Raw genomic sequence first — 123,549 nt, 5'->3', positions numbered from 1 at the left:
TTAGCACTGCAAAGCAGGAGACTGCTTGAGACAGAAACCAGCCTAGAGAAATCAGAGTATGAGGCTAGAGATCAAAGAATTCCTGACTTAAGTTATAGAAATTAATGAATTTATTCTCTTGCTCAAGCTAATTTTAAGTGGATTTCTTACACTTTCTAAGAAATAATCTTGATTCTCAGATATCTGAGTTCTATGCTGGAACATAGTGACATAAGAAGAGCTAGCTTCCAACTGTGGGCTTGCAGCTCTTCCCTGACTTCCCACTCAGGCTACAGCCTGCACTCAAGTTCATGCATGTATTTGGAACTCTCCCTCCTAGTCCTTGAATCCAAATTCATCCACATCCACCCTGCTACAAACTGCTGCCTCTTGGGCACCCATTGGGTCTAAAGTTATGCATTGTTGGTGCCAGGACTGTTGACTGTCTGAAGGTCATCATCTTGTTCATAATGTGCCTACTTCCATTTTTCCTTATCTCAGCAAATGGCACCACAATCTAGCCAGTTACCCAAGAGGAAACCTGAATTAGTCTAGACTTTTTTCTTATCCTTTATAACTAATCAGATACTAGAGAACCTTTGGATTTTTTCTTCACAATTAGCTCTCAAATCTGTTTCTATCCCTATAGTCACTGCCTTAGTCCAGTGCTTATCTCTCACCTGGTTGTAGGTGATGTCTTCCAACACACATCTCTTGGCCTCCTACCCCTCAAACACCTCCCCTCTCCCTCTACTAAGTTACCCCCACCCCACTGTACATATAAGTTCACTCTGGAAAGTTAAGAGAGGAATAATGTTTATGGTGTGGACAGCAGGTGCTAGGCTCTGTGTCATTCAGCTTTACAACAAATCTATTTTACAGATATGGACACCGAGGCTTAGAGAGGTTAAATCATTTGCTCAAAATCACACATCTCATCAGCAGGAAAAAATGGAATCTGATTCTAAGTTTCTGGTTCTGATTATCAAGGTTCCTTTCCTCCTGTTGTAATCCTATATATTTCCCCTTAATTTATCATTTAATAAAAATAAGTTTATACCTCTTATGCTTAACATCCCTTCAAGGCCTATCACATGGCATCTACTGTTCTTCAAGATCTTCTGGCTCTTATTTATCCAGGATTATAATTTCCACCTCCCTACTTGTCGTCTTTTCACCTACATAGACAGATCATCCAAATTTTAGTCTTGTTTTTAATCCTTGTATCCTAGCAATATCTGACCTAAAAATTAATGTTGGTTGAATTAAAAGAATGAATGAGTCCCACGTTTTTGAATCCTCTTTCCCCACAGTTACTTCTTTCTTTAGCTTTGGGCAGACCAAACAGGGGGCTTAGGTGAGGCTTACCTTGCATTGCTGATTCCCTCTGATCTGCCATACTCTTGTTTAGTTCCTTCTTCACCCCCAGCCTGGCCCACCAGCTGACCCAGTGTCCAAGGATTACCACCAGGGGGCAGGGTGTGACCAGCCTTGACCTTGTCTGTTTTTCTGCCTCCTAGATAGATGCCTTCTAGGTCCATCCCTTTGATGTCTCACAGATTCCCTGTACTGGACACTGTGGTACACTGGCCATCCCCCTTTTAGGATTCTGGTGCACATCATAGCAGCTAAATATTGGCTATAAGTTCCAACTGAACACAGTCCCCACTTACTGAGGGGTATACATTCCAAGATCACCACTGGATGCCTAATGCCATAGATAGTACTGAATCCTTTATATACCATGTTTTCCCTACGCATATATACTTATGATAAAGTTTAATTTACTTATTAGGCATTGGCAGGAGATTAATAATAATAACAACATATAATTATAATAATATACTGCAATAAAAGTTATGTGAATGGGGTCTTTCTGTATCACATTTTACTGTACATATCCTTCTTGTGAGATGTATTACATTGCCTATGTGATAAGATGAAGTATGGTATTGTAACATAGTGTTAGGATCCTATTGACCTTCTGATGATATGTGGTACTCTTGCACATGCACTGTGATTCTACAATAGTCAATCTGTAAGTAAGATGGCTACTAAGTGACTAACGGGCAGGTATATATACAGTATGGATATACTGATTAAGGATGAACACACTCCACATCCTGAGTGGAGATATCATTATATTACTCAGAATGCTGCATACTTTTAAACTTATGAATTATTTATTTACTTCTAGAACATACCATTTAGTATTTTGGGACCATGTTGACTATAGGTAACCAAAGCCTTAGAAAGTGAAACTGCCAATACGGGGATCCTACTGTACTTCCTTGAGCACTACATGTGGCTGAAGGGATGTCTTGCTAAGTGCAATATCCCTTTCCCAGGGGCAGTGTGTGTCTAATTATAGGAGTACAAAGGCCTACTCCCTTGCCTTAATTTGTGACATCTCGGAAGGTCCATTGGAGCTCCAGAGCTTCTATAGGATCAGCTGATTGCAATTGCAGTGCCATTCAATGCTTTTCTCTCTCAGTCCTGCTTCTCTCACTCCTCTTGAAGGTCTCCCCAATAAGCTAGTTATACACAGATTGGAATGGGTAGGTGGAATGGCCACATGTTTGCAGACAGAGTCCCTGGAAATCCAAGATGGTGTCAGGGTTAGAAAGAGAAGTGGTCTCAGTTGCCAATCTAGCCATAAGCTGCCTTTTCCCACACTACCACAGTCTGATATGGATACCTGTTTAAGATGTCCCCCAAACTCAACTTGCTCAACTTAGACATGGCAGTCTTCCCACATTGGACTCTTGGATTCTTTTTTTTTTTTTGTATCAGAGATTGAACCCAGGGGCACTTAACCACTGAGCCACATCCCCAGCCCTTTTTTTTATGTTTTATTAGAGACAGGGTATTCCTGAGTTGTTTAGGGCCTGGCTAAATTGCTGAATCTGGGTTTGAATTCTCAATCCTCATGCCTCAGCCTCCCAAGTCACTGGGATTACAGACATGGGCTACCGCACCCAGCTTCTCTGATTCCATTTTGCTTTCTCCACAAAATGCCAAAGTGATCTTTTCAAATACAGATCTGATCACATCTCCATTGACACTCTTTAGTAGCTTCTCACTGCTTTTAAAATTAAACCCTAATCCTTGGTCTGGCCTCTGCAGACTGCTCCAATCTCACCTACCACCATTCTGTACACTTTCCTTACTTTCTCTCTCTGGCTACGTTGGACATGTAGTTTCCTGAACACGTCTACCTCTCTCTTGACTCAGTCTTTGCATATGCTGTTTCTGCAAAGGAATCCCCATTTTCTTCATATTTCCAGGCATAGTCACTTTTTATTCACTTGACCAGTCTCAGGTTAATGTGACCTTCCTCAGGCAACCTGTCCTTGCCACACCCTCCCTGCTCCCTGACTCTGTGTCCTAGAGGAGTAAGTCTTTTTTTTTTTTCCTAATATTTTTAGTTGTAGCTAGACACAATACCTTTATTTTATTTATTTATTATTATGTGGTGTTGAAGATCAAACACGGTGCCTCACATGTATCAGGCAAGCACTCTGCCACTAAGCCCCAGCCCCAGCCCAAGAGTAGATCTTTATGAAATAAAAACTCATAGCACTCTCTCTGCTCCCTCATGGCACTCATCTCCTTGGTTGCACCTGCAGTCCCAGCTCCTTGGGAGGTTGGAGTAGGAAGACTACTTGAGTACAGAAATTTGAGGCCAGCCAGGTACCAAAAATGAGACCCCATTCCTAAAAATAAAATGGGAGTTTTTTTTTTTTTATGTAGATACACTGCTAACATATGTAAGGCCTAAAGCAAGAGTACAAATCAAGGCTCAGAAATGTTTAAAATGTATAATGCAAGGTAACAAATTGTTAAATAAGATATTTTATTTTTAAATTTAAAAAATATATTTATTTCTTAGTTGTAGTTGGACACAATACCTTTATTTTATTTATTTTTATGTGGTGCTGAGGATCGAACCCAGGGCTTTGCACGTGCTAGACAAACGCTTTACTGCTGAGCCACAACCCTAGCCCCTCTAGTTTTTTTTAAAAAAGTTCTCTTTATTTTTGTGGTACTAGGGACTGAAACAAGGGGCTCTACCACTAAGCCCCTTCCCCATCCATTTTTACTTTTTATTCTTGAGAAAGGGTCTTGCTAAATTGCCAAGGCTGGCCTCAAACTTGGGATTTTCCTGCCTCAACATCCCAGGTCATTGGGGTTACAGGCGTGTGACACTATATCCAGCTAAAATGTGTTTTATTTTTATGCCTTGACAAATATATACTTCATAACACTCTGGAAGGCCAGGTTCAGCTTTAGATTTTGTTTGGAATCCTCAGGGTTCTGTATAAAACTTTTTGGAGAGAGGCAGCTTTCAGCCACTGGTCTTCAGCTGGAACCACTTCTCTTCCCACCTGCCCCTGGTACCACTGTGGACTGTGCCCAGCTGTGTTCATAAACACGTGGGCCTGCTACCTTTCCATCCCAGCTCTGTCCACACTCTCCTGCAAGCAATCACCCCTTGACTGACTTAGGGATATGTGTACCAGTAGTGTCTAGCTATGGGAAGGAACACCCAGGAAAGAAATCATGTGCATCCTAGATGTGAGCTTGGACTCTTTGAGCAGGAAATTCCTAGATATCTGGAGTATGGTTCTAAGAAGGATGGAATATGGGCAAAAGAGTATTGGACTTCTCACAACATGGGAGTGCTCTATCAGAAGACTGCCAGCATGGAGCCTTCTAAAGCAAGGGCCAGGGTAGATCTGCTCTTGCCTGGACCTAAGGGCAGTAATTTGATGCTCCATGTCAGCTGCATGTAGACCAGCTGACAGTGTAAGTCCTTGAGGTATCCCTTGTGCCTAACACAGTGCCTGGTATAGAATAGGTGTTTGATAAATATTTGTCAAATAAATGTGGGAGGTACACCAGGAATAGCTTTGAGGATTTGGATCCATTACTGAAGATCTAGATAAGCAAGGGCCAGAAGTAGGAGTGACACTGGCCTTCTAGGGTTCCAAAATGGGGGTGCGGAACAGATGAGATTGGGGCAGCATCTTAGAATGCTGACTCTGTCATTTACTCCCATTCCTCTTCCTTTGCCTGTCTGGCCCTCTTACCCCACAGTCCAGCATCCTTCTGTCCATAATCTTTCTAATTTTATGTTTTTTTTTTTTTTTGGCTGCCACTCTTCCTCTGCAGCCTGACAATCTATCAGTCTCCTTCCTTTTTGTCTACCACTTCTAGGTCATTGTTCCTGTCTATCTCTCCTGTTGTCTCTTACTGTCTTCTAGTTGTCTCCCAGAAACTGTACCCCCTTTTTTTCTTTTAGTTCCCCCATGGCTCCTTATTCATCTCTTCTATATGCCCATATCCTTCTGTCTCCTTTAATCTAAACCCCTGTGGAGCCCTGACTTATCCCAGCATTACCCCTACTGCCTCTTTAGCTAGTCTCCTTTACTTATTCTGTTCTGTCTTTCCTAGTGTTCACCCTGGCTTCATCCTTTTCACCCATATTTCCCTGTCCTCAGATGTCTCTTTATTCTCAGTATCTATTTCCCAATCTCCATGTCTCTGTGCTCTCTTGGGATGGGCTCTGCCCCCTTGGTTCCCATTGGCTGGCATGGCCTCTCCTCTTGGTGCCCGTGTTCCCTTCCTTTGGCTCAGCCTGAGCCCAGCCCTCATTCCCCCAACTCCTTTCCCTAGTTTGTGGTGCCTGGTCTGAGCCGTGAGGAGCTCAACTTGCCTGAGCTTGTTTAGTCTAACTCCCTTAGCCCCTTAGCAGCTTAACCCTCCCACCTCTCCTGTGAGCCCGTCAGTAAACAAGAGGATCAAGGAAGACCTGACAGCTGTCAGGTGGGGGCAAGTGTCTGGCCAGCTTAGAGCAGGCATGAAAAGGAGGCTGCACTCAACACTTCCTATTCCTTCTTTCTTCAGGGAAATTCTAGAGCCTCTTTCTTGATGTCCACCCTAGAGTATGGAGTTTCTTGTCTCCAGGATCCCTATTCCTATTTTTCAGCTGGTTTCTAGGCCTTGAGCTTTTTGCTTCTTTTGAGAAAATGGCTCTAGAAGCAGGCAATCACACAGAGAAGCCTTTCAACTTGAATGATGATGATGGATTCTGCTCTATAAAATGGAGGCCCTAATCTGATCTAGGTCTTCTAATAAATGTGTGAAAGTACATGCTATATTATGGATCTACTTTTTGTGGGGTGGGTACCGGGGATTGAACTCAGGGGCATTCGATTGCTGAACCACATCCCCAGCCCTATTTTGTATTTTATTTAGAGACAGGGTCTTACTGAGTTGCTTAGCTGATTTTTACTGAGGCTGATTTTGAGCTGGAGATCTTCCTGTCTCAGCCTCCCGAGCCACTGGGATTACAGGCATGCGCCACCGTGGGACCAGTGTGGATCTTAAATGTCTGCAAAAGGCCCCTGTGTTAAAGGCCTAGTCCCCAGCTTGGTGCTTTTCGGGAGTGGTGGAAACTAAGAGGTGGGGCCTAGTAGGAGGTCTTCTGATCACTGGGGATGTGCTCTTGAAGGAGGCGGTTGGAACTCAGCCTCTTTCCTTTCCTCTCTTTTTCTTTTCCCATTCAGGAAGAAGCTTTATTTCACCATGCTCTCCCTTCCATTAGCTACCTCACCACAGACCCAAAGCAACAAGGCCAATTGATCATAGAAACCTCCAAAACTGAGCCAAAATAAACCTTCTTTACTTATACATTTATCACCCCAGGTATTTGGTATAGTAACAAAAAGCTGATTAACACAGCATGGTAGGAGAGACTACACACACACACACACACACACACACACACACACATGCTCACAAGCAAGCATACACTAAGAGAAGCTGGATTGAATGCAGAAAACTATAGAGCAGTTGTTCTCAAACTTTAGTGTGCGTCAGAATTGCTAGAAGAAGCTGTTAAAACAGATTTCTGGGCTTCACCTCCAGAGTTTCTGATTTAGTAGGTGAAGTGGGAGATTTGAGAAGGATTTCCCTAAATTTCCTAGCTTTGAACTCCTGGACTTAAGTGATCCTCCCATCTTAGTCTTCTGAGTGCTAGGACTCTAGGCATGTACAACTGCACTGAACTTGAATTTATCTATTTAACAAATTCCCAGGAAATGTTGGTGCTGATGGCCTAGAGACAATACTTTGAGAAATATTGTCTTAATAATCTTCATCTACCAGCTCTTTCCTAACACCTAAGGCTGGGGCCAGTTAATTTTCAAAACTGAGGACCAATCAATGAGGTGAAGAGAGAACCTACATTTTGGGAGCAAATTTTTGCCACATGTACATCAAATATAGCACTAATCTCCAGGATATATAAAGAACTCAAAAAATTTAACACCAAAAAACTCCAAATAACCCAATCAATAAATGGGCTAAGGAGCTGAACAGACACTTCTCAGAAAATGATATGCAATCACTCAACAATATATGGAAAAATATTCAACAACTCTAGTAATTAGAGAAATGCAAATCGAAACTACTCTAAGGGGCTGGGGATGTGGCTCAAGCGGTAGCGCGCTCGCCTGGCATGCGTGCGGCCCGGGTTCGATCCTCAGCACCACATACAAACAAAGATGTTGTGTCCGCCGAGAACTAAAAAATAAATATTAAAAAATTTAAAAAAAAAAAAAAAAAAAGAAACTACTCTAAGATTTCATATCATGTCTGTCAGAATGGCAGTTATCAAGAATACAAACAATAATAAGTGTTGGTGAGGATGTGGGGGAAAAGGCATACTCATACATTGCTGGAGGAACTGCAAATTAATGCAACCAATCTGGAAAGCAGTATGGAGATTCCTTAGAAAACTTGGAATGGAACCATCTTTTGACCCAGCTATCCTACTCCTTGGTATAGACCCAAAGGACTTAAAATCAACATACTACAAGGACACAACCACATCACTGTTTATAGCAGCTCAATTCACAATAGCTAAACTGTGGGACCAACCTAGATGCCCTTCAATAGATGAATGGATAAAGAAACTGTTGTGGGGTTGGGGTTGTGGCTCAGAGGTAGAGCACTTTCCTAACATATGCAAGGTCCTGGGTTTGATCCTCAGCACCACATAAAAATAAAATGGAGATATTGTGTCCAATTACAACTAAAAAATATATTTAAAAAAGAAACTGTTGTATGTATTCACGATTGAATATTACTCAGCATTAAGAGAGAATAAAATTATGGCATTTGCAGGTAAATGGATGGAGTTGGAGAATATCATGCTGCTGGGAGCCATCAGCCAAGTAGGTATGACAAATTCCTTGCCAGCTTACTCCCATGCTGTCTAGTGGAAGGACTTCTGAAAGGTGACCTTGCTCAAGGACCAGGGCAGGATCCGTGTTTAGGGTGTTCCCCCTTTAGAATAGGGCAGTTTAGCATAATAGGAGAGTAGGGTGTTTCCCCTTTAGAATAGGGCAGTTTAGCATAATAGGAGAGTAGGGTGTTTCCCCTTTAGAATAGGGCGGTTTAGTATAATAGGAGATTAGGGTGTTCCTCTTTTGGAATAGGGCGTATCCTGCTGCTGAGTTCCTCTTGAGTGCTTAGGGTCAAACAGTATATTTTGGGAGACAGAAGCCCATGCGGAGTGGATTTGGGAGAGAGTGGATTTAGGCAGGAGTGGATTTGGGCAGAGAACGTGGATTCCCCCAGAGCGTGTTTGTAGACGGCCGGTGTGAGTTCGGGAATAAAGAATTGCTGTTTGAATCTACAAGCTGTGTGGAGACTCGTGATTTGTGCCCAGCCGAGAGACTGCGGCATCTGGCGGCCCCGTACGGGGAACATCTGAAAAGAAGGTAAGTGAAATTGTTTGCCCCTGAGGAAGTGTGAAAGAATGGGTGAGCATTTCAAAAAACAACACATTCTTGTTTTGATTTATTTTGTTTTTATTTCAAGTTGCCTGTTCCTAGAACTTTCTCAGGCAAACTGGGGAAAATGGTTGACTCAAGGTTTAAAGTTGTTTACCTCCGAGGAAGAGAAATTGTTAGAGAAAAAAGGCACCCCAGTAAGACCAAGAACAACTAGGGCATATGTTGATACAATACAAAAATGCAGCCCATGGCTTTTAAATGAGAAGTTGTTAAATATATCAATGGGACCATCATGGTATCCTGTAGAAGGATTTTTCTTCAACAAGAAAGAGATGGTTAATTCTGTTTACTACATTTGTCTAAGATCTTGGTTTTTACAGACATCTGATTAATTTACAAAACTAGAGTGTTAAAAATATCAACCACTAAATATGAAATCAAGTACTCTTTACTTATTAAGTTCCATAAGGTAATATGTTTAAACATTATGTGTGTCTTCATAAATTGGTGAATGGAAAAATGTTTAATATTGCTTTGGTCTATGTCTTTGCTGAAACAAGGTTACTAAGTGTTAAGATTCTATCAGGTGTAATTTACATACAAAGAGTATAAGAAGTTTCAGTTGGGTTTCAATTACAGTATTATAGTACCATAAAAAAAACATGAAAGTATTTCATCTTATTTAAGTGGAGTAATTTGTCTAAATCAGAAATTTTATAAAGGTTATTTCAGAATGTAAATTTATAAAAAGGGTTAACGGTTAAAAAAGAGATATTAAAAGATTGAAGATGTGAAAATATATTTTAATATGGAAGGTTAAAAGAAAAAGATGTTTCTAGATGAGAAAATCTTTGTGTGGTAAAGTAAAAAGTTGTAAAATAAATACCATTTAAAAAGATTTTGAGGAAACTAGACTTACTTTAAAAGTTTGAGAAAAGAAAAAAAAAAGTATTTGTACATGGCAGATTGAGACAAAGCTTCTTAATGGAGTAAAAAAGGCCTTTGGTTGAAGGGCAGCCATGTAAACTAATATTAAGCGATTTAAACAAAATCTAAGCCTCGTTTAAAAGAGTAAAGCTGTAGGTGGTGAAAAAGTACATTTAAAAGTACAGTATAGATGATAATTAAAAGGCTTTAAAAGGTTAAATTGAAGGTGGTTAAGATGCCTTCATGACAGAGAAAAAAAAAAAAAAACCAGGATAATGGGAAGATAATAGGATAAAAGATATTTAGATAAAGAAGATTAAAAATTTTAAGTGGAAAACTTTAAGACAGAAGTACAGAAAGGTAAGAAAAAAGAGAAGATGTAGGAAGATAAAAAAGATAAGAAGACAAGAATTTTAAACCCACAAAATAGGGAACAAAAGAAAACTAGGAAGAAAAAAAAAAGCAACTAAGGGTGAATGTACAAACCTTAAGAAAAAAAAAAAAAAAAACTAGAAGATAGAATTAAGATAGAAAATGGTTAAAAATGTAAAGTAAAGGTATTTCAGATAGAAAATGCAAAAAGCTAAGACAACTATTAGATACAGACATTCAAGATAAAATTAAAACGTACTTACTAAAACAAAAAGAGGGAATTGGAAAGGGGTATATATCCCCCAAAGATAAACTTAAAATAACACTTTTTACCCTAAACTTTTTAAATTTGGATTCATCAGGACTTAGTGCTGCAGAAAGGCATATGTATCCAAAAAATGTGCATAAGCCTAAAGTTCTTTGGAAAGATATTCTAACAGGACAATGGAAAGATCCTGACCCAGTGATTTTCTGGAGTCGGGGTTCTTTTTGTTTTTCCACAGGAAGAACAGCAGCCGATTTGGATTCCAGAAAGACTAACTAAAGCAATTTCTACGAATCGAAAAGAAGATGATTTGACTCAAATCCATAACAGCTGATATCCAGAACTCCAGCTTGGCCATTCTTACATCTGCGACTGTGATTAACCAGGATGCTTTTTTCAATATCTATTTTATTATTGCATTTTTCCACATCATAAGGTTCTATTTTTATTTTTTGAGCTCATACAAACCTAGGTTAATGTTTTTCTGATCAGTTTTATTTTTTTTTGACTATAGAGTTTTTAAACATTGCAATGGAGATTTCACCTAGGTAAAGCTACAAGGCCTTTATTATTATCTTATGTGTTGTACGTTTGTTTGCACATTTGTGTTTTGTGTTGTATGTCTGTGTGTGCGTATTTCATATATGAGGAGCGCTCATGAGAAAATGGATCCAAATTATTATTATTATTTTTTTTTATTCACGTGATTTAAATGGCTTAATTTAAATTAGGTAAACAGCTGTTAAAGATTATTTTTAAAGGTGGTTAACAGATCTGCTTGTTTACTAATTTAAATCAGGTAAACAGCTGTTAAGGATTGTTTTTTAAGTAGGTTAACAGATCTGTTTGTTTACTTTCACCTTTCCTTTTCATTATATTTTATAATTCTTTTCAGGTTAATGTCTTTTTAGCATCATTGCCAGAATTCCTATCTTCATCCCAATGAATATAACTCAACAAGTATGCTCAATCAAGGAGTCAACTTACTTTGGGAGGAAACGAACTTTGGGAGGAGACGGACAGATTGATAGATTCCTCCCCTTTGAACTGCTTACAGAACTTGCCTGGACTATGTAACTACGTTTAGTGCAGCAAATTGTGGTAATGCTGGCATATCTTTGCTGATGGTGTCACCAGTGATCTTTGCTGATGGTGTCACCAATGATGCAATTTTTCCAAAGGAACTGTCAATTGGCTTGGTGTCGTGGCATTTCTGTATCCTCCTCCCTTCTGCTAGTGATGGTCTAAATTTGGGGGCCAATGGCTATATGCTGGACCGGCAGTCAGTGACGGGTATGATCCAATTGCAATGGTATCAACCTAAGACAGGAGGCTGACGCCTAAAGGTCAGTTACCTAAAGGTCAGTTTTCCGATGACGGGTAAGAGCCATATGTTGAATTGGACAACCTACCAGGCGCGGTCCTTAAGCCACATTAACCTCACTCCCCCACTGGCACCAAGGCCAAATTTGGGGGCCAACAGAGGTGAGGCAAAGAACCTCACCCCCCCACTGGTGCATAGACCTATCCACAAGTATGGCTGTATGCTGGACCGGTAGTCAGTGACGGGTATGATCCAGTTGCAATGGTATCAACCTAAGACAGGAGGCTGACGCCTAAAGGTCAGTTACCTAAAGGTCAGTTTTCCAATGACGGGTAAGAGCCATATGTTGAACTGGACAACCTACCAGGCACGGTCCTTAAGCCACATTACTTGTTGTTTAATTAATCAGAAGGGGGGAGATGCTGGGAGCCATCAGCCAAGTAGGTATGACAAATTCCTTGCCAGCTTACTCCCATGCTGTCTAGTGGAAGGACTTCTGAAAGGTGACCTTGCTCAAGGACCAGGGCAGGATCCGTGTTTAGGGTGTTCCCCCTTTAGAATAGGGCAGTTTAGCATAATAGGAGAGTAGGGTGTTTCCCCTTTAGAATAGGGCAGTTTAGCATAATAGGAGAGTAGGGTGTTTCCCCTTTAGAATAGGGCGGTTTAGTATAATAGGAGATTAGGGTGTTCCTCTTTTGGAATAGGGCGTATCCTGCTGCTGAGTTCCTCTTGAGTGCTTAGGGTCAAACAGTATATTTTGGGAGACAGAAGCCCATGCGGAGTGGATTTGGGAGAGAGTGGATTTAGGCAGGAGTGGATTTGGGCAGAGAACGTGGATTCCCCCAGAGCGTGTTTGTAGACGGCCGGTGTGAGTTCGGGAATAAAGAATTGCTGTTTGAATCTACAAGCTGTGTGGAGACTCGTGATTTGTGCCCAGCCGAGAGACTGCGGCATCATGCTAAGGAAAGTAAGCCAATCCCAAAAAACCAAAGGCCTCATGTTCTCTCTGATAAGTGGATGCTGATCCATATGGGGGCGGGGCATGGGAAAAATGGAGGAACTTTGACTGGGCAAAGGGGAGGGAGGGAAGGGGTGGGGGTATGGGGGCAGGAAAGATGGTGGAATGAGATGGACATCATTAAACTAGGTACATTTATGACTGCACATTTGGTGTGATGTTACATTGTATGCAACCAGAGAAATGAAAAGTTGTGCTTCAATTGTGTACAATGAATCGAAATACATTTTGCTGTCATAGATACCTAATTAAAATATATAAAAAAAACTGAGGACCTTTGGGCTAAGAGAAACCTAGTGTCCTCAGAAGGCATGGAATAGCTTTTAAACTCTTGGAGTTCTATTCTAGTAGAGACCCCATTTAAACAGCTTTGGACAGGTTTAAACATCTCCTTGGCTAATTCCTAGTATCTCTATTCCAACTCCTACTGGGGGATGATAGCTCTAAGAGGTGTTAGGGGATTAGGCTGAAAATATAGGTCATTCACTAGCCATCTGGGAACCATGATGAGTGGGAGAGAGGGAGAGGGGCAGAGACACAGGAAAAAGGTGAGAAGAAGCAGAGGGCTTGTGGGGGCAGTTACAAAAGTGTATAGGATAGACTGGTGATTAGATTTCAGTGTCCTTTGGTGGCCTGGAAGGAGGAGCAGAGTTTCCTGTTCTCTCTTCTTCTGCATCTTCTTCCAAGCTGGGCTACCTGTCTGGGGCTGGGTTATTAAGAGTGGGAGAGACTGAGAATCGGATGGCCAAGTCCTGGAGATTCCTCATGGGGAAAGCTGCAATTTTTGTGAGGGGCATAAGGCCATTTAGGGTTAAGGTGGACAAGAAACAGAAATATGAGTATACTTGAAAAAGGGAAGCAGACCCAACAGGTGAAAATGGGCTTGGGAGAATCTGTACTTCCCACAGACATGGATGAGGGGCTCAGAGCCTTAGAAGTTGGGCTGCTGGGAGCTTGTCTGGCCTTCCTTCCCAGGCCCAGGCTTTGAGGGTAGAGGGCTGAGAGTTGTATTCACATAGTGGTTGGGGCCATTGTGGGAATGAAGCATACATGAGTCGGACCATCAGTGATCAGCTTTGTAGGGGTAGATGGTCCCTCTCCTTTGAGAATAGGCATGCCTGTCCTCTCCTCTGTCTCTCTCCACTCCAATCCCCCACTCCACGCCAATGAGATATGCAAATAATTCCCTTATCTTATTGGCTGAGGCCTAAGGACCAAAGATGAGCTCAGAGAGCTGGCCTTTTAAGAGTGCCCTTTGGGCTCTGTGCCTATAGCCCCATAGTTCTGAACATAGAGGGACCAGGCCCTGCTCCATGGGGCCTCCAATCTCTGGGGAAGCTGTGCCTGTCTGGCTCTGACACTGACCATATCATCTCTTGCCATCCCTAAAGTAAGTATGTCTGGGTACCTGGGTGTCAGACTTCCCACCTGTTGTTCCTTCCTCAGATATCTGCTATTCCTGTTGTCAGTTTTCTAGAATCCTCAAATTTCTGCACCCTACCCCACCCCTGTACTGGGTGCCATCGTATCAGAGAGATAATCAATCTTCCCCACTTACCTCTTCTCTGCACATCCAGTTCTCTCTGGACACTGATTCAGGTCTTATCATCTCCTTCCAGTCAAAGACCAGTTCCTTCAATTGTGTCTTTGTTTTCAACTCCTCTGTGCTCTCAGGGCAAAGAGCTCCATAGAGAATATAGAACCTTTTCCTGAGAGAAAAAAAGAGGTCTTGTCCTTCCTTTCACCTCTGTAGGTATGGTCTGGGGATCTGAGATGTGACCGAGAAGAGAACTATCTAAGCTTGGGGCATCAAGAGGGAGCCAAAGTCTAAGGGGATGAACACTCCTTGCTCTGCTCATTCTGAGGGTGGGAGTGGAGCTATTGGAATTGGGAGCTGGGCGAGAGCCGGGACTTTCAGGCTGGAAAGGATCTCTGAAAGGCAGAGGTTCCCCAAGTGCACAAGTGCTCTGTGGTTGGTAACAGACAAGAGAGAGTTATTTGGTATCATAAGTTTGGGACACTCTGTGTTGAAGTTGAATAAATGGTTTGCTAAAGGACTTCTCAGATTAATTGCTCTTCTGCAAGAGGTAGGGATAGGAGGCAGCCTTTCTAAAATTATTTGAGCATAGACCTCTTCTTGGGTACTTCTTAGAGTTTGTGTTTAACAGAACACTCTTTGGAAGATGTTATAAAGTCTAACTTCCCTCATTGGGAAAAAAAAAAAAAAAAAGGAAAGTGGGTCAGAAAAGCACAGGCAATCTGCTCAATATAGCAGATTTGAATCAAAGGGGTGAAATTCAGAGTTGGTGGGTTCTCCCTTGGAGAGATTGGTTTTGAGGAAAGATGGTGGCCACTCAGTTTAGATCTTTCTAGAACTAGTTCTAGGACCTTTATTTTTCTCTTAGAAAGTCTCTTTTTTTTCTATAACAGGGAATCAATGACTAATCCATAGAGCAAATGAGCACCAAGAGTCTTCCTGAGACACTGTTCTGAGTGCCTTGAAAGACAGATAAGATAGAGATGTAACAGCACAGTATCCTTATATCTTAAGATTCACAGCACACATGCCTTCCCACTGTCCTAAAAGACACACACACATTCCGTCACAGTTAATTAAGCACAATTTTTTAATTGCTTGGAAATGGAATGCTGCCTCTTGAGATGACAGGGCCTCTCAGTATGTCTCTGCACTAGGGTTGGGAAAACTGCATATTACTCTTGTTTTTCATTAATTTCAGAGTCTCCTGTGGGGTGAGAGTCCTCTTCTTCCATCAGGTCTTCAATTGCTTGCCCCTGTCAGGAACCCATGCCAACTGAAAGGTTGCCTCCCTGTCTGGAGGAACAGGACTGCACCATTAATTTGGTTTTTCAGAACTCTGGCTCCAGCATATTTGAACTTTGGAGGAAGAGGGTTTGGTAAAAGAGGATGACAGGCAGTCTCCATGTACTCCAGACCTCTCTTTCTTGCAGGTGCACATCTCCTAGCCCAGACACAGAATGGCACTGTCCCCCAGCCCCCTGGCCATGGAATATGTCAATGACTTTGACTTGATGAAGTTTGAGGTAAAGCGGGAGCCCCCAGAGGGACGATCAGTGGCCTCAACAGCCTCGCTGGGCTCCACACCTTACAGCTCAGTGCCCCCTTCACCAACCTTCAGTGAGTCAGGCGTGGTGGGGGCCACTGAGGGCCCCCGGGCAGGCCTGGAGGAGCTGTACTGGCTGGCCACCCTGCAGCAGCAGCTGGATTCTGGGGAAGCACTGGGGCTGAGTCCTGATGAGGCTGTGGAGTTGCTGCAGGGTCAGGGCCCAGTCCCTGTTGAGGGGCCCCATGGTTACTACCCAGAGAACCTAGAGGAAACAGGAGCCCAGCATGCCCAGGTGAGTGACTAGTAGGCTGGTCTGAGGGGAGGCAGGCTGAAGGAGGCGGTCCAAGAGAGGGAGAGTTCCTGGAGAGGGTTTTGGACTGGGGAAAGAGGGCAGGAAAAGGGAAGAAGGACTCTTAAAAGAAATCAGAGAAAACTATGTTTTTTTTTTTTTTTTTTTTTTTTCAAAAGGAAGAGAAACGAATTGACTGAATCAGAAGGAACAGGGATACATTAGAAAAGGCCCCCAGAGAGGGATTACAGGGGGGTAAATAGATGCCCCATGTGGAATGGAGCCGCGTTAAGACAGTGGTTGAGGTTGGCCTTTCCAAGGCTTTGTGCTTTCCCAATGCCCAACCTTCTCAGGAAGGATTGGAACTCATCCTATTAATTATAGACACAGATGGGGGTATTGAGGGCATTAGGGCATAATCCAAATCTTTTGAGGGTCACCGGGTTGCGGCATTCAGGACACGGAAACGTGGCTTGTTGGAGGGGAGGGGACTGTCTGGGCACGGGTCCCTGGCACACAACTGGGCATGAAGCGGGATATGCTGCGAGGGGCACCGAGTGTAGTAGATGAGCTTGCCTGACAGTGGGAGGCGGGGCCTGCACTGCAGGGTGTGCCAAGGGGTGCGAGTCGGGTGTCTAGGACCTGTGGGTCTGGACTGAGATGGATTCTGTTAGAAAAGTGGGCATTCAGGTAAAGGTGGGAACCGGGGGGTCGAAGCCTTCTCGACAGCGGGGCTAACCCAGAGTTCCCACCTGTGGATGGAACAGAGTGGGACCCACAGCCGACCAGGTCCCTGCATTGTTCCTCCTCAGCTGGCTGAGCGGTTTTCGGACGCAGCGCTGGTATCCATGTCTGTGCGGGAGCTAAACCGGCAGCTGCGCGGCTGCGGGCGGGACGAGGCGCTTCGGCTGAAGCAGAGGCGCCGCACGCTGAAGAACCGCGGTTACGCGCAGGCCTGTCGCTCCAAGCGGCTGCAGCAGCGGCGCGGGCTGGAGGCGGAGCGCGCCCGCCTGGCTGCTCAGTTAGACGCGCTGCGGGCGGAGGTAGCTCGCCTGTCTCGGGAGCGCGACCTCTACAAGGCTCGCTGTGACCGGTTGACATCTAGCGGCCCCGGGCCCGGGGACCACACCCACCTCCTCCTCTGAGCAGCCGGGGCAGGGGGCGTGGGCCGTGGAGGTGGTTGAGTTGGAGATTAGCTGCCAGCTAACCCCTGTCCACTGGTCCTATCCACTCCCCGTATGACCACACAAATAACCCCAAACATTCTAGACCTTCAAGGCATGCCCGAAGTTAGTCTGGCCATTTTCTGGGAGAGGTAACTCCTCCACTCATACACCTTCTCAGGCCATAAACCTTAGCCTTCATGAGTAGCAAGCATACTGAGCTCTTCAGGGGCCAATGACAGGCACTGAAGGTGCAGGTGTGGAGGATGGTTGGGTGGCACAGTGAATGGAAGGAGAGGGAGTGGTACACTTCCCCCCTCAGTTTAGTTCTTAAATCAAGGTTTTCAACTTGTAGTGCATTAAGACTACAATTAGCAATGAGGCTGTTTTTTTTTTTTTTTTTTTTTTCACTTGAAGGACTGTAGCCTCCCCATTTTAGGCCTCCTGCATTTTCAAGATTTAATAATTCTCAACAGCAAGACTAGGAACTCTAACCAATATGTGTTTCCTTGCCCAACCCAGTGGCCTGCAGGGTCCAGAGCAGTACAGGTCTGAGAAGTAAACCCTGGTAGCGGTTTGGTGTCAGCTGGGAAGAAGCCCTTGGTGCTAATCACAGCTCTGCCATAGGAGCCCTTTGTCACCTTGAGCTAATCAATTGTTCCCTGGAACTTAGACACTTCATCTAATTTTCACTTAGATTGGATGACTTCTGGCACTTTTTCAGTTTTGGCACCTCATCCATGAGGGACTCCCAATGATGTCCCCAAGAGCTCCCTAAGACAAGCTTACAGAAAGCCCTCCTGTCCTGCTTCAGCTTCCTGGCTGCAGCCTAAGCTGTGGGAGAGCAATCCAGGAGGGGAAGCATGCACTGGGAAACAGGCACTGGGCCTCTGCTACTTCCTCCAAGCTGCCTCAGTCTCCAGACCTACCTAGGGTGTCCCTGCTACTTCCTGCCTCTGAGGGCTGAGGTGAGACTTCCCAGGATGACGGGGAGCTGAGTGCAGCTTTTATGAATTAAACTTGAAGCCCAGGTGGAATTCTAACGTTACTGGCTAAATGTTCTTGCAATTTAAGAAATGTTCGTTCTCTATCCCTGTTTCATGTTACTGTTTTGTGCATCTGTGTGTATATCAGAAAGAGGGTGGGAGAAACCACCTGGAACTGAGTGGCATATCTCAGTACTGAAGGGCTAATGAAAATGGGGTAGAGGGGCGGGAATTGGTCCAGATGGAGCCTCTACCTTCCACTACCGCCACCACAAAAGCCCAGGAGCAGCAGTGGTCTAGCTTGGCTTGCCTGTGGTTATCCTCAAGGTCTCACAGTTGCCATGGTAACCCCTCCAGTTCCGCAGCATATGGGGAGGGCCAGTGGGGCCTCTGGGCAGAGCAGAGGCATTGAGCTGGGAGCAGCCACCTCATCAGCCACAGTTGTCTGTCCTCTAAGGGACATAATAAATGGGAGAAGCGGTTGGGTATGGGGGAAGCGGCTCCCATATGTCTCTCTTCCTTTCTGCCCCCTCTATCCACCCCCTCCCCAGCTGTCTCTTCTCTTCTCCTCACAGTTCTTGTTCCCTCTCCTCCTCTAGCCCAGCTCATCCCTCCTCCACTCAGGAGCCTGCAACAGGAGTCCTTTCCTCCATCCCCCCTTAGAATTTCTCTTCTCCCTTCCCTACCTTTGGCTAATGGCTAGCCTCTCTGGCTCTCATACCCCTCTGAGGGCTCATGGGAGAGGTAACTCCTCTCCTCCATCCTCTTCCACACTTCTCGTTGAAAGGAGGGGCTTGGGTGGAGAAGATCCCTCAGGAGCTCAGCTCTTCTTCCTTTACTCTGAATTTCACCTGTGTCCTTGCCTGCTCCCCGGAACTTTAATCCATACTCTCTGCTTCTCTTGCAAACCTTTCTTACCTTCATTGCACAACAGGGCTGAGATACTCATCCACATATACCTGCGCATACAACTAGGTCATATATACATACACCTGAGTCTCAAGGTGATAAAGCTGGATCAGAGGGCTATACCTCAAATAAAGTTTGCACATTGTAATGATGAAGAGTGTGGGTGTTTTATAGTCAGCTGGGCCTGGACTCAAGCTCCAGTTCTACGAGTTTTTCTCTGGCCATGGGTCAGTTAAAAATTAAGCCTCACTTGCTTTGTCAGAAAAATGGGGGAAATGATGATAACTATTAGTGAGAATGAATGCATTTAAAGAAGCAAAGTTTGACACATGCTAAAGAATAAACTTTGCTGCTGTTGTTAATGTTATCATCAATAGTGCACAGCTGGGCTTCCTGAACCACTGAAGCCACATTCATGGAGGGCCAGGGATATGTGGTGCATGAAAGCACATACATTTACATACCCAGGAAAATCAGGTTGTGCATTCCTTAAATGCCCTCTCTATGCTCTGACTTCACTAACTGATCTGCTGCCTTCCTTCAGTCACCTCCCCAACCATCTTTCTTGACCCACCCCACAGCTGTGTGGAGGCAGGGGTTCAACCCTCAGGGACTCAGCATGCTTCTCTGTAGACAGCTGTAAGAAAGCATCAGCCTGCCCCTTCTTGACAGCCCCTTATTACCTCTCCATCTCCTATAACTAACCCCCACAGTATCTGGACCCCTGTGCTTGGGAAGTAAGGGTGGGGGCTCCTTAGAGCCCACTGGCACATGATTGGGGTAAGACTGCAGAGACCATGCCTGCCTGGGGAGCTTTGGCTCAGATTTTGAAGGGTGCTGGCCCACATTTTCTTTGGTTTGTTTGGGTACTGCAGACTACCCAATGAACAACGAGACATAATAGGTAGAGATGGAGGTGCTAGGAGTGGTTCCTTTTATTAATGGCAGGAGAGTCAGGATTACTGAAGGAAGTCACTGAGGGCCACAAACTAGAGGGGTATGGGGCTTGGAAAGATGGGGGCAGGGCCCACCACTCACTTCCAGAACCCAGGGGGCACAGCTGGTTCAAGAGGCAGAGGCACTAGTCACTTGAGTCACATGGGTCAGGACAGGCACCTGGGAAGGTGTGGAATAGTCATAAGCCAAAGTAGTCTCCTTAGAAACCCCACTTTTCACATCCTTTGTGTGCACCCTTTTCGGGCCCCAGGACTCACTGAGAGGTGGAGGGTGTGTCGATCCGATGGGAGGCAGTCATGGGCTAGGGCTGGGAGTCGTGGCTGGCGTGCAGGGCCGGGGAGCCCCAGGGCTGATGCCCTGACTGGCGTAGTACTCCACCACCTGCCGGGGCACCTCAGCCAGGACGCACTTCGCCAGAGCAGACGGGGCAGCCTGGCATGGGCGGAGACATGGTTAGGGGCTGGGTCAGATGAGCGAAGGACTGCGGAGTGGTCAGCTGGGCTCCAGCGCACTTCGCAGGACATCAAGCAGATGAGACATAGATGTCAGATCTGAGGGCAAGAGGAGCTGAGGAACCCTTCCGCTGGAGGGGCACCGAGCACTCACATCCTTGAAGTCCCGGAAGGGCACGAATTGGACGATGTCTCGGGCTGCCGGCACCCCTCGGGGGCAGCGCAAGGGACCATCGTCGCCGTCCAGCAGCCGCATGTCAGAGAAGTCGGCATTGCCCACACCCACGATGATAATGGACATGGGCAGGCGGGAGGCGTGCACAATCGCTGTGCGGGTCTCAGCCATGTCACTCACCACTCCGTCCGTGAGCACCAGCAGCACTGAGTACTTCTGAGGGCAGATAGAGGGGGAAGAAAGGTCGTCTCTGTGTGCAAGGATGTTGACGCCTATCCCCAACCCAGGCCCTGGCTCTGGCACCACCTGAGGACACACAGGGTACAGGCAGCACATGCTTGTCTATTTTATCTCCTCACCGTGGCTTGGCCGGTGCTCTGTTCCCGCTGTGCAGGCCCAGCAACACGGTTTATGATGGGGGCAACGTTGGTGGGGCCATACAGCTGGATCTGTGGCAAGCACCGACGGTAGGAAGCAATGACCCCTGAGATCTCTGTGGGCAAAAAAGCAGAGGTGTAACTAGCAGAGATTAGGAGGTGCTTCTGTTCTTGGGACCTGCCACCCCAATTTCCTCACTAAAACAGGAAGAAAGTTGGGTAGTTTCCTGGGCTAAAAGAGTTGTGTGGGTAGACTCTGGGCTATGGGAAGGAGTCTTACCCAGTGAAGCCAGGCCTTGGATAGGTGAAAGGGAGAGGGCGCTGAGCCCATGGGATTGGAGTCTGTGCTCTGGTGTGAGATGTACAGACATGCGCAGCAAGCATGTGTGGCAGGTAGGAGGTAGGTTGATGGGACTTTCCCAGTTTACCTTCACATTCAGGATTTTCTGGGTCAAAGTTGATGGCAAAGTCATGGGACACCTGTGTGGATAAGGTGAGCACAATGAGGGGATGAGTCTCCTTCCTGTCTGACACCCCCATATCCTCCCTTCCCCTACACCCAGCCTACCTCGAAGTTGGGGGGGATCCGGGCTCCAAAGCCAAAAGCTGGGAACCGCTTATCACTGGAGAGAAGAAAAGGCTATGGGGCTCCTGGGGCAAGGCTGGCCTTCCTGTTCCTCCCCATCTCCCTCTTACCTGTCATAGTCCTGGCAGATGCCTCCCACTGCACGCAGGGCCTGCAGGTAGTGGTTGGGCTGGCGGGGACTGAGGCAGTGGAGGGACTGGCTGCTCCTTGGGTCCCCATTGGAGGCGGTGAAGTCGATGGCCACCTGGTGAGGATGAGGAAAGGATCATGCTGTAGCTATGGGAGCTGCCACAGAGGCTAGCCAGAACCAGAGTAGGACTGTAGGGAGGACTGAGATGAGTCTGGGGGACCACAGGTAGTCTCAGTGTGGTGAGCTATGTGGTATAAGCTAACATTTCTAAGACTCGTAAGAAGCATAAGTAGGGGCAGTGGGATTATGGGCTCATTGCAGACTTAGACTCTCCCTCTTCTTTGTGCCCCCACTCCTTGGGCCTTTACCGTGAAGCTGATCTGGCAGCCACCCATGATGTAATCCAGGAAGGTGTGCACCTTCTCCACCTGGCAGAAGGAGGAGAGAAAATGAGGTGGGGGCATGGTCTTTTGGGGAAGAAGTTTGGATAGAGCTTCTATGGGAAAGGTGGAGGGACCAGAGTTTTTGAGGTTGCAATTGGGGGTAGGATGGGGCAGGGATTCCCAGTTCCCAGGAGCAGAAAAATGGTTAGTCTTTGAAACAAGGGAAGGGTTGAATCAGATTGTAGCAGGGGAAGGGGCAGAGGCAACACTTGAAACAAGAATTTACCGTGCACTGGGCCAGCACTACCGTCCCTGAGCTCTTGTAATTTTTCTTCTTGTCCCGATACTTGGGATTGATACAGTCCCACTGCATCTAGACCACATGCACCCCACAAACACAGGGTAGTAAGTCCATCAGGTGGCCTCTCTTGCCCCTTTCCAGCAAAGCCTCCTAGAGCAAGATCCCCATGGCTCCATCCTTTGACCAAACCTGGGGACTTTCCACCCTCTCCACCTCCAGCCAATTATGGTGGTCTCTTCAGGGTCACCCTTAGGATTTTCCCAGGAATTTGGGTGGGATTCTGAGGTGGGGTAGGGTCTCTGTGGCACCTCCTGCCCAGGGTTTGCCGTCCCTTCCTGCATCTCCTGGAAAGTGCTGGTGAACTCGCCAATGAAGTCATGCTTCCCACTGGAGTCATAGTCATACACCAGGAACTGAAAAGGGAGGGGGAGAGGTGGGATCTGGGTTAGGGATGCTTTGTGGTGCTTTCTGGTTTGGGTGGGGGATTCAGGGTGGTAGGAGCTGCACAGTCTCTAGACCCACACAGATATTGACCGGCCCAGAGAGCTACCTGCTGAACTTGGTTCTTTAGCTCAATCTGGCAGGGACTTTGGCCTCTGATAAAAATCACACATGTGGGAAGCTTAACATTGAGCTGTGAACTGTTATTTATCCCACAGTGAGAAGTGCTTATCACATGGGGGAGAGGGAGGCGGCTTGCCACACTCGGTGGGGAAGGTCTCAGACAGCAGGCTGGATGTTCCAAGTAGGTTGTGCTTGCTTGGCTGGGGCTTCACCTTGAGGGGCCGGTGGACATCACAGCTGCATAGAGAGTGCAGGGACAGGCGGAATGGCTCCCAATTGGGGTTCAGGTTGTTTTTCACCACCTTGGAGAGACACCAGGGAAGGGAGCTCGTTACCTCCTTTCTCGGTTTCCTTGCTCTTCTCTCTGTCCCTCCCATTTCCATAGCTCTAGGTACCAACCTCAGTTCTCCAGACCAGCTGGTCACTTTGGTCCCCATTGGTCTTATAGATCTCCATGAAAGGGTCAGACTTGCTGAACAGGTCCTGGGGATGCAAGGTGAGGGCCCATGAGCTGATGAAGTTTGCAAGGAGGGACTGGAGGGTGCTAACACTGAGAAGGAAACAGGCCTGAGACTCTGGGATTTGTCTCCAGCGGGAGGTGTAGAGCTCTCTAACAGGGAACATAGGGGACTGGACTCTGGGGTTCCAACCTTGTTGTCCAGTTTGTGGGCTCTGAAAGTAAGTTGCACATAGTCGTTGGTACCAGATACCTCCTCTGCTACAATCTGTAAGGAGGACACAGGTGGTAGGACTCCATCCACACCCCACCATCCCAGGGCCACCCCATACCCTCCCGACTGGTGAATGTATTCCTGGACATGATATTCTTATGGATGTTTATGCAGGGGCATTGACTACCTGGCCCAAGGGTGAGCGCAGGTGACCTTGCCTACCGTGATAGTGGACTTGCCCGCTGTCTTCCCATTCTTCAGCAGTAGTGGTTTAGTGACTTTGGTTTGTGACACGATCTGGGGATGAAGGTAGAAGGAGACAGCAGTAATGCCTTCACCTGCTTTGGCCAGGGTATGAAGGGTAGAAGAATCAGTGCTCTCTGTGTGTCCACAAGGGTTGGCCCTTTGGCTAAGTTAGTGGTGGACTCAGTTTCTACAGCATCCTTTAGAGGGAGGTATAGGCCTAAGATTTGGGAGGGTGAGGCAGGAGGATTGCAGGTTTGAATTTAACAGTCTTAGCAATTTAGCAAAAATCCTCAGCAACTCTGTGAGGCCCCCTCCTGTCAAAAAATAAAAATAAAAAGGGCTGGGAATGTAGCTCAGTGGTAAAGCACCTCTAGGATCAACTCTAGTACCTCTCTCCTCCCAAAAAAAGAAGAGAGGCACAGAGGACTAGAGTGTAGTTCAATGATACAGTGCTTCCTTGGTATGCATGAAGCCATAGATTTAATCCTCAGCACCAAAACAAACAAATAAAAAACAAAAGAGAAGGAAGCACTATAGAATTCTCTCCTCTAGGGAGAATGTTTACATGAGGAAATTAAGATTCAGAGAGGTTAAGTATCTTGCCCTAGACTACACAGCCACTGAATGGCAGAGATGGGATCCAGGTCCAGAACTACACTCCAGTCCTCTGTGCCTTCCTCCTCCTCCTCCTCCTCCTTCTCTTCCTTCTCCTCCTCCTCCTCCTTCTTCTTCTTCGGCGGTGAGGGATACTGGAGTTGAACCCAGGGGTGCTTTACCACTGAGCAACATTCCCAGCCCTTTTTATTTTTATTTTATGACAGGGGGGGTCTCACAGAGTTGCTGAGGATTTTGTTAAATTGCTAAGACTGGCCTCAAGCCTGCAATCCTCCTGCCTCATCCTCCCAAATCTTAGGCCTATACCTCCCTCTAAAGGTTGCTGTAGAAACTGAGTCCACCACTAACAGTCAAAGGGCTGACTCTTGTGGACACACAGAGAGCACTGATTCTTCTACCCTTCATACCCTGGCCAAAGCAGGTGAAGGCATTACAGCTGTCTCCCTCCACCTTCATCCCCAGATCGTGTCACAAACCAAACTAGCTCCAAAGCTAATGCTATCTCTTAATTTGACTTCCAGAGACAGAAACTGATAAGGGTGGGGTGGGGTGAACAGGAATGCAGACCTGGCCCAAGGTACACTCCATAGAGCCAAGGAAGGTGTCATTGCGGGGGCTGGTGGCTCCATCCTCAGCATCAAACACATGGAATTGCAGGGGCTGCTTCTCTTCAAAAAAGTACTCGAGGGCCAGGACCCGGGAGAAGACAGGACTGGAACAGGAGCGAAGCACCTCTGTGTGCTCCACCTGCAGTAGGAGGGTTAGTTACTTTTCCCTGCCCTTGACTGCTCAGGTCATGCCAGCTCTTCTTGGGCCACCACATCTTCAACAACAAGCTCTTCTTTTCCTAGATTGACCCCTAAGCTCAGGGGGCTGTCGAACCCTCAGCGCTCTGGGGCTCTCAAGGCCTTTGGGATCTCTTCCATCGCCTCAAGGGCAACATCAGAAACCTCTGGGACTCTGTGAGCTTTCAACTGTAAAATGGTTTGGGTTTGTCATGATGGCATACTCGTCTCCAAGGTTACCCACATGGCCTAGAAAAGGTCCCCTGAGCCCTTGCATTTCCCTACACTAGGCTTTCATTGCCCACAACTGCCCTCCCTCTTCCCAGATTAACCCAGAAGGTTAGTTAAGGAAAAATCCAAGCCCTCTCACCTCCACCCACTGCTCATCAGAGTAGAGCTTGAGCAGCACACAGGGGTGGGGCTTGGTGAGTGTGTCTCGGTCCAAGAGGCCCTGGCAGGACACGCGTAGCTCCACACGAGAGGCTCCCAGCGTCATGGCTGGGGGCTCAGGCACCCATCCCATCTCAGGGTCCGACATGTCTCTGTGGGGATGAGCAGATGGCTTGGACACTGGAAGGAGAACCAGAAGAGGAGGACTGTTCTCTGGGGACCCAGGCCCCCCCCCCCCTTGCCCTCCTTATTGAGGCCCTCGGGTCTCATGGACTTCTTGCTTCCCCTGACTTCTGCCTGACTTCCCCAGAACTCTGAGCAGGGGAGGATGGAGGAGCAGAGCCTCTCCCTGTTGTGCTTCTGTCAGCTACCAGCCTAGGTATGTACGGATGGGGCTGGGAAGTGTTGGGGGACGCAGCAGGGTTCCTGGCAGTCCTGGCTTCCAGGCCATCGATTGATCCATGCTGTCTGCTGGCTCAGCATCTTCTGCTATTTCCCGACTGGTGTTTGAGCCAGCACTGCACTCAGTCTTGGCATGAGCGAGCTGAACTGGGGCAAGGGGGTGGGCAGGGGCTGGAGAGGCCCCTGGAGGTCTGAAGAGAAAGGGTCTCAGGAATGAAGTCTTCAGTAGGCAGGAGGAGACAGATTGGAAGGTGCTCTGCTGGGCTGTCCCTGTCCTTTCCCTACCCCCACTCACCTTCTGGCTGCCTGATGGGAAAGGAGGGGCAGTGGGCTTGGGAATTAGATTCAGGACCAGAGCTCTGCTGAAGGCTCCCCCAGGCTCCTGGCAGTGGCTCTCACTATGACAAAAATTGCAGCCCTCCCCCCTCCTCTGGTCTCACACTTCTTGGCAACACTGGCACTGTCTCTTAGCGACAGGGTTTTGGGGGAGCCACAGCCCCCTCCATGCTGCCCGTGGGATGCATGCGCTCCATCCTCCCCCAGCACTGCTACAAAACCTTGGGCAGCAGCAGGCAGGGGTATGCCGGCCCGAGTTCATGGCCGGTCAGTCCATCTATCTGTGTCTGTCCAGGTCTCAAGGGTGAGACTGTCGGATCTCATGCCGTGCTTTCCCCGAGTGAGTGTGTGTTGGTGTGTCTGAGTGCCCCACCCTCTGTGTCTGCCCCTTTCTGTCATGTGTCCATCTCCGGGAAGGTGTGACAGTTTCTGTACCTCCTTCAAAACTGAGACCCTTCCCTGGTTGGTACCCATCTTCTCACAATGTGTCCTTGTAGGTATGTGAGTGAGGGTCTGGGCTGGGGTTTTCTGCCTTCTAGCTATGAGTCTCCCCACTCTTGTGGGTCTCCTGATTGATATAGGCAGGGACATTTGGTGGTGAGGGGATCAGGCAGGGTTGAGGGACCTCTCTGGGGGCCAGAGGAGATGTTGTTATGGAGACTGGGCCAGGTTGGGTAGGACCAGGGCTGCTCTAGGGAGAAAGGGTGGGCTCACCTGGGCTCTCAGTCGGGGGCTCTTCTCTCCGGCTCTCCTCTCCAGCCCTGGCCCTGACTCCCTTGCTGCTCCAGCCGCTGGCGCCGGCTCCGGCTCCAGCTCTGCTGCTATTTATGGGGCCTGGATGGGGAGGGATGGGGGGGCCGCAGCACAAGCTCCCCCCGCACAGACTGGTTGGGAGGGAGAAGAGGGGAGAGGCAGGGCCATTGCCTGAGAGGGAGCCACAGAACTGGGGAAGGAGGGCGGGCTGGGGGTGGCTCAGAGGCAGGACCCCCGCAGACACAGTGACACACGTCTTCCCCTTCACACCACACCCACACCCAGCATCACAGAGATGCACATGCCGCAGTGGTGCATGCACACACATCCACACACATCCACACAGAAAGAATGGCGACACATGCACCCACGGCTCACACATATCTTGACACACACAGGCGCCAGTGCGTAAACTCACTGTGACACCATGACAGTTACAGCCCCACCCATACACAGTGTGAAACACACCCAGTCTCAGTGCTTTCAACAGTATTACACTTGTTAAGGATATTTGCAGTCACATATCAAAGAACACTGGGCTTTACTTGTCACACACATATATATAGGTTCACTCACACCAACCCAGGATACAACAGGATGTTGATTTCACGTGCTGTTTAAAAACCACCACACACCACGCAGACCCTCATGGCTTTAAGAATGATGTCCAGTTTCCTAGCCACCTTTTTATAAGGAGAAACAGGAAACGGACATGATTGGTTAGGACACAGACTCACATCCTGGGCATGAAGCCCTGGAGGACAGGGCTGCACAGTAGGGGCATGTGCTAAAGGACTGATACCCAAGGCGTCTTCCTGGTGACACAGTGTACCCAACCACCCCTCTCCCCAACTGCGCATGTAGGGCCACATCCTTGTGGGAGTGACCATCCCATGTGCAGATCTTAAGGAAGCAAGACATTAGTCATTCTTAGTGATACCAGGGGAAGTGAACAATTAATTGCCCGGGGAGCTATAAGTCACACATGAAGACGTTTGAACACATGGTGATCTGGGATAAGAACACAAGAGCATTCACCAGGACATCTTCCTTTAAGCTGCTCATTTATTAAGGTAGCAACTATTTATTAACCATCTCCTGGGTGCCAGGCATTATACCAGGCACTGGGGCTAACCAGGTGGTTCGAATGTAGCCTCTCCCCTGGGGGAGGCAGAAGTGTCTGGAAGAGAGAGGCGCACATGCAGAGATGACACACCAATACGAAAGGCAATGAAGTGTGACAGATGCAACATCACCGACCTGCTGAGGAGGCAGTGGGGCCTTGTGAGGAGGGGCTGAATGCAGGTGAGTGGGGAGGACATCAAGAAGGCCACACAGAGGAAGAGGCTGTTAAGAGGCTCTGAATATCAAAGGTACTGAGGGAAATGATTAATTTAATCATTGATTTCCTCATGTCATAGAGACTCTGTTCACCTATAAGCTACTCTACTGTTGAGATTTTTGACTATTGAGGGTGCTCACAGGATGACACGTGTGACACTGATAGTGAGCATGTGTGTGAATGCATATACACATGCACACCCACTGCTCCCCAATCTCCCCCTGGTATGCTGGGGCCTTTCAATCCCATTGCATCCTCCAAAGCTGGACACATCCTATTTTGGTCTCATTTTGCAGCCCTGACCCTGCACTAACAGCCCATCCTACCAGAGAGACTTAGAAGTCCCCTTCTGAGCAGCTTTGTTATTCCCCTTCTCCTTTCAGAGCCTCAGCCCGATACCTGTGGGGTGTTCCTCATTTTCCTCCACTGAGGCCAAGCCCCAGAGGCTTGTGGGAAGGGAGCAGATGGTGGGAGTGTGGGAAGTGAATGGGGAAGACAGCAGAGACTGGAGGCAGACATTTTTTTTTCTTTTTTATTCTATACAAGTGGGGAGAAGCCCCTGGGGATACAGGGACAGAGATCTACCCTCCCAGGGGAGGAGACAGGCTCCACCCTGAAGCTCTCTGCAGAGCGAGGCATCAAGGCAGGCACTGAGAGCCTCCCTCTCTCCAGGTTGCTTCCTCCTTCCAGTCCCTGGCCTCCAGCTCCCCTATGCCTGTTGGACAGGGCTGGCAAGGAGTCTGGGGGAACAGGGATGGATAGGGGTCTGAGTCCTTGTGAGGCACATGTTGAGAGGAAGGCTGGAGAGGAAGGTGTCGTGGTAGCTGTCAGTCTGTTCCTGGCTCACTGGTTCCTGCTGGGGACAAATTCAGGGAACTCTGTTTCCTGGGCAGAGAGAGCCAGCACCCTGTGTTGAATAGTTTGAAAGATAGGTGGGAAGGGGTCCTGCCCTCTCACCACTGGCACCTGAGGGGTCAGGGGGCCGTCTTCTATCAGGCTCCAGTTTATCACAGGACTGCGCCCGCCGTGTCCTCTTGGGTTTCAGTGGGGCAGTCCGGCGGCCTGGATCAGGGGGCCCTGAAATGACATTCATAGCAAGCTTGGCATATGTGGGAGACCACAGGCTGGGGTGCCTTTTAAGGGGAACCAATGTGGGCAGCAAGGTCGGTCTCTGAGGGTTCCCAGAGCCCCTCACTTAGCCAGGGAAGCAGACCTTGGACTTCAGGCTCCTCTTGGTCTTGCTGTGAGCCCAGCCTCAGCCGGGACTTGTTGACTCCTGGGGCTGTATTTCCAGCCTCGGTCTCCTCCCTGCCTCCTGGTACCTGAGGGGGCCGGCGACCTCTGGGGACAGCTACTGGCTTGGGAGGCCGTGGAGCTAAAGGGGGATCCTGTAGCTGGCAGAGGAAGGAAGTTGCTGGGTTTGTCTCTTGCCCCATCCAAGCACTCTCCCCCACCCACCTTGCTGGCCCTCACCTTGGCATTCCTGGCTGGAACCATCCTCTCTGGGAATAAGGCTCCCTCCTTTTCTTCCTCCCCATCTTGGGAGGCTGGGCTGGGGCTCTGGCAGCTGTGGTTGGGGGCACTCTCCTCAGCTGGGGGATGGCAGACAGAAGAAGCTACAGGAAAAGGCATGCTTGAAGAGCCCTCCTCGGTGTCCTCCTCTGGGGAAGCCCCATAGGCCAAGACTTTCCCGCTTCGGTTCCATTTGCTCCATCTCTGCCTTTGATGTCCCCTTCCACCTTTCCTTAGCTCTTGGTACCCAGGATCACCCTTAGGTCATTACCTCTTGAGGGGGCTCTGGCCTGGATGCCTCTCTTGCAGAGTAGAACCCAGGCCCTTTCCTACCAGGGCAGAGCCAGGACATGGGGCCTGTTAGACCCACAGGCATGGCTGCCCATCCAGAGCTGCGGTGCCCCAGGGCTCTGCCAATACTGCAGCCTGACATTCCCAGAACTGTTTGCCAGTCTGATTTAGGGACAGACTCAAGGAGAGTACACTGGCACATGGCTGCCCTCCCCGCACCTCCTTGCCCCAACTTTTAAGCAGCATGAGTAAACACCTGGCAAATGGAGTCTATATGCGTCACTATGAGGGATGCTTGCAGTGAAGCATCTGCCTATTCTGACTGTGGTTTCCTAAATGAAGGATGCAGCCCTGCTTTGAATACTTGACCCAGTCTGTGTGAGGGATGGGAAATCAGCACAGACGCCCCAGTGCTGGGTTAGCCTTGGGGGATGGGGAAGGCACACAGGCACTGTCATGCCCAGGTCAGCTTGGCTCTGGGCACTACAGGGAAGAGAGGAGCAAGGGCCAAAAGGGGCAGGAAGGGACTATGGAGAGCAGGCAGCCCAAGTCAGACCTGCCTGCCCATCTTTTAACTCCTTCTGGTCCTGTATGTATTAGTCTAGGGGTAGGAGTGGAGGAGGGCAAGGGAGTGTATGTGTCTACAGGAAGATTTTGTCCATGTCAATATTGTCAGGGCTCATATTCCAGGCCTTGGAAATTCAAGTCAATGCTGAGCTGGTCAGCTTTTCTTTAGTGGCTCCTTATACTGAACCCAGCAGGAGGGAAATATCATACCTGGAATAGTCCTCCTCCATTTTATTCCTCCAGTCATGAGACCAGAAAATAAATGACCTATTTAAAGTCATGGGTGGCTGAGCAGGACCAATATCCAGGGCGTCTGACCTCCAAAGCAGTGCTCTTGCCCCTCCTTTGGGGCACCTTTCTGAATAACCCGATGATAGGTCGACGAGGTATTTTTACAGGAGGCTGAAATGTTTGAAATGAGCCTGGCATAGCTGGCACTCCCTAGCAGCTTGACTTCCCACCCTCTTCCCAGCTAAGGAGCAGAATGGGAACTTCTCTATAGAGGACACTGGTGTGCTGATGGTGGTCTGAGGCGGCACCTATCCTAGAGGATTTGCTGGAACCATCGATAAAACATTGCTCCTGTCTGTTAGCTGTAGTGAAACCACTTTTGATCTGGAGATTTTTTCTTTGGATGGAACTGTTTGTCTCTTTTGAATGTAGCTTCATAAAATACCCTTAAACATTTTCATAGTGTTGACTTCTCACTGCCCCATGTTGGTGGGAAATTCCCCAGCTCAGGAGCCACAGCTTCTGTTTCTTTGGACATGCCTTGGATTTTTGGTGCTGCTGCCTGGGAAGGGGCTCTCCATACCTATGTGCCATGTGGCCTCTGCTCGCCGCATGGCACTGAAGCTTGGCTTGGAGCTTTGAGGTGGAGGGGGTGGCTTCCAGGCTCCAGGCCCTGGAATGGAAGGAGATGAGAAAGGGAAAGGAAGAAAGAGAAAGGGCAAATTACGAGGGGTTCCTGAGAGAAGGGTCAAAGGAGGGGAGCAAGGATGAGCAATCTCACCTGCATCATCTGAAGAGCGCCTTTTCTGCCAAGCCTGGGTGCTGTCATCCAGGTCTGGGCCTGTGCCCTGAAAGAATGGGTAAGTCAGATCAGGTCATGAGAAAAGCCCCCTCCATGGGGGACTGCAATTGACAAATGGTTTCTGCTCTGGCATCTCATGTCATTTTCATGTCACTATTTCCTAGATACTTGGACCATGTTTCCTAAGTGGCACCCATACCATCCTGGGGGCACAAGAAATGGCTTACACAAATTAACATACTTCTATCTTAATAGATAGATGTTTATTTTATGTATAATAGAAAAATAACTTATACAAAGTGCCTGAGATTTTAAAGATGATAATGCTTATGTCCAGACTAAATTTAAAAAAAGGTGAATTGATTTAAATAAAAATATTACATAAACACTAATTCAGGTGGCACATGGATAAGGTGAAAATCAGTCATAAATGGTCTGCAATCAAGTTACCAAAGTTTGGGAAGAAGAGCACTAGAGGTGAGTAGTTTTATGACTCCTCCAACCACGTATTTTACAATATCCAAGAGGTTTAGTAGCTAGTCCCAAATTCCATGGCAAGCATGGGTAATGCAGAGAACTGCAGCCAACAACTTCCAACTCCAAAGCACCTGCATTCTCTGTGGAATCACCAGCAATGAGGGAGCAGGAAGGGGGATGGTGGACAGGGACCCACAGGACCCTCAGCTTGTAGTACCAGGTTCCTCTCACCTCTCGTTTCCCGTCGAAGCTCCAACCCTTGGCTCTTCCCAACCCAGGAAGGGCAACACCATGGGCCCTCGGCTGCTGTGCTGTCCCAGGAACTGGGTCCCCCTCCCCTGGCTCTGACCCTTCGGTGCCCTGGAACAAGGTACCTTGTTTACAAGCAGTTCCTGACGGAGAAGGAACTACACGGGCAGCAGGGGAGCAGTGGGAGCACCCCCCACCCCACTGAGTCACTGGCCCTGGGGAGGCCCTGCCATGACCCTGAGAGAAGTCCTTCCAATATCATCATTTTCATACAGCACTCCCAGCATGCTCTGGACTACCAGGTATTAGTCCATTCTCAAGGAAAGGAAAATTGAAATGACCAGTGCTCCTTAGTACCTTGAGTCCCAACATTCTCCCATTAATGTTGGGGTGATGTTAGCGAATGGGCTATGCGAGGGACAGGAGAAAGGGAGGACGCAGCACCTCCTGCCTTACTTACCATCTTCCTACGGAAGGAAGGTCCCCTTCCCCCACCAAATCCAGGGAGGAGGCTGGTTTCCTCCTCTGGGCTCCAGCAGGGAGAAGAGTTATTGCCGAGGCTTGGGGGGTCTGGGCTGGGAGGGCTCTCCTGAGTTGGGGGTGGGGGTGGGGGTGGAGGAAGGAGGAGTCCAGCAGTGGGGGACCCTGGTCCCCTGTCCCCCTTGAAGCTCCGGGGCCTCCGAAAATGAAACAGGCCTCGGCGCCTCTTCTTCTGGAGTGGAGGCAGTGGTGCCTCTGAGAGGCCTGGCCGAACAGTCCTCAGAGTCCTGGGGTAGCTGGCAGAGTTGGGGTGAGTTAGTGACAAACGCTAGATGCAGAGCCCAGAGTGGTGCTGGTGTTGGTTCATCCTGGGTCTAATGAATATCCTATTTCTCTCTCTCATCTGGTCTCTCCTGCTTCCCTGTGCGCCTTTCCACTTCCTTAGTTCTCAGAGGAGGTGGTGTCCTTTTCTTCCCCATCATAAACCTCCAGTAGTCTTTTTCCCCTAATTGACTCTCTCCTCCCAGACTGCCTACCCCCTCGCCTTGGCAACAATTTTTCTCCTCCAAGTGTCCTGGCTTTTTCTGGACATATCCTGGGGAGTCTGTGTAAGACAGAGATGGAGGCCACTGGCCTCAGGGCCTCATACTACTAATGGGCCACCCATCCCAGGGCCTGTCACCCCTGCCCTGTCCCTACCATCCCAATCTGGTAGTTCATGCTCCATCTTTTTTAATTGTCATGAGGAGACTTAGAGGCATAGGAGTTAAAGGATGGGGAGAAGGATAAGAATGTGGAAAAATGTCCCAGAGAGACTGGCTTGGGGACACTGTTGTTGGAGAGACTTCAGGGGAATTGGGAGGATAGGAACTGAAAATGGGAGTGTGTCTAGGCATCATACCTGGAACTTTCATCCATGACCCTTCGGCTGAAAAAGTCCTCTAGCCCCTCATCTAGGCGGCTGGCCATTCCATTCTCCTGACGAGTCCCAGGTACTGGTACCTGCTAAGAGGAAGAGTCCTGTGGGATAGCTCAGCTGGGTCAGAAGTCCCACCTCCCAACCTCTCAGAGCCTTCCCTTTGGACTTGGCCCAATGGAAATTTAGACTTTGATTCACCTAGGAATTTCCTAAGCTTGGTGGCTCTTGGCTTTGTCCTTCATAAAAATTAGGATGTCACTGCCTGATAGACAGAGATTTCTTTCCTCATTTCTTTCTTTTTTGATATGGGGTCTTGCTGTGTTGCCAGGCTGGTCTTGAACTCATGGGCTCAGGAAATCCTCCTGCCTCAGCCTCCTGAGTAGCTGGGTACCACCATCCCCAGCTAGATGGAGATTTATTATCTGCAATAAGGTCTAGCTCCCATCTAAAATGGATAATCCCTTAACTGTTTAATGGCTTGCTTGGGCTCCTGCCCAATTCCCCAAAGCTAATATCTCTGGAATCTAGGTCCTAAAGCTGGAATCCCTGGCAAAAGCATTGCTAAGGAAAGTCAGTCCTTTGTAAGGTCTTTGGGACTCACACTGGGCCGACCTGGTCCTGGTGGGGTGGTCCTGGGGGGCCGGGGCCTCCCTTGTGTTTGATGTCTTAGTTTATAACCATGAGTAGGCAGCTCAGATAGACCTTCCCAGGAGCCACTAGCTGAAGGCTGGCTGCCCCCGAGTCCTGAGAACCAGCCAGGGGGGATCCCCAGGCTCCCCAGTTGGCTTTCCATGTCCTGAGGGCTCCCACCTGTGGGTACAGCAGCATTAGAGGGACTAGCAGGAGGGATAGGGATAAGAGAGGATGCAGAGACAGAGAAGAAAGGGAAAGAGGGCCTAGGGAAGACATAGGAGCCCGGAGGACATGAGAACTGAGGCTGGGGACTCACTGATGAAGGCAGACACCGGCCGGATCTTGCGGCAGCGTTTCTGCTTTTTGATGGCCATGGTGTCCTGCAGAAATGGACACAGGATGGGGCCAGGGCTCAAGAACCCTCAACTGGAGCCTCTTACTCCTCATTAAAGCCTTTTCTTTGGAGCTTATCCTCCCTCCTGCTACTCAGGGGGCTGAGGCATTGGGACTAGGGAAGAGGCTGGGCTGGATTGGGTTTGAGGGGAGGCCAGGCACAGAGAGGTAGAGAGTGGAGTCTTGGGAGGGGACAAAGTAATATAGGTTCAAAGGCAGGACCCAGGTTAAGGGGGGGTGGCTCACGATGTTGGTCCCAAGTTCATCATCTGTGGTCTCCTCGTGGTCATGGTTCCGGCTTCGGCCTCTGGAGGACAGATCCTGCCCTTGGCCCAGCCCCCCTGGTGGATCTGATAGTGTCCTTAACTGGGTCAAGTGCCGGGCCTGGGAAAGGATAGGTGTGACTAGGATCCCAAGGAAGCTGCCCACCTCTCAGGGATATGGGAGGTTGGGATGGGGTGATGCAGGGTGGAGGGCATGCCCCAGCCTGGCCAGGTTCAGAAGACTTACCAGGCTCTTGTGGGAGTGGTACAGCTCCTGCAGGATCTCATCCACTATGGAGTTGGTCAAGTAGGTGACAACTGAGAGCTTCACCTCACTGTAGGCATAGGTGGGGCTGCTCAGTCACCCCTTGTCTGGCACGGAGCCTCAGTCCCTCCCTACCGCAGGTGCCTAAGAGAATGGGTCAGTGGGCTTGGCTGCCCATGGAGAATGTGGCTGCTATAGGAGGCACCTTATGTCTACCACAGTCATGTCTCCACAAACATGTCTAGTTCCAGCCCTCGTGTATATGGTCAAAGAGGAATTGAAGGAGGAGCAAGGAGGTTCTAGGTCAGGAGCCCCAGTGGAACAGAGCTAGGTGAATTTGGGTGCTGAATAAACCTTGAAAGTGTAGAAACCTGTACTTCTTGAGCCTGGCTGTTTCAGATTCATTTACTTATTTGCTTTGGTGAGTGGTGGCACCCAGACCCAGAGTGAAAGCACTTTAGGGAAAATGAAGACAGAGAGGAAGAGAACATGGCATCTAGGTGTCCGACATACATCACTTTGCTCACGTCTTTGAGGAAGTTGGGTTTTGTTTCTAGGAAATAATTCCTGGTATATGTATGTGGGTACATGCTGTATATACCTGTTTGTGTACCACCGGGGCTTCTAAACCCCAGCTCAGCACTTACGATTACTAGGGCAAAGACCAGTCAGATTCTAAATAGCAAGGTTGCATTTGGTTAAAGATTTATCCCTCACAACAGAGATTATGCCATTCATTATTCATTGCTGATAGTTCCCAAGTCCCTATGTACTCTGAGCCAAGTCCAGCCCTACCCCCAGCCCCATGCTCTTTCTCACTCCAGCTTGTTCTGAATGTCCTGTCCCGCCTGCTCCAGCAGTGCCCCTCGGATGAAGTTCCGAGGCACAGTGACGCGCTCTGCCACATTGCTCAGCATCTTATTGTGCCCCTCAGCCACCCGCATGGCTACGGGGCATAACTCCTGTGTTAGGCTGACCATGGATTCCAGGATCACCTAGTGTGGGGAGAAGGGAGGCCAGAGTCCCAAGGGGAGCAGTCAGGGCTGGCACTTCAGTGCAAGAAACGTTAGCCTGTCTATTCCAGTTCCCCATGGTGACACTGAGGGACCTGCCTAAGGACACAGATCTGTTAGAGCCTTGGACACTCAGGCTTCCCTACCTTATAATCAGTGCTTCTTCTATCCTACCACATAGAAAGGGGGAGAAACAGTCCCAGGATCAGAATTCAGAGAAGGGGAGGTTACAGTTTAGGGTCCAAGGTCAACGCTTGCAGAAAAATCCAAGCCTCATATTGTTGTAATGCTTTTGCACAGGGGTACTGTGGGTAGTCTCAACTGTGCATTTCCTTTTTACCCTACTTCTCTGACTTTGGTTCTTAGCTTTGGACATTGGTCAACACTGTATTCCCATCATGGCCTCCTCCCTTCCCCAGGACTTGCCTGCAGCTCCTTGTCCACAGCCTTGGACACCTCACTGGCTACTGATTCCAGCCTCTGCCGCACAGGTCCGTCATTGGCCAGCACATGGCCCAGCTCATAGAGGCTGGGAAACAGCTAGGGAAGGAAGGGGTTAGGTTCAGAGACCAGAATCAGGGCCTAAAAAGTCCCTGGGGGCTTTGGGCTAGGAGAGCAGGTGCCTGGACACTCCTGGGTTAGTATGGTTGGCCTTCTTGGGTTCTCCAGACTGTCAGGGAGGGTGGGGCTGCAGAGGGCTCACCGCCCGGGAGTTTTTGGCATCCTTGATGAGGTCCCGAGCATAGAGCAGCTCATCCTGCACAGGTTCCAAAGGGCACAGCCTCAGTGCCCTCACCTCCTCCTGCACTCGTCCACACAGCCGCTGCAGCATCTGGAGCACAGTGGCAGGATTGTCAGGGGTCCCAGGTCAGACCCTTTGGTCCATGCACATGGTGCTGACATTGGCAGTGGTGGTAGTAATGTCTTTGGGTAGCCCCAGTCTCCCTCTTTAGAATTCCCTTCCTGAATGCTCAGTCAAGTTCCCAGAACCCTGTGCATCTCTTGTCTGGGGCTACTTGTTGTTTTCCCACATATGTTTGGAACCCACCTTCTGAATACCCTGTCCTTTTGCTTTCCTACATGCTCAATCCAGTTATGTGATTATATGATGCCTCTTCCTGCCCCCACCCCATGCATTTCACCACCTTACCCCTGTACCCTGCATGCCCCATGTGTCCCAGAGGGAAACGTTTACTTGCTCGGCGCTGCTGGTCACCAGGCCCTGCTGTAGCCTGAAGGCCTGCTCCTGGGGGCATGTCTGAGAGTGGTTGTTCCTCACCAGGCACCATTGGATCTGGAGACCATGAAGTGGGTAGGATCAGGGCTAAGGTCATGGGCTGCCCTCTGCCCCTTGCTTTCTCACCCTGCTTAAGATAGCACCCTCCACCTTCTGCCAGACGTCCTCTGTGCGCTCAGGGGCACTGCGGTAGGCTTGGGAGATGTCGCTCACCGGAAAGGACATGAAGCGCAGTGTGTGGTTGCTGTGGGACACAGAATGGTTGGGTAGGGCAGGACCCCTGCTCCCCAAAGCCCACCCCTTGTGCATCATTTCCCCTCTTTCATGGTCCTTCCTTACACTTCTGTGGAGGAGACTGGTTGGGGCTGGGGTAGTTCAGGCCTGATCCTGGCAAGGGGAGGCAGGGGGCTTGGATCAGGGCAGGGCCTTGGTCCACTTACCTCTCCAATGCCCTCGCAATATCCAGGAAGCCCAGGGCAGATGTATTGTTCCGATCCCATAGGATAGTTCTGAGGGAAGGTGAGCACTGGTTTGTCACCCCTTCCTCTAAAGCCCTCCCTCCTTTCCTGACTTAGTGATGGTTCTGGGATGGGGGTCTTCCAAAGGTTGGAATACAGGGCATTGAGGCAAGAATGTGTACATACATATGTGTGTGTTGTGGAGGGTTGGAATTTTGGGTCAGAGAGTCCAGGTGAGGATCTCACCTGAGGGAGGAATTTATCTGCAGGGCCTTAGACAGCATCTTGGCCCCGATGTCCTCCATGCCATTGCCGCTCAGATCCACTTTGGCCAGGCAGGTGTTACTTCCCAGAGCATTGATGAGGATGCTAGTACGGAGCTTCAGTCGGGAGTCTGCCACTGACAGTGACTGCAGGGACTGAGTGGGCAAGCAGGGGTTGGGTCCAGTCCCCACAGTCCCCTGCCACTGGAGGTCCCCTCCTAGGCCCAGTCACTCACACAGTCCTCTTCCTGGATAAGTTGTACCAGCTTGTGGAGGATCTCCTCCAGGGTCCTGTGGGGAGTTGGGGCTCAGAGTAGAAGGGGAAGGGGCTGGGGGTCATACTATTGAAGGAGGAGAGAGGTGGCCAGAGGTAATACAGTGAGCCAAGAGGATGGGTGGATGAAAGGATGAGGATCTCTGGGCGTGGGAAGGGGGCCTCACTTGGCCTTGACATTGAAGTTCTTGCCCAGGAACAGGTGCTTGAGGGACTTGTTCTTGCCAAGTGCAGGCACCAGGGTCAGGAGGTCCGAGTCGAACCCTGGTCAGTAGATGGGACAGGCCTGGCCTTGAGGCCTGAGGCTAACTGGGGTCCCCTCAGGGCTTCTTCCCTTTGTTCAAAGAGGTACTCCTACTCACCATTGTCTGACAGATCTAGGCTGCCCACACAGGTGACAGCCCCCAGCTGCTCCTGCAAGGCCTGGGCTCCTGCTGAGCGGAGCTGCAGAGACAGGGTAGACCAGGGAAGGCCGGGATTGGGTTAAGAGATGGAGTCGGGGAATAGGGAACCTTTAATCCTCATAGACCAGAGTAGTAATGCCAGGGTTCCAAGGTCACACAAGGTTGTGGATATAAAACCAGGGAGGTCCTTTATCTATACCCCATCCTTTTTCAAGGCTCTCTTTCTCTCTCTCTCTCTCTCTCTCTCTCTCTCTCTCTCTCTCTCTCTCTCTCTTCCTGTCAGAAAGACTGCTATTCCTAAGACAGCTTGCTCCTGCCCTCTGCTGGAAAAGCCTGGTATCTCCCACCCACCAAAGCTTTAGGTGGGGAGAACACAATGGTCTCTGGAAAAAGGGCCAGAGAGGGGAAACAGAGGTGTGGTCAGGGCAAAGGGTTGCCGAGGAGTAGAACAGAGGGGAGAGGTGAGATGGAGCCAGGGTTTGACTCTGGTTGGAGAAATGAACACTGGGTGACAGGTGAGGATTTACCTCACAGCTGCTGAGGTCCAGGTGCAAATCACTGAGGTGACTGTTGAGGGAGAGGCCCTGAAGTAGCGCCCTGTGGGAGGAAGGTCAGTAGGCCCACATTTATCCTTCCTCTAGGTCCCTTTGGTTCCCTTGGACACCCCCCAACCCTGCACCCACCAGACCTGAGGGCCTCCAGGGGCAGCCTTGTGGTTGATAGGTTGACGTGGCTCAGTGTGTAGGCGCTGCTGAAGAATTGCTTGAAGGCTGGTGGGGCCTCCCGGCCCTTCCTGTGGAGATCCCTGAGGTCAGCAAGGGAGGGGGATGACCACAGTTTGCCCTGTCCCTCCCTACCCCTCCTGCCCCCACCTGTGGGAACAGCTGTTGCGAGCCAGGTTGAGGTAGGTGAGGTGGGAGCAGCAGCCATGAAGCAGGGCACCCAGAAGCTGTGGTGAGAGACATGGGGGGCCTCAGAGGGGCCAGGAGTGAGGAGTGTGGTGGGTCAAGGACTCCCTCCGCCCTCCCCACCAAGGTGGGGGAGGTTCCCTTTCTGAGAGGGCCCACTGTAGATGCACACTCAGCTTCTTAAAGCCTCAGTTTTGTCCTCTGTAGAAAGTGTGTCCATTCCCTGTCTGGTTCCCTGGGCTATGGAGAGGCTGACAGGCAGTGGATGTGTAAAGCAGGGCCACCATTATTCCTAAGGTGCCTTTACTCAAGTTAGGGGAAATATCCTTTCCCACCAGTGGAGACACAGCCCTAGGCTAGGGTGCACAGCTGGGTAATGCAGTGAGGGCTGGCTTTTGGCATAGCAGGTGCAATCTCGAGACCTGGATATAGTACACATAGGTATGAGCTACTGCTAAACTCATCCTGGCAGCCTGCCCACCTCTGTACTCAGAGAAGGGGCAGGGGTGAGACAGGGACCCACCATAGCCTCCCCAAATCCCCTCAGCCTGGCACTCCCCATCACCAACCCCTCACCAAGTCAACAGCACAGTCAGTCCCCGACAGGTCCAGGTGCACCAGGGCATTGGGCTGGGCCAGGAAACTGTACAAAGCCTTAGGAAGAAAGGACAGATAGGCTACAGGAGAAGAGGTGACAGAGTCTCTCTACCCCCAGGGGCAACAGGGTGAAAACTCCCTGGGCCTGAATCCTGAGCATGTTTCTGCAAAGGGTGAGGCTAATGTTCTGTGGACTCACATTGGCTTCGTCGGTGGCGAGCAGCCCAGGGTTCTTGCTCAGGTCCAGGTATCGAAGAGAGCTGGCGAAGGCCGGGTTGGCCCCAAATGTCTGGCCCAGTGCCTGGAGCCCTGAGCACAGCGAGCACTGGGCTGGGTTGGCCCTCCTCCCCACCTCTTCCCCTCAATACATGACCCTTCCCCATTCTTAAATGTGGCTATTTTCCACCCTCAATCCCTGGAATGGTATGTGGATGTGTGGGTGCACCTCTGAGGCTCAGCATCACAGGGAGCACTTGGGGGAGGTCAGCAATCAGAGGTTAGGGGTCCTGGTGTGAGTACCTCGGGGGGAAATGGCAGTCTTGGCCAAGCACAGCTTGGTGAGGCCAGTGGGGAAGCAGAGTAGCTGCTGGCTCAGACTGAGGAAACCTGAGGAGTGGAGAGAATGGGCCCAGTGAGAGCTGGGCAGTAGGTGCAGGTACTGTAGAGTCAGATGGGGGCTTGAGTAGGGTGCAGGCCTGGGGTCAAGGATAGAAATGCTGGGACAGGGGCTACCATCAGGCTGAAGAGCCACTGTTCAGACCCGGGTTGGGCTCTGGGCTAGGACAGGGGTCTGCATTGTGGTGGGATAGAATTCAGGGCTGGGGCTCACCCTTGTCCTCGATGGGGTTGTGGGACAGAGTGAGGGCATGCAGCACACAGCTCCCGTTCTCCCCAAACACCCCGGCCAGCTTCTGGACAAAGTCCCTTCGGGGAAGGGGAGGAAGGATTTGTCCGGAGCTGAGCCCCAGGTCCCAACCCGTGGGCTTCCCCTCCTCCTCTACCTGCCTGTCTGGCTGGCGCTGCAATGGTCAGAGGCCCTCAGAACAGGGGAGCAGCTTGGGGCCTGCCAGGGACCTTGTCACCTCTCTGGAGTACCTGAGGGCATGCCACACCTTAAGAAGTTGTGCTGAGACAAAGCCCAGCTTTGAGTCCTCAAGACTGCCACCCTGCTTGGCATTTGATGGAAAACAGGGATAAGGTATGGCAAGAACTAGGGAAAGGCCAATGAATTTGGGCTTTGGGAGCCTGAGGTCTGAGTTCCAGCTTGACCACTAACTTGCTTTGTGCCCTCTTTGGGTCTCAGCTTCCTTCCTCTCTGGAAAGTGAGGAGCTGGATGAGATAGTTCAGGGACCCCATGCTCTGAGGTTTTAGAACTCTTAAGACTACATGAAGGGGATACCACTGCCCACAGAGGAAGCTGGCCTCACGTCTTAAGTCCAGCATTGTCCAGCACTAGCTCTTCCAGGCTCCCCGACTTGCTCAGGGTATGTAGCACCTGTTCTAGAACTTCTGAACCCTGAGGACAGAAAGGTTCTAAGATCAGGAGCCAAGAAGGACACTCCCCTGCCCTCCCCTCTCTCCTACTTCCTACCAGCCGCAGGTCTTTGCAGTAGAGTTTGGTAAACCACTGGTTGTAGGCCAGGGCTGCCACCATTAGGGCCAAGTCTCTGTGGGGATAGTGAAGAGAGGAGGAAGTGGTAAGTAGGTGGCTGGGGTAGGAAAGAAGAGACCAATGATGGGGGTAATTGGACTGGGGAAAGAGGGCTAGATAGCAGTGGAGTTGGGAGTGTGGAGTTGGGGAGATAGAGCAGGGGCTGGGTGGGACCAGAAGGGAGATCCTGGGAAGGGCCAGGGTTGAACAGAGGTGGGGAATTTGGGGATTGAGTCTCTGCCCCAACTGCTTACCGGCTCTCTAAGTGGCTGAAATCCAGAAGATTGAACTCGCGGTTATCCTCAGCATGGTAAATGGTATCCACATCCTTGGAGAGATGGAACTAGCTCACACCTGCTCCCCACCCCCTCATCTGCTCCTCCTTCCAGGTCCCACTGGCTCCCTGCTAAGTCCCTGCTCAACGCACCCATTGCACCTCCTCACGGCAGTGCAGCCCATTGTAGTCACACAGGGCAGCATAGGTCTCGGAGAAGCCACCTGTGGAGAGGAGATGGACTGGCTCCATGAAGGGCAAGGGGATGTGAAACAGCTTGGGGTTCAAGGTCACCATATGTGTTAGTATCCTAGGTTCCTGCTACATCATGAAGCTCCTGAGATCCGGGAACATCAAGGCAGGCAAAGACTCCTCAAGGCAAAATCCCATGCACAAAGGGCTCTGGACTTGGGCCAGAGTGACCTGGGTCTCACATTCCTTGTGTTTGCCCCTGCTCACCACACACACTATGGGTGGTAGATGTTGAAGTCTCAGAGTTGGGGGATGTGTCTCGGGGGCCCTCAGGTGTGTCCACATTTCCACGTCGGATCAAACACCTGGAAAATGAACAAATCATCCAAGAGTGGAATCCAAAGAGGCTCTCAATTATTTCCCCTGTTATAGCTTTTGTGCCCCCAGGAAAAAGCAGGAGAGGAACATGAGCACTCTTTTTCTAGGTTGTCTAGTTGTCTAAGTCTCATTGTTGTCTAATCCCTTGAGATACCCCTTGTTTGCCACTCACCCAGGGCCAGGGCAGACCTTGGAGAGGGCAGAGCTCACATGTCGTGTCACCTGGTCCACGCTCTCAGCTGATGGCAGTCGCATGCTCACCATGCCACGCTCCGTCTCCACCAGGATCTGGGGGGAGGGAGCGGCAGAGCCTTAGATATTGACTCCCTCCTCCAGTTGGCCCAATAGTTAGATGCAGAACCCTGGTGATCACCTGGTTCTGACTGAGCGTGTTGAAGGCACGGATCTCCAGGACATTGAAGGAGCTCTCCACCTGGAGGGATGGAGATGCTCAGTTCCTGATTAGGACCTTGTTGCCAGGCTCAGAAGGGAGCATGCTAGTCTTCTCTGCTCAACTCACCTTGGCAGGGACTTTTAGGGGGAAGAGGTGGAGGCGCCAGGAGGTCAGGGCCTGCAGAGAAGAGTATCAGCTGCTCATGGCAGCTGCCTGGGCCCTGGTGACCCTGCCTTCCTTTAGCCCCCTCAACTCTGCTCTTGGAGTCTCCTTTTCTCTTCTGTCCTACCTTAGGTTCCTAGACATCAGCCCAGACCGCCCTGCCCCTCCCCCAGGCTTTATCTCCTCAGCTGTTCTCCCATTTCTGTCTCTCCTGTCTAGTTCCCTACAGCTCAGTTGCTCTCACCAACTCCCTTCACCCCACCAAGATCAATGCCCTCACCAGCACTCGGTCCTCAAACTTCTTGGGTTTTGTCTCTAGCTTCACTCGATGTTGCTGGAGCACAGCTCCTTGGCTCAGGCACCTCCGGATGCTGTCTGCAGATGGGTGGGGGCCTGCTCAGAGCTCCCCTCACCCAGGCCACCCCCACTCCCTCAGGGTTGTTCAGATAGAGGCAGAGGCAGGGGCAAATTAGAGGAGAGAGAAACAGGGACAAAGAAGTATGGGACAGAGACTTTTCCTTCATGGGTGACTTTTCCTATTGGAGAGGGAATGTAGAATGGAGAAAACTCTGGCTCCTGATGTCCCTGAGTTAGGGGACAGTAGCTGAGTGGCACTGCCTGTGGGAGGGTATGTCTTACACCTCTGAGGGTGTGAAGGATTTCTCCAGCCCATCAACACATACACAGTGAGTCAGTATGTGGGGGTGTGGGGGTGTCCCCTGACTGTATCCTAGGTGGTCTGGGTGTGGGAGTCTGACTTTACTACGAGTGTGTATGTATGCCTTCTGACAATGCCAGGGAGCCTGAGTGTGGCATTGGCAGGGACAGAGAAGTGTGAATGAGTCTGCTGGCTTGCTACTGTGAAAGGGCACAGTGCCAGACAGTTCGTGTGTGTGTGTGTGTGTGTGTGTGTGTGTGTGTGTTGGTGGTGGTGGTGGGGGAAGGATTTAATATTTAAATGAGCCCTATACCCACATACCCATCTGTTGGCAGAACCATCCGGATATCCCATAGTGTGCATATGTATATGTGTGCAGTGGGGGTACACGTGTGTGGTGGAGGTACAGTTTCTGTAAAGATGTGTATACACACATCTCATGATTGTGATCCAGTGTGTGAGGGTATCTGTGGGAAATCGCCACAGTGCATCATGGCTCTTAGCATCCTTGAGCTCCTGCTCTCTGCGTGGGCTAGCCTGTACTCAGCCTCTGGGGTCAGGGTTGTGGCACTGCTGGAGGTGGGGGCAGGCCTTGGTTTGGGCTAAGTATGAGAACCTATGAAACCAGAAGAGGCTTTGAAGTGTGGGTGGTGGGTAGTGAGAAGAGGGCAGGTTGGGAAGGGGGCTGTGGGAGATAAGCTGAAGGGACCCTGCTTTTGATTTTAGCTTCAGTCCAGAGCCTCTTTCCTGACTCCCTTCTTTGCCCCGCTGGCCTGGTCGATGCCAGGCATCTAGGGGGCTCTCTCCTGGGTCAGTTCCGGGGCGGGGCCGAGAAGAGGGAGGGTGTTAAGACAAGCAGCGGTCAGGACCAGGGGCAGCTCCCATCGCCTGGCGGGGCGGGCCTGGCCCCGCCCGGCGGGGGTGGGGGAAAGCAAGGACTCTAAGGAGGGGACACTGGACACCTCACCGAGGGGTGGGTCAGGAACGCTAAGCGTCAGCCCCAGAAAGCGCAAGGGAACTGCACCTGTCACCCAAGAGCGGGACGGGCGGCTCCAGGATAGGAAGGTCCTTGGTAGGGTGAGGCGAGCGGGGCAGAGGAGGATGCTCCGGGTACAGCGATGCCAGAGCTGGGATGCAGGAGTAGGGGGCTGCCTTGGAGCGAGGATGCATGAGGGGGCAGGAGGCGCCGGGCTTGGGTCTGACCGCGGGCAGGAAAGCACAGGTCTGGGATGCTCCCGGACGGGGCGTCCCGGAGACCAAGGCAGCCTCCTACCTTGCAGCTCGCGGGTGAGCTCCACGCTGGCCTTGGCCATGGCGGTCGCTGCTGCTGCTGCTGCTGCTGCTGCTGCTGAGAAGCCGCCGCCGCCGGGGAGCCGCGGCACATGCTAGTCCCGGCTCCGGCAGGGCCCGGGCGCTGAGCGCTGCAGCAGCGACCGAGCCCGCTCCAGTCAGGGGCGGCTGCGCGAGCGCTCCTCCCCCCGCCTCGGAGCGCCGGGTCTCCCGCCCCGCCCGGAGAAGTGCTGAACTGAGCATGCGCGCTGCGGTGCCGAGCCGCGTGAGACCCCGAGCGCGCTCGCGCTGACCCCTCCTGCGGGCTACCTAGTGAGAGGCCCAGAGCACGTCGCCTGGTGTTTGGGGTATCTCCCGGGCCGGGGGCAGCGTTCCTGCTCTCCGTGCCACCTACTCACTGGGCACCTAGGGCAGAACCCCCAATTTCTTTGTTCACGGGCCTGGGTACACCTCCTTGGGCCATTCTTGCAGAGCCCCTCCCTTTTCCCCCCCGGCAGCTCAGGACCCATTCAGCTCGTCCTTGCTGACCCTGGAGGGAACTCCAAACCAAGGGCGATCCTGGGAGAGGACCTAGCCGGATCTGGGGGAGTTCGTCCCTATTCCCTGCTTGCCCGCCCAGGCTCGGGGATCCCCGTAGCGTCCTTGGCACATCCCTTGGGTTGTGAGGCTCTTAGTAGCACCTGGGAGTTTCCGAACCACCTCCTCCCAGCTGGCAGCTCTGCAGACACCTCCACCCTCAAGCGTCACACTCAAGTCCTGGAGACCAGGAGGAGGGCTGAGGGGATGCAGAGATCTAGCCTGCCCGGACCTCTGCTCTGTGCTCAGCTCCATACTTAAGCACCCGGCACAGAAATGAACACGCTGATTCAGAGCAACACGATCATATGCATTTTATTTGCACCTCATTTGCAAGTTGTTAATTTCCAGCCCTGCTCCTTCCACTCCAGGTTCCTTCTCCCCACCCCCCACCCCCAATCTACCTTCAAATTCCCGGGATAGGGTGGGGAGTGGTGGTGGGGAATACTTGTTGGTCTTTGTCAAGGTAGACACAGCCTTCTCAGGTTCACAGTGTTTTCCGGGCAAGCCTAATCCACACCACAGCAACAGTGGGAATCCTCATCAGACCACATCTTGACAGCAGGCAAGGCTGGACCTTATCACAGGGCCGAAGAGATTTTGCGCCATGAGCAATAAGATGGGCAGAGGTGGGAAAGGACAGCAGAAGAATGCTGGAATGGCCCCCAGGAGCTGAAACTAACCTCTGCCCTAGTGGGCTGCCTTCTGTTCCTCAGAGGCGGGATGGGGTTCCTCCTCCAACTACCACTGTCTCCCCAGTGATATAACTAGCGTCCTCAGAACACAAGAAAGACACGATGCCTGCACAGTCCTCAGGCTTGCCTAATCTGAGGAACAGGAGAACAAGGAAGGGAGTAAAAATCAAACAGGCCAGGCCCCCTCACCTGGCCCACAGGAAATGAAATTTGCTTAAAGAAGGATTACCAGTTGATTTTGCAGAAAGAGTGTACAGGCTTTCTGCTTATTAAATAGGGTTACCATTTCATAATTGTAAAATTATAATTACCATTATGATTTAGTATAAATGTAACAACTATACTCTGAAAAAACCATTACACATTATATTTAAATAATAGACATTCTGTTTCTTAGAGAGCTCAGGACACCAAAATCCAAAGTTGTATTGATTAAATGGTGAGTAATTATTTCACACGTCAAAATAATTTGTTTCACATATAGACATAAATAGTGGTTTAAAATGATTCCATTTATAAGGTTTTCAGGACTTTTTCAAGTCTATTTTTGTCCCTTAAAGTCTAGTTTGCTTTGTAAGAATGTGCTAATTCTCATTGTTTGTATTAGTGATCTCATAGTTAGGAAACACTTAAATGCTGTAGAATACTCCTGAGGTGGGTAGAGTAAGTAACTCAAACCTAGAAGGCTTGGATTGTGGTTCTCTGAGCTACCTGTACATTGCAGTCATTTGGGAGGCAAAACAAAACAAAACAATGACAACAACAAATAAATGAAAAGAGAAAAAAGATTTGTAGGTACCACCATGGATCAATCAAAGAAGAATCTCTGGGCAATAGGCCTGAGCCACTGAAGTTTAAAAAACTCCCTAAGCCAGGGCTGCCTGTAATCCCAGGAACTTGGGAGGCTGAAGTGAGAGGATCACAAGTTGGAGACCAGCTTGGGCATTGTAGTGAAACCCTGTCTCAAAATAAAAGGGCTGGGGGGTGTAGTTCAGTGGTAAAGTGCCCCGAGATTCAATTCCCAGTATGGGAAAAAAAAAAAAAATATATATATATATATATTCCCTAGCAGATTCTAATATATATCCAAGATTGAGATGCATAGGGCTAGATCATTCATTGGAGTTGTACAATGATAATACTGACTTATTAATGGGTTGTGAACTAGGTCGGCAGCTCATGCCTGATATCAGAATGGCTTTGGAAGAATTTGAGGGATTCTGGGATGTTTAGACCAGTAAAGAAGTAGGTATTGCTGGCATTTGTCCTTGAGGGGTCAAACTGGAGATGCTAAAGACAAGAGTCCCCAGAAGTCAGAAGGAGGAGAGAGGCGGGTCACTTAAGAAAGGGAACCCAACAAAGGTGTCTGAATACTTCAGCCAGCCCACTAGGGAAGAGGAGTTTGAGCATTAGTAAAGCTCTTCATTTCTTTTATTTGGATTGTGGGATCACCAACCTGAGCTTTGGAAATGTGACTTTTTATTCAAGAAGAACTACAATAGTCACAGTTTTGATTTTGGTTTCTAGTCTCCATGAATGCCCAGGGGTGGAGGTAGACAGTAAAGAGGAGGACCTGTCCTTGAGCTCCACTCTGCTGAAACCCTAATGCCTCTGCTTTTTTTTTTTTTTTTTTTTTTTTTGCAGTGGAAACAGCAGCCTTGTTGGCCAGACCACTGCAAGAGTAGAGTTTATGAACTTGAGAAGTTTGGGAGGCAGAGGAGGGGATGCCTGTGTTCCTTATGGGAGTGAGGTGGTAAGCTATGGGTGTGACAGAACACTTTTGGGACAGAACTTTTCATCTTTATCCCTCCTAGACCTCTCTGACAGCTTACCTTCTGATATGCATGAATTCTTTCATTCTGTCCTCTCTTTCCTTGTCTTTCCACAACTGCAGGAAAAAGGGAAATCTGTTTATGGTAAGAGGAAACTGAGGGGCAGTGAGGGAAAGAAACTGTCTGTTCCCATGCCAGTGGAGAGGAAGGATGGAGAGATGCCCCCTTTCATTTCCAGTTCCTTCTTGGCTCCCAACTCCCCACTGCCCTTCTCTGTTTCATTCTTTTCAGGAGTTAGGGAGGCATCTTGCTGGGTCTCACCAGTTCTCATCAACTTCAGAAGACATGAAACAGTGTGAGTAGAGTCAGAATTACTACAGCTCAGGAAAGGAGTGTGTGGGACTCTGGTCTGGGGAAAGTGGCTGGTATGAAGAGGGAATACAGAAAAGCCTAGGAAGGAGGTATGGAAGTGGGTGATAGCTCAGGATTCAGGTACTGGGTTTCCCTACCCAAAAAGATGAATGCCCTTCCAGGGGTCCCAGGGAGATGCAGGGCTCCCCTTCCTCACCATACTGCTGAAATTGGTCCTGATGAGTCCAGGTGCCAGGCAATTCACTCTAATGTTCTTTGGGGCCAGCTCTAAGGCCAGGTTCTTGGTAAGGCCCAACAAGGCTGTTTTACTAACATTATAAGGACCCAGGCCCTGGGGAGAGAAGAGAACAGGTTGGTCTCTTAGTTTCCAGGTCATTCTTTGTTCTCATTTGACATCAAGGGCAGCAGTTAATGGGGCATCTCTAGTAAAGGAGGGTAGGAGGAAACCATCTTTTTTCTACCTCTAGGTTAGAATTAGGAGGCAAGTCATTTATTTTGTGGGAAGGGGTGTGGTGGTGTGATTCTGAAAGGGGACATATACTTTAGGGGAACTGGAGAAATGGAAAGACTTGGGATGGAGAGTGGGAGGAAGGTGGCAGACAAAGGGGTTCTTACAGGAAACGGAGTGAAAGCTCCTATGGAAGCCACAATCACCACTGAGCCATTTCTGGAAAAAAAAGAAAACTGACATCTTCCTGGCAGAAACCACTGCCCTCTGCCTGTGGAGGGTCCCATCTCACCCAGGCTCCCTCTCACTCATGGTACCCTCGCTTCTCCATCTCTGGCACCACTGCCTTTGTCATCAGGGCTGTAGCCTTCACATTAACATCCAGAACCTGAAGTGGAAAGAAGGGGAGATAGCATAAGAAGGACACGGAGGAGCAGATGATGAGCAGGCACAGTGGGCACCTGGCTCTGCTGGTTAGAGCTGGTAGAGACTTCAGGGATCATTTACCTGGACCCGACAAGGGAAGAACCCTGGGCTTAGGGGGAGGTCCTTCTCACCAGCTCATTCAGCTATGTTCAAGTGTGGAAGAATGGAGAGAGTTAATTCTTTCTAACTAGCCAAGCTGATTTGGCTCAGAATGAGTGAAAACTCTCCAGGCTGCTTTGGATTTGAGCTGGGTTTTCTGTTTCTTCAAAGTAGGGAGAGTCTGGAATTCTATCGCCTCCTGGACCTGCCTTAGAGTGGGCAGCACAGGGTAGTTTTAGTACTCTTCAGGCTTCTGGGTGCAGGGAGTGGATTGCTCTTGGCCCTCCAAGATGGACTGTCTGGCTGGTCATTTATCAGAAAGTGGGATCATGAGGAAGTACTTTTTGGGGAAGCACAGGCTACAATCAAAACACCCACATCCCAAATTTAAAGTAAATGTATGATCTTGTTTACAATGTTCTAAACACTCCTGGGACATTTCTCTCCTATGGCCCCAAGCCAGTTTCTTATTCTGAAAATTTTCAATCTTATAAAAAGTTGAAATAGAAGTGTAGTGAATATCCAGCTGTCCCTTGCCTGGATTCACCCATTGTTCACATCTTGCTCCATTTCCCTTTTCTATGTATCTATAGTTTTTTAAAAAATGAACCAATGAAGGTAAGCTGCAGACATGATAATGCTCTATCCCTAGATACTTTAACACACATTGCTAAAGAATAAGAAGATTCTTTTGCACAACCACAATTCATTATCATACTTGAGAAATTTAACAATAATACATTTCATTTATTGCATTGCCCATAATAAACTTTTCCCAAATGTCCCCCAAATTTCTTTCTTAAAAAATTTCAGAGTATAGGGGCTAGGGTTGTGGCTCAGTGGTAAAGAGCTTGCCTTGCATGCGTGAGGCACTAGGTTCAATCCTCAGCACCACATAAAATAAATAAATAAATAAAACAAAGATTTTTTTAAAAATTAAGAGTATAATAATTAAGGATAAATCATTGCATTTAGGTTTGATGCGCCATTATATTAAAAATATATAAACTAGGGCTGGGGATGTGGCTCAAGCGGTAGCGCGCTCGCCTGGCATGCCTGCGGCCCAGGTTCGATCCTCAGCACCACATACAAACAAAGATGTTGTGACTGCCGAAAACTAAAACAATAAATATTAAAATAAATAAAATTTATTAAAAAAAAATATATATATAAACTAAAAAGAAAGATTATGTGATTAAAAGCTGATTTTCATGTGGTCTCTATTTAGACTTCATGAAAGATGTTTCTTTAAAGAATATCAACATCAGGATCTGGCTCACTGAGGAACATTTTCGCACTTTGGTCTTTATGTGCGTGCAAAGTTGATAAATTATAATATTTTAGTTTCTTATACTTTACTGTTGAGAAATTATATCTGAGTAAAAAAACAAAACCAGAGGAGATCATAAGAAATTTAGCATTTCAAATCATGTGGGAATGTTTGTCTTAGTAAATTAAGATAAATATTTTAATTAAAGTTTTTTAATTAAAGGATGTAGGTGTGTAAAATATGAGCATGATGCAATCGTACATGTTCACATAAAAACAAATATTCTAGCACTTGGATTTAGAAATCTGGATCTCAGATTTTCTTAATACTGCAATTAAGAAGAAAAAACAATGGCTGGGACTGTGGCTCAGCAGAAGTGCACTTGCCTAGCATGTGTGAGGCACTGGGTTCGATTCTCAGCACCAAAGTAAATAAAATAAAGTAAATAAAATAAAGATCTACCAACAGCTAAGGGACAAAATATTAAAGAAGAAAAAACAAAACAAAAAAACTCGAGATCTTTCCCTGTTATAAAACAGCAGAAACTCTGGTCATTTCACCAGAATTGGTATTTCATTTAACTAACAGCTATTAACGTTTTTCAACTAATGAAAAAGCATCTTTTTTGGCAGCTGAAAAGAGATGGGTGGGTGTGTAAGTTGTTGGCCTTTTAGCTGCCATGTCTCTGCTGGAAATAAACCAGGAAGAAGGGCGTGGCTAAGTATGCTTGGAGAGAGAGCTGGGAAGGGAAAGAGAAGGTGGCCAGCACAGAGCAAATGGAAGAAGATAAAACTGAGATGAGCTGCGAGTGTGGCTCAGTGGTAGAACCCTTGCCTTGCCATAAGGCCCACAGGACTGAAAATCAAAACAACAACAACCAAAAAGCCTCAAAGCAGAAATGAAAAAAGAATAACAGGATAGAGGAAGCCGCCCCCTTATTTGCCCTTTACAAGGTGCATGCCAGGTGTGTGGCACAACACATTTATGTGGCACTTGACAAAGGCATCTAAAAACAGACCAAGTTTGTGCTGAATGTTTTTTGACTGACCCCTGCTGCTTTATGCTCTCTCACCTTGTCCCACACTTCCTCAGTGGCATCCATCAGGCTTCCAAAGAAAGGGTTGACAGCAGCATTGGAGACCAGAATATCAATACCCCCATGAAGTTTCACAGCCTAGGGAGTGAAGGAAGGTCTGGTCAGGGCTGCAGGTTAGTAAGGGAAGTGAATCTACCAATGTTGATAAGAAATTTCTTCTTAGAACAGTTGTCAAAATGATCTCTTTTTTAGAAATATTATTTTTTAGATGTTGGTGGACCTTTATTCTATTCATTATTTATATGTGGTGCTGAGAATTGAACCCAGTGCCATACATGTGCTAGGCAAGTGCTCTACCACTGAGCCACAGCCCCAGTTCTCAAAATGATCTCTTTTCCTTGAAACATTTTCTCTCCAAAGTTACCCTAAGCTCTGCTGTTAACCAGTTAAGGTTGTCTTATTTCTTTTACAGTGTTTCCAGCCTGTCTGTTCTCTTCTAAAAGTGTCCATAACCCTTTACTCTAGCCTTTATACTTTGTCTTTGGGAGCTCTTTCATTCTTGACCCTCACCTCAAAATCTGTTTCTACACCCCTCCACTTCACAGTAAGCTCTAGCCCCATTTCCCCCAGTGCTTGCTGTCCATTCTCCTTGAATGAGCTGCCATTATCTCAGAGTAAAGCTGTCCACACTTACCTGAATGGAGAAGCTGTTTAAATAGCTTTCCCATGGAAAGTTACCACTGCAGGGGCCTTTGATCATCTAGCCCAGTTTCCTCTGGTGGAGGTATAACTCCATATGTAACTGAGATCCAGGAAGTTAATTTTTCAATATCATATTAAGGTAGGATAGAAAAAATATAAAAGAAAGGTAGAAAGAAGACCAAAGGAAGGACAAGAAAAATATAACTTTAATCTGGAAGCCATACTTTTCCTCTTAGACCTGTGACTTCCCACGTCATTTCTCTCTCCCAGGCCTGTCACTCCCAAATTTCTGGGAATCTGTAAGCATTAGACTTCACCCACTTAGGAAAATTACCTGATACACTGTTAATTAGCACATGTAATAAACAGATTAAACAAAGAGAGATATGATATTTTAAGAAACCTGTAACCTAGGGTACTTTCCAATGTTCCCGACTGATCAGAAAATGGAGACCATGTCAGCCTAAGGATTCTGAAATTGTGAGACCACCATAAACTATCTTGTGATCACTAGACTGATATCATTCTCACATGCCCATCTCTCACAAAGAAGAGCCCAAGAATCCCAAAAGCATCTCTCACTCCCAAAATGCCCATATTCTCCCTGGAATGTACATTCATGACTTTCCTATATAAATCTCTATGCTTCTAACTGACACATCCTTAAATTCATATCTGCAACATTTGTCAAGAACCCCACTGCCCAGAGTTGAGGACCCCTCTCTGGGAACTCCTGAGACTTCTTCAAGTGACTGTATAACTCAGTAATGACACATTAGGGTCTGCTAAGAACAGGAGGCCAGATCATTCCATGTTTAGGAAAGGTAAAGGGATTTGATTTGCTCAGGGGACAAAACTACTTGGTGGTGGCAGAACTGAGGCCTGTCTCCTATTTTATAGCACAAAGCTAATTTATAAGAGCCCTCTGAAAGTGACTTGAGATTATGAAACCGGCTGCCCAGGAGAGTTAGGATAGGTTTAAAGGATGGGTTTAAACCAGCTTGGGTTTAAAGGAGCTCCTCACTCAACTTTGATGCCATTTCTCTCTCATCTTTCTGGACTGGAGACATGGGAAATTCAAGGCAGAAATTGAGATTTAAACTGGGAAAGCCAAGAAAGGGAGATATCTTCTTAATAAGTGGTAAGTAGGTGGAGAGGCACGTGCTAGAGTAACAAATGGCCAAGGAGAACCTGCCAACAAGGCTTTTCAATTCTGAGCTACCCTGAAACCAGACTTTGCATTTGCTCAGTACTGGCAATTTTGATGCCTTGGGCAAGTAGCACTAAATGGGCCCTCAATCAACTTTGTGCCTCAGATTTGGCACACGAGGGGTGTTATTAACAATGTACACCATCTGCTAGTTTCTCCTTTTAACTAATTATTCTTGCTAACTAGGTGCTAAGCTTAGTTGTTTCTTTGCTGCTAAAGGAGTGCCTGAGCTGTCAACATGGAGATTTAAAATTTAAAGTCACATAATCTTTTAAAACCAGTACCAATACTTTCTTGTACTCTCTAAATTTTGGTGCTGTGGCTTGAAGCCCCAGTCACCTGCCTCAACTCTGTGTATGGACCTGTGAGAAGGAAGCACAGACGTTGCTAAGTGATGCGTGTGTGTGCTGTGCTCTGTGTGTGCCTGTCTGGGGTGGTGAGAGGATGGTAGATTGTACTAGAATCACTCTGCTGTGCACCCTGTCTTCCTCCCCTTCCAGGCCTGTCAACACAGAGAGGGGGAGAAGGCTGGGCTTTGATTGAACAATGACAGAAACAGCAAAGATGAATGAGGACATTACCTATGACCATTGGGTTGTCTTCTAAGTCTTGCTCTACATTGTGTGATCACTATTCTAAAGTGGCTAGGAATTGTCTGTATTTTGACAGGTATTTTTCTTTTTTAGAAAAAGTATAATCAAGCAGAGAAGCTACTATTAATCTGGTGTCTGCTCACCGGCACACCTTTGAAAAGCTTTGCGGTGTAATTAGGAGGCCACCAGTAGTAACCATCCTCAGGGCAGCAGCTTTTCTCATCACATGGTAACAGCTGGCAACAGGCAGAACACATCTCAAATTGCTGACAATTATCCTATCATTCTCTATCCTGATAATATCCATGCAAACTCTCAGAAAGTTGGTTTTGATTTTTCTCTCCTATTTCTCATTTCTTGACATATGTTTGGGAAAATATTGTTTGGTTCCACTAAAGTTCTCTTGGGTGATCCACCACCACTAATGTCCTTGGCTCAGGGTCTTCTCTATTTATTCCTCCCACCACTGTCAGATTATCCTTCCTCAATAATCATTTTTATCTTGCTTAAAGCCTCACATGGTTTCTTATTTCCTACATGGACATCTAAACCCCTTTGGGAATCTGTACTCCTGAGCCTGTGCTCTCTGCTGTGTACTGACAGTCTTCCCCATCCCTTTCATTCCCTTCTTGGCTGTCTGCTCATTTTTGCAGGGTCATCTGAAACCCTATCCCTGCTCATTCTCTGGGATGGGATGGTTCTCAGACTTCTGTCTACTTCCACTCATTTATCAGGGTCTAGCTCAAGCCCCACTTCTGGGCCAGGGCTGAAGGATTTGTTAAGTGGAACTGATGGGTGCCAGAGGATGTATTCCCAACAGGACTTTGACATTAAAATATTATATTGTAAAAACAACAAACAAAATTCTTAAATTGTGTGAGGCCCTGGGTTCGAACCCTGATACTTCAAAACAAAACAACAAAGAAACAAACAAACACCCCCCTCTCCCCAACTATATACATTTCAAATGGTTGGTCATTAATGGCCCAGTCTCCTCTACCCTCAGTATCAAGGCCCCAGTGTTAGGCTCTGTCCAGTAGTCTATGCCCAGCAAGGTGGCCTTCTTAGATTCACATCTGACCCTTTGCAAAGCATTTGAACATTTGCCAAACTGTTCCTTAAAAATGGAATTACCTTGTTCTGTGTACCATACTACTGTCTACTATTGTTTAAGGTTCTCCGTTTCTAAGAAAATTACCCAAATTATGTCTGCTAACCTTCCAGTCTGTTAGTACAATCCTGTACCTTCCCGTAGGTTCTCTCATTCACTCTGTGAAATGAAGCATGTGCCCCAAGGCTTGAGGGGAGAGGAGCCTGATGGTCCATATTTTCTTGTGCAGTTGGAAGGCTGGCATCAAGTAACCAACCCTGCCGTTGGCTTAGCACTTTCTTTGAGACTAAAGTCCATATGGATACCTAAAGCCTGGCCCTATGCCAATGAGGAAGTGCCTGATAGTTCATAGGCAGCCAAAAAAGGAAGTCAGGGTTGAATCACAACTCTCTCTCTACTGGCTGTGGAACCTTGGGAAGTGGCTCCACCTATCTGAATCAGTCTCTGTAAACAGGAGGAACAGTTCTTCCCTTGAGTGGGTTGTTGTCAGGTTGTAAGGTTTTGAACACAGTAAATGGTACATAGTAGACAGCTGAAACATGGTAGGCTGCCTCTGATGAGTTCCCAGAGATTCTATAAATTGGAGAACAGGGGATTGTTTATTAGTTCATGGGTGAGAACATTTATTTTGTGATTATATTTATATTGACCCTTCTCATCTGTACCATTACATTGAAAACTACTAGATAATGAGGCCGAATGGATATTTGGGGGAGTACCCAAGAGATGAGGCAGAGTTGAAGCATTAGAGTACTTTTTGCATTCTCTGGGATGGGATGGTTCTCAGACTTCAGGATATAGACATAGCAGAAAGGCACACAATAAAATGTGTTAGTGGACCAGTACAGGCGTATGAAATGCATGTTATGTTAACAGCACTATGTTGGATCTCACCAATACTAGCTAGGAAAACACAAGTGGAGGCTCAGCCTGGCTTCCTTCTGCCATCTCCTGGCTTGGTGCCCATATCCCTGCTGCTCACCATAGCCACCAACCGCTCCCGGTCCTCGGCCTTCCCCACATGGCACACGGTGCCAGTCACGCTCAGCCCCTCCCCCTGCAGTATGTTCACGGCCTTGTCCACGTTCTGCTGCTTCCGGCTGCTGATAACCACATGGGCCCCATCCTGGGCCAGGCGCCGGGCAATGGCTAGGCCAATCCTGTGGGCAGAAAGAGACAGACTGTTAAGGCCTGTACAGGTGAGGAAGCTGAAAGGATGGGCTCTGCTTGGGTTTGGATTCCAGATCTCTCTTTGTATGACTTGGTGCTTCTTTTTTGGGGGATACCAGGGATTGAATTTAGGGGCACTCCATCACTGAGTCACATCACCTATTTTGTATTTTATTTAGAGACAGGGTCTCACTGAGTTGCTTACGTCCTCACTTAGTTGCTGAGGCTGAGGATGACTTTGAACTCAAGATCCTCCTGCCTCAGCCTCCCGAGCTGCTGGGATTACAGGTGTGGGCCACTGTGCTTGGCCCTTGGTATTTCTATTAGGTGTAACACAGGCCTAATGGCACTGTCAATACCATGCAGGTGGACATGCTTAGCTCGTTTTATTATGATTTTGTCCCTCAGCCTCGGTTCCCAGGAACAGCCTTAGTTTCTGCCCCACCCTAGTGACAGGCCTCATACTCAGTTCGGACTGAGGGGAAAGAAATAAGCTGGTGTGCTCCTGCAGCAGCTGTGTCTGTGCTTTGAGGGTCTTACTGGAGAGCTACCCTATCCTCCAAAATCTCCTTTACTAGAGGCATCTTTTTTTTTTTTTTTTGGGGGGGGGTACTGGGGATTTAACTCAGGGGCACTTAACCACTGAGCCACATCCCCAGCCCTATTTTGTATTTTATTTAGAGACAAGGTCTCTAAATAAAATACAAAATATTTAGTTGCTTAGGGCCTCACTAAGTTGCTGAGGCTGGCTTTGAACTTGCTATCCTCCTGCCTCAGCCTCCCCAGCCTCTGAGATTACAGGTGGGATTACAGGGACATGCCACCACACCGGGCCAACTACATCATTCTTAAACATTCTATCCTTAGTTATGTTTTGGGGTATATGAGGAATGATGGCTAAACATGTAAATATTTAAATGTAGGCCTGGGAAGCAAGGGTTACACATTTTACAGTTGCCAGCCATTAGTGTTTCACATACATCTGTATTTCAGATTCTTGAGGAGCTGGCATCTAGCAAAGTCCTGTGGGATAAAGAAACAGGATGGATAAGAGTAGTGGGTAAGAAGACAGACGCTATAGGGAGGGTGGGCCAAAATGTACTGATCTAAACAATAATCTGGCAACATGGGTCTGTGTCCCATCTGGGAAAGGGGTGGGGGTGCTCTGGGAAACTTGTCAGATGCCCAAATGGGTATCTGGAACATTTTCATGGTGGACGGAAACAGTGAAATAGTTTTGAAATCTGAACTCTTGTGTTTCTGGTCTTCCCATATTCTAGGTGGAGCTGTTAATTGGGCAGCCCAGAGCACTGGGGGTCTGGATGGATGGGACAACAGCGAGTCTCCTGCCAGAGGCAGCAGTGGAGGGGCCAGTGGAGGGGCCAGGGTCAGGGGATTCAGAAGGACTTCAAGCTGAACACGTGGTCTCCCCCCACCCTCCCGGCAGGGCTTTGACACGTGGGAGGCCTGAGGAGAAGGGACTGCTAAGAGGCCAGTACCTGCTCCAGGCAGCTAAGGCCTCAGAGAATCCTGCCCCGGCACTCACCCTTCGGTGGAAGCCGTTACGAGGGCCACCTTATTCTCAAGCGGGTTCCGGCGGGTCACCCCGGAGCTGACCATCCTCACAGATTTCCAAATTCGACCAGAGCCTCCTAGCAGTAATCTTGCCTTCTGCATGGCCCAGGTCAGCACGTCTGGTTTCACTCTGCTCTGGGAGGTGACTGCTCAGTAGGGCAAGGGGCAGGAGGCCGGACGCGCCGCCTCCCGCTCGCCTACTCCCTCCTCCTGACTGCCAGAGCCTGCTCGGTGGGGACTCCCGCCACCCAGAAGCGGCCCGGGCCGCGGGCGCCCCCTGCCGGCGCACGGCCGCCGCGTCCTGCAGTCTACTATCCTCTGCCCCCTTGCTCTCCCCAGGCCCAGCGGGAAAGTGCTTTCAGTGCTTTTCCATTAGGACTTACCCCGCTGCAAGGAACCCGTCGCCTTCCCCAAGCTCCAACCACTCCTTTCACGTCTTTTTATTTATTTATTTATTTGCAGGGAGCTTTGGGGTAAAGGGGGAGATGAGGTTTGGGGTTGATTTCTTTTTCTTTCCCAAAGCCTCAAAATGGAATTCCTCCTTCAAGAAAGTCTGGGTTTATGTAGGCAACAGCCCAGAGGAGGGCAAATGCTTTGAGATCAGCTCTGGAGATGATGCCTGTGGTCCCCCACGGAGTTGAGCCCAGGAGACAAACGTGATAGGAGTCTTGGCTCTGTCCAAGAGGATTTTCCATTTTACAGAGAATAAGTGGTAACAAGGATGCCAGAGGGTCCCCCAACCAGTGGTAGGAGTACAGAGAGCTCAAGTGTGCTCAAGATCTCCATGGTCACTATGTCCCCAGGTCTTAGCCTCCATCCTAGTTCAATAAATATTTGCTGAATATAAAGGCGCATTATGAACTGTAAACTGCTAAACACATAGCAATCATTGCCACCACATAGTAATTATTATTGCTGCCACAGACCAAACTCTTCATCTGCAAACAAGAATGTGGAGTAGATGATGAATAAAGTCCTCACCAGCTATAAATTCTATGTTCAAGACTTCAGCCTCCATTTCTGCCAAGTGGATTGAAATGATCTCCCTCCTGGGTTTCTGAGAGAATTAATAAATATGGGTGGCTTATGGTACACTACAGAAAGGCCCCAACAGACCCCAGTACAAGTGTGTGAATCAGTTCAACCCAGTGACTTCCAAATGCCAGGCTGAGAAGTAGTGCTGATCCATGGCAATATTTTCACTAGTCTGAGTCAAAATGAGAAAAATAAAGACAATATAGTGAGCTTCGTAAAGCTAAACATATTTAATTTATCAGATAGTCCTTTATTCTGGAATGTGCTTTTGCTCTCTCTCTTTTCCTTTCAGTTAGTCTTTTCTCTCAGAAAAGATGATGAAAACAGATGGATAGACTTAGTAAAGTGTTGTTAGTTTGTGCAACCAACAGTTTGTCAACCTTATGTCAGTCCCTACAATTAGAGGGAAGATAATCCCAATTTGTGAAGTCCAGGTCTGGGGATCACTTTGTAATAGGATTCACACTTGCTAAAGGCTCATTTAGTACATTTGTAGGTCAGCTGAGTGTCTCAAGAAAGGGTTTCAGTGTTCAAAAGGGGGCGTATGGATAGCAAGTGATTTAAGAGGCATGCACTGGATTTATGGTGTATTTCCCAACCGAGAAGTTACAATTGTGATACTCAGCATATCCGGATGAGATAAGAGAGCTTAAGTCTAATTTTCCCCATGTTGGGGGGAAAACTGACTCTCTGACTGGCGCCCCTCAGTCTGAGCCTCATGAATTATTGACAGAGGCTGGATAGTGCCACACTCCTTTTCCCCTTCACTCTTAGGAGCTAATGCACTGTGGGAACCCTTCCCAGCTCTGCACCTGAGTGTGGGGCTGCAGGAGGATGCACAGGACTGCAGCAATTCTCAGGGCTTGGCTCAAAGCAACAGGCCTGCAAGCAGACCTGATCCTCTTTACCTTCCTCCCTAGAGGTGGATGGTCAGATCCAGGGGGTGAGGGTGGGGCCTGGGGTGGAGGAGATAGACCAGGTTCAAAGAGCAAAGAATTCTGGGAAAAAATAATTCTGGCCTGGTTGCTCCCTGAGCATTACCTGGCCACTTCTTATCTGGGCAGCATTGATTTTTTTTTTTTTTTTTTTTTTTGGCTTCTAACACTATTTCTTTTGGAAGAGCACAGGGGACATTAGGGAGAGGATCTGTGAACCAAGAAGGATAGAAAGAAGGAAAGAAATGTGGGGGTCTCGAAATTCTGCTCAACAAGTTTGGTTTGTTGAGATGGGGATTGGGGGGAAAATATGCACATGTAGGAGTATCTCTTTGAAATGGGAACTTTATTTTTTATTTTTTGGTACCAGACATTGAACTCAAGGGTGCTTAACCATTAAGCCACATCCCCAGCCCTTTTTTGAATTTCATTTAGAGACAGGGTCTCACTGAGTTGCTTAGAGCCTCACTGTTGCTGAGGCTGGCCTTGAACTCATGATCCTCCTGTCTGAGTCTCTAAGCCTCTGGGATTACAGGTTATGCCACTCTGCCTGGCTTTCCTATGCTTCTTTACCTGCTTCCCCCATAGTTTTTGGTCTTGTTTATTCTTTTAAACATTTCCTATACATGTACATGCATTTTTCCCCTCTAAAAAATCTTTCTCATGAATGATTTTTTTTAGTTGTTAATGGACTTTTATTTATTTACATACAGTGCTGAAAATTGAACTCAGTGCCTCACATATGCCAGGCAAGCACTCTACCACTGAGTTACAACCCCAGCCCTCATGAATGATTTTTAAGAGGAAAAATATACATAATATGTTATCCTTCAAATTGCTTGCTTCTTTTCTTTCTCCCTTTCCTCCCCTTCTTTTCTTTCACATCTTAAAATATATTCTTGGAATGTTTGAGTGGTACATAATAGATTTACTTCATTCTTTCTGCCCTTTAAAAAAATAGCTGTACAGTTTCTATTATGTGAAATAGCCAGTATCCTACTGATAAAAATTTCAATGGCTTACAGTATTCCTATTCAAACAATTCTACAATGAACAACTTTGAATATGTTTATATTTTGTGTTTGGTATAAATACACTTGTACCCTGGGTCAAATGTTTTTAAGTACTGGGGATTGAACCCAGGATGCTTTGCTACTGATGATCTAGTTTCCCAGCCCTTTTATTTTTCATTTTGAGACAGAGTCTTACTAAATTTCTGAGGCTGACCTTGAACTTACCATCCTCTCTATCAGGTTCCCAGATCTCAGGGATTATAGGTGAGTGCTATCGTGGCCAACTTGGGTCAAATGTTTTAGCTATGGTCAAATTAACTTCAAAAGGATTTAATCACTTTTTATGGATCTGTTTTTCTAAAGTGAATTTACTCTGCTACCTTACCCACTTACACATAGTATACATTAAGGTTTAAACTTTGGTTGTGGCTTAAGTTTAGCGATAAAAGGTAATATACCCTGGGCTCAGTGGCTGGGAACCTATAAGAATTGGTGGCCCCTACGGAACTGCAGTGTACAGGCAGGCTTGAGGCATAATTGTTTCACCCATCTTTGTCATTGAGAATGCTGGCCCAGCATTGCCAGATATTTGGATTTTGAAACAGAACCTTGAAATCTGGATGTTAATAGAAAATATTTGGTTTTTAAATGCTGATAATTTACTTAAAAAAACAAAAAGCAAAAACCAAAATTGAAGAAATATGTAGGTTCCAGAGACTGACACAGCCTCTGCCTATTTAAATGTGATGGGTTATTAATTTTGTGAGATATTGCTCTATCAAGAATTCTGTAACTCTGTTGTATAGCTTATTCAATGTCTGGGTTTTCAATTTTCAATTGCCCTGTATTTAGGCAGTTATTAACGAACACCATTTAGAAACCAGCCATCCAGTCTTTGTACGGGTCCTCTTCAGGATCTCCATGCAGCGGCAGGGAGAAAGTTCTTATAAAACAGACATGGGCTTCTCGTTCCCCTCATGCTGTAGATTGCTTTTGTTATCTGTATTTGGAAGTGGGGTGGTCTCTTGCAGTTTTCCAGTTTATTTTCAAGAGGCAGCTTGCTTTATTTTGGGCCTCAGTGCTCTCTGCTGCTGCTGGTCACTTCTGGGAACTCACGGATTATGGTCCTTAAGTGGTTTCCACATGGATACTGAGATACAGGCTTGAGGATGGGGATGAGATGGATAGCCACACCTGCCCAGTTGTCTTCTTTATTCCTCACAATACAAGAAATTCACTGAAGATTTTGGGGCAGAATAAATTGTAATGTAGAGGGAAATATCCCTCTACCTCAATAGGTTGCCTGATATAACTTCCCACTAGGTCTCTTGTGGGCACAACCAAATTCCTAGCCTCTTTTATTTTATTTTTTTAAATTGTGAAAATGCCCTCAGAGGTAGTCCTGTGGCAGACATGAAGATTTAGGGTCTGATTAGAGCCAGTCAGCTGTTAACTCCTTCAGGTCTTTTTCTTTTCTTTTCTTTTTTTTTTTTTTTTTTTTGTTCTAGGGACTGAAGCCAGGGACACTTTACCACTGTGCTACATCCCCAGCCCTTTTTATTTTTATTTTGAGACAGGGTCTCAGGATCTCATTGAGTTGCTAAGACTGGCCTGGAACTTGTGATCCTCCTGTCTCAGTCTCTGGGTTTATAGGCTTGCGCCTCAATGCCTGGCTCTGCTTCAGTTTTTGAAGGGAAGTCATGCTTTTCTCAGGGTGGCCCTAGCAAGTCACTGAGCTGGGTAGTTACAGGGACCTTGCCATTTCTGCCTACCACAGGGCTCCTCTGAAGGATGTCTTTGCTTTGGAGACCCCAGGGGGGCTGGTGTTTGCTAGAGGTGCATAGTGCATCTAATACTTCTCCTTTTTAATTCTATCTTCCCTTTTTCTTTCACAGGGGTTATCCCAAATAAACCCTTTGGAATCCTACTTCCAACCATGTATCAGCTTTGCTGGGGACTGGTCTCCTTATTTCAGGAGTTTTACAGTGTAAAACCCCATTCCTAGCACATGGGGTGTCCAGCACATCTTTCCCCCTAAACTTTTCTTTCAGAACTTCAGGATATTCTGAGCAATGATTTCCCGTCACTACAGTTCCTGCCAGTTTGAGTTATTCAATGAGGTGCTTTAGTGGAAAATGGCAGGGTGGGCTTTGGCAGTCTAAGGCAGGCACAATATCTTGAGTCCAGTTTTGAAGCTTGTGTTTTCACGCAAGTCTCTGCCAGTATGAGACAAGGAAATGTCCCATCACTCCTGCTGAAGTATTCCATTTTCCTGCCAGAAATTTCTGGGAAAACTGAACGCACACACCCTTTCCAAGAGTGAACAGTAATCCTCAGAGACAATGCTATCTAAACCCACATTAAGAAAGAGAACCATTTCCCTAGAGGTGGCCAGCCTGTCCTCTCTGGAGATAACATTTGTACTGATTATGCAAAGTTCCCATCTCCTACTTTTAGAACAGTGTAAGAGGCCTATGGTACAAATAAATAAGCCTTTTGCCAAAGGGCAAAGAGGTCTGCTTCTGGACTCTCTTTGTCGAGCCAGATCAAATTCTTGAGCAGAACTGTACACTCTCTTTAATTTCTGCAAAGGGAAAATCCTTGAGGAGAGAAGGGAATGGGTGGATTTGTCCTTCTGGTTACATATGCTCTAGCTACTCATTTCAATTTTTTAAAAAATATTTTATTTTTTAGTTGTAGTTGGACACAACATCTTTATTTCACTTGTTTATTTTTATGTGGTACTCAGGATCGAACCCGGGTCCCGCCCAGGTTAGGGGGGCGCTCTACCGCTGAGCCACCATCCCAGCCCCTAGTAGTGACAACTTTTAATGGTGAGATCTGTAGTGTAATGTCAAGACCAGGAAATGGATGTTGGTACAATACTGTTAACTGGAATATAGACCTTACTTGATTTTCATCATTTTTACATGTACTCGAGTCAATTCATGTGTGTGTGAGATCACACATGTGTGCTTCTTAAATTGGTATAACTCTGATTAGGTGTTTACACACCTAATAATTCTTACTCTTTTGTTCATTATCTGGATGAACTATCAGTTATCAGTTCTCTATTGAAGTCCATTTCAGTTGTTCATAGTTTTCCCTTAATACCTATGATAGGTATGTTGCAATAGGTATTAGGATATTGCAATAGCATCTTTGTATACATAGCTAGGAGAACTTTGTACTAGTCCAAGGGGAACGGGCAAGAGGTGTGTGTCTTTAACAATTTGTTAGAAACTTCCAATTGCCCTCCAAAAAAGCTGTATGCTTCCCCCAGGTCAGCTAACCTTCCTGAGGTTTAATTCAATGTGGTGGTGTTTGTTTTATTAAACCTTCATAGCATCCAGTTTCACCAAACATTTTAATTATTGACAATCTGGGTGAAAAAAAATTCACAATTCTTTATAAAGATGATCAAGTAGCTGGGAGTGGTGGTGCATGCCTAAATCCCAGCAGCTTGGGAGCTGAGGCAGGAGGATCTCAAGTTCAAGGCTAACATGAGCAATTTAGTGAGATTGTCTCAAAATAAAAAATAAAATAAAGAGAACTGGAGATGTAGTTTAGTGGTAAAGTGTCCCTGGGTTCAATCCTTATTACCAAAAAAAGATGTTGAACCTTCTATTTCTATTGCCCTGATTTCTTTATCATTCCTGTATTATTTGAGCCTATTCTGGACTCCATTTCATGCCATTGATTTGTCTGTCTGTTCCCAAGTCCATATTTTAATAGAGATTGCAAAAAAAGCAGAAGAAAGTGGTAAAATTGCCATAAAATAAAATAAAAGGGCCTGGCAATTCGGAATTAAGAAGAGTATTTTTGGCTGGGATGGTCTGCAAAAGCTTCATGAAAGAGGCACATTAAAGATGAAGCTCCAATGATGAGCAGCATTAGATGCAGGGGATAAAGAACAAAGGCAATGAGGGAGGGGCGTCCACTGTGCTTCTGCCAGGGAACCCACATGGCAGCACATGTGTTTGTATGCATGTGCACTTTGAATGTCGTTAAGAGGACACAAATCTTTTTGTTCTCCTCTTGTGTGGCATTTTGAGTACACATTTATTAATCTTAATATTTGAGCACCTACTATTTTCTAAAAATATTTATGTTATTTCTGATTTCATCACAATGGGCAAAGTTGATACTGTTATTCCATTTTTTGGAATAAAGGAAAGAGCTGAAGCAGGTTAAATAACAGCTCTAAGTAGCTGGACTGCTATTAAAATCCACAGTCAGCAATTAAAAAAAAAACAGAATAGAAAATATGATAGTCTATCACCTATGGTTGGGGTGCTTATAGCAGGACCTGTACCTCTGTATGTCACCTAAGATTCCTTTGCCATCTCTGTGTGTATCAGCTGAATCCCAGTGTGCCCTTACCTCCCCAAAGCCAACATGTTGATGGAAGTTACAGGAGAGTCAAAGGGCTTGGGAATTGATGTCCCTTTCCTACCCACAGCCATTAACTGATGATGAATGGCAGTGGGGATATACATACTTCACCTCTTTTGTTTTCTCATTGGATTGACTTTGAGGTGTGACTTCCAAGGACTTCAGATCCCTCTGTCAGAATGGGTCAAAATTGTCCTCTATGGGACTTGGCTTGATATTGTACCCTTAATTGGCCCTTTTCTAATCCCATGCATCCCCCCACCCATATATTTGCCCTGGAAATATTTTCTAATAAATTATTTTCACATGCATTTTCTTAGGATATTCTGTTTCAGCTGTGTGTGTGTGTGTGTGTGTGTGTAGCAGGTTGTCCTTGAACTTGCATTTCTTACTGAGGAGCCAAAATATTTGAAAGCCACTTTCAAATATTAGAATGGGATTGCAACACCTAGACCACATTAAACTGTCTTTCTATTTGTGTATAGTTCACTGAGCTGGAAAGTTTTCTGGATGCCCCAGGAAAAGAACTATAGATCAGATTCCAGGTCTTGCCTATTTGAGCACAGCAATTTAAAATCTATTGAATAAAGAAATATTAGTTGTGGGTCTAAAGAGCACCATCAACTTTGACACAATTGGATAGACTAGTCTTTGAAATTCTTTGGTCAGTCAACCCTGCCAGATAGCTTTCAAAGTCCAGGTTTCCCTTTGCCAAAGTTGATAAATGTGGTATAAAAGTTATCATAGTTGACCGTTAGTTTTTTTGCAGACTAGCCAAAACAGGAAGACTAGGTTGACTGCATAGCAGAGGCAGATGCATGACTGACCACAGGTCAGGAGAGTTATCCCAGAGCTGGGGCCGTTGGTGTGGCTTGAATGGAGAGAGGGGCAGTGTTCAGAATTGCTCTGCATTTACCCTGAAAGCCAATGAAATTAAAAGAAGGGAAAATAACACTACAACAATTTAGCCAAGAGGTTGGGCAGGTCCCTGTCACAGATCTGTGGAGGTCCTGGAGCAGAATCTACTGGCTGCCAGAATTTACAAGGAGGCCCTTGAGTGGAAGTCCAAGAGCATTAATTCCAAAAGTACAGGGGGAGGGGATGAAATCTTGGGGTCAGTGCAAAGGAAAGGTCAGCTGTTATGTTTTAGATAAAAGGTGTTGCCCCAAAACTCATAGGTGAGACAGTGCAAGAAGGTTTAGGGGTGAAATAGTTGGGTGATGAGAGCCTTAACCCAATCAGTGAATTAATCCCCTAATAGGGGTTAACTGAGTGGGAACTGCAGGCTGGTAGGATGTGACTAAAGGAGGTGGGCATTGGGGAACGTACATTGTGGGTACATATTTTGGATCTCTCTCTTTCTGATTTCTAGTGTGATGTCTTGAGCTGCTTTTCTCCACCACATGTTGTTTTGCCTCGCCTTGGCCCTGATGATGGAATGGAGTTAGCCATCTATGGACTAAGACCTCTGAAACCGTGAATCCCCAAATAAACTTTTCCTCTTCTAATTGTTCTGGTCAGGTCTTTTGGTCACAGCAGTGAAAAAGTCGACTAAAATACCAGGGAAGCATGGGAGCATTGGTGTCATTGGAAGATCCTTATTGGTCAGTACATGATGTAACATTGATTGCATATTTAGAAAAGAATGAAAATATGTTGAAAATCTTATGGAACAATTAAAAAAAAAAAAAAAGAAAAGAGATCTAAGCTCCCCAAGTTAAGATGAAGAGGGTTGAGTTAAGAATCTATAGGGTCTCTGTTATTGTCCTGAAGAAAAGCCACACTTTCTGACAGACATGACTTTCTGGACACTGTGCTGCAGTATAGGGACCAGGTGTTCATCAGCACCTGCTAGGTCTTTATTAAGCAGAGTGCTGTGCTTGGGTTCAGAAGTTTTCTAGATCTAGCAGGGTTCAGTAAGACAATAATGACACAGGTCAAGTAAAGCAACATTACTACAGGCAGCAAGGACCAACAGAAGCTTAGAATCCCAAGGCTCAGAAAGGTGGATGGAAGTCCTCTTCACAGTGCAGCTGGGCTTTATGCACTCTGCTCTGGATTTTATGCTCTAGGGGACACTTAAGATGGTTAAGCCAAGCATTGAAAAAATCCTGGTTTGGGAGGGAAAAGAACAAAGTCCAGGATGTTCTGACTATTTCCTCATTATCTCAGGATGCTGTATTCTTCGTATAGTCTGCCTGAGAATTGCAAAGTAAGAGAGAGTCGGCCAAGTCTGCTTGGGGATTTGTCTTCTTGTGTAGTTGAGGATCCTTCATCACAAGACAACACCCTCTCTCCTGAAAGTACACATTTACTGTGTACTTTCTGATTCACTGTGTACTTTCTGATCAGTACTTCAGGTCAATATGGTCATGGAAACACCTTTTCTCATCACTGGAATGACACATTTCCCACTGAAACTTAACTCATTGTCTTTTTTTTTTTGGGGGGGGGGTGGGGACTGGGGATTGAACCCAGGGTGCTCTATCACTGACCTACATCCTCATACCCCACCGCCTTTTAAAAAATTTTTTTCATTTTGAGACAGGGCCTCTAAATTGCTGAGGTTGGCCTCGAACTTGTGATCCTCCTGCCTAGCCTCCGAGTTGCTGGGACTATAGTGTGTGCCACTGTGCCTGGCTAACTCATTGGCTTTCGGGACCAAGTCATCTTCCTGTGAATTTAGATTGCGGGAGCCAGCTTTTAGTACCAAACTCCCTCTGAAGAGTTGTCTATCTAAGCTCTTGGCTGATGGCGCTGAGCGCCACACCAGGAGTTTAGGACCATGTAAGTTTTCAGTCTGAAACGGGCAGTCCCATCTTACAGCCTCCAAGACCACCAAGGAGTGCGGTGTGCAGATCTTGCCAAAAATGAGCTGAAACTCAGAGACAGGCAGTACAAACTGATTGCTGACTGGGAGTAGTGAGTCCTAAATGTCAGTGGATTCTAGAGTTCATGAATAAAGGGGGTATGAGAGAAACCTTTGGCCTTGGGGAGCCCAAAGGGTGGGAGGGTGATGGGGCACCAGTATTACCCACTGTCTCTGGCTTGCTTGCTGTTCCTGAAGAGTTCGGTGAGAAAGAGATTTGGGTTTGTACCTCCAGGAGAAGTGCTGCTCCATTCCAGCAGCCAGGGGGGCTCCCTGGCTCAGGGTCTATGGCCACCAGCTCTCAGGATGGGTGGCTCCCTCCCATGTGTTGCAGAGAGGAGGGGTGTGGGGGAGATGCTCGGCTCCAAGTGTACTGTATTCTCTTTTAAATCATTTACTCTTCATACTGGAGGATGAGGATGTAGCTCAGTGGTGGAATACTTGCCTGGCATGTGGGAGGGTCTGGATTCAATCCCCAGTACTGTCAAATCACACACAAAATATAAAGAGCAACCCCTGCCCCCGAACCTCATACCATACTTTCACATAAACCTTGCACTGTAATTGTTGCAAGCACACACAATTTCTCCCCCCAAAGCTGGTTCTAATTAATCAACAATATGCTGATGGAGCATCTGCGGGAGGAGCATTGTGCTAAACACTGTAGGAGATTAAGGATTTACAGCATAAACTCCTCCTTGCACCCAAGGAATTTATACTCCAGTCAAGGAAATAGGACATGTCAATGAAACACCTAGAAAACAACTGCCCCCTCCTCCACCAAGTGCTAAACTAAGCAAGATTTATCTACACCTCTCACCCACCCTTCCATTGCTTTTTCTCCCACAGGAACTTTCAACCCTGCTGCGTTGGCAGAACTCTGGGGGCACTACGCAGATGATATGAGTCTTTCCCTAGTGCCCCACTCATTATTTATCCCATGGAACTTAGTCATTGTATATAAATAATTTCTCTGCATTCTTTCATCCCTTCCCTTCTCACAGGGCTCCGTGGGGGGTGGGTAAGGGGACAGTGAGGGTGGCAAGGGGAGGGACTGTTTTTTTTTTTTTTTTTTTAAAGAGAGAGAGAGAGAATTTTAATATTTATTTTTTAGTTTTCAGCGGACACAACATCTTTGTTTGTATGTGGTGCTGAGGATCGAACCCGGGCCGCACGTATGCCAGGTGAGCGCGCTACCGCTTCAGCCACATCCCCAGCCCGAGGGACTGGTTTTGTATAGAGAGATGTTCAGAAAGACGGATCCTACAAAGCAGGACGTTCAGATGAAATAGGTTGAATTTTTTTTGACCACCTTTGGTTAAATGGAATGGGCCTGGTTAGTAGAGTGAGTCAGATGTACCTTGTTAAATCAATAAGCAACATACAGAAGGAAATAGGAAGCCATAAGGAGATATGGGTGTCGTGGGGCTCCTTTGATTGCCTAGTAGCTTTTCCATATTCTCTTGCTTTGTCTTTATACCCACATCCTTCAAAGAGACATTTCCTCTCTGCTTTTGCTAATGGATCTCATTCGTACACGAGTGTGATTGTTTGTGTGTGCTCCTTTGAACCAGGCAGGTTCAAGAGAGTGACAAAAGCACTACTGCAACCAGCTTCCGCTATTGGGTCAGGCTTTCTTAATAGGCAAGAATTAAGGTCTGTACAATATTAACTGAGTGACTATTTCCTCAGTTCTCCCAAGGATGTTAACATAGCTAGTACCGGCCTACAGACAGAAGAGAAATAAATTAAGTCATTACATTCAATTGATGCCTTTGGGCAGTACAGCCTCATTTGCTCATGGAACCAGATCCAGCATGGCTGCTCCAGGTCTTAGTTCAAGAGTCTTGACCAACACCTGGACTCCCTCCTTTTCTTGCCCCCTCTCAGTTGCCATAGCTGACTTGTAAGGACTTCTTGAGTTTGACAGTGGACTGAGTATAACTGGAGTTTAAAGGAGAGACCAGAGTTCTGTGGGGGGCAGGGTGCTGAGTTTTAGTGTTATTAGACATACTAAGGACTAACATTTATTTATTTATTTATTTAGCATTGAAAATTTTTATTTTATTTTGGGGCTCAGTTTCAGAGATTTCAGTCCACAGATGGCTGACTCCATTGTTCTGAGCCCAAAGTGAGGCAGAAGGGTTTGACAGAAGAAAGCAGCTCAGGACACAACAACCAGGAAGTAGAGAGAGATTCAACATTAAATAGGCAATGAACTTGGAGGAAGGATAAGACTCTTAAACTTTGCCCTCCTCAAGGCAGGTGCCTTGAATTGGCCACACATTTGAGTACTAGCTTTCCTTTGTAGTTTGGAGTTGGAGCTGCCAAAGACCCAGGAGAGAGGAGCCATTGGATGGGGAGCTGGGACCACTACAGGAAAATGATGATAGACAGAGAGAGAGGAAAGAAAAAACTTATCTGGCTACTTCCTATGTCTAGACCTCAATCTCTGGCTTGTGCCACCCCTTGCCTCCTGCCATTCTAGCTGGATGATAGTTGGCAGGAATAAATGGAGAATAGTTTCAGAAGGATGGGGAAGAGATCTGAGCAAATAGGCAACGATTGGCACAGTATGAGTTAGTAAATATTTGTTGCTTGCATGAATGAATAGGTATACAGATGAGCATTGAAAATTGGCTGCCTAAGCCAGGTGCGGTGGTGCACTTCTGTAATCCCATCTACATGAGGCTGAGGCAGGATCACGCCTCAGCAATTTAGCCAGATCCTGTTTTTTTTTTTTTTTTTTTTTTTTTTTAAAGGCTTCTCAAAATTTGAAGTAGCTGCAATCCTCCCATTTACAAGCTGTCAAAACAATTCTATCCTGTACTTCTCTGCTACAGTTGCCACTGGGTCTTTTTGAGATGTATGTTTTGAGTGTAAATGGAGTGCATAAAGTTCAAAGGAGACAATGAAGCCCTGGGGGTGGCAACTTCATTCTAGTCAACTTTGTTCTGAATTGTGTGAAATTTTAAAAAATTTTCCTCTGCTAGGAGTGCCCCGTATTCTAATAAAAATGTAGGCCATTTAACATTATTCTGTTTGGAATTCAACCAGCTTTCTTAAGCCACAATTTTTAAATCTTCAAGAATAATGTGGCTCAAAGTAACAAAAGCAACACTTTGCAGGCACAGTCTGTCCCTTGTGGGTTGGTCCTTGGGGAGTTTCAGGTCACTGTATAGAGCATCTAGAGGTTTCCATCCATCCCAGATGGGCTTAGCGCCTTCCTGGATGTAAAGAAGGTGGTAATGACAATGTCTGTCCGCCAGAGGGCCACAGGGCCTCCCCTCACAGTCCAGACTGGGCTGAAATTTGGTGCCTCAGCCACACCTTGTCATAGCGCTGCCTTGTGGGGTCTTCTCTTAGTTGTCTCATGTGTTGGAGCAGATCTGGGGGAGGAGAGACTCCCATAAGGGAGGAATTTTCTATTCTGTTTTCTTATTTTCTCTCTCACGCTTCATTTTATGCTTAATAATAGCTGGTTTGAAAAATTTAAAATTGGGGAAATCAGAGTGGGTTGTGTGTGTACATGTGCACACTCATACACAAACACATATATGTACTTTTTTTTAGGTGGGGTAACAGAAAGTGGGGATAATTCTGGTCACATCAATTAATGCCTGAACTTTCAGCTTAAATATTATTTAATGTTAGAAATTCAGAGCTGGAAAAGTGACCTTGGAAATAGTTTAGCATTCTTTTCATTTATAGCTAAGGAAACTAATGTAGCCTCTGGTGCTTGCAAGATGCCTGGGAGGTTCAGAGACTTTAGGAACACAGCTAAGAAGTGGTGATTAAAGGGTCTGTGATAAGATTTTATTTCAGTATTCTGAGCTTGTTTCTCTTTTCTTGCGCCTGAGACTTAAACATCAATAACAAAGCCCAAAAAGGTATTCTTCAGTTTTCTTTTTCTTGCAGTGGTATGGATTGAATCCAGGGTCTTGTGATTGTAGACAAATGCTCTACCACTGAGCTACATCCCCAGCATCAGTTTTCTATAAGAATATTTAGCTCTCTGGTTCTAATACCATCTGTAGTCTTTGAATTCTTTCCAAATCTGTTGAACAAGAGGCTAGAAAGGCCTGACATGTTAGGAATATTATCCAGGAAACTGGAATGTAAGTAGAAGCCCAATCGAACTCTCAATTCCAAATTCTATTAAAATTAATTAATTTTTTTCTCATTCCTGGGGATTGAACTCAGGGGTGCCCAACTCTCTTTATTTTCCATTTTGAGACAGTGTATTGCTAAGTTGCCCAGGCTGGCTTCAAGCTTGAGATCCTCTTCCTTCAGCTTTTTGAGTAGTTGGGATATAGACTTAAACCCTGCTAATTTTTAAAAATTTACTGAAGAATTTCCAGCAGTGTAGTGGAACCAGTCACGAAGGTAATTTAAGGGAAAATGCATTAAACTGGAAATATTGATATAGGTTCCATAAAAAAACTGAAGAAAGAGCAGTGAACCCACAGAAAACTTTTAAAAACTTAATCCACAGGGAAAAACACAAAGAATTCGGAAAACGTTTGGAACCTCTTTTCAAAGAAACAAAGTAGACACTATGTCATTTTAATAATAATTTGTTATTTAAACAGAAGAATAATAATTCCTTATTGTTTTATTCTGAGAAAATCAGAATAAAAAGAAGGTAGTGATCGGTGCAAAAGACACACTGAAAATGTTATTTAAGTTTCAAAAAGCAGGGGCACCTAAATCAGTTAAAAAAGACATGAGCACTATATCCAGATGTTAAAGAAACTAAATTAAGAAATGAAACATTCGGGAGGGCAGATCTGGAAGGAGAGTTTAGCATTGCAATTTCTGAATGGTTAGAGATCCTGAATGATCTGAACAAACAAAGGTCTAAATCAATAACTAAAGATGCAACAACACTTTTTTTTTTCAAGAACCATTTAGAGATTAGACTTTGAAATAAAGACACATATAGTCTAAGTAATTATGAACATAGGAGGGGAAACTTCGTATTTACAAGACAGTTCTCACACTCATACATCTTTTCACTTAGTGTGAGGTGGACTGATACTCTTCTCCCATATCACTGATAATTTAAACTCCTAGAAGCTAAGTGATTTGTTCAAGGAATACATCTAGTAAGTGAAGAGCCCAAGTTCAAGTCCAGGTATGGGGAAGAGGAATCTTATACACATTTTCAATAATAAGGCACACATATCTGCAACAGTATGCAAATGGAAAATGACTTTTAAAAGAAGATAAATTGGAAAGACTTTTGCCTTTTCTTGCAACAGCAACAAAAAGCTCAGTTGATATGGAACAATATAGAGGGGTGAATGTGCCAACCTCATTCTTGACCTTGACAAATTGCCTTTCCAGTGGAATACAACACCTCTAAGCACTTCAGAGTCCTCGAAATCCAACCAGTCACTCTGAAGCTGGTTTCTAATGCTGAGACAGAAGGTGTTGACCTGAGTTATCTATTACAGAAATGTATAGAGGAAATCATTACGAGGAAGCATTTTTTTTGTCAATAAGTTTTATTATTATATTTGATGGAATAAAAATAAGGTATGCCATCACACCTGTATGAGGCATGGCAAACTGTTTTTGCCTAAGAGAGTTATTTGGGTAAATATTTGGGTAAATATGGTGCAAATTACTCCCTAGGCTTGATGCTACCTGTGTAAGTCAGTTTTCTATTACTATAACAAACACCTGAGATAAATCAGCTTACACAGAGAAAAGGTTTATGTTGCCTCATGGTTTTTGAGGTTTCAGTTCATAGTTGGTTGACCCTGTGGCTTTGGGCCTACGGTGGGGCAGCACATATGGTAGGGAGCACATGGCAGAGCAAGATTCTTCTACCTGGTTCCCGCTGCTTCAGGGGGACTACTGAAAGACCCTCTTCCTACTGTTCTTCTAGTCTTGGTGTTGTCTCCACTCTCCCATCCTTCCATCTGTGGCACAGTAATAACATGTCCTGAATTTTCCAATACCACACTGATTTTGACTATTCTGTCTCATCATAAGACCATTTGGCCCAATTCTCAGATCAGAAATACAGTCAATATAGATTTATTGCACCTAAATGTCACTCTGAAATTGGTGCCACCTGCACAGGATACAAAATTCAGAAAGCACCAAAGGGTATAGAGTATAAAGTGGTCACTTCTTAGCCCTGTTTCCCAGGCCCATGAGCCCAGTTCCCCTTCTCAACATCAGAGACCGCAAGCAGTTTCTTACACTTCACTCCTAGAAGTAGTGTGTGAACTTCTGACCCAAGTAGGGTTGTCCAAGTTTCAGTGGCAGCATTAGCAGTTTCTTAACCACTTATAAATTTTGCAGTATTTAAATAACTTTTCTACATTCAACTTTAATCCCACCACTCTAAATTAATCATGTCATTTCTGTAAGTGGCATTCCAATTTTTATTGCAGACACACATTTCTCATTGTTCAATCACAGTATTGCTAAAAGTTTGGTTGTAGATAATTTCATATACATATTTCATTTTTATTATTTTTAACAGCTGTATAATATTAATGTGGACTAACATCCAGTCCTTCATTTTTTTTACTTCAAGTTTTCAAAATCATAAATAATATCAGTAAAACTATCTATAACTTTTTCTTCTTTGAATTATTGCTTTAGGATAAGTTCCCAAAGTAGTAGTGCTGTAGTTTGGATCTTCCCCCAAAGGCCCATATTTTAAAGGCTTCGTCCCAGCTTGGTGCTATTGGAAGACAGTGGAAACATTATGAGGTGAGGCCTTGTAGGAGGTCTTCCAGTGATGGGGGCATGCCCTTGAAGGAGATATTGGGAATATTTGCTTCCTAGATATGAGGTGAGCAGTGAAGCTGTGGGGGACCAGGAAGAAGAATCTTGAAGTGGGGACCAAGGAAGCAGAGGCGATGATACAAAAGATGATCAGAGATAGTGGCAAAAGCTTCAGAGGAGGTGGGAAGGGGAAGGGTGGCAAGGAGAGGGAGATGTGGTGTGGAGTCAATGGAGGCCAAGGCCTCTTGATATGGTGTAGAGTGGATGGAAACCAAAGTGTAGGTCATGCTCTGGCCAGACATTTTGGGTACACAATGTGGGGGACACTAGGGAAGCTTGAAGCTGAGGATCCTGCTGGGGTGGGTTGCTGAGGTCAGTGTGAACCAGGGAGGGGCAGACTCACCAGGCTGGCCCAATGGTTCTGGGTCCAGCGGTGCTGGGGTAGCTGTGGATCTTCTCTTAAATGAGGGATAAGGTGGAAAAACAGAAGTAGCAGTCAGAAGGTCTAGGTTTAGCTATTGCTTTGAGGACCTTCTCCTAGACCTTCATCACTATTTTGTCATTCTCAACTATGGGTAATGTTAGCTGCCTTTTGGAGGAAGAATGAGATAGCCACAGTGAGGCCACCTGCAAGAACTTTGAAATAGGAAGATAAGTGCTCTCTGAGCTGCAAACAGTAAAACCAACATAATGGATCAAAGCAGAGAAGAGTCTGGTCCCTTTACAGAGGCAGAGGGACTCTCAGGCCACTTCAGTCTGTCTGAGCCTGGATGAAGACATTAACTTGTTCATCAGAACAAGGGCTGAGGAACCACAGGCCCCCGAAAGAGGAGAGTCAGGTGTCCATGTTGCTCAGGTGTGGGTGAACCTTGGTGTCTCTGGGCCCAGGGACAGTGGTAGTATTTTGGTGGGTAGGGCTGTATTAGGCTACTAAGACCCCACGGAACACTTAAGTCGTGGTAGTACTTTTCTGAGTGGATGCTCATCAAGTACCCTTTCATGGCATCATTTGGCTTCTCACTGAGTCTGCCCCTCAGGCAGACTGAAAATTTTGTTTTCCGTTTTAGTCAGAATTCTCTAGAGGAACAGAGCCAACAGTATAGTATATGTATTATAAAAGGGAATTTATTATTGTTTACTAAAATAGTTCACAACTTTGTTAATAGTTGTTAACTATTTTAGTAAAACAGTACCAACTTTGGAACTAGGTTCAAATTCTGGCTTGGCCACTTCCTAGTGGTGACCTTGAGCAAGTTACTTGAACTTCCTGTGCCTTAGTTTCCTCCCTTTCTTGGAAAGTGAGGCTAACTAGTATTTGCCTTATACCTGTGAGGAATAATGAGTTAAATCATGTAAGAGTCCTTAGTACCCGCCACATGGTAGGTACTGTACACGCACTTGTGGCACTTATGGGAAATTTCTGACTTGTCATTCAGGCTTCTCCTCCTTTGAGTCTGTGAGCTTCCTCAGGATGCTGCCACCTAGGAGTTTCTAGAAGGAGGGCGTTCTAGGTGGAAGACCTGGTTTGTAGGAGTCTTGGAAAGGGGACAGGCTGCAGGCAGTTGGGGAGGATAGCCTGAGAGTATGTGGCAGAATGGTGGGAGAGGAGACACAGCAGTTCAACTGGGGCCATATCCCATGAATGTGAGCAAGAGCAACTGTGATGTTATTAAGTTTGACCTCAACACATGGGCCATGGGCATCCCCTGAAGAACTTCAGGTTGGTGAGAGACAAAATAAAAAATACATTTTAGATTGTGAGATCCTTGAGAGCAGGGAAGGTGTTTTATTCAGCCTTGTGGCTTCAGTAAGTAACCCATCATTTTAGTCTGTTATTTTTATTTATTTATTTGGTAGAACCAGGGGTGCTTAACCCCTGGGCCGCCTCCTCAGCCCTTTCTTTCATTTTGTATTTTGAGACAGGGTTTTTATAAGTTGCTGAGGCTGGCCTTGAACTTGTGATTCTCCTGCCTCAGCCTCCCCAGCAGATAGGACTACAGGTGTGTGCCACCATGCCCAGCTCATTTTACTTTTGGTAAAAGATCAATAAGCATTTGGTAGAGGAATGAAAGATAATGCTGGTGACCATGGAGAACAGATGGTCATAGGGAGACTCCCACAGGGTTTTTACAGTTGCACAAATGGGGGCAATGAGAGTGTGAACAGAGGCCGCAGCAGGGGTTGGTGAGGAGGTGACACTGGAGACTCCAGTAGCAGAATCACAACATTTGATGACTGAGGGGAGGTGAATGACGATAAAGCAAAAATGATTTATGATTTCCAGGTGGTGACAAAACTATCAAAAATGAAAGGGATGGGGCTGGGGTTGTGGCTTAGTGGTAGAATTCTTGCCTCGCATGTGCAAGGCCCTGGGTTTGTTCCTCAGCACCATATAAAAATAAATAAATAAAATAAAGGTATTGTGTCCAACTACAACTAAAAAATAAATATAAAAAAATAAAAATAAAAAAAAAAGAAAGGGAGCTGGTGGGGTGGTGCCATGCCTGTAATTCTGGGGATTCAGGAGGCTGAGGTAGGAGAATGGCAAGTTCAAGGCCAGCCTCAGTAATTTAGTGAGGCCCTAAGCAACTTAGAACCTGTCTCAACAAAACAAAACAAAACAAAACAAAAACAGGAGGAAGACTAATGTGCTTAAGTCTAGGACAATAATGAAATATGAAGTACCTGACTGATGTAAATGAGTTTTTTTTTTTTTTTTTTTTTTGCAATTTTGAGGGCAAGGAAGATTATAATCGTTAATGCTTCTGATTAGCTCTTGAATCTTTGAGGGGACCAATGATTGCAGTTTCAAGATTGGATTTTTTTAAAAGAAACCATGTCCACAGTTTTCACTTACGTATTTTACGTTGTACATATTATTATGAGACAAGTGTGAAAAGGTGTATATAAGCAATCTGATTAAACTTAAATGTTAAAAACACAACTATGTAAAAATGCTGTATGTGGTGTATGGCCCCCACCCTGAGGCCTCTTGCTAAGTGGCCTGGCAACAAGACAACTCTCAGATTCAGTGTCCCATGGGACGAAGACTCCCAGAGTCTCCAAGTCCTAGAAGCTGTGACATATGAAAGAGAATTCCCCTAAACAGTAGACACCTAAGATTGAGATTGCTTGGTGTGTATGTCTAAGATATTTATTCCCCTCTGAGAGGTCTCCTTAATGCACATCTCATCAAAAGGAAAAATACCAAGAGGAGGGCTCCCTCTGCTGTATGTTCCCCCTAGTACATTTGATTCCATTGGTCCATGAACATGTTTCAACAAGAAACCAGGCGGGGGCTGGGGATGTGGCTCAAGCGGTAGCGCGCTCGCCTGGCATGCCTGCTGCCCAGGTTCGATCCTCAGCACCACATACAAACAAAGATGTGTGTCTGCCGAAAACTAAAATAAATAAATAAATATTAAAAAATTCTCTCTCTCTCTCTGTCTCTCTCACTCTCTCTTAAAAAAAAAAAAAAAAAGAAAAAAGGAAAAGAAACCAGGCGGGCAGGGGCTTGGCCCTGCTGACCCTGTTTCCAACAGTCCCAGCTGGATGGTGTTTGCCCTGAGCCCTTTACATCAACAGTTGTACAGTCTTATTCCAGACACTGAGGAAAGAACAACGGATTTCTAAAGATGAGGAGGCAAACTTGGTCCTCTGGCTGCAGCACCATAGATAACTAAAGTCTATCTCAGCAGAGGGAAATCTACTGTTTTGTCTCAAAAGGCATGGGTTTTAATTATTCCAACCATCAGATTAGCAAAGCTCTAATATTACTTTTCAAGTAACACGGGACTTTATGAAGATCTTGTAAAATAAATTCCAGCCATAGTGTCCAATTCACAGAATCTAAAAGACTGCTATTTTCTTTTCTTATTATTTTTGAAGGAAAAAAAAATTAGATCTCTCTCTCTCTCTCTCTCTCTCTCTCTCTCTCTCTCTCTCTCCAGGTTGCCTGAATAATGGTGGTGTATTTTTCCCTCTAATGGCATGTAGAGAGACCACCTTCTGCTAGCTTTATTGATCAGGTTTGAGTTAATGATAGTGGTTTGTTTGAAGTAGGTTTTTGTATGTGTATGTTTGAGGTGAAATTCATGCAAAGAGACAGGTAGAATAGTCCTCTGGGTTTTCACTGTGACCAAGAAGGTTTCATCTTGGGTTTTTCAACCTTTCTATTTTTTGGGGAATGAAAATAGCACTTAGAAATCCTGTTTGGCTTTGTAGTGGCCCAATTACTGGTGATCAAATAATAACAAGAAACTTCATCAATGGCATTACTAGGTGAGTATAGCTACATTTATATAATTATAAGGACCAGTTACTTTTTTTATAGGTGAAAACTCTAAATGCTTGTTAAAACACTTTGTAATTAATTTGTTTGGATACACCTCATACTGGTAAATGCCACCTGTATCTCTGAACATTGTTTGTTTTGGAAAAAAGCAAACAGTTATGTGAGAAAGTACAGCATTAAAAATCACATGGAAATAAAACCTGGCCAAAACACATAAACTATAAAATAGATGTACATTGCTTATGTACACATCCTGTGTGCCGTACACTTTCTTCCTTCTACTCTGTGCTAGAGAATACTATCATTCTTTTCTTTATACTCAGGAACACAATTAATAATGACATACTTGAAGTGATCTCTCAAGAATCTTGCCAAAGCTGACCAAGAGTGGGAACCTATGCATAGTCTTGATGGCACAAAATAAAGAGAAATAGACCAGGAAGCTGAGGCTAGGGTCAACTCTTCTGCCCTGTGGTTCTTGCAAAACCAGTCTAAAGCAGCTGACAGCGTTGGCTATGGGGGTGGATCCTGAAGTGAAGGATGAAATCTGGAGACTTGGAAGTGAGTTGGCAAGAGCTCTGAACCCAACAGCGCAAGAAGGAAAAGGCTAGCCATTCCTTTTCTTGCTCTAACTTCTAATCATAAAAAAAAAAAAAGTTTGTGTGTGTTTTTATGGAGGCAGTGATTAGAATATTCATGGAGGTGAAGGAAAAGGAAAGTGGTAAAAAGGCATTTGCTACATAGGGGTGGAAACAAATTGAATTGCTCCATGACTGGTTGAGTTCTTCCAGCAACATCTATGATAAAGAGTTTGGACAATTGGGTATTTTCCTCCTGGACAATTATTATTACACATTTGATTACTGGGACCAGAAGCATTGTCACTGTGGACATCATGGGTGGGAACTATTATTGAGCATCATTTATGGATGCTGGGGAGGTAGCTCAGTGGTAGTGTACTTGCCAAGCATATACAAGGCCCTGGGTTCAATCCCCAGCACCCCTCCCCAAATAATTTCTAATGAGATGTTACTCTAAGTTATAAAAAATTTTATGATCAGATTTGAATCACAATGATTACCATGACCCAAAGACTTTTTCTAGCAGAATTTTAAAATGATGTGCTAATCATAAACACCAGTATCTTGCTAATTAATGTGCTTTGTTTGGCATATTGAGAATGTGATCTGTAATTTATTTGGTTTGAAGTGGGTCTTATTAAGTCAGTATTCTGTAAGTGGTGTTTTTTCCCTTTTGGTTTCAGTACTTCCTGCCTCTACTAACCTGAATTTTTAACATCAGCATTCCTAGGACATATTGAATAAAATTTTCCTATGACTTGTGCTCAAGCCCAATTCAATGTTTGTTAGTTTGCAAGGTAATAAATGGGTGTGCTGGTTCAGAAAGGGTACAAAAATGAAGCCGCATTAGAGTTGACAAATGATGCTTATACAGGCAGCTCATTTTTTTAAAAAAGTATGAAAACTTGCAGTTAAACCTCAAAGGTCCCAAAAGATGGAGTCCACACCCATTTTTGAGAAGGAAGTCCGTGAAATGACAGGATATCATCAGGAGTGTCTCAGGCCGAGGGAAAATACTTCTTAAAAGAAAATAACCAGAGGCAGGAGTGTGGCCAGTAGTGGGAATAGCAAAGTTTCACCTCCAAATTATCTGAGGGCTAATAGCAAAAGAGCACAGATATCAGTAAACCTGCTGGGGCAGGCTGAATTTTGAGCTGTCTAAAGCCAGTGGCTTTTCTCAAATCTGCCCATTTCTGAGTTTTAGGACATGTTTTTTTTTTTTTTTTTTTTTTTTTTTTTTTTAATTTTCTTAAACAATGGGTTCTTGGATTTGAAGCTGCTTAAAAATGACTAAAGTCCAGGTGTGATGGTGCGCAACTGTAATTCCAGTGGCTTGGGAGGCTGAGGCTGGAGGATTTTGAATTCAGAGCCAGTCTCAGCAACTTAGCAAGGCCTTAAGCAACTCAGTGAGACCCCTTCACAAAAAATAAATAAATAAATAAATAAAAATAAAAATAAAAAAATAAAATAAAAATAATAAAGTTCAGTGGTTAAATTCCCCTGGATTCAATATCGAGTACCACTCCCCTCCCCCAAGCAAAAAAAAAAAAAAAAAAAAAAAAAGATTAAAAAAAAAAAATAGAGAATGCATTCTGTTTCAACCCCAACTGACAGCAGCTGGTGTACTGCAGTTCAGTTCTGCTGTTAACCTCCTGGAGTCAGTGAGGACCCCATTGGGAAAGGACACAGTCCTCCACAGCACCTCCCTCATCTTAGTGAAATTCAGAGGTCTTCAGCTCACTCACACTTCTAACTGCTACAAGTTTGAAAGTTCCCACTACCCCACTTTTTTTCCAGAAGACTCGCAGAATTCAAGAAAGCACTTTTTAATGAAAATTTCTCTAAAAACAATGCACATTAGGAGCAGCCAAAGGAAGAGACACAAGGTCCCAGCTGAGGCTGGAAGGGCTCAGGAAATGGAGCATCTGTGCCTTCCCTAGTAGAATTGGTGATGTCACCTTCCCAGCACACCAGTGTGTTCACCAACCAGCAAATGCCTCTGTGTTTTGGTGTCCAGATCTTTTTGTTTTGGGGACGGAGTCTTGCTAAATTGTTGAGGCTGGCTTTGAACTTGAGATCCTCCTGCCTAAGCTACCCAAGTTGCTGGGATTACAGGCAAGTACCACTGCATCTGGTATATGTCCAGAGTTTTTATTAGGATTTCATTATATAGGCATAGTTGATTAAATCATTGGTCAAGTGAACTCAAGCTTCAGCCCTCTTCCCTCGCCAGAGGCCAGGTTCAGCTGACATTGTGTTGCCCCAAATTCTACCGCTCTAATCACGTGGTTGGTGTCTCTGGTGAATAGCCCCATCCTGAAGTTATCTAGGGGCCCCAAATAAGTCTCCTCATTAGCATAAATCCTGGGGAATAACAAAGACACTTCTATTGCTTGGGAAATTCCAAGGATTTTAGAAGCTCTGTGTCAGGAACTCAGGACAAATAGCAGAGAAATTCTTTACTGTACAACAGCAAGAGAATTCAGGTAACATGGACATGCTTTTACGTGAGCTTTAAGCCTTGTACAGGGGACTCTGATTTGTTTTGCAAACAAGAGTTGAGTGATCTTTTCAAAACCCATGTCCAGTCCTGCGCTCCTGCTTGCAATCCTTCCGTGGCCTCCCACTGATCTTAGAACAGAGTAAAACCCCTACCAGGTCTCCCAGGTCTTGCCTGGCCAGGCTCCTGTTCTTGCATCTAGCCTCATCTGACACATCTCTTTCCCCTTGCTCTCAGGAGTTGCCTTTCAGCTTCTTTCTTTCTTCCTTCTTCCTTTTTTTGGATGGGGTCTCCTATGTTCCTTGGGCTGATCTCCAACTCCTGGGCTCAGGTGATCCTCCCACCTCAGCCTCTGAGCAGCTGGGACTACAGCACCATACCCAGACTCCTTTTACTTTCTGGAAAGGGCCTGCTCTTTTGGCTTCTGTCCTTGTTACTCTGTGGTTGGATCAGGTGCTTCCCAACCTCTTGGATTTGTGGCTTTGTCACACCACGGCTCCTTTCCTCCCAGTATTCTCTGAGGTGTTCCTATTAGCTGTAAGTATAAGGTGAGCTGTTTGTGTTGATGGTTGTATCTCTGCCCCCAACACCTATGAGGGTGAGGGCACTCAATGTACCTTTGTTGAAGGACTTCAACTGGTTTCCAATTTCTCCCCAAGGGAATTGGCAAAAGCCCTCATCCAGGTATGGCTGGGAGAATAGTGTTTGCTCTGGCTGGCTTTCCCTTGCATTTGGTTCTCCAAGTTTTGCTTGTGCCTGTTCTTCACGTCTTTCATTAATCTTGTCCTGTGCCAGTGTGTACAGAGCTCTGTCTGACGTCAGAGCCTTTGCTCATGTAATTGCACAAAGCTTGCTTTTCCGGAATTTTGTCAGCTGGATTCCTGAGGACACTAATGTGTTGTACAAATGCCTGCTGGCATTTTTTTAATCTGGGTTGGCTCTGGCTTTCTGTAGTGGGGTGATTCTGTGTTGCTATTCTGTTTTGAGCCCTCTCGAAAAGCTGGCTTCTTTGTGTCATGTCCTAGCCTTCTCTGCTGACTGCCTGCTGTTCTAGGCTGTTCATTACTTTCATTTTGTGATATTTCCTGCATAACCCATCAGGCCTCTCCTGGGCTATAGCCACCTCAGGGTTGTCTCTGTTGGATGGTTACTCACTGTTGGATAATTGGTCTTGATGAGTAATCATTCTGTGAAAGGAAATAGACACAGAGAAACTAAGTGAATTTTACCCAAGAACATATAATTAGTTAGTGAAATAACTGGAATTCAAATCCCAAACTCCATACTTCAAATCTAACTCTTCCTATTCTCTTGGATTGGGTCACATTTGTGAGCAAAAGAATAAAAAATTTCGTTGACTGTTTTTCTGCCTATGAACATGTCTATATGTATAGCAAACTACTTGTCTTATTAGCGTCACTTTATTTGATTCTTGGACTGCAGAAACTGGAAGAAACAACTGACAACATAAGCCAGACTTTTCTTAACTTTCCCCTTCAGAAGTTCTGAACAAAGAGAGGAAGGAATCTAGAGCACTCAAAAGTTCCAATTAAAGGGAACTGGACTGCATATACAGATGTTCAAATTCCTATTAATCTTTCAAAGTTTTTCCTTCAGTGCCTATTTTGTAAAAAGTGATTGGTACATTTATCCATATTAGGCACTGATATGTTCATACTGTCAATTTTTATTAAAATAAATGAGAAAAGGCCTCAGTATTCCCACCTGAGATTAGATGTTCTAAAAATATCTTGTGAATGGCTTGTTCATGGACATCACAAAGATTTCATAAAAGATGAAATAGTAAGTATAAGCCAAGGGAGATATATTTTAGGGTTTTATGAGATAAAAAAAAAAAGAAAGGATACAGAAGAATTTGTAGTTCTCAGTAGACCTGATGGATGCCTGAGTTCTTCCCTTGATCATATTTTTTTTTCAGCAGTCCAAATGTTGAAGAAAATGGAGCTGATTAACCCCCAAACAGATCATCTGTGAAGAGAAAGAATGGTCATCTGCCAAGAGAACCTATCCTGCTAAAGCTTCTGCAGTCTTCCAAGGGTCAAAGACATTTTTTGTCTTCATGTCCAGTTTCTCCTGTGTTGTAAGTCTCAGGTCTTCCTGCAGAGACACAGGTTTCCTTAGTCCACACTTTGCACAAAGCCACCACACCATGTTTTGTGATTTAGCCCTTCAAAATAGACATCAGACCTGAGAGAACCACACTGACACATGGAGTCTGAATTCTGGGGCACAGAATAAACAGCCCTGTGCATCACAGGGCACCACCTTCTCTGTGCGTGTTTCTAAATCTTACTTTTTTTCTTTTTTATACTAGGGATTGAACCCAGGGACATCTCCTGGGGTGTTACTGAGCTACTGAGCCTCCAACCCTTTTGTTTTTTATTTTGAGACAGAGTCTCACTTAAGTTGCTGAGGCTATCTTTGAACTTGTGATCCTCCTGCCTCAGCCTCCCGAGTAGGTGGGATTACAGATGTGTGCCACCACCCAGCTTCTAAGTCTTCATGTATTGTTTTCTCAATCTTTTCATGTCGTGGATGCAGGTAGACAATAAAGAAGTTTAGCTCTTTGTCCCTTTTGTCTGTTAGCTTCTGTCCTGGGGGTTTTTCTCTTTGCCCTTCTAGAGCCCTTTCTATACATCCATCACAGGCCAGTGAGGTTGGCCTGAACAGACATCAATAGACTCCTGCTTTCTGGCTTCTGGTTGGGTTTGGCTAAAGGAAATCATCAGTGGGAGATGGGAGTAAGGTGCAAAGTGAGGTGGAGGTATTGGTGGTGTTAGTAGGGACTTATTAGTATAGCTCAGTTCCTTCCAGTTTAAGATGGGTGTCTGAACTGGGTGCCAGGGTGTGTAATTCCAACTACTAGGCAAGAGGAAGCAGGAGAATCACAAGTTCAAGGCCTGCTTGGGCAATTTAGTGGTACTTGTCTGAAAATAAGATTTAAAAAAGGCTGGGATATAGCTCACTGATAGAGTGCTTGCCTAGTGTGTGTGAGGCCCTGGGTTCAATTTTAGTACCAGAAAAACCAAGCAAGCAAGCAAGCAAGCAATGGGTGGTCTGTATTCCACTTCTAATGGGTAGCCTTTTCCTTATAGCTGCTCTCTTTGGAAGCCCAGATATTCCTTCCCTGAGATCCTTCAGGCCTAGAGAGGGCAACCAAGGGACTGTACTCTCTGATGTTGATTTCTTAACTCCTGCCCACATCTTTGCAAAGGTTCCTTTATTAAAATCTCCTCAACTAACTTAGTTTGCTTGTTATTAGTTTCTTGCTGGGACTCATTGATAGTATTTTTTATGTTTCTCTCTGTTTTTTCCCCCCCTTTCTGTCGTTTATATCCTTGTTTGCTCGTTTGGTATTGGGAATTAAAATCAGGGCACTTGACCACTGAGCCACATCCTCAGCCCTGTTTTGTATTTTATTTAGAGAGAGAATTTCACTGAGTTGCTTAGCACCTCGCCATTGCTGAGGTTGGCTTTAAACTCGCCATCCTCCAGTCTTAGCCTCCTGACCCTCTGGAATTACAGGCATGCACCACCATGCCCAGCCTTGTTTTTCATTTTGAAACAGAGTCTTACTAAGTTGCTGAGGCTGGCCTTCAACTTGTGATCCTCCTGTCTCAGTCTCCTGAGTTTCTGGGATTACAGGTGTGTGCCACACCATGCCTGGTTATTCATGTTTTTATCAAAGTAAAATCGAATTTACTTACCATATTTTGGGATGGTGATGAGCTTCAATTAGTGAAAAACTTAAATTATTTGAAAAATGTTGAAAGCAAGGTATTGTTGTGGCTGGGAGTATAAAATGGCATAACCACTTTGGAAAACAATTTGACAGTTTATTAAAGAGTAAAATATATAGACAGGTGGGGTGTGGTGGTGCACACCTATAATCCTACCTATTTGGGAGACTGAGGTAGGAGGATCACAAGTTCAAGGCTAGTCTTGGCAACTTAGTGAGACTATGTCTCAAAATAAAAAATAGAAAGGGCTGAGGAAAAGCACCCTGATGTTTGATCCCCAGTAACTAACACACACACACACACACACGTAAAATCCACTTCTACCACATGATTTATCCATTCCATTTGTAGGTATTTACTCAAGAAAACTGAAAGCCTATAAGGATTTTTACATGAAGATTCATAGAACCCTTGGGTTCAACCCCTAATACCTAAAACAAACAAACAAAACCAAAAAAAAAAAAAAAAAAAAAAAAGAGAGGAAAAACCAAACCAAAACCAAAACCCCAAACACTAATTGTGCACTTTCAATACTTGAGATTTATTATGTGTCAGTTTTATTTCAAAAAACTATTTAAAATAACATACAATGAAGGGCTTAAATATAATATAGTAGTTTCTATTGCTGCTGTAATGATCTACCGCTCACTTAGTGGCTTACAGCAATGTGAATTTGTTCTCCTGTAGTTCTGGAGGTCAGAGGTGTGAGATTAGTCTTGTGGACATAAAGTCAAAGTGTTGACAAGGCTGGTTTCTTTTGGAGAGTCTTAGGGGATAATCCATTTTCTTGTGGTTTTTGGCATCTGGTGTCCACCTGCATTTCTGCCCTGTGGCCCCCTTCCTCATCTTCAAAGTGCATCAGCTCCAGTCTCTGTGGTATATCACTTTCTCTTCTTCTAGTAATACCACCTCCTCCTCTCTTTTCCCTCTTATAAATACACTTGTGATTACATTCAGGGCCCACCCGGATAACCTGGGATAATCCCCCTCTAAAGATCTTTAACTTAATCAGACCTAAAAAGCCTTTTTTGTCACATAAAAAATATTCACAGGCTCAAGGGATTAATGTGGGTATCTTTGGGGTCATTATTCAGCTTACCAGAGATGGTACATTGTTCACTCTGTGAAAATGCATATTGCTTAAAATCTGGGAATGGCTTATCTCTTTTTCTGCTTTGCATTGAGGTATTTGTAAACAGCCTTGGCTCTTGGAGAGAAGGGAACAACTTCCAGGTTGGATACTATCTGAAAAAGCTCACTGTACAGAACTCATTAGCTGTGCCACTTCTTGTGCAGAATTATAAAGCAAATTCAGTGTAGCAGCCTATATGTTTCAAGCCTACTCTCACATGGATGATGCTTTTTCCTGAAGAAAGGGCAGGGGGAAGAATGGACATTTGTTCTAAAGCTAATCTTTATCTTCCAAGATTCAATCTGTCTTTCATTAGCTCATCTTTTTTTTTTTTTCATAATACCCAATGCAATTTTAATGTCTTTCACCCCACATTTTTTACTGGTGCATTATAGATGTACATGCTGATGGAATTTGTTGTTATATTTCTGAATATGCACATGATAGACAAAATAACAATATAATTTGGCCAATATCACTCCCCAGCACTCTACCCCATTCATTAGCTCTTCTTTAATCACAATCCTGGTCTGAGCAGTGTTGGGAAAATCCTCACCACCTGATCACTCTCTAGAAAGCAAGCATCAGGGTCCACACGTAGAGCCCCTTCTGGGGGAAGCTTTAAGATAGAGCTCTGACTCCTACATCAGTATAGACCCTTGGGAGTGGGGGAGGCTAGAGGTAAGATGTATTATTCCAGGGAATGAGATTGGAGGGAGACTTTGCCTCTTAAGAAGCCCTGTGGGGGCAGCAGATGGAATCAGAATAATGCTGTTGTTTCCCACACCCTCTGGGGTGGCCACCTTGTATATAAACTGGCTTATACTGGTAGAAGGCTCCATTTGTGGAAGCAGACCTGTCCAGTCCAAAACTTTCTCCAGACTGGGTATTCTCCAAAAGAGGGAGTCACAAACAAATAAGAGACTCAAGACTTGAATATAGACTGGGGTAGCTAGTGGTTGAGTTTTGGGTGTCTCTGGCAATGACTTTGGGATCTACTGGATGGTTTTTAAGTAGTAAATTGAGGGGGATAGCCCACATTTACAAAGCATTTCCTGAAGGCAAGGGAGAAAGTCCTGTTTGTTCCTACTTGCTTCTCTGATAGGCCAGTTTTCCTTCACAAAATGTAGAGTCTGGGGACTCTGCCATCTCTCCTCTGCAAAGGTCAGGTGAGAGAGGGTGTGGGAGCCTGGGGAGATGGGAGCAAGGTCAGGTGTGGACACAACTGAAGTTCCATTCCTTGCCTGAAGGGGTCAGCAAAGACCCAGGTAGGGTGGAGACATCTTGACTCCAGGGAAGACATTCCCAAGAGTCCATCTGGCCCCAGGATATAGCTCCTGCCTAGCTGCTTCTGGTTTCTCTGCCTGAACACTGACAGCTCTTCCCACAGGGTTCCCTACTTGACTGGAGATACTGGGTAGGCCCTGACTGTTGGATATAGGAAAGGGAATGGACCCCCGGTCTGGATTGAAGGGGCCATCAATGTATAGAATCTCCAGCTCTCTCCTCTTGGGCATTCCTGGGATGTCTGTGTTCCAGTCAGAGCCTGCAATCAAGCCATCAAAGCTAATAAGATTATTTCTGCGTTAAATGAAATTATGGATGAAGGATGGAGATGCAGGAAACAGACTAATGGTTCTAATGTTTTTTTCCAACCTTTCACTTCTCAATAAAGTGCAATCATCTGACTCCTTGTTTAGGTTTTAGGAAAATGATGACTCCTCTGAGAAGCTGTGATTATTGTGTTCCTCATTCGTCTGTGTCTAGTTGGGTGGGATCAGGCAGAAGGAACCCTGGTGGAGAAGGGCAACAAGTCATAGTCTGCCTCTTGGATGAGCATCTCACTTCTTACCTAGTTTCTTTGGTTGCTATACTTTCAATAATATTCTATTTATTGTCAAAATATTTTTATTTTTAATACAAAATATTATAAGAATATATTATCATTAAAAAATAGAGGGAAAGCAAAAGCTCCTTCCTTTACTCATCCTCTCCTCTCCCAGAAGTGCCTGCTGCTGTTCATTTGAGGGAATATCTTTCTCTCTCTGTGTAGTGGTTTGAAAACTTGTCTACAATTATTTGATGCCACTTCCTTCAAAAAGCAAAGACGAATTTCCCTTGTCTTAAGGGTGGAAAGTACTTGGTGACTCACTTTTAAGGCATAGAAGGTGGCAGGAGTGATGATTTACGATGTCTGAAATTAGGGCAGAAATGGGTAGGGGCTTCTTCCTTTTCCCTGCTTCTCTCAGAGGACCTGCTTAGGGAGAATCAGCTTCTATGTTGTGAGGACACTCCAGGGGACCTAAGGAACTGATGCCTCCTGCCAGCAGCCTTGAGTGAACTGTAAAGGAATAACTGGACTAGGTTCTGCCCCCTGTGAAGGTATAGGCTCCCAGATGACATAAACACTTTTTTATATTGACAAAGAGTTGCTAAGTGAGTTGATTTTTTTTCTTGGACCAGGGATTGAACCCATGGGTGCCTAACCACTGAGCCACATCCCCATCCCTTTTTATTTTTTATTTTGAGACAGGTTCTCACTAAATTCTTACATCCTCCCTGAGTTGCTGAGGCTAGCTTTGAACTTGTAATCATCCTGCCTCAGCCTTCTGAGTCTCTGGGATTACAGGCATGCACCACCATGCCCAGCAGTAGCTAAGGGTTTAAATAACAGGTCTGACTATTATTTAACAGATAATAAAGCTTGGGTTACCTGGAGGTTGCTGATATTGGATTGCCCTTCAGCACTAGAGAAGTTATTACCCCAGCTGCTGGAGTGCTGCTGGCAGAAGCCCTCAACAATTACACCTCAGAAATTTTCTAAACTAGAAACAGTTGTCTTGCCCAGGGTCGTGCCCACTTCTTAGCAGCCCACATTCAGTGATTGGTTAATGATGGCACAGAACTCGGCCCTTCTGCCCCAATTCAGGAGGCTCTGAAGAGCCATCCCATCTTCAGAGCTCCCTGCAGGATTGGCCAAGGCATCCCTGGGCTGTATTGTAGCTAAACTTCATTCTGTATCCAACACCTTCCCTTTCACAGCTCTTGATACCAAAAGCACTCCTGCATGCTGGTCTCTACCTCAGAGTTTGCTTACTGAGAAACCCAAGCGGGGATAATGGGTACCAGGAGTGTTCTAAGAAGGGAGATGAAGAGATAGGTCTTAGAGCTGGATTTTCAGACACCCAGCTGGCATCAGTGGTGGTACGTGGACACCCATAACCTGAATAAGTTGACCATGCAACTGCTCACTGGTTATCAGCTGTGATTGTATTCTTGTGGAAGGGAATGAATTAACTGGTGCAAGGTTTCAGGCATTTGAGAAATATGGAGGATATGGTTATTATATTGATGTTCAGAAAAGGGTAACAAAGCCAAGAGTAATTAATCATTTATTGTAAATGTTGTCAATGCTGGAGGAGCTCCTGGGGGGCATGTAAAGAAGCTATTACTTCCTGCAGCCAGAGGACAGAGACAGTTGAGAATCAGACTCAGGGCTTAAGAGCAGGGGAGCTCCACAGAAGGTTCAACCCCACTAAGGCAGGTCTGCTGTGTCCGTCAGGGACGAAGGTGGGAAAGAACATATCAGAGTTGATGCACCCAGAATCTTGAACCCCACATTTTCCCCTAGGAATCAAGGGGCAGGAAGCAGGAGTGGCCCTGTTAGCCATCTTTCCCAGTGGCCAACAGGGGAAATTTCATCCTCATTCCCATATCTTTGGGGGTCTGTGAAGTTAGAGGTCATGGATCCCAAAGGGAAATGCTTTCACTTGGGAACAGGCAAGAATTTTATTGAACTATAAGCTGTGGCTTCATTTAGATACTTTGGGTTCCTTGTGACAAAGAACAGCAGGGAAATAGAAGATTCACCATCATTTTTTGGTATTAGGGACTGAACCCAAGGATACTTAATCATTGAACTACATCCCCAGTCATATTTATTTTATTTTATTTTATTTTGAGACAGTCTCACTAAGTTGCTTAGGTTGGCCTTGTGATCCTCCTGCCTCAGCTTCCTGAGCTGCAGGGATTACAGGTGTGCACCACTGATTTACCATCTTGAGAGGACTGAATGACCCTTCTTAAGCAGGAAAGAACTGCTATAACAGAGAGGGGCATATGAAAAAGGCAATATGGGAACTATCTTAAAATATATATGGATATAAGCCTTTGACATAGATGTGTACTTTGTGAATATACTTGCAAAAATATACCAAAATGCATAAATGAGACAGTTCATGTTGGAATGATTTGTATTGTAAAACTAAAAACAAAACAAAACAAAATGGCTCCCTGGAAACTACATAATATTTATTTATTAATAAGGAATTGGCTAACTGTATGGCATATCTACCCTTATCACAGAACTCTATGCATGTATTAAAAGAGCTATATGTGCTGGTCCCTAAGATGCATTAGTAAGTGCAAAAATTATATCTCTTTAAAAAAATAAAAAATAAATATACATGTTGATATGCACACAGACAACTTTTTTCCATGAGGAATATATATATATATACATATATATATATATATATATATTTCTTCTTCTTCTTCTTCTTCTTTTCTTTAGCAGTGATTGTCTTTGGGGAATGAAGTTGGCAGATTTTAAATTTTAGAAATTTTTTATATTTTCCATAATATTTGGCTTTTCTAACCACGTATTACATTGTTTTCATTTATAAATAGCTAATAGCAAGTAACTGGAAAGTGGTCTCATAAGCCATTTTATTTTTTTATTTTTATTTTATTTATTTATTTTTTAAAATATTTATTTTTCTAGTATCGGCGGACACAACATCTTTGTTTGCATGTGGTGCTGAGGATCGAACCCAGGCCGCACGCATGCCAGGAGAGCGCGCTACCGCTTGAGCCACATCCCCAGCTCCTTTATTTTATTTTATGTTTTGGAGAGAGAGAGAGAGAGAGAGAGAGAGAGAGGGAGAGAGAGAGAGAGAGAGAATTTTTTTTTAATATTTATTTTTCAGTTTTCGGCAGATACGACATCTTTATTTTATTTTTATGTGGTGCTGAGGTTCCAACCCAGCGCCCCGGGGAATGCCAGGCGAGCGTGTTACCGCTTGAGCCACATCCCCAGCCCCAGTCATTTTAATTTTAGTCTTTAAAATTTTTTTGCTTGAAAAGAATGAATGAATGCTATAGAAACCAGGACGAGAAATGTAGGTAGGTTAATATTCTGCTCCCTGCTTTTGGGCTTTGAATCACTTGTGAATTAAGACAAAACACCCTAATGAAGAATCCCTTTGAGTATAATCACCTTGAAACTTCTCAATCCTTCACCCCATCACCTTAGCCTTCCCAAGAAGGAGCTGTATCTTCAGGGGTTATTTGAGTTACAAAAGTTACACACACACACACACAAGTGTGCATGGGTACATGCATGAATGTGATGACACGGAGGGAAAACGACCTTCTCCTGGCAGCACTCAGTTCAGGGGCCCCACATTCAAATTGACAGATACACTCGTCCAATCTACTGCTCTTCAGCAGAGCCATGCTGAGTCCTTGTGGTGGGACGTAAACCTGGGGCTGGTCTGGGAAGTTTCTCCTCTCATATCATGCCTGGGCTGAGCTCTCTGTCCACACTGCCCTGGAGTCAGAGGCAGCTGTCTGTCCCTCCTCCTTCTCTTCCTCTCCGTGGATTTCCTCTCAGGGGCTCAGCACTAGTTCAGCCATCTGGTCTCAGGGATTGTTCAACCCCTCAGGCATGCTATAGTAACCCCATCTGTCCAAACAACTTAGATTCCTTCCTCTCAGAAGTCCTTTGGTCTCTATCTAAGTGTGTAAGAAAGAGAAAGAGAGATTTTGGGGTGTGTCTGGATACCTGGTAGCATCAAGAACTGTGTCATATTCCAGTGGGCACATCAGGGGAGTGGAGATGTGACCCTGTTTGCTGCAGAGTTTGCACCTATGTCCACCGTCAGTTTAACATCCTTTCATTCCTGTACAAGAAATTCACAAGGGGATGAATCTCTCTGCTGCTAAATCCTGTGACATTCCCGTAACCAGGACTGGAGTGTCCACAGCATTACCAGATTTAGTTGCTGCCCTCAGGCTCTGTCTCTTGGTTTCCCTGGGATGTCAGTTCTTCCCAGGGAGTGCCAAATCCTCAAGGCGCTGGGGGTAGGTTAATGATTTAGCGTCTCCAGCATTTTGGCTTAGATTCAGGGAAACAAAACTGGATGGTGTATGGGGCTGGAGAACTGAAGAGCTCTTCTCCTAAACTGGAATTTTGTGACTTTGCAGTTGGTGATCATAATATTCCTGGTCCACAGTGGGATCAAGCAGTTCTCTGTTTTAGGATTAGTAAAGTCACAAGCTTCTTTTCAAATTTGATTTTGAAGATGTTAAGATTATGTCTCTAATCACGCACTCTGGAACATTCCTATTAATTCAGTTCAATAGACATTTATCAAGTGGCCAAATTATCTAATGTTGCCTTAGGCTTAGAAAGTATATATTCCATTAGTAAACAACACTATTGCAGTGGAAAAAATCAGAAAGGTGTTCAGGGATGGGAGGGTCATCTGAGAATCTGTTTATAGCTACAGTGCTTAGAAGGCATGCAGAATAGGTAGAATGGAGCTGGAAGAGACCAGAAAGTTCTAAAGAGAAAGAATAAGATCACGCCTGTGTCGGGCTCCAAATTCCTTAATAGGACACCCATAGCACAAGAGTTAAAAACAAGAATCAACAAATGGGACTTACTTAAACTAAAAAGTTTTTTCTCAGCAAGAGAAACAATAAGAGAGGTTAATAGGGAGCCTACATCATGGGAACAAATTTTTACTCCTCACACTTCAGATAGAGCCCTAATATCCAGAGTATACAAAGAACTCAAAAAATTAAACAATAAGAAAACAAATAACCCAATCAACAAATGGGCCAAAGACCTGAACAGACACTTCTCAGAGGAGGACATACAATCAATCAACAAGTACATGAAAAAATGCTCACCATCTCTAGCAGTCAGAGAAATGCAAATCAAAACCACCCTAAGATACCATCTCACTCCAGTAAGATTGGCAGCCATTAGGAAGTCGAACAATAACAAGTGCTGGCGAGGATGTGGGGAAAAGGGTACTCTTGTACATTGCTGGTGGGACTGCAAAATGGTGAGGCCAATATGGAAAGCAGTATGGAGATTCCTGGGAAAGCTGGGAATGGAACCACCATTTGACCCAGCTATTGCCCTTCTCGGACTATTCCCTGAAGACCTCAAAAGAGCGTACTACAGGGATACTGCCACATCGATGTTCATAGCAGCACAATTCACAATAGCTAGACTGTGGAACCAACCCCGATGCCCCTCAATTGATGAATGGATAAAAAAAATGTGGCATTTATACACAATGGAGTACTACGCAGCACTAAGAAATGACAAAATCATGGAATTTGCAGGGAAATGGATGGCACTAGAGCAGATTATGCTAAGTGAAGCTAGCCAATCCCTAAAAAACAAATGCCAAATGTCTTCTTTGATATAATGAGAGCAACCAAGAACAGAGCAGGGAGGAAGAGCAGGAGGAAAAGATTAACATTAAGCAGAGTCATGAAGTGGGAGGGAAAGGGAGAGAAAAGGGAAATTGCTTGGAAATGAAAGGAGACCCTCATTGTTATGCAAAATTACATATAAGAGTTTGTGAGGGGAATGGGAAAAAAATAAGAAGAGAAATGAATTACAGTACATGGGGTAGAGAGAGAAGATGGGAGGGGAGGGGAGGGGGGATAGTAGAGGATAGGAAAGGTAGCAGAATACAACAGTTACTATTATGGTATTATGTAAAAATGTGGATGTGTAACCGATGTGATTCTGAAATCTTTGTAAAGTTTTGAATAAAAAAAATAAATAAATAAATAAATAAAATAAAGATCACGCCTGTAATCCCAGTGACTCAAGAGGCTGAGGCAGGAGTATCACAAGTTGGAGCCAGCTTCTGCAAATTATCAAAGCCCTCTGCAATTTACAGACTCTTTCTCAAAATAAAAAATAAATTAGGGCTGGGGATGTAGCTCAGTGGTAAGTGCTCCTGGGTTCAATCTCCAGTACCCAAACAAAACAAACAATTTTTTTTTTTAAAGAGAGAGTGAGAGAGGGAGGGGGGAGAGAGAGAGAGTTTTTAATATTTATTTTTTAGTTCTCGGCGGACACAACATCTTTGTTTGTATGTGGTGCTGAGGATCGAACCCGGGCCGCACGCACACCAGGCGAGCGCACTACCGCTTGAGCCACATCCCCAGCCCCCAAACAAACAAATTTAAAAAAAGAAGGAATAAACAAATCTACTTCATTCATATCCCAGATGACCTCTGGAAGCAGATTCCTAGATACAATTCTGATTCTCTTCATTTATTTCTCCCTCAAGCTGTTCTTTCTCCTGAAGTTGGTTATGCTAACCGAGTGAGGTCCCAGCCCTTGAGTAGGAAAGCATTTGTCTGAAGGAGAAGTGTGAATTGAAGTTGAAGAAGCTGCATCTATATTAAAGATACATGGGCTCTTTGATCTTGGCTGACTAAAACAACATGCTCTTGGAGAGACAGAATGTTATAGATCAAGAGCCAAAGTTATCTTGGGCTATCTTTAGTCCCCATTACTGGGCACTTAATATCAACCTCTGTATCTGACCTAACATTTCTTGATTTCTGGATACAATTCTTGGAATGTATTGCTAAGCTTGACACACTTCTAGCCTCCACCAAGCCTAAAGCTAAGACTGCAATAAAGAAAACATAAAAAATGTCACAGAGGACATGCTGGAGATGTAGCTCAGTGGTAGAACAGTTGCCTAGCATGTAATGTTATGGTGTGAACTGATCAATACGATCAATAAGTAAAGGTTATAGACTGTAGGAATAAAGATTTTGAAAAGTAAGATAACAGAAATAAGGCATCCCACACTGGTACTTAGAAGAATCTTTTTGTTGCCCCTGGCTTTCTTCACTGAGCCAACACACCACTGCAAAAATAAGGGCAGGAAAAGACGGTGACCTTCTCGCTTTTTGAACTTTCCTGACAAAGGGGAGTGGGACAGGGCATTTTATGTAACTATGAATAGGTGCCTTTTCAGGGAAAACAAAACTGAACAAAACCAGGTGCTTCTTCTTCTTCATGGTCTTCTTCTTCTTCTTCTTTTTTTTTCTAAAGAAAAAAAAATATTGTCAGAATCTACTTTACACATCATAAAATTTAAGTGTAAAATTCATTGATTTTTTAATATTTATTTTTTAGTTTTAGGTGGGCATAATATCTTTATTTAATTTTTATTTGGTGCTGAAAATTGAACCCAGTGCCCCATGCATGCTAGGCGAGCACTCTACCACTGAGCCACAACCCCAGCCTCTCATTGATTTTTTAAAAGTAACTTTACCAAGTCGTGTGACCTGCACAATTAAGTTGGTGCTCTGGTTTGGAGAGGGGTTGAATGTATCACCAAGGCTTCATGTGTTAACATTTAATCTCCATTTTGCTTTACTTTGTGTATGACCAGAGAAGTGAAAAATTGTGCTCTATATGTGTAATATGAATTGAATTACACTCTGCTGTCATATATAACAAGTTAGAATAAATAAAACTATTGAGGGACACAGCCAAGTCGGGATGATGCATGGTATTTTGCCACAAGTAGTGGTTGAGAGGTGACGCCAGCGAGCCATTAAGATGATGACTTTTGAATTCTTGAGGAGTTCCCGTTGAGTTCTGGTTGAGCTCTCGCGGGGATTCCTGAAGAGTTTGCATTGGTTGGGGAGGTGCCGGAGGAGGGATTTCTGGTTGGTGGTTCCTGGAGGAGCGGCGTGGCGTTTGGGAGAGTTCCTGGGGAGCATGTGTGGAGTGTGCTGATGGAGTTCAGAAATAAAGTTTGTTCCTGCTTTAGTGGCTCATGATTTGTGCCCAGCCAGACTGCAGCAATTGGTGGCCTGTGCAGGGAACGCCTGAAGCTCAGAGGTAAGTGAAATTGCTCACCCCTGAGGGAAGACGAGAGAATGGGTGACCATTTCAAAAAACAATGTGTTCTTGTTTTGACTTGTTTTGCTTTTGTTTCAAGCTGCCTATCCCTAGAACTTTCTCAGGCAAACTGGGAAAAATGGTTGGCTCAAGGTTTGAAGTTGTTCGGCCCTGAGGAAGAGATAGAGATAGACCACGAAAATACATTTCAAGAAAATAGGAAAATTGATTCAATGATTTTTTGTTCCGTTTTTGTTTCATTCTGTTTCGGTTTTGTTTTGTGTTATCTTGTTGGGTTGTGTTATCTTTATAGTAGATTAGAAATTAGTAAAAAACAAACCGAAAGAGTGTTAAGTAAATTGTTAGAGGTTCAGACCATGGAGAAAGACATTTTAGATCAAGCAAAAGAGAAGGTCTCTCGAGCTAGTCAGACAGAAGAAGAAACTTTAAAGGAAAAGGGGCTATTAGGGAAAAAGCTACAACAGGAGGCTGCTACTAACACCGCTCTGTCACCAGAGGGTGTAATTCAACCAACAGCTCCACCCATGGAGACAGCTGAGTGGTCCAAAACCCCCGTAGTTGATAGATGGGATCCTGAGACAGGACCTCAAAGATTAGCATGCCCTGTATTTGAGCAGGTAGGAGGGCAGCGAATTCACTGTGCTTTAGATTTCAAAACAGTGAAGCAGTTAAAGGAGGCTGTAACAACCTATGGTCCCCAAGCACCCTTCACTGTAACCATGGTTGAATCCATTACCAATTTGGACATGACGCCAGCAGACTGGGCTAGCATGTGTAAATCTGTGCTAAGTGGAGGACAATATTTGTTATGGAAGGTTGCCAATGAGGAATTTTGCATGGAGACGGCTAGGTGAAATGCAGCAGCCGGTTACCCTCAAAGAAATTTAGATATGTTGTTAGGAAAAGGACCTTATGAGGGTCAACGGCAACAACTTGAATATGATCCTGCTATATATTCACAAATTGCTGCAGGTGCAGTTAGGGCATGGAAGACTTTACAAGGACATGGAGATTTACAAGGTCAATTATATAAGATAATACAAGGAGCTAATGAACCTTTCGCTGAATTTGTAGATAGGCTTATTCAAACAGCTACCAGAGTTTTTGGGGACACAGAAAAAGCAATGCCATTAATTAAACAGCTAGCCTTTGAGCAAGCAAACAGATGGTGCAAGGAGGCCATTAGACCATGGAAACATGGAGATTTAAACACATATATTAAATAATGTAGAGACATTAATGAACAAGGGCAAGTCTTGGCAGCTGCAGTACAACAGGCTTTAGATGCCAGGCTGAAAACATGCTACAATTGTGAACAAACAGGACATTTTAAAAGGAATTGCCCCATAGGAGGAGGGTTTAACAAAGCTAGGTATCAAAGGAGTAGAATACTGGGTATTTGCCCATGATGCAGTAGAGGGAGACATTGGGCTAATGAATGCCATTCTCAAACCACCATTGAGGGTACTCCATTATCAAAAAACGGACAAGGACCAGGTGTTTACCCACGATATCATGGAGAAAGGCATCAGGCTCCATTGCCAAAAAATGGACAGGGGGGGCCCAATGCTCCGGGGCCCACAACCACAAATATACGGGGCACTGGAGGAACCCAGTGACACCATCAGGGTAGTGCCCAGGACACATTGTCCATTAGATCTCTCATCAGACAAACCAGAGGAAGTGCAGGATTGGACATCTGCACCTCCGCCAGAGCAGTACTAACTCTAGAGATGGGAGTTCAAATCATTCCCATAAGGGTAAAAGGGCCTCTTCCCCAATGAACAGTAGGCTTATTATTGGGACGCAGTTCTTCTACTCTAAAAGGACTTATGATAAGTCCTGGGGTAATTGATCCTGATTATGAAGGTGAAATAAAAATTATAGCTGGTTCTCCAAAGAGTATATCAGTAATTTCACCAGGAGATAGAATAGCACAGTTATTAATAATACCCAGTCTACATGATAAATTTTCCAGTAGTACTATAGAAAGAGGTTCCAGGGGATTAGGCTCCACAGGTGTAGATTGGGCTATACTGTCTTTAAATTTAGATTCTCGCCCAATGCTAAAACTAAATATTCAAGGACATGAATTTAATGGGCTACTGGATACAGGTGTAGACCTTAGCATCATATCTCGTCAAGAATGGCTGAAACATTGGCCATTACAACAGGCCACTCAAACACTTCGAGGTCTAGGAATGGCAACTAATCCCCATAGAAGTGCAATAGTATTAGATTGGAAGGATCCTGAAGGATGTGAAGGAACTATACAGCCATATGTATTGGATCATCTTCCTATAAATTTATGGGGACGAGATGTCCTAGATCAATTAGGTTTGACATTAACAAATAACATCAATCCAAATGCGCCCACTATTAGGGCTAGACAAGATTTTAGGAAAGAAAAAAAGATTAGGAGAACAAGAACAAGGTATAGCAGCACCAATACAAATAGATCAAGAAATAGATAGACATGGATTGGGTTTTCAGAAGGGGTCACTGAGACAATAAAAATTACTTGGAAATCAGAAAGACCAGTATGGGTTCCTCAGTGGCCCCTGACTAAAGAAAAGATAAAAGCAGCCTATGACCTGGTCAAACAACAATTAATGGAGGGACATATACAACCTTCCGTATCTCCCCATAATACTCCCATTTTTGTCATTAAAAAGAAATCTGGTAAATGGACATTATTGCAAGATTTAAGAGCCATTAATAATGAGACGGTTATTATGGGATCTGCTCAATTGGGGATTCCCCAATTGTCTGCTTTGCCAAAAACCGGGTATGTTTTAGCTATAGATATTAAAGATTGTTTTTTTTTCAATTCCAATTCATCCTGAGGATAGTCCACGTTTTGCATTTACTATCCCTGCACTGAATCATGAAGGTCCTGATCAGAGATATGAATGGAAAGTATTCCCTCAAGGGATGGCTAACAGCCCAACTATGTGTCAAATTTATGTTAACAAAGCAATCCAGCCACTTAGAAATCAAAATCCTGAACTATAAATATTTCACTATATGGATGATGTATTATTAGCACATAAAGATAAAAACACATTGCTAGAATGTTATGCCACACTTACAAATTTATTAAAAAATTATAATCTAGAGATAGCAATAGATAAAGTACAATTAAATCTTCCAATTAATTATTTAGGAGTTCTATTATCCTCAACCATGGTCCGTCCACCAAAAATTCAAATACGAGTAGATCAACTCAAATCACTTAACGACTTTCAAAAGTTATTAGGAGACATAAATTGGATAAGGCCTTATCTAGGCATACCAACAGGAGAGTTGGGACCTTTATTTGATATCCTAAAAGGTCCATCAGATCCAAATTCACCCCGCATGTTAACGCCTGAAGCAAGAAAGGCATTAAAAATTATTGAAACAAATATGTAAAATATGCATTTGGATAGAATTGATGTAAGTTTGCCTTTATTATTTATTGTATACCAACAAAAAATATTCCTACAGGAGTATTGGCAAGAAGGTCCATTATTGTGGATACATTAATCTTATTCTCCTAAAACTATTCTTACTAGATATCCTGAGGCTGTAGGACAATTAATACTCAAAGGAATAAAAGCAACAAAGGGAGTGTTTGGAAATTCTCCCAATAAAATTATTACTCCATATACTATGGATCAAATTGATGAGTTAGCTAATGAGTTAAATACTTGGGCAATAATCATGTGTAAATCTAATGTTTCATTTGATAATCACTTACCATCTAATCCTTTATTGTTTTTTTGGTCTTCGCATCCTGTAGCTTTTCCAAAAATGACAAGAAAAACACCTATAATGAATGCTCCAAATATATTTGCTGATGGGTCAAATAATGGTACAGCAGCAGTAGTTACCCCTGATCAAACTTTTACATTTTTTGTACCCAAACAATCAGCTCAAAAGGTAGAGCTTAATGCAGTATTACAAGCTTTTGTGATGTTTAAAGATTCTGTATTTAATTTATTTTCTGATAGTCAGTATATAGTTAATGCTATAGTATCCCTTGAAGATGCTGGTAGGATTTCCCCTTCCTCTACTGTTTTCTCTTTGTTTTCCACTGTACAAAGTCTAATCTGGAACAGAAAAGATCCATTCTTTATAGGACATATAGAGCATATACAGGATTGCCTGGAGCCCTTAGTTTGGGCAATGATTTAGCAGATAAAACTACACATGACATACATATTTTCTCTACACTAGAAGAAGCTACAAATTTTCATAAAAGGTTCCATGTCAATGCTAATACTTTACAAAAGCGTTTTAAAATAACTAAGGAACAAGCTAGACAAATAATAAAACAATGTCAAAATTGTGTGACCTTCTTACCACAAGTTAATCTTGGAGTCAATCCTAGAGGACTGATACTAACCATATTTGGCAGATGGACATCACCCACTTGCCAGAATTTGGAAAATTAAAATATTTGCATGTTACAGTTGATACTTCTTCCGGATTTTTGATGGGCTCCCTTCATGCCGGAGAAAAAACTAAAGATATTATAGCTCATTGCTTACAAAATTTTGCCACTGTGGGTATTCCAAAATAGTTAAAACCAGATAATGGTCCTGGTTATACTTCTACCTCTTTTAAACAATTTTGCTCATCATTTGGCATTACTCACATAACAGGAATCCCATACAATCCACAGGGACAGGCATAGTTGAAAGAGCTCATCAAACTATTAAAATGTACTTATTAAAGCAAAAAGAGGGAATTGGAAAGGTGTATATATCCCCCAAAGATAAACTTAAAATAACCCTTTTTACTCTAAACTTTTTAAATTTGGATTCATGAGGACTTAGTGCTGTGGAAAGGCATATGTATCCAAAAAATGTACATAAGCCTAAGGTACTGTGGAAGGATATTCTAACAGGACAATGGAAAGGTCCTGACCCAGTGATTGTCTGGAGTCGGGGTTCTGTTTTTGTGTTTCCACAGGGAGAACAGCAGCCAATTTGGATTCCAGAGAGACTAACCAAAGTGATTTCTACAGACCAAAAAGAAGATTATTTGACTCAAATCCATAACAGCTGATATCCAGAGCTCCAGCTTAGCTATTCTTACATCTGCGACAGTGATTCTCCCACACCTGGAGGCTAATGAATAATGAACACCATTAAGGCCTATTTCAAATGTAAAAAACCTTGAGGCTTGCTTGTGGGAATATCTTCAGACCCATATGCAAGTTACAGAAAAAAGGATGGGATATCCAAATAAGAGTCAAACCCAGGTGGTAACTATGATGCTTTTTTCAATATCTATTTTATTATTGCCTTTTCCCACATCATAAAGTTCTATTTTATTTTTTGAGCTCATACAGACCTAGGTTAATGTTTTTCTGATCAGTTTTATTTTTTGACTGTGGAGTTTTTAAACATTGCAATGGAGATTTCACCTGTGTAAAGCTACAAGGCCTTTACTATTGACTTATGTGTTGTATGTTATGTGTGCACTTGTGTTTTGTGTTGTATGTCTGTATGTGCGTATGTCCATATATCATATATGAGGAGCGCTCATGAAAAAATGGATCCAAATTTTTTTTTATTCACGTGATTTAAATGGTTTAATTTAAATTGGGTAAACAGCTGTTGAGGATTGTTTTAATATGTGAACAAATAAGGAGGTTAACAGATCTGTTTGTTTACTTTCACCTTTCCTTTTCATTATATTTAATAATTCTGTTCAGGATAATGTAAATTGTTCACAAAATTGTTTTCTTAGTGCCTGTTGGAATGTTACATAATTTTTTTTTTTTTTAGCCATCATTGCCAGAATTCCTATCTTCATCCTAGTGCCGGTGAAGACAAAAATAAAACCAAACTACAGCTTCTTCAATAGCTATCACAGTAAACTGTATAAACTGATGCATCAATGAATAATAACTCAACAAGCAATGCTCAGTCAAGGAGTTGATTTACTTTGGGAGGAAATGGACATACTGATAGATTCCTCTGCTTTGATCTGCTTGCAGAACTTGCCTGGACTATGTATCACTTGTATGCATTGTGAACTATCTGTTGGTGCAGCGAATTGTGGTAGTGTTGGCGTATCTTTGCTGATGGTGTCACCGGTGGTATAATTTTTCCAAAGGAGCTGTCAATTGGCTTGGTGTCGTGGCATTTCTGTATCCTCCTCCCTTCTGCTAGTGATGGTCTAAAATTTGGGGGCCAACAGAGGTGAGGGTAGGCCTATCCACAAGTATGGCTGTATGCTGGACCAGTAGTCAGTGACGGGTAAGATCCAATTGCAGTGGTACCAACCTAAGACAGGAGGCTGACGCCTTGAGGTAAGCTCATCCGATGACGGGTAAGGGCCATATGTAAAAAATACTGGACAGCCTAACAGGCACGGTCCCTAAGCCATATTGCTGTTGTTTAATTAAACAGAAGGGGGGAGATGTTGAGGGCCACAGCCGAGTCGGGATGACGCATGGCATTTTGCCAGAAGTAGTGGTTGAGAGGTGACGCCAGCGAGCCATTAAGATGATGACTTTTGAGTTCTTGAGGAGTTCCCGTTGAGTTCTGGTTGAGCTCTCGTGGGGATTCCTGAAGAGTTTGCATTGGTTGGGGAGGTGCCGGAGGAGGGATTTCTGGTTGGTGGTTCCTGGAGGAGCGGCGTGGCGTTCGGGAGAGTTCCTGGGGAGCGTGTGCGGAGTGTGCTGGTGGAGTTCAGAAATAAAGTTTGTTCCTGCTTCAGTGGCTCTTGATTTGTGTAATATGAATTGAATTACATTCTGCTGTCATATATAACAAGTTAGAATAAATAAAACAAAAAAATCTCCATTTTGAGTATTAAAAGGATAGAAACTTGATCATATGGTGTTTAGAGGTGGGGCCACTGGAATGTGATTAGCATTAGACCACTAATGTGATTAGCATTAGACCACCAGACACTAGAGTTAGGGCCACTAGAATGTGAATAACAAGATCATTCAGGTGGATCCTCCACAATTGAGCCCTGGTGGCTTTAGAGGACAGAGAGAGGCCAGCAGAGACACACAGACACATGCACTATCGTACCATGTAGGGCACTGCATTTGTCAAGACTGCTACAACCAGGCATCACTAGAAGTAGATGATTGACCTTGGACTACCAGAACCAGCAGACAAAATAAACCCCTTTTTGTTAAAATGTACCCAGTCTGTGGTATTGTGTTATCAGGGACAGAAGATGGACTAATGGTTAGTCTTAGAACAATTCCATTCCCTTTACAGTGAACCCTGTTCCTATTCCCAGCCCTAGGTAACTTTTTTTTTTTTTTTAATGTTTATTTTTTAGTTTTTGGCAGACACAACATCTTTGTTTGTACGTGGTGCTGAGGATCGAACCCGGGCCGCACGCATGAAAGGCGAGCGCGCTACCACTTGAGCCACATCCCCAGCCCCCTAGGTAACTTTGATCTATTATTTCTCTATATGTATTTTATAAATTTCCCTTTTATGAACATTTTGAATGAATAAGAAAATGGATTTGTTTAAAATGTAGGTGCTTACTTACCTTTTGGAAAACCTTTATATATATATATATATATATATATATATATATATATATATGCATATATACAATTCTATAGCATTCTTTGGTTCAAGGGATGGTACACCTATTTTCGGGGACATGGGGTGTTTGGAAGAACAGATATGTATATATCTTTCAAGATACTCTATGTAAGCTCTTCCTTCCTTGGTGGAGGGTCTCAGTTACACCATCTGAGACCAAGAGGGAATCCCAGAGACAGGAGAAGTTCTTAAGATTGGTCAGGTCTCAGGTGTTCTGGAAGCTGCTGCTCCTTTCTGCTCCTTAAAGCAGGACATCCACTCCTTTCTCCTCCCTCAGGGACACACCCAGGAGATCTCCCTGTCTCCAGGCTTTACTGTTGAGTCATCAAACATTCAAGCCAGGATTAAGTTCCTATTGCAAGACACCAAGTCATATCTGTCTATGAGGCAGGGCCTTTGTTATCTATGTATCTAAGTATCTAGCCACCTATATTTAATTTTCTTTATTATTTTTCTTTATTTATTTCTATTTGTTGCATATATATATATATATATATATATATATATATATATATATATGACATTAGGGTGCATTTTGACATATTCTACATACATGGAGTGCAACCCATTACAATTTTGATCCCATTCTTCTGGTTGTACATGATGTGGGGTTACACTGGTCATGTATTCATATATGAGCACTGTCTTTCCTATTCCCATACCCCGTCTCTTCCTTTCATTCCTTTTTGTGTAATCCAACGGAAGTTTATATAATACTTTCTTGTTATGGGTTAGCATCCACATATCAGAGAGAATATTTGGCCTTTTTTGGGTGGGGGTGAGGGGCTGACTTATTTCACTTAGCATGATATTCTTGGGTTTCATCCATTTGCCAGAAAATTAGGCAGGGCCTTTGTAAGATCTTTAATTATCACTGTGGTACACAGCAAACCTCTGAATGTACTCATCAGTTGCCAGGACCCCTGATTCCTTTCGTGCATTTTCTATGTTAACACATGGAGTGGGCATGAATTTTGCCTGGAAGGCAGCTGTAACTTCTTTTCTGCTCTTCCTTCTGAACAGAGCCATCTGTAGTGCTTGTTCCAAGGTGAAAAGCTGATCAAGTCCATCTCATTGGCTCTTATGATGAAGTATTGATTTCCTGGTTCCTCACACTGGATTTTGTTGATTTGTCCCCAGCCGTCTCCCGCCTCCTCTCCCTCTGCCCCCACAAACTTCTTTTACTATAAACATAAGAATCAACTTGCATTTCTTCTGTTTTTCATGTTCTAAATTATTTTATAAAAAATCTTTTTATAACAATTTTTAAAAAATCATTTCAAGAAAAGAAAATTACCAATCATTCTCATTTTTGTGTTTGTTTTTTTCTCTAATATATGAATTTTATTTTTAAAATATTTATTTATTTTTGTATTACAATTATTAATACACCATTATATCATAATTTATCATATCTCTGATTATATATCAACTTGCATTTCATGTTGTATCTCCTCATATCTGGATTGTTCCTTCTGTCCCCTCAAGACTCAGAGAAGGCATCACCTCCTCTGGAAATAATTACTTCTGCAAGGACTCTCATTATATGCACCTGTTTGGTTTTAAGTGTCTTTCTCTTCAACCAAACTCTAACTCTTATCCTTTCTCCTTCTCAACCCCAACTAGGCTGAGAGCACCTTAAGGGAAGACTCAGCATTTTATGCTTCTCTAGTTTGCACATTATATTCGGTTTGTTATAGTTAAAGCTTTGTCCCAGGTTTCATAAACTGACTTCCAGACCACTCACGTATAATCGAATCAAGCCTTTATTGAAACGCACCGGTGGCGGCTGACCAGAACATAAAGCTGTTCCCCTGATCAGCCCCGAACAATTGCAAGGGCACTCCTTATAAGCCTGAAAACCCGCAAAAGGGATGTTCAGGGGGTCTAGCCAATGCAAGCAAGCCAAGTTACAGAAGCGGGACAGTGCAGTCAAGCGGAGGGAAGCCTAACCAATCAAAGTTAGCCCAATCACCCCAGTTACAGAAACAGAGCCCCGTTACCCTAGTTACAGAAACAATACCCCATTAGGTAGTTCCGTGTTTTTAAAGGTTTCTATAGCAAAAGGAAAAGAACATCTTGCTCCAGTCATGACTCTTCTACTTGGCATGGTTGTTTTACAGGATGAAGTCATAAAACAAAATGGAGTCACATTTGCTCATACTATCACAGTTATTTCTTATTTAGAATTTCTTGTTTCTCTCAGAAATCGTACCCCTGTCTTAATATCTGTCTTCTATAGATGCCTTGAATGTGTTTATGAGCATTGTGGGTTGAGACAGGGAGTCAAAACTGAGATTCAGCTAGGGAAAGAGCATGTGATGTGCACAGATGTTTATTTTCTGTTAAAATAAGCTTCCTAAACCATGCATGTTGGTGCATGCCTGTAATCCCAGTGACTCAGGAGTCTGAGGCAGGAAGATTGCAAGTTGGAGGCCAGTCTCAGCAATTTAGTGAGGCACTAAGCAACTTAATAAGACCCCGTCTCAAAACAAAAAATAAAAAGGATTATGGATGTAGCTCAGTGGTAAAGCACCCCTGGCTTAAATCCCCAGTATCTAAATAAACAATCAAATAAATAAATAAATAAATCCTCCAATCACCCCTTTTGCTTAGGAAACAATAAGAGATCTTTTTGCCAGGTACTTGATCAAAGACCAAACATTAGAACAAAAGATGCCCTATCATTTTTATTACTTAGGAAATTAAAAATGGTTTTAGGAGCTATGGCCAGGTCCTGGGAAAGAAGACAAAAATATATATTTCTTATTATATCACAACTTTACTTTTACATCTATGTCTCTGAACATAATTATATAATCAGGATATTTATATAAATGTATCTACACACTGGATTTTGTAAATCTACATAACTGGATTTTGTTATATCTTAGAGATCTTTCTGAGTCAGCACATATTAACAATTATGCACTTTTTGACTAAAGGAGCTCATGAGAATACAGGAAGACTATTATAGATTGGATATGGAATATCTTGCAAAGCTCATGAGTTGAAGGCTTGGTTCCCAGTGTTCAGAGGAGGGACTTTGGGTAAATGATTGGATTGTGTAGGCTCTAACCTCATCAGTGGATTAAACCACTGATGGATTCCTAGCTGAATGGATCACTGGGAAGTGGTGAAAATTGAAGGAAGTAGGACCCAGCTGAAGGGAGAGGCTACATGCCCTTGCTGAGTATATTTTGTCCCTTGCCCCTTTCTCTTTCTCCTTCTTTCTTACTGCCCAGAAGTAAATAGTTGTCTTCTGTCACATCCTTCTGTGATGTTCAGCCTCACTTCAGGTCCAAAGCAATGGACCATGGGCTAAAACCTCTGAAACTGTAAGCCCAAATAAACCTTTCCGTCTTTAAGAGGCTTATGTCAGAGATATTGTCACAGTGATGGAAAGCTGACTAATAAAACCACATTTCAACCCTGCAGTCCAGCAGATGCCCAGGGAGACTGTGGTGCTCAGGTTGTACAAAATGATTTCATAATGGGTTCTGCCATTTGAGTGGCTTGGAATTGGTGGTCAGTGAAACTTTGCCCTTCAGAGTCCTCAGGGATTAGAAAGTGAGCAGACAAGAGGGCACAGACAGCCACGGCACACCGACACAGTGGCAGTAGGTTCTAGGGAGGCCATTGGCAATCTCTCTATCTTGAAGGAAGACCTGAAGTAAATGTGTAGTTCTCAAGGAATCCCCACACAAACACTACCACACCTAAAGCCATGGTTCAAGCTTGTGACAGTACGTGGGGACATTTTTGGCTAGAGAATGCTATATTTCTGTGGATCTGTGGCTGATTTGTTATTCTACTCTTTTTGTGTGGCTTCCCCTCCCCACAAGGGAAATCTCCTCTTCTTCAAGTCAGCAGTGTGGAGGAGGAGATTTCAGTTTTCCTTTAAAAATATCCCACTTGATTCTCAAAGCATCTTATCCAAGCAGGCCCAAAAGTTTTGTCACACGTTCATTCTGTGAGAAAGGCTAATGAGGCGTGGCACAGGGTCCATGCTGCATGCCAGAGCAGTTCCTTCTTCTGCCTACAACTGACAGGATTGTTCCAGCCACTCTATCTTGAGTAAAATTAGGTAGCTAAAGATTAGGTAACCTTTCTTGAAATTAATCTTTCTTTCCTTTTCATAAATTTTAAAAACTCTTAAGTCAAGCATCATATATTTCCCTTAAATACCTTGCTTAAACCAAAATTAAATTGAATTTTTGAAAGGTCAGCCTGATGGAATTATTCAAATAAGAGTTACACATTTATTTTAATTAATGCTATTTTTTATGTAAAAATGTTTACAGTATTGAATAGCAAATAATTAGTCATAAGTTAAAGCAATAAGAGTAAGAGTATACTCATGAGACATTGTTTTATTAAAACTTTGAAAAAAATTTTTTTTCACTGAATGACCTGATGAGGCTCAAATAAAGGTCTAGCAGGTTCAAAATTATTAGGAACACATATTAGTTTCTTTTTTCCCTCTCTTTCTTCTCCTCCTCCTCCTCCTCCTCCTCCTCCTCCTCCTCCTCCTTCTTCTTCTTCTTTCCTTCCTTCCTTCCTTCGTTCGTTCCTTCCTTCCTTCCTTCCTTCCTTCCTTCCTTCCTTTTCTCTCTCTCTCTTTTTTTTTATTTGCAGGACTGGGGATCTAACTCAGGCACAAAAGGCAGGTGCTTTACCACTGAGTTATACTCCCAGCCCATATTAATTTCTTGATCAATTTTATTGGCCTACATATGCATACAAGGTGTTATGTTTTGAAGCAAACAATTTAAAATGAAATTCATGTCTTTCATCTAAAAGTAGTTCTTGATTTAATGCACAAATACTGACTTCTGTGTCAAACTTGTGATAAGCACACATGGATTATGTTTTTATTGGAAATGAGACAATATCTGCCCTATTCTGGATAGTTGTTCAAGAAGAGAAAGCTTGCTTATACATATGAGAAGTAGAAAATGTGAGCAGAGAGTTCAGGTTTTCCTGTGAGTGGCAGGATGCTCTTTTTTTTTTTTTTTCACAGAAATCCAGAACTTTTCTAGGGCAGATGAATGAATCGCATGTGATTTACTCCAACTCACAAAATTCTTCTCTCAAAGTCAAATTTTTGGAATGAGCAGAGACACCAGATTCAGAAGCAGGATGCTTCACCCAGCCATATGCTGTGTGGAGAGAAAGGAAAATATCATTAAATTTTGTTCTGAGCTTTCCTGGTGGTTTTCAGCAAGACTGGAGGCTTCTGTATAATAAGGAAGTTAACCTGTCCCCAAGGAAGCCTGGCTTTGCCCTGAGTCCTGCCTAATAGGAGTGCCTTTGTGTGCCTTGTGCCTGTGCCAGCTAGGTGGTAACACTGTGCTTTATGGTGGGGACAGTGGGTGTGAGCCACACCAACAATGTGATTTAAGATGGAGGTTTTGCCTCTGCCTTACCTGGTGTTAGCTCAACCTCCTGAGGGGCTGGGAACTGAGATCTGCCACATGGATTTTTTTTTTTTTTGGAAATGGGAATTGAACCCAGAGGGTGCTTAGCCACCGAGCTACATCCCTAACCCTTTAAAAAAACTTTTTTAAATGTTGAGACAGGGTCTTGCTAAGTTGCTTAAGGCCTTGCTAAATTGCTGAATCTGGGTTTGAACTTGGGATACTCCTGCCTCAGTTTCCCTAGCCACTGGATTACAGATGTGTGCCACTGTGCTACATGGATCTTAATCATAGCATGTGATGGGGTCCCAGTAGAGACTCCATAGACACCAAAGATTAGGTGAGCTTCCTTGGGTGGCAATACTCTGTGTGTGTTGTCATGAATCCATTCCAGGAAAGTAATGTTGTCAATGAGACTCTGCACTGGGTGTCTCTTCCCATGGCTGATCTCAGTCTATACGAGGTAAGAAACCATAGGTGTGAGGATAATAGCTTTCACTGAGTTCTGTGAGTCCTCCAATGAATCATGGCAAGTGAGAGTGGTTTGGAGATCTCTGAGCTTGTAGTAGGTGTCAGAAGTGAGAGTGGTCTTCTGAACTGCTCCTCCAACTTCGCAATTGGGTAACGTTGTCAGTTGGTATTGTGAGTGGGATTCACCTGATCAACCCTGATTCACAGAAACATGTGATTTAGAAGAGAAATGAGGAAAGAGCGGGGATTGGCGAACCTTCAACTCCTGGGTGCTGCCTGGCCACTCATGCTATGGTACTGTATTTGCTCAGGAATCTCTTACTAGGGGTGAAAGTTACCATAGAATTTAGAAGTGTTGAACTCAGCTCCCACATAGTTGACTGATGGGATGCACAGGAAATGCAAAAATAATAATAATAAGCCAAATATACATTTTGTTTTTTGTTATCTGTGATACAGTTAAGTGAAGGGAAAGAGAAGGTTGCCTCAACCCTGGATCCTGATGCCAGGCCCAACTCTGATTTCAGCCAGTCTGGACTGTGGCTACCAGCACCAGGGCCACTACTAAGCAAAATAATTATAGTGAGACAAGAAACAGCCTGTCTGCAAACTCCTGTGGTCTCCAGGAAGTTTCTCTATGCTGGGGGAAGATGAATCCAAGAAAGTACTGAAAGCAGGGGTACGGCGTGAGAGCTGTCTTATTTTGTGGATCATGATCATAAGCTTCCTGGAAAACCTTTATGAAATGATTGTGCTTGAATAACTACTGAGCTGCATCCTTGTTTTTTTTTTTTTGGGGGGGGTGGATGTGTGGAGGAGGGTAACTGGGGATTGAACTCAGGGACACTCAACCACTGAGGCACATCCCCAGTCCTATTTTGTATTTTATTTAGAGACAGGGTCTCACTGAGTTGCCTAGTGCCTCGCTTTTGCTGAGGCTGGCTCTGAACTCATGGTCCTCCTGCCTCAGCCTCCCAGGCTGCTGGGATTACAGGCGTGTGCCACCGCACCTGGCCTGCATTCTTGGCTTTGAAAGTGCAGGACGGGAGCACACATTTGGGGCCCTGTTGCATTCACAGCTCAGGATTGACCTGTAGGTTGCTGCAGAGGGTCCAGGCACACAGCAGTTGCTCCCCAGGGACTGCTAGATTAGAACATGGAAAAAAAGTGCTGTGAATTCTATTTACATCCAGAAGGGGGTTTGTGATTCCCAGACCCCCTGGTATCCTCCATAAATGCTGCTCTGGTTGTGTATGGTTTGTCCCGCCAAAGGTTCCTGTGCTAGAAGTTTGATCCCCTGGGTGACAGTGCTGAAGTGGTGGAAGCTTTAAGGTACGGGACTCAGTGGAAGGAAATTAGGTCATGGGGACTCCTCCCACACAAGTGAATTAATGCTGTGTCTTAGAAGTGTGTCAGGTTTCCTGGGAATGGATTAGTTCCCTTGAGAATGGTTTGTTTTAAAGTGAGTCTGGTTTTTTCAGCTTGCTGTCTCTCAATTCCTCTTAAACATGTGCTCTATCTACACACTGCTGCCTCCCTTTCTACTTCTCACCTTCACCATATGCCAGGTTGTTTGGACTTTCCAGTCACCAGATTGTGGGCAAAACAAATCTCATTTCTTTATAGAACAGCCAACTTCAGTTATTTTGTCATAGCAATGCAAAATGAACTAGACAAATGCCAAGTGGAACTCTCCAGTAAAGGGGCTGGTGTGCATTCTTTGAAGGCCATGCTAGAGAGGCTATATGATAAAGAGTGAGATTAAGGGGTCCCTTTTCATGGACACTGCTTGTAACATTACTGCTGCAAAACAGAACATTGGTAAGAGAAGCCCTGTCAGATTTGTTATCTTAGCTTGCCTGGATGATCTTTATAGAGGCAAAGAAAATTAGAAGGATTCAATGAAAGTGAGGAAAGACTAAGGGGAAAGCCAAGGGACATGACACGCCTGGGTTGATGCAAAAGTCTTAATATAATAATATCAGAGGTGGTGGACCAATGTGTCAAGAGCCATCTGTGAAATGTGTGTGGACCAGATCGGCATGGAAGCCACTAAGTGGGAAAGTCTGGCATCTCGGAACTCACAGTAGCAGTCCAGCTGGTGAGATGGCCCAAATACACATGAACTCCCACCCAGCTCTGCCAGACGTCCCACCCAATGCTGGAGATGGGGTGACCTGCTGAAGCCACATAGACACAGCCTTTCAGAGATGGGTGTGGCTCTTCGAGATGCCATGAAGCAAGACTCCACCTGCTGACACCTTATCCCTCCCTTGAATAAAGAACCAGGAGAAGAAGAAGAGGAGGAGGAGGAGGAGGAGGAGGAGGAGGGAGGAAGGGAGGGGGAGGGAGGGGGAGGGAGGAGGAGGGGGAAGAGGGAGGGGGAGGGTGAGGGGGAGGGGGAGGAGGTAGGGTGAGGGGGAGGGGCAGGAGGTAGGGGTAGGGGTAGGGGTAGGGGGGAGGGGTAGGGGGAGGAGCCATTTTTCAGCTGTTCAGTTCCAGCTCCTGTATGGGCTGGAAGAAACTATCAGGTGCTCTGCTTTTAAAACTAATTCTTGACTTTGTCTCTTAATTCTTCATGAACTATTTCAGATTTTAGTTTTCTCAGGTGATTCATCTCCTTCTGAGAAGGAAAAATTACCCTAGCGGGATACTGGCCATCCTAAAATACCAATAGAAGCCCCGTGGAACTTATACAACTCTATTTACCCCTTCTTAGAAACTTGGAGGGCAAAGATGATGAGACACCTAAACTTGAATCAGTTCTGGCAGTGATCTGCCTGATTAATCGATATGAAGACTGACTAGACACCAGGTCTTCCAGCCTATTCCCCTAGCTCAAGGTGTAACTCATTTGTGTGGATGAAGTGGCTAGGAATGTAGAGTTTTCTGGAAGTCCTTGATAAGGGATCCAATGAACTGTGATCTGTTGGTGAAGTTCTAATGGGCCATAGTGAGAAGGAGAGTGCTGGGCATGCAGTGGTTCATGGGATTCAGGTGGAAGTGGGACAAGAATTAGAATGTCTGCAGGGACTTTATATGTCTCCTCCACCTGAATGCATTATTGGGGTGGGTACTAGTCTAACTGGGGAAAGCTTCCCCTCCTAGTATTGTAAACCAGAAGACATCTAAGTCTGCCCTCAAGCCAGTCTTGATTGGATACACTAAACAGAATCACTTAGAGCTGCTCAAGCCCACACATTTGTTCATCTGAAACAGTACAGGGGAAATAGTGGGGAATCATGGGGGGGGGCAAATTATATTGTTATATCATGTGCATGTGTGACTATATAACAATGAATCCCACCACTAGGTATAACAATAATGCATAAATAAAAATATGAATGCAAGAACAAATTAAAAAAACTGGAACAATACAGGATATCTGGCACACAAGAAGAAATCAATGATACGTTAGAAGCTGAAGTTGAATTTTTTGCTATCAGTGAATTTTTTGTACAATAGTCCCATGTGACCTGTGAAAAGCAGGGCTTGCTCAGGTAGAGTAGTAGCAGAGAATGAGGCTTGAATAAAGTAGTGCCAACCGTAGCATTAGCAGTCCCTGATATAGATCAACAGTACACAAAGTACAGTAGGCCAAATGAGGGAAGTACTCAGTGATTGATGTTGCTAAGGCTATATTTTTTTCTATCCTGATCTTGGAAAATAGCCAATTGTAGTTTTCCTTCATATGTGAAGGAGTCTAGCTTATACTATATGGAGTTATTTGAATTCACCAGCTGTTGTCATAATTTGGTTAGAGGAAATTTGGATTGATTCAGATTTTTGATTAATGACATTATATTGATGATATCATGCTGATATCTGAAACTGAAGACCAAATGAGAACTAACTTAAATGTATGGGTGACAAATATGACCCATAGATGCTGGCTGATAGATCCAATATAGGTCCAGGGACTGACCCAAATAGTGGAATTCTTAGGAATACAAAGACAAGAGCCACATATGATATTCCACAGGCAACTAACAATTGCTATCAATACCTATCCCTAGTCTAAATAAGAAGCCTGGTGTTTGGTTAGTCTGTTTGGGTTTTGAAGTTGGCATATTTCACATTGGGCATATTGCTAGCTGTTATCCATAAAAATACCCCCAGTTTGTCTGCATTTGAATTGGACTCCCCCAAATCAGCCATGTTGAAATTGCAAAAAGTAGTTTCTTTCTTGATTTTTGGGGCCCTTATGACCCACACTCATGCATTATTTTGGAAGTGTCTGTACAGAACACATAGTTATGTAGATTAGAGGTTATTGCAAAAGCTTATGAGTGCCACCCAGAGGTGACCAATGGGATTTTGTACCAGAACATTCCTGGATACTATAGTAAAATATACACCATTTGATAGACAACTGCTAGTTTGCTCTTGGACATTCATAGAGATGACCTCTATGACTGGAACACATAAAATACTCCTGAAACCTGAAATACGTCTAATGTCTTGTGTCATGTTGGAGAAACACTCTAAAAAGAAAGACAGTGCCCCGAGGAGTTCCAGAATAAAATGGAAGTATTTATACAGAAACATGCTACTGGGGGATTGCAAAGCTGTACTCATTGTATCCACAAGCAAGTAACCTCTTCTTGTAAGACGGATATTGGAACCACCTCAAGAGATTGTGGATGCTATTGCCACCTGCATTTTGCTTTGTTAACAGACCCATTTTAACCAACAAAGAGCTGCTTAATTTATGGATGCCAGTTCCAAGGTGGATGGATAGTATCTCATTTGGAAGGTCACCACACTAATGGACAAATGGAAAGCTGGTGATTGAAGAAGGTAGCTGATGGGCTCAACAGGCTGAGCGTATGCTGTTTTCCTTGCAATGATGAGAGAGTTAAATAACAATGATAGCCCCTTGGTACGGGTTTTTAATGAATTGTGGCCAGTGACCAAGGCCTTGCTTTATGGTCAGGTGGCCAATGGAACACTGGCTGACTTGAAGAGATGGCTATTGAAGGAGGCACAACCTTATAGAAATCACTATGGGAACTTAATGGGAGCATGAAGGTCAGCATGTTCTTACTCATGAGAGCTCTTTAGAGTATATCCTGGTGTGCTTTTTGACATGTCCATGTAAGTCCCTGAAATTAGTGGACCTGGGGGGACTTCATCAATACAAAGCACTAAATCTAGGCACATTCCTCTTGCACAAAATGCCAACAGGAACTATTCTGTCTGCCACTAAAGGAGATAGAGACTGCAGATAGCCATGGAACAGATTCCCAGGGGCCCTCTCATAGGGCCTTGGCAAGTTGATTATAGTTCTTCCCTACATCACCTCAGATTTGTTCTTTTTTGCCAAATCACCTCAACTTTCTTTTTTTCCTACTCAATGCAGTGATCCCAGGACCACCACTGCAACTGCAGGTTCTGGAGGCAGGGATAAGCTCTACAGAAGAAAGTTTAACCTTACTTTTAGACCTTTAGATCAGAGTTCCTGGACCCTGATGGGGTAGGTCGTGCCTCACCTCATCTGGCAAACTTAGGGTTGCAGCTCTATTTTCTAGTGGTAATGACAACCCACTCCTCCTGTACCTAGGTAACTCTATCTTTTATGAATGAGACTGAACTGAGGTAGGGACACTTGCTAGGCCAGTCTTGCTGCTGGCAGCTTGGGCCAGAAAAGTGGCCAAACCTCATGTCTCTTCCAAAGGTGGAAAATTTGGGTACAATGATAATTAAAGAGATGGAAGAATAGTAGCTGAGCCTGACTGAATGAATATGTGAGTTATGCAATGAAAGAAATACAATATCATGCTCATGCCTCAAGACAGACTTGGAGCAAGAGTCAGTGTTGTCTCTTACCTCAGTTCCTATGGGTTACCTGAGAGATGAGACCGCATATAGAAAAAAACTTTCCCCAGGGTGTGGTGGCGCACACCTGTAATCCTAGTGACTTGGGAGGTTGAGGCAGGAGGATTGCAAGTTCAAAGCTAGCCTCAGAAAGTTAGGGAGGCCCTTAGCAACTCAATGAAACCCTGTCTCTAGATTAAAAAAAAAAAATAGTTGAGGATATTGTTCAGTGGTTAAGTCCCCTTGAGTTCAATCCCTGTACAAACAAATAATAACAACAACAAAAACCCCAAATAAACCCAAAACAAAACAAAACAAAAAAACCTTTGCTTCATGTGAGACCTTACAAGATTGGATGGAAGTCTGCAAACCCAGGTGGTACTGCTTGGGGAGACAGTTTGATCATGTGAAATGATGATAGAAGGAGGGCCATGACGATAGAGTGAGTAGTACTCTGGGAATGTGTCAGGATCTTTTGACTCTAATTTTTCAGAGTTACATGTACTACCATCCTGCAGAATGGTGTAATGCTGGCACTGTTGGTAAGATTATAGTACTGACATTGATGGCCAAATATACTGGGAAATTGGTTCAAACCTCCTGAAGATGTAATGCTGACGTCAAGTGACTGGCCTGAGTAGTTTAGCTAGTCAGTCATAAGCAAATTTCTCTGTTAAATAATTCTGCACCAATTTATTACAACATACAAATAGTGGTGGATCAAGGTGAGGAGAGATAGCAAAATTAGTACAATAATAGGAAATGTCCATATGGCTTATGGCTTTATCAGTATTGTCCATAGGCCTACGAGTTTCCTCTTCCTTCTCACCGTAGCTTCAAATATTGTCATGTTGGATTTGTCTGTGAAATACATATGCCTATAGAACACAAAAGAGAAAGGCACAGTGACTCAATGAGAGACATAGAAAAACTTTACAGTGCAATTCACTTCTAGCTTACATGGTTCAAGTTCTGGAACATTTACATACAGCAAAGCTTCTGGGGGGCAAGTGTGTGGGGAGCATGAAAGTTTGCTTCTGGTTTTCTGTTAACCCTGTGGAGTGTGCTCACTCCTGTCAGGCAGTCAGGGAGGGCCAGGGAGGTAAAGCAGAGGAAGAGGAGATATTGTCAGCCTGCGTTCCCTCCCTCTCTGTGTGGCAGTGCTCACCAAGGCCTTGCATTACAAACTGAGGCTGGACTCAACCCAGTGACACAGTTCTACATCTCCTGCCACACCGGGGCTGAAGGTCTCTAATGAATCCGCTAAGGGGGCTACTGTGTCACCACCCATTTCTGGCAGGCTTCAACATCATTCAACCGGTGAGGTTAAAAAAACATTGTTTACTTTTCAACTCTTTTTCTTTCTATTTTAAAATATTTCATTGGTAACTTATATTGTATGTATCCAAAGTGTACAACATGAGGATTTGAGATAGGTATGTGTGTAATGATTATCACACATCACAGTTGAGTTATTTAACACATCCCCAGAGCTTGTTTACCTTATAAGTGGCACATACTCCCACAAAACAATTTCTTTATCCATTCATCCATTGATGAGCATTTAGGTAGTTTCCATGTCTCCGCTATTTTGAAAAGTGCTGTAACTGAACACGGAAGTATAAGTATCTCTCCTAGCTACTTCTTCTTCTTCTTTTTCTCCTTTTCCTTCTCCCTCTCCTTCTCTCTCTCCCTGTTCCCCTCCCTCCTCCTCCTTCTTCATCAAGGATTGAACCCAGGGATGCTCTACCACTGAGCTACATCTCCATTGCTTTTTATTTTATTTTATTTTATTTGAGATGGGTCTTGCTAAGTTGCTTAGGGTCTTGATAAATAGTGATCCTCCTGCTTCAGCTTCCCAAATTGCTGGGATTACAGGTGTGTGTCACTGTGACCGCCTTGAGCTACTAAATTCATTGATTTGCTGCATCATAAGGTAATCTTATTTTTGATGTTTTGAGGAAACGCCACACTGCTTTGCATAATGGATGTATCAATTTACATTCCTACTGACAGTGTTTAAGGATTCCTTTTTTTCTGTACCCTCACCAACACTTTCCTTTTGTCTTTTTGGTAATAGCCAGACTGACACGTGAGGAATGACATTTAGGAATGACATTTCATTTTTTTTTTTTTCTGGCACTGAGGATGGAACCCCACGGCACTCTACCATTGAGCTCCATCCTTAGCCCTTTTTATTTTAGGCTGGCTTTGAACTTGCAACACTCTTATATCAGCCTCCTGAGTCCTTGGGATTATGAGCATGTGCCACTGTGCCTGGCCTTCCTTGTGGTTTTGATTTGCATTTCTCTGATGTTTACGATGTTCAGAACACTGTTGACCATTTGAATATGTGCTATTTTTTAAATGGGATTTTTAAAAATTTCTTTTTCAGATAATTTATTGTTGGTGTATAGAGATGCAACTGAGTTTTGTACATTGGTTTTATATCCTGCAACTTCACTGAATTTGTAGAACAGTTATAACTGTTTTTGGTGGAGTCTTCTGGATTTTCTATATGTAAGACTATGTAGTCTACAAAGCAGATAATTTTACTTTTTCCTTTTCTATTTGTTTATTTATTTTGCCTACTCACTCTGGCTAAGATTTTAGTACTAAATTGAATAAGTGACTAGAATGGGCATCCTTGTCTTTTTTCCTGACTTGGAGAAAAAACTTGAATTTTTTCACTGCTGATTATAATTCTAGTGTGCCCTTTATTATGTTGAGGCACATTCCTCTGTATTTAATTTACTGGGAGTTTTTTTAAATCATGAAAGGAAGTTAAATTTTGTTAAATGCTTTTTCTGCATTTATTGAAGTGATCGTTTGAATTTTATCCTTCATTCTTGTTACTATGGTGTATCACACTTATTGATTTGCATGTATTAAAACATTCTTGCATCTGAGGATAAATTTCTTTTGATCATGGTGAATGGTCCTTGTAGTGTGTTGTTCAACTTTGCTAGTTTTTTTCTTAGCATTGTTATATCTCTTTACTAGGGATATTGTTCTGTAATTTTCTTTTCTCATAGTGTCTTTATATGGCTTTGGTATCAAGGTAATGCTGGCCTTATAAAATGAGTTTGGAAGTGTTCCCACCTCTTCAATTTTTTGAAAGAGTACAAGTAGGATTGGCATTAATTCTCCTTTAAATGCTTGTTAGCATTCTCACCCATGAATAATTCTAGGAATGTGTCTATTTTTTTTTAGGTTAATTGGAGGAAAAATTGGAGAATTCACAAATACACGGAGGCCAATTAACTCATGCCTGAACAACCCAATGGGTAAAAGAAGAAATTAAAAAAGGAAATAAAAAAATCTTAAAGACAAAAATGAAAAACAAAACATACCCAAACCTACAGGATGCAGTAAAAGCAACTCTACAAGGAAGTTTATAAACACCTACATGAAGGATGTCATGTTAGCAACTTAACCTCACACCTCAAGGAACTAGAAAAAAGAAGACCAAACTTAGCCCAAAATTAGCAGAAGGAGGAAGTCAAAATGATTGGGACAGAAATGCATGAAGCAGGAGCTGGAATTGTAGCTCAGTGGTAGAGCACCTGCTAGCATGTGTGAGGAGGCACTGGGTTTAATTCTCAGCACTGTATAAAATAAAATAAATAAAATAAAGGTCCAGTGACAAAGAAATATTTTTTTAAAAAAGAAATACATGAAGCAAAAATATAAAAACATTAGAAAAGACCAGTGCAATTCCTGAGTTTTTTAAATTTTTCTCTTAGAAAAGATAATCAGAGTTGACAAACCCTTAGCTAGACTAACCAAGAAATAAAAACAGCAAGCTCAAAATTTCTTTCAACCTTAATCACTCCAGTGGAGGAAACCAGACTGTGGCGTTCTGTACTACAAGTATGCTCATTTCTATCAATTTCATAACATAGACATCCTATTCTGAAATATCCTCAAGAGCTCAAATAATCGCCTAGTCCACTTACCTTGGAGAGCTCCCTTCTGTGCCGATCCAGAAAGCACTAGGCATGGTATCTCCCGTCTCAGGACCAGCTGCTCACTGGTGTAGCTAAGAGCTCGCTCAAGGTAGAAAACTATAACAAGAGGTGACAGGATGCTGCTGCCCCGGATCTGGTCTAGCTGGGCTACTGCCACCAGTACCTTTGACACCTCTTCATTTAAATTCTTTATTCTGCTTGTAAGTTGCAATTGTTTAAATTACTCTTCTCCCCCTCTTCACCCCAGACATTCTAATCACTCCTCTCAAAAAAGCACTTAAACTTTCAACCCACAAAATAAAAATTAAAATATCTATTCCCCAGAAGCCTTAAAGGAACAGATTGATAAATTTGACTGTGTAAAAATTTAAAACTTCTGTTTGGCAAAAGACAAGACAGACTGTGAAAATGTAATTGCAGAACATATGATAAAATGGCTAATTGCCTTAATTTGCAAAAATAACCCTTGTACAGATGAATGAGGAAGTAAAACAACTTCAGAAGAAAATAGGCAAGTTATAAGAACAGACAGTTCACAGGAAGAATATAAATGGCTTGGAAAATTATGGAAATATACTCAGTTTCACTCATATTTAAAAATATGAAGATCAAAACACCAGCAAGATACAGTCTATCAACTTGATTGATAAAAAATAAAACAAAGCTTTATAATATCCCAAACTAGCAAAATACAAGAAATAGATACTTTTAAGATGTAAGATGTTTTGATGAGATATTATATTATTGCAACCTTTGGGAAGATAATTTGAAAGTATCTATCACATTTTTAAACGAATGCATATTTTGACTCTTTTGACTGAGAAATTTTACCACTTGGGATTTACATTGTGAATATACTTGATAAAATTTCCCATAAATGAACATACAAAAATATTTTCAGGGGCATTGCTTAATAGTAAACAATTTAAAAAGCAAATATGTCTAATAGCAAACAACTTGAAAAGCAAACAAATATTTATTGGTAGGAAAATTAAGTTGGAGTATATAAAAATAAGATGTCTATTAAAAAAGGGGGTAGATTTTTAAGTGCTGAAAGGGAAACATGTCCAAAGTATATTGTGAAGCAAAGAGAACAATATACAAAACAATTGGATATGAACAAATATTTTATGTTTATAAAACACATGCTAGTAAATGCACTCAGCATTTTTTGAGGAAATGTGTAACACATGCACCCGTGCACCTGTGCGCACACACACACACACACACACACACACACACACACCCGGTAGCAGTTGCCATGGAGAGAAAAGCTATGGAAGGACGATTTTATTTTTTTTTAATTTTTTTCTATTTCAAACCTTCCTCTTCTCTTTACATTTCCCCCTTCCTCTTAAGGAATTTTGGACACAGGGGATCATATGTTTTCAGTACTCCCCACTTTCATTTACCTCCTTTCCCCTTACAGGAAATCATTCTGCTTAATATAGGCGCTTTTAGTTGCATGTGTTCTTCAGAAATCTGCTGTATTAATTCACATAAGTGACAAATATTGTTGATCTTACCCTTTTCTTCCTTTTTTTCACTTAGAGTAATGCATGTTATTTCTTTTTAACTGCTACATGATATTCCCATTTTTGTTCCCTGTCTGCCTCTTGGATAGATGTCTGGATTCCCTTTAGTTCTTCACCATCACAACAATTTGTTATCTGCTCTTTAAAAATTTTGATAATGATGTCCTTCATTGAACAGATTTTCTTAATTTTATGCAATTAACTTAATCAGCTTTGACCTTATGACTTGTTCTTTTATTGTTCTTTATAATTCCTATCTTGCCTCATGATGTCAGGAGGATATTAACCCACATATTTACCATTAACTTATTTTTTTATTTGTTCTTTTTAGTTATACATAACAGTAGAGTCCATTTTGATATAATTAGACAAACATGGAGTATATCTTATTCTAATTAGGACCCCAGTCTTGGGGATGTACCTGATGGTGGAATTCACTGTGGTGTATTTATATATGAACATAAGAAAATTATGTCATATTCATTACGCTGTCTCTCTTTTTCCTATTTCCATACCTTCCCTTCATTCCCTTTGTCTAATCTGCTGAATTTCTATTCTTCCCCCCTCACCTCGTTGGGAGTTAGCTTTCACATATCAGCAAAATCATTCGACTGTTGGTTTTTGGGG

The 123,549-nt window shown here is 44.6% G+C and overlaps 4 protein-coding genes and 1 long non-coding RNA gene across 15 annotated transcripts; 2 read left to right on the top strand and 3 right to left on the bottom strand.

Moving 5' to 3' along the window:
- Positions 1 to 15,689: 15,689 nt before the first annotated feature.
- Positions 15,690 to 17,212, top strand: Nrl (neural retina leucine zipper). Of its 2 annotated transcripts, none has more exons than XM_076848177.1 (2): positions 15,690 to 15,755; positions 16,880 to 17,212. In XM_076848177.1, the coding sequence occupies exons 1-2, from the start codon at positions 15,690 to 15,692 to the stop codon at positions 17,210 to 17,212; spliced, it is 399 nt and encodes a 132-aa protein (XP_076704292.1). The 2 variants fall into 2 exon arrangements, with proteins under 2 accessions (XP_076704292.1, XP_076704291.1); XM_076848176.1 differs by having other exon boundaries at positions 15,690 to 16,070.
- Positions 17,213 to 20,036: 2,824 nt separating this feature from the next.
- Cpne6 (copine 6) lies at positions 20,037 to 27,297 on the bottom strand. Of its 2 annotated transcripts, XM_076850033.2 has the most exons (17): positions 27,210 to 27,297; positions 25,738 to 25,909; positions 25,150 to 25,329; positions 23,944 to 24,018; positions 23,701 to 23,775; positions 23,450 to 23,533; positions 23,263 to 23,352; positions 22,795 to 22,899; positions 22,472 to 22,558; positions 22,171 to 22,230; positions 21,783 to 21,916; positions 21,655 to 21,709; positions 21,515 to 21,566; positions 21,069 to 21,202; positions 20,689 to 20,925; positions 20,340 to 20,514; positions 20,037 to 20,241 (listed from the first exon to the last, which is right to left on the bottom strand). In XM_076850033.2, the coding sequence occupies exons 2-16, from the start codon at positions 25,903 to 25,905 to the stop codon at positions 20,377 to 20,379; spliced, it is 1,674 nt and encodes a 557-aa protein (XP_076706148.1). In that variant the 5' UTR covers positions 25,906 to 25,909; positions 27,210 to 27,297; the 3' UTR covers positions 20,037 to 20,241; positions 20,340 to 20,376. The 2 variants fall into 2 exon arrangements, with proteins under 2 accessions (XP_076706148.1, XP_076706149.1); XM_076850034.2 differs by lacking the exon at positions 27,210 to 27,297 and having other exon boundaries at positions 25,738 to 25,973.
- LOC143395141 (uncharacterized) lies at positions 25,760 to 104,850 on the top strand. Of its 4 annotated transcripts, none has more exons than XR_013090742.2 (4): positions 25,760 to 26,136; positions 48,742 to 48,850; positions 70,243 to 70,312; positions 103,091 to 104,850. It is a non-coding gene; the product is annotated as an uncharacterized LOC143395141 (long non-coding RNA). The 4 variants fall into 4 exon arrangements; XR_013090743.2 differs by lacking the exon at positions 103,091 to 104,850 and adding an exon at positions 85,196 to 85,846; XR_013090741.2 differs by lacking the exon at positions 103,091 to 104,850 and adding an exon at positions 85,193 to 85,846.
- Carmil3 (capping protein regulator and myosin 1 linker 3) lies at positions 29,371 to 45,849 on the bottom strand. 5 transcript variants are annotated; one of them, XM_076850028.2, is made up of 40 exons: positions 45,810 to 45,849; positions 44,159 to 44,253; positions 43,843 to 43,893; positions 43,696 to 43,755; positions 43,495 to 43,610; positions 43,212 to 43,309; positions 42,906 to 42,976; positions 42,733 to 42,806; positions 42,419 to 42,494; positions 42,255 to 42,343; positions 41,656 to 41,750; positions 41,346 to 41,432; positions 41,026 to 41,135; positions 40,806 to 40,883; positions 40,194 to 40,270; positions 40,010 to 40,114; positions 39,849 to 39,918; positions 39,280 to 39,361; positions 39,085 to 39,181; positions 38,880 to 38,934; positions 38,627 to 38,799; positions 38,363 to 38,431; positions 38,073 to 38,166; positions 37,881 to 37,979; positions 37,389 to 37,517; positions 37,112 to 37,225; positions 36,492 to 36,667; positions 35,655 to 35,742; positions 35,391 to 35,528; positions 35,068 to 35,131; positions 34,720 to 34,928; positions 34,101 to 34,201; positions 33,180 to 33,495; positions 32,702 to 32,830; positions 31,973 to 32,039; positions 31,775 to 31,864; positions 30,064 to 30,182; positions 29,804 to 29,984; positions 29,557 to 29,667; positions 29,371 to 29,443 (listed from the first exon to the last, which is right to left on the bottom strand). In XM_076850028.2, exons 1-40 carry the CDS (start codon positions 45,847 to 45,849, stop codon positions 29,418 to 29,420), a joined length of 4,119 nt encoding a protein of 1,372 aa, XP_076706143.1. In that variant the 3' UTR covers positions 29,371 to 29,417. The 5 variants fall into 5 exon arrangements, with proteins under 5 accessions (XP_076706143.1, XP_076706142.1, XP_076706145.1 ...); XM_076850027.2 differs by having other exon boundaries at positions 29,418 to 29,446; positions 29,548 to 29,667; positions 34,101 to 34,204; XM_076850030.2 differs by having other exon boundaries at positions 29,418 to 29,446; positions 29,548 to 29,667.
- On the bottom strand, positions 46,692 to 59,038 carry LOC143395140 (dehydrogenase/reductase SDR family member 4). 2 transcript variants are annotated; one of them, XM_076850035.2, is made up of 9 exons: positions 58,853 to 59,038; positions 57,119 to 57,296; positions 52,557 to 52,658; positions 50,007 to 50,077; positions 49,857 to 49,908; positions 49,438 to 49,572; positions 48,930 to 48,985; positions 47,086 to 47,229; positions 46,692 to 46,979 (listed from the first exon to the last, which is right to left on the bottom strand). In XM_076850035.2, exons 1-8 carry the CDS (start codon positions 58,981 to 58,983, stop codon positions 47,115 to 47,117), a joined length of 840 nt encoding a protein of 279 aa, XP_076706150.1. In that variant the 5' UTR covers positions 58,984 to 59,038; the 3' UTR covers positions 46,692 to 46,979; positions 47,086 to 47,114. The 2 variants fall into 2 exon arrangements, with proteins under 2 accessions (XP_076706150.1, XP_076706151.1); XM_076850036.1 differs by lacking the exon at positions 58,853 to 59,038 and adding an exon at positions 58,287 to 58,331.
- Positions 104,851 to 123,549: the final 18,699 nt, after the last annotated feature.

The sequence above is a fragment of the Callospermophilus lateralis genome, chromosome 3 (genome assembly GCF_048772815.1).
Source record: "Callospermophilus lateralis isolate mCalLat2 chromosome 3, mCalLat2.hap1, whole genome shotgun sequence".
Lineage (NCBI taxonomy): Eukaryota > Metazoa > Chordata > Mammalia > Rodentia > Sciuridae > Callospermophilus > Callospermophilus lateralis.
The sequence above is the reverse complement of the archived record's forward strand: the minus strand, read 5'-3'. Positions and strand labels throughout refer to the sequence as shown.

Bases quoted from the DNA above. Each gene is read 5' to 3' on its own strand.
- Carmil3 (XM_076850027.2), bottom strand. From the start codon at position 45,849: ATGGCCAAGGCCAGCGTGGAGCTCACCCGCGAGCTGCAAG. The intron at 43,611-43,695 runs GTGATCACCAGG...CCCTCCCCCCAG, and splicing joins ACACGCTCAGTCAGAACCAG to ATCCTGGTGGAGACGGAGCG. The intron at 37,518-37,880 runs GTAAACGTTTCC...ACTGTGCTCCAG, and splicing joins TGACCAGCAGCGCCGAGCAA to ATGCTGCAGCGGCTGTGTGG.
- Nrl (XM_076848176.1), top strand. From the start codon at position 15,690: ATGGCACTGTCCCCCAGCCCCCTGGCCATGGAATATGTCAATGACTTT. The intron at 16,071-16,879 runs GTGAGTGACTAG...GTTCCTCCTCAG, and splicing joins CAGGAGCCCAGCATGCCCAG to CTGGCTGAGCGGTTTTCGGA.
- LOC143395140 (XM_076850035.2), bottom strand. From the start codon at position 58,983: ATGCAGAAGGCAAGATTACTGCTAGGAGGCTCTGGTCGAATTTGGAAA. The intron at 49,909-50,006 runs GTACCATGAGTG...TTTTTTTTCCAG, and splicing joins CCAGAGATGGAGAAGCGAGG to AAATGGCTCAGTGGTGATTG. The intron at 49,573-49,856 runs GTAAGAACCCCT...TTCTCTCCCCAG, and splicing joins GAGCTTTCACTCCGTTTCCT to GGCCTGGGTCCTTATAATGT.
- Cpne6 (XM_076850033.2), bottom strand. From the start codon at position 25,905: ATGTCGGACCCTGAGATGGGATGGGTGCCTGAGCCCCCAGCCATGACG. The intron at 24,019-25,149 runs GTCTGCATTCCT...CTTCATCCCCAG, and splicing joins TGGAGTGTACCTTGGGCCAG to ATCGTGTCACAAACCAAAGT. The intron at 21,567-21,654 runs GTAGGCTGGGTG...TTATCCACACAG, and splicing joins GGATCCCCCCCAACTTCGAG to GTGTCCCATGACTTTGCCAT.